The sequence below is a fragment of the Sinohyriopsis cumingii genome, chromosome 5, assembly GCF_028554795.1.
Source record: "Sinohyriopsis cumingii isolate HCF-2022 chromosome 5, ASM2855479v2, whole genome shotgun sequence".
Taxonomy (NCBI): Eukaryota; Metazoa; Mollusca; class Bivalvia; order Unionida; family Unionidae; genus Sinohyriopsis; species Sinohyriopsis cumingii.
In genome coordinates this window covers 94,039,061-94,142,094 of record NC_142965.1, presented here as the reverse complement: position 1 = coordinate 94,142,094, position 103,034 = coordinate 94,039,061, and the positions used below count along the sequence as shown (strand labels likewise).

At 36.0% G+C, this 103,034-nt stretch overlaps 1 protein-coding gene across 1 annotated transcript; it reads right to left on the bottom strand.

The window, feature by feature from the left end:
• Positions 1-13,338: 13,338 nt before the first annotated feature.
• On the bottom strand, positions 13,339-91,323 carry LOC149799788 (multidrug and toxin extrusion protein 1-like). Its single transcript, XM_089959172.1, has 19 exons — positions 91,104-91,323; positions 88,927-89,046; positions 84,887-84,988; positions 80,701-80,769; positions 72,816-72,864; positions 63,210-63,309; positions 59,517-59,559; positions 55,040-55,084; positions 51,934-52,031; positions 42,043-42,140; positions 37,434-37,547; positions 34,095-34,162; positions 30,681-30,789; positions 28,027-28,102; positions 25,290-25,359; positions 22,935-23,067; positions 19,035-19,129; positions 15,837-15,885; positions 13,339-13,876 (listed from the first exon to the last, which is right to left on the bottom strand). The coding sequence occupies exons 2-19, from the start codon at positions 89,038-89,040 to the stop codon at positions 13,344-13,346; spliced, it is 1,965 nt and encodes a 654-aa protein (XP_089815298.1). The 5' UTR covers positions 89,041-89,046; positions 91,104-91,323; the 3' UTR covers positions 13,339-13,343.
• Positions 91,324-103,034: the final 11,711 nt, after the last annotated feature.

Genomic DNA, 103,034 nt, shown 5'->3' with positions numbered 1-103,034 from the left:
TGAAAAATAACATGTAAAGAGTTTATTATCATTTTGGGGAAGAGATCTTACATGAATTCTAATACAAGATGATCATGGCATGGCTATAAAATTTCATATACATGTATTTTCTCATACACGAGAAAATATTTTTTTTTCTTCTCAAAAGTAACACAAAATAACAATTAAAAAGTTTATTCAGTGAACACGCTGGGCTTCACCAATGTCATAAATTCTGATTTCTTTCCTTATTGGCAACAAAATATACCATCTGGCGATTTTTGGCCTTTTAAACATGTATATACAATCTTGGGTTTTGGAGTAGAGAAATTCACAGGCAATGATTTATGATGATGTCTAGTTGGTCCTAAATGAAAATGGTGCCAATATGACATCTAATATGGTTGCCACAGTGGCCAGCTTGAAAATCTAGTTATCACTACTCCTAAATGGATGGAAAGATCAGCACGTGATTTTCAATGAAAGATTTCATATGATGTATAGTTGGTCGTAAATGAAAATGGTGCCAATATGACATCTAATATGGTTGCCACAGTGGCCAGCTTGAAAATCTAGTTATCACTACTCCTAAATGGATGGAAACATCAGCATGTGATTTTCAATGAAAGATTTCACATGATGTCTAGTTGGTCCTAAATGAAAATGGTGCCAATCTGCCATCCAATATTGCCACCCCACAAGTCATCTTAAAAATCTTATTGCTACTACTTTTGAATGGATAGTCATATCAACATGAGGTTTCACTTAAACATTCATATGCTATCTGGTACATTTTAAATAAAAATTGTGCCAATCTTAAATCCAATATGGCCACCACACAGTAACCGTGAAAATGATGCTGTTCTGCTGTCCAATAAGGCTGACACAGCAGCCATTTTGTTCTTGCTCCTCATTCTGAATGGAAAGTAATATCTGGAAAATATTGTCTACTCCTCCCAAATGGATGGTATACCAACATGGGGAAATCATCAATAGACTTTTAATGATACCTAGTTAGTCCTAAACGAAAATGGTGCCATGTGTGCACTAAATCTGCTAATTTGAAAATCTTATCACTGAAGAATAGCAGAGATGGCTTCAACACTTTAAAGTTAAAAGGAAGAAATGGTCTTATCTTAAATTCCTGGATATTCTCTTTGCTCAGTAAAACATTTGAGGGACTCTTGTTTAAAAGTTGTTCAATGGATTTTCCATTTTTATTATTGGTATCAATATTTAAAGGCAAACTGAAATCACTTTGTATAAATCCGAATGCCCATAATACCAGAATGCTTTCTGTCAGAATTGATAAAGTTTTGTCTGCTTTTATTAATGGCATGATGATTGATTTGCACCATCTGAAAGTCCTTATCCCATCAAATATGGTCAAATTCTTTGGAGTGGTGTTTGAGAAGAAGTCAGTTCTAGGTTTTTCTGTTTTTAGTACTCCAGATCAGGATCCTATTTATAAAAATGAAAGTCATCTATGCCAGGAAGCTATCAAATGTGGTCAATTTCTGCAGAGCATTGTTTCAGAAGTTTTAAAGCTGCTTTTGCTTTTAGACTAATGTTCATATCTGATACTGGATTTTCAACATTTGAACAAATTTAATATACTACATACATGCCAGGATGCTTTAAGATTATTAGGACATTTCTAATTTTAGTATCTGGCCATAACTGATGGTGGTACAACACCATTAGAACAAATTGGAAAGACATTCATTGCCAGGATTGGGTGCCCTGTGGCCGACTGGTTTTAGGCGCTCACCTTTATATATCACTGAATCTCACTTGTTGGTATGTGAGAAAATCTGTCAGCAGCTTCCCATGGGTTAGTGGCTCTTCTCTGGCTGGCCCCTGGTTCTTTCTCCACCATATATAGCTTATCGTGTGCTGAATAATGGGATTATAAACCATAACAACAATAACACGTCAGGATGATTTGGTCACATTCTGTTGAGCAGCTTTTGTGAAACTGTAAATAGCAACTGTGGACAGACAATGGACAAAGGAAAGTACCATGATAACCTCTCATAGTCCTATGGCCAGGATGCTAAAAACTAATATGAAACAAAACAGTGACAAATTATTTGAAAACTGAAGTGTCAGGACCAAAATGCCTATTATGTGATAAGATGCAGACCTGGGTATAGTTTCATCAGAATATCTATCAGGATGAGGATATGGGCCACTGCCTTAAGTTATTTCTTGCAGTGCCCTTGACAATGGAGTAGTAGTTGTTGTTCTGGAGTTAACGCAACTTTTCAGCACAAGATAGGCTATACATGGGGCAAGTATCAATGGTGGAGGAAGAACCCGGAAAGAACCACCAACCCAGGAGAAGCTACTGGCAAGCTTTCTCACGTACCACATTGGCCGAGCCTGAGATTCTAACCCACGCAGACAGGTGAGACAGCAGTGGACAATGGAGTAAGGGGTATGACTAAATAGTGAGACTAAAGTCAAGGTATGTAAGAGGCTAATGATTTTATTATAATCTATTCACAGGTTTAAAAGATATAATGTACAGTCATGGATATCACTGGTTTATATTGACCTTAACCTTGAAGAAAGGTGCTTGGCTATGACATATAACTGGTTAAAGATTCATGACAATATTTTTGGTGGTTCAAACATTACACTCCATACAAGGATACAAGTTGCAGAAATATATTTGTCTTAACCTTGATCCTTGGGCATTGGGAATGGTTATGCTACAAAACATACCATCCATATCATAATATATAGTTTGGCAAATTTTCACTAAAAAGGTTTCAAATTTACATTCCAGACAAGGACACAAGTCACAGAATTGCATATTCATGTGCCTTGACCTTTGAGACAGGACATGGCAACACACCACCTAATCAGGATCTATACTTCTAAAATATTGCAAAGTTTCTGGTCAGACAAGCAAACATTAAAAGTTTGATGAATGTATAGATAGATGTACATACAGACAAGGCCTTAACATAATATGCCTGACTGAAAAGAGGTACGTAAAAACATATAAAACAAAAAGCATATAGACAATCTAATAACTTAATATGCCTGTCTGAATAGAGGCATACAAAAATGCATATAAAACAAAAAGACGAGGCCATAACATAAAATGCCTGTCTGAATAGAGGCATACAAAATTATAAATCAAAAACTATATAGACTATACCATCATATAAACTGTCTGACTGAATAGAGTCATTCAAAAATATAAAACAAAAAAACATACGGACAAGGCCATAACAAAATATGCCTGACTGAATAGAGGCATACAAAATATAAAACAAAACAAAAAAACATGAACAAGGCCATAACATAATATGCCTGTCTGAAAAGAGGCATACCAAATATAGACATGAAAATAGGCATACCAAATATAGACATGAAAAGAGGCATACCAAATATAGACATGAATATAGGCATACCAAATATAGACACGAAAATATGTATACCAAATATAGACATGAAAATAGGCATACCAAATACAGACATGAAAAGAGGCATACCAAATATAGACATGATGTTGTTGTTGTTGTTGTTGCTGTTGTTGTTGTAGGGTTTAACGCCATTTTTCAGCACACGATAGGCTATACATGGCGGCCAGTATTAATGGTGGAGGAAGAACCCGGGAAAACCCCGGAACGAACCACCGACCCACGAGAAGCTACCGGCAAGCTTTCTCACATACCCACATTAGCCGAATCCGAGACTCGAACCCACGCAGACAGAGGTGAGATGGCAGTGATCCGTAACGGAAAGTGCTTTAGACCACTCGGCCACTCGGGGCCCCCTATAGACATGAAAATATGCTACCAAATATAGACATGAAAAGAGGCATACCAAATACAGACATGAAAAGAGGCATACCAAATATAGACATGAAAATATGCATACCAAATATAGACATGAAAATATGCATACCAAATACAGACATGAAAAGAGGCATACCAAATACAGACATGAAAAAAGGCATACCAAATACAGACATGAAAAGAGGCATACCAAATATAGACATGAAAATATGCATACCAAATATAGACATACAACATGATGCTAGTTATGGCCAGCATGTTGAATCTACCATTGAGATTTTGTTAAATTGGTGTTGTACACATCAAAATATATCCACATTCCCTGTAACACGATTCTGTGGTTAATTATTGCAAAACATCTCAGCATACAGTCGTGTAGCAAAATAATTATGCGTCCTCCACAAAACTTACTTCTGGAGCCCCCATACTAAAAAAATAAATCGTTTGATGGGAATTTTTTACCCCACCTGCCAATTGCAGGGGTTGCCTGGGCAGTTGCTACACCACTCTGAGCACATAAACTTTAAAAAGGAGGTGAAATAAGATGGATATAAAGAATCTTGAATGGACATGCACATCTAAGTGATTGTTATACAATAGAAAAGGTGATCTAACTACTTGTTTCCATGTAGACATGTAGAATTTACACGAAAACCTTTAATTTTTCAATCAACACTAAATCACAGCTAATAATAAATAAATATAATGAAAAAACCTATTAAATATTAATCATACAGGTATAATTATGGAAACTCTGAATAATAATTTTAAAAAGATCTCTTCTGGACTTCATAGTGCTACAGTACAAATAACATGTGCTATACCCGTCATATGACTTTTCCTTGATAATAATCTTAGAATGCTAGGGACTTTACTACTAACTATAATAAGGTGTGGACCTGGGTAAAGTTTTATCAAAATATCTCTTGGATTTAAAAATCAACAGTCTGGATAAGTAATGGGGACAATGACTTGCATTATTCCTTCTTGTAACCATGACCTTTAGTGAAGAGGGGGATGACTGAATATGGGAGATACTGTTAAGCAAAGATCAATAACAGGCAAACGTTCATTCATCCAATCTTTTCTCCCTCTGTGTGACCTTGACTGTGAGGCAGTGAGCATGGCTATGGTATGTGATATTCCATCTACACATAAAATCTCTTAAGTCTTCTTCAGATTGCTTCATTAATTCAGAAGTCATACTGTAGAGAAAGATTCAAGTGGCAAAATTAAATTTCCTCTTGAAATGACCTTGACCTTGGGATTGACATGTATCAAGTGACCTTGGGATTGACATGTATCAAGATAGTATAGCATATACTGACTAAAGCAAGTCTACGTATGTATCATGACAGTGTAGCATACATCAGCAGACTGAAAAATATATCGACAAATCCATATTTGCAGAATACTGCTTGCATCATTGCACAAAACTATTGTAGGATAGGTTGAATTGCCAGAAGAAACTGAAAGGAGGATTTTAGCTCACACCATTCATATGTGATCTCTAATTCGTTAAAGCTTCTTTAAAATATCATGAGTGGTTCAAAACTTAAATACCGAACATGGAAAGTAACAGATTCAGATTTCAACAGGCAGAGGGTATGGTGATGAGACTGGGGAGCATGGTCATGATATGCAACAGATTCAGATTTCAACAGGCAGAGGGCATGGTGATATGGTGATGAGACTGGGGAGCATGGTCATGATATTCAACAAATTCAGATTTCAACAGGCAGAGGGCATGGTGATATGGTGATGAGACTGGGGAGTGTGGTCATGATATTCAACAAATTCAGATTTCAACAGGCAGAGGGCATGGTGATGAGACTGGGGAGTGTGGTCATGATATGCAACAAATTCAGATTTCAACAGGCATTAGGTATGGTGATGAGACTGGGGAGTGTGGTCATGATATGCAACAAATTCAGATTTCAACAGGCAGAAGGTATGGTGATGAGACTGGGGAGTGTGGTCATGATATGTAACAAATTCAGATTTCAACAGGCAGAGGGTATGGTGATGAGACTGGGAAGCATGGTCATGATATGCAACAAATTCAGATTTCAACAGGCAGAAGGTATGGTGATGAGACTGCAGAGTGTGGTCATGATATGCAACAGATTCAGATTTCAACAGGCAGAGGGTATGGTGATGAGACTGGAGAGTGTGGTCATGATATGCAACAGATTCAGATTTCAACAGACAGAGGGCATGGTGATGAGACTGGGGAGTGTGGTCATGATATGCAACAGATTCAGATTTCAACAGGCAGAGGGCATGGTGATATGGTGATGAGACTGGGGAGTGTGGTCATGATATGCAACAGATTCAGATTTCAACAGGCAGAGGGCATGGTGATGAGACTGGGGAGTGTGGTCATGATATGCAACAAATTCAGATTTCAACAGGCAGTGGGTATGGTGATGAGACTGGGGAGTGTGGTCATGATATGCAACAAATTCAGATTTCAACAGGCAGAGGGTATGGTGATGAGACTGGGGAGTGTGGTCATGACATGCAACAGATTCAGATTTCAACAGGCAGAGGGTATGGTGATGAGACTTGGGAGTGTGGTCATGATATTCAACAAATTCAGATTTCAACAGACAGAAGGTATGGTGATGAGACTGGGGAGCATGGTCATGATATGCAACAGATTCAGATTTCAACAGGCAGTGGGTATGGTGATGAGACTGGGGAGTGTGGTCATGACATGCAACAGATTCAGATTTCAACAGGCAGAGGGCATGGTGATGAGACTGGGGAGTGTGGTCATGATATGCAACAAATTCAGATTTCACCAGGCAGAGGGCATGGTGATGAGACTGGGGAGTGTGGTCATGATATGCAACAAATTCAGATTTCACCAGGCAGAGGGCATGGTGATGAGACTGGGGAGTGTGGTCATGATATGCAACAAATTCAGATTTCACCAGGCAGAGGGCATGGTGATATGGTGATGAGACTGGGGAGCATGGTCATGATATTCAACAAATTCAGATTTCAACAGGCAGAAGGTATGGTGATGAGACTCGGGAGTGTGGTCATGACATGCAACAGATTCAGATTTCAACAGGCAGAGGGCATGGTGATGAGACTGGGGAGTGTGGTCATGATATGCAACAAATTCAGATTTCACCAGGCAGAGGGCATGGTGATATGGTGATGAGACTGGGGAGTGTGGTCATGATATTCAACAGATTCAGATTTCAACAGGCAGAGGGCATGGTGATGAGACTGGGGAGTGTGGTCATGATATTCAACAGATTCAGATTTCAACAGGCAAAGGGTATGGTGATGAGACTGGGGAGCATGGTCATGATATGCAACAGATTCAGATTTCACCAGGCAGAGGGCATGGTGATATGGTGATGAGACTGGGGAGTGTGGTCATGATATTCAACAAATTCAGATTTCACCAGGCAGAGGGTATGGTGATATGGTGATGAGACTGGGGAGTGTGGTCATGATATTCAACAGATTCAGATTTCAACAGGCAGAGGGTATGGTGATGAGACTGGGGAGCATGGTCATGATATGCAACAGATTCAGATTTCACCAGGCAGAGGGCATGGTGATATGGTGATGAGACTGGGGAGCATGGTCATGATATTCAACAAATTCAGATTTCAACAGGCAGAGGGCATGGTGATGAGACTGGGGAGTGTGGTCATGACATTCAACAGATTCAGATTTCAACAGGCAGTGGGCATGGTGATATGGTGATGAGACTGGGGAGTGTGGTCATGACATTCAACAGATTCAGATTTCAACAGACAGAGGGCATGGTGATGAGACTGGGGAGTGTGGTCATGATATTCAACAAATTCAGATTTCACCAGGCAGAGGGCATGGTGATATGGTGATGAGACTGGGGAGCATGGTCATAATATTCAACAAATTCAGATTTCAACAGGCAGAGGGCATGGTGATGAGACTGGGGAGTGTGGTCATGACATTCAACAGATTCAGATTTCAACAGGCAGTGGGCATGGTGATATGGTGATGAGACTGGGGAGTGTGGTCATGACATTCAACAGATTCAGATTTCAACAGGCAGTGGGCATGGTGATATGGTGATGAGACTGGGGAGTGTGGTCATGATATTCAACAAATTCAGATTTCACCAGGCAGAGGGCATGGTGATATGGTGATGAGACTGGGGAGTGTGATCATGACATTCAACAGATTTAAATTTCAACAGGCAGAGGGTATGGTGATGAGACTGGGGAGCATGGTCATGATATGCAACAAATTCAGATTTCAACAGGCAGAGGGTATGGTGATGAGACTGGGGAGTGTGGTCATGACATTCAACAGATTTAAATTTCAACAGGCAGAGGGTATGGTGATGAGACTGGGGAGCATGGTCATGATATGCAACAGATTCAGATTTCAACAGGCAGTGGGTATGGTGATGAGACTGGGGAGTGTGGTCATGACATTCAACAGATTTAAATTTCAACAGGCAGAGGGTATGGTGATGAGACTGGGGAGCATGGTCATGATATGCAACAGATTCAGATTTCACCAGGCAGAGGGCATGGTGATATGGTGATGAGACTGGGGAGCATGGTCATGATATGCAACAGATTCAGATTTCAACAGGCAGTGGGTATGGTGATGAGACTGGGAAGTGTGGTCATGACATTCAACAGATTTAAATTTCAACAGGCAGAGGGTATGGTGATGAGACTGGGGAGCATGGTCATTATATGCAACAGATTCAGATTTCAACAGGCAGAGGGCATGGTGATGAGACTGGGGAGTGTGGTCATGATATTCAACAAATTCAGATTTCAACAGGCAGAGGGCATGGTGATGAGACTGGGGAGCATGGTCATGATATGCAACAGATTCAGATTTCACCAGGCAGAGGGCATGGTGATGAGACTGGGGAGTGTGGTCATGATATGCAACAAATTCAGATTTCAACAGGCAAAGGGTATGGTGATGAGACTGGGGAGCATGGTCATGATATTCAACAGATTCAGATTTCACCAGGCAGAGGGCATGGTGATGAGACTGGGGAGTGTGGTCATGATATGCAACAGATTCAGATTTCAACAGGCAGAAGGTATGGTGATGAGACTGGGGAGCATGGTCATGATATTCAACAAATTCAGATTTCAACAGGCAGAGAGCATGGTGATATGGTGATGAGACTGGGGAGCATGGTCATGATATTCAACAAATTCAGATTTCAACAGGCAGAGAGCATGGTGATATGGTGATGAGACTGGGGAGCATGGTCATGACATTCAACAAATTCAGATTTCACCAGGCAGAGAGCATGGTGATAAGGTGATGAGACTGGGGAGCATGGTCATGATATTCAACAAATTCAGATTTCAACAGGCAGAGGGCATGGTGATGAGACTGGGGAGTGTGGTCATGACATTCAACAGATTCAGATTTCAACAGGCAGAGGGCATGGTGATGAGACTGGGGAGCATGGTCATGATATGCAACAAATTCAGATTTCAACAGGCAGAGGGTATGGTGATGAGACTGAGGAGTGTGGTCATGATATTCAACAAATTCAGATTTCAACAGGCAGAGGGCATGGTGATGAGACTGGGGAGCATGGTCATGATATGCAACAAATACAGATTTCACCAGGCAGAGGGCATGGTGATATGGTGATGAGACTGGGGAGTGTGGTCATGATATTCAACAAATTCAGATTTCAACAGGCAAAGGGTATGGTGATGAGACTGGGGAGCATGGTCATGATATTCAACAGATTCAGATTTCACCAGGCAGAGGGCATGGTGATGAGACTGGGGAGTGTGGTCATGATATGCAACAGATTCAGATTTCAACAGGCAGAAGGTATGGTGATGAGACTGGGGAGCATGGTCATGATATTCAACAAATTCAGATTTCAACAGGCAGAGGGCATGGTGATGAGACTGGGGAGTGTGGTCATGATATGCAACAGATTCAGATTTCAACAGGCAGAAGGTATGGTGATGAGACTGGGGAGTGTGGTCATGATATGCAACAGATTCAGATTTCAACAGGCAGAGGGTATGGTGATGAGACTGGGGAGCATGGTCATGATATGCAACAGATTCAGATTTCAACAGGCAGAGGGCATGGTGATATGGTGATGAGACTGGGGAGTGTGGTCATGATATTCAACAAATTCAGATTTCAACAGGCAGAGGGCATGGTGATGAGACTGGGAAGTGTGGTCATGATATTCAACAAATTCAGATTTCAACAGGCAGAGGGCATGGTGATGAGACTGGGGAGTGTGGTCATGATATTCAACAAATTCAGATTTCAACAGGCAGAGGGCATGGTGATGAGACTGGGGAGCATGGTCATGATACGCAACAGATTCAGATTTCACCAGGCATAGGGCATGGTGATATGGTGATGAGACTGGGGAGTGTGGTCATGATATGCAACAGATTCAGATTTCAACAGGCAGAGGGTATGGTGATGAGACTGGGGAGCATGGTCATGATATTCAACAGATTCAGATTTCAACAGGCAGAGGGCATGGTGATGAGACTGGGGAGCATGGTCATGATATGCAACAGATTCAGATTTCAACAGGCAGAGGGTATGGTGATGAGACTGGGGAGCATGGTCATGATATGCAACAAATTCAGATTTCACCAGGCAGAGGGCATGGTGATGAGACTGGGGAGTGTGGTCATGATATGCAACAAATTCAGATTTCACCAGGCAGAGGGCATGGTGATGAGACTGGGGAGCATGGTCATGATATGCAACAAATTCAGATTTCACCAGGCAGAGGGCATGGTGATGAGACTGGGGAGTATGGTCATGATATGCAACAAATTCAGATTTCAACAGGCAGAGGGCATGGTGATATGGTGATGAGACTGGGAAGTGTGGTCATGATATTCAACAAATTCAGATTTCAACAGGCAGAGGGCATGGTGATGAGACTGGGGACGAAAGTTACATTTGATCTTGAGGCTCTGGGCACTGCACACTATCTGGTCATGATCTGTATCTGGGCAAATGTTTCATGAATCCGTCTCCTACTCTTACAATGTCCTGGAATGAACAATCACACGTCAAGCAACAGTACCATAACATAATATGATCCAATTACAATTACAAAACAAATTATTTTTCTTCTTTTTCCAACACAAACTTTAAGGAAATTGTATACCAGCATTCACGTACAGTGATTATTAATCACCGAGATAAGAACCAAAATTGATACAAAGTTTTTACTTTAAAATAAAATTAAAATTTTATATCGATTTCAATTTTCACAAAAAGATCTGCAAATCCAGCAAGCCCAGGGATATTTATCCATCTGACAATGCCTATGTAACTCTCTAAAAAATTGCCAATCCTAATAACAAAATATTTATCAGGGGACATGGTATTGACAATGTACCTGGGACTACCCAGTCCAGAAACAACACTGTTGCGACCAAAAATTGGCTTTTTAATAAGGTAGCTAGTATAAAGTGACTCGATTAATTTTATCAGAGGAAGACTGGTTACAAAAGACATTTAAGTGTATTTAAATGTGACCTATTCATACCTTTGTTACTTCATATAATGATATAAATTCTCACAAAGCAAAGTAAAATTTAGAACCAATCACCATTTCCCTCTCTGAATATAACTGTTCAGAGAAAAAAATGTCTCTAATGCAAAACTTTGTTCACTCACTTTAAAAAAAAAATTAATATAGATTTAATTATTGATTTATGTGAGTCTGAACTTAATGACAATTACTTGCAAGTGATTGGATAAAATGATGCATATTGAATAATCTTGAAAAATACCTGTAGATAACTGGGACAAATAATTTCAGTTATAATATTCTTTGCAATATAACATGCACTGAACTGATACACATGTAAGAACGAAAATATCTTTGGTGCCTGAAATTTTCACAAATTTTACCAGTTATTTTCACAGATCTCCCCAACTGTTGCCTGAAAAACATTCCACTATTCCAAAAACATTATGTTTTTATTTTAATAAAACATGAAATGTTCCACTTACATTCAGTGATGATTGCACTGTGTACAAGATTAATTACACTATTTCAACATAATTGGTAATCTGAACAGAGATTGTTAAAGACTAACAAAGACTCCATAAAAATGTTTCCAGAAATATTACTTTCTTTATGTTCTCTATTATAATCTGCAGTAGTGCCCAATATCTTTTGTGCTGCCATTTTCACACTGACTGAAGAATTAACCATCCTGATCCAGCAGTGGAAGAGACCAATGTTTACTAGAGATAAGGTGTCAATTTGATTTTGGAGCATAATTAATGTCTATGTTATTACAATTCAGATTTGTCCCTGACATATGAATGGGTTGTTTTGGTTCTCAGCAAGGTGAACATTAAATACACTGGAACATCATGATATGAAGCTGTCTATTCCTCTCACTCATAAATGCTGAAGAAATGACTTGCAATGGCAAATATATAATGCTAATGTTGTTTACCAAGATGGAAAATTAAAACATTTGTCACTTAGAATGGGATTAAAAATTCTGAATGTCAGGAGTAATAATGAAATATGTTACATGAATTCCATGTTGTAATAAGACAACCTGTTGATGGCAACCTGTTCTTAGAGATAAATTGTCTTTAATTTATTCACAATATGTCTATAAGACAAAGCAAATACATTTCAAGTATATTTTTGATGGCAGTTTTATGATATGAGCCAGGCATCAATGTTATCAACTGACTGGACAACGACTTTGGTATAGCATTTTTGACATGACATAAATAACATGGATTAAATGATTTTCAACATATAAATAAATGTTTATACCATTTTATCCATTTTCTTTCAAGCACATGTTGTGGTTTTTCTCATTGGGAAACAATTTCAAACTGTAATTTCCAACTGCAACTGACAAAAATTTCTCATCTATCAGGCCTATTAATCAATGTCAATTTGCAAAATAATAACTATACACAGTATGGAATTAATTCAATCTTGATTGTCTGAAAGTAATAATATAAAACTAAAGTTGATAATCTTAAAGCAGCAACTAAAGAAACTGTGATATGAGCAGTCTATGGTATTTTCATTTTTTCAAATACCTGGCACTTGCCTTTCTGTTTCTAAATTAAAACTGTTACTGATGCTGTTTTGTTTCTAAAAATTAGTTAAAAAATTAAAATTACCAACTGTCCCACAACCACGGGAGCATTACAAATTATTCACACAAGTTTTTTTGAGTCTCCATATATGTATGGCATCTTAAAACGTAAAGCCAAGATGGTAGAGCAACTTGGATATTGTGCCCCAGATGCTTCATTCGACAGTGTGTACCATTCAATTACTGTAGTAGAGCATCTGGCCATACTTCTAATGGAATTAAAAGTTTACATGAGTTTTACTACAACCACTGCAAATTTAGTACCCTCTCCAGATTTTAAAATGAAAGATTTGAAGATATTTTCCTCCAACTGAGCAAACTGATTACACACCCTGTGATGAGGAGTGGGTATACCAAAATTTCTGTCAGTCAACTGTTTTCATGGTCAAAACAAATCAAGTCCAAATTACCCATACGCCTTTGCGGCAACTGGTTGTACCAGACCCATGAGCAAATCCATCCTCTGAGTCCAGGGCCTGTGGATATTATTGGCAGCAATGTCAATCTTTCCATTGCAGTATAGAAATGTTGTATTCCAGTTGTGGATGTCTTCATAGACGCTTGTCATGTTCAAAAACAAGACATCACTAGATGACAGATTAAATTTTTCTGAATTTTTCAGCTCTGTTGAAATAAAAGTTGAATTTAGACTGGTTCCATTTACAAGTATGCAGGAAATATTACTGGTATGTCCTGCTAGAAACTGGTCAGATAAAATTCCAGCAACGAATGAGAGCATGAAAATAAAAAATGTAGTAGATCGACGGAAAATAATTTGTTTCTTTGTTAACTTAATCTGCTTTCTGCCATGTGTTATCAGGAGCACGCTATCTCTCTCAGCCATTTGAATAACTTCATCTTGGATGTCCATTGGATCTGGTGCTGAGGAGTTTTCTAATTCTTGAGAGGGAACTTCACCACTGCTTTCAAAATCTTGCGCTGAAATTGACATAATAATATTAACTCTGATTATAAAAATATTTTAGATATAAGAAGGTAATCAAACAAAAATTTCGTTTGCCTTTGTAAGCCAACAAAATCGCCCTACAGTAGCAAAATATTTGCAATGTATACCAGGTCATGGTTGTTTCACATAATTGATGTAAAAAATGAAACAGAAATTTACAAGAGGCATTACTCTCTCAAAAATGTCAACACTGAGATAAACAAATTTCAAGTAAATTATTTTTCTGCAAGATTACTTTCCTGATCACATTAAACTTAGGTATTTAAATGCCACTACCTCCCGAATATAGCCCTTCCTAAAAGCGCAAGAAAAACTATTGCCTTTCTGGCAGTATAGCTACAACAGGATACTCATATTGGCAGAAATGAGTGGGAGGGTTCATTCCTTTCTAAATCAAATACATTACTTGATCACATTAATGTTCCAAGAATGAGTGGGAGGGTTGATTCCTTTCTACATCAAATACATTACCTGATTGCACTAATGTTCCAAGAATGAGTGGGAGGGTTGATTCCTTTCTACATCAAATACATTACCTGATCATATTAATGTTCCAAGAATGGGAAGACCAGGAATTGCATGAACATTCAAACTCTACTCATGTCACCCTTTAGGAGCAAGATAACTGCTCTCTTGAAAGGATAAACTTCCTCCTAGAGTTCATATAGCTCAGCTAAAGAATATATGTTTATAATTGTTCTAGGTCATCCCTGTGGAGTCCCACACCTGGGTATTGCCTTATCTACAAAAGTATGTTGGGTGAATCCAGCAAATGCTATAGTGTCATGGGCAGGTCACGATAACTGTATGGGCAGCTAACAATGGCCTTTTGAGATTCAAGTCTCACCTCTCTCCCACAAACAGAAGCTAATGAAAGCAGAATGAGCATTGCATCCTAATGACTCTACTATTTTCGAATTAAACATTCCATTTAAATGCAAGGCTCACTGAAAACTGCCCATATTTCACAAGCAAAAATCTTCTTCAGATGTACCAGATCTCCAGCCAATCTAATTACCCACTCAAGTCAGTTGTTGTGGGGTCATGTTTTGCTTTCCTGCCTTAACAAGCAGCACGTGCCTTTGACAAGTGCCATGGGCATTCTCCATCCACATCAGACAGCACCTAATTACATGAACCAGGTCTATCAGCTTTGCCTCTCTCAATGGACTGACTAAAGATGGTGGGTTATTGATTATTTTTTGATTGCCTGTTGATGGCAACCTGTTCTTAGAGATGAAAGCTGGTTGCATCATCGGTAAGACTAGGCTGTCAGAACAAAACGTATTGTAATTTGGGATAACAGTGTATGCAGCTCATTCACTCTGCTCACTGAAGCTAGAGCTATCGGGAAGCAAGCCTCATAATATAACAGCTTTGGTGAAGGGGAAGCCATGAGCTCAGACTGGGACAAACTGAACCTACTGAAAACCCATATGGTTCCAATTGGAAAACAATGCGAGTGCTGCTAGGATAGACTAAAATTAGAGAACAGATTGCACAGAAGCTTATTATAATCTATAATCTTGTACTCCTCCTTCAAGCTGTCGAAATCCTGTTATGGAAAGATACTATTTTCCTTGCCCCCCCCAAAAAGATCATCTTTAATATTAGAAAAATACAGTTCCCACACCTGCATAGGGAGTGACAAGAAATAAGGAGAATCCTGGCAGACTTGGATAACTTCATTAACAGAACACCAGGCTAGCATTCCAAGGTTTAAACCCATCGGGCCACAAAATATTAATACTTTGACAGATGGAAAGATCTTGCAAAAATAGATCAACATTTACATTAGAGAATATAGTTCCCAAGCAAGTCAATACAGTGACAAAATATTAACACTCTGACAGAAAGATAAAAAAAGATCACCACTTACTTTAGAAAATATAGTTCCCAAACCAATTCAATATAATGACAAAGGCAGCTTACCATTGAGATATTCTGGTTCTGAATGCTTGACTCCAGCTCGGTCCTGAGCCTAGAATAGGTAAATATTTAAACTTAATACAGTGATCAACTGAAATAATAATTAGAAATTAGTTCATGGAAAACAAATGTCCCAGCACAGTGACTGAAAAGCGACCTACACGCAAATCATCCCAGCAAGACAGGTGGATAATGGTAGTAATTTTAAAGGCATATAATAATGTCAAAACTGGCTCAGACATATGGATGGATACACTGATTATATTTTTTCTCAAGAACTTGATGATAATAATAATAATAATAGGAAGGAAAAAAAACCCACTTTATTTTATGAGGTTAACTGTATAAATATAAATGTCTCCCTTCAGGATGAATTAACTACTATGGATACAAAATAAACATAATAAAAAGTAGGCACATGTGCCAAGAAATTTTAAATTTATAGACTGATCCAGACTTCATACAATTCCTTTTTTAAAATATATGGAAGTCCTAATTATGACAAATACTACTAGGTCTATGACAAAAAATTACATTTCTGATAAGATATATTTTCAATGGGCATTCATGAAACATGGAACTGTCAATTTAACATTCTTTAAGACAGTGCAAACAGCACAGGGAACTGTCAACTTAACATTCTTTAAGACTGTGCAAACAGCACATGGAAATGTCAACTTAACATTCTTTAAGACAGTGCAAACAGCACATGGAACTGTCAACTTAACATTCTTTAAGACAGTGCAAACAGCACAGGGAACTGTCAACTTAACATTCTTTAAGAAAGGGCAAACAGCACAAGGAACTGTCAACTTAACATTCTTTAAGACTGTGCAAACAGCACATGGAAATGTCAACTTCACATTCTTTAAGACAGTGCAAACAGCACACACTGACATGGAAATGTCAACTTAACATTCTTTAAGACAGTGCAAACAGCACATGGAAATGTCAACTTCACATTCTTTAAGACAGTGCAAACAGCACACACTGACATGAAACTGTCAACTTAACATTCTTTAAGACAGTGCAAACAGCACATACTGACATGGAACTGTCAACTTAACATTCTTTAAGACAGTGCAAACAGCACATGGAGATATGGAAATGTCAATTTAATAATTTAATATCAGTTCAAGACAGTTCAAATAATACAAGGAGATATGGAACTTTTGATTTAATATCTCTTTGAGACAGTGAACACAGTACACGGAGAGGTGGAACTGTCAATTTAATAAGTCTTTGTGATGGTGAACATGGCAAACATTTCTGACAAGGTCATGTAAGCTAGTGCAGAATCTAGTTAAATGAATAAACAAAGAGAAAGGCATCCCAAGCCTATTGGTCATAACATAATGAAGTAGATGAATGAGAAGCATTACTTAAAATGCAAATGACATTACAACAAGATTTTAATTACAATTATCGGTACATACTTTAAAAAACTGAACACTCGTACCAATGGCTATAAGAAATGGCTTTAGAACTTACTATCTGATAACATTATATAATAATAATTTAAAACAACATTCAAATATTTTCATCCTTATGGAACTTAATGTTTTGGATTCCTGCTCTCTTTTGTACGTATATATAACAGGACTGAATTTGGATTTTGTTTCTAAACAAAGCTTGAACAATTTTCCAATCATAATGCAACAATGTATGCAGTATGACAGTTTATAGTGATGTCTAGCACCAGGGCATCATGCTGCAGACATACAGCATCATGTCCCATCAAGTTACATTATCCTGACACCTGGCTGACCAGATTTGATGGGTGGACGACACAGTGTTCACCACCCTTGGGATCATATGTGCAACACTGCTCATGTATTACAATGCTCACTTACTGTATTTTTAGCTGTTATGGGGGAAATATCAAACACCATGCAGTAATGTTACTCATGATACGTGGTTACATTGCTTTTAGTGTGTGTGATTTGGATTTTTAATGTAGCTTTAACAATTTTGCAGTCATATTGCAATGATGTCTACAGTGTGGCAGTTTACAGTGATGTCTAGCACTAGGGTATCATGCAAAGACATGTAGCATGATGCCTGGGCAATCAGATGATCCTGACACCAGGCCGACTAGTCCTAACACTAACCTCTTAATGCTGACTGCCTAGCAAAGCAGCTGTTAGTACCATTTTTATAAGTCTTTAGTATGTCTCGGCCAGGGTTCGAACCCAAGATTCTCCACATGAGATGCTCTAACCACCTGGCCACTGGAGTGGTCCTGGTAGCTACTGGTATATGTGGGACATTGGTTTGAGGAATAATACTAGTTAACTAAGTTAATGGACAAAAGTTCTGGACCAACAGATTTGCAGGATAGGGAAGTATTTGAGGGATCTTTCAGCAGGTTGGCAGAAGCAGACCACATGAAGTCATTCCTTTACCATTTGTTTGGAGCTATGGACGATGGAAAATGCATATTTGTTTTTAACCTAAAACTTAATGTCATTACAAGAGTGTCAATCTAGTGCACCATTACACTTGTTGATAGACAATACATTGATTCTGACTGTTGATAACTTCATAATACACTGATCATATCTGTTACTAAATCCATCTATCTTATCTGTTGATAAATTCCATATACTGATCATATCCATTGACAAATAATATAATTTGTGATTATTTGCTGAAATCCATCCTTTGATTGTATCCACTGTATCCATGAGTGCATGCTAGCAGGGTAGGGTTTCCCATTGTTATAGTCTTTGACCAGCACAGTTAGGGTGTCAGAGATTCAACCACCATTGATTTGCAGTATAAATAAACATACCATTCCCATTGTTGTGTTAAGTGTCTTTGCAAGAACCAATCCCATACCATTTCAACCTGATACAATCAATTTCTGAGGATCTTGTATTTGGTACAAAGCATAAAAAAGTTAAAGACACATTGAAAAATAAGCATTCTATGAAAGCAATAAGACCGGGTCCCAAATCCATGAATTTAAGTGTAGTGGTCACCATCTTGAAAGACCTCTCTAATGATATGCTACCTCTTTTATCTGGCCACCGTACCAGACCAAAAATGTATATTTTAACCATTATGTTCCCTTATGACAGGCCAACCCTTTTGTAAGGTCATATTTTCTTTGGAGAGGAGGACCACTCTACTGAAAAAAATGCAATTTGTTAATTTATTCCAAAAGAAAATAAATAAATATACAGTATGGTAGTTTACCTTCTGTGCTTCCTTCTTCCAATCCATCAATCGAATCTTCAACAGAAAGGATATGGTCTGAAATGAGGTACTTATCAACATGCCCCACCAAGCACCTGTCGAAAATGAACAAAAACAAAAACAAATTAAACTTTTTGTTTTTTAATTTCCTGGACACAACACGTTTATGAATGCATGAGTAATATTAAAAAATGTAATTATAAAAAGACGAACGGACAAATATAAGAGGAGTACAATGAAAAGCTTTTCATCTGCCCATTGTCTATTAAATAGCACCTCTATGTAAGCACAAATGGAGCATTACTGACCAAACGGTCAAACTGACTTAGACCTTTGGTTAAGGTATGCAGTCCAGAACTAAACATACTGTGCAAACTATATTTTCTTTTCAGCCTTACCATCTCTTTCACCCCCAAATCAACAGATTTCTTTAATATCCTACGTGTATGCCCTCCACAAACTTGAGTCAAGATGTATTGTCCAGAACAAAGGTTATTATGCAAAAGAAAAGGTTCTTTTTCTTTCTTTTTGTCACAGTGACCTTGATGTAAAGCACCTCAACAAAATAAGTTTGATTCAGTTTTATGTGTTTAATGTGCTGCTCATTTTTGTGAGTTGACTGGAAAGCATATTTTCATCTGTGACAGAGAAGGGACAAATACATCTAGCCTCAGAACAAGCCATGGGTGATAAGGGTTTGTCATTTACCCCCCTCCACATCAAGGTCACTGTGACAAAAAAAACTTTGAGGAATGCAAGACAATTTTCCTATGCTACTGCATGACATGGCTATCATCGCACCTACTTAATATGCAAGCATACCACACTGAATGCAATACTGCCAACCCCTTATTGGTTAGCTATATATCATATTATCAGTATGCTCATCTTGTCATTTTCAGAAGACAAATGATTGCCATGTCAAGCGATACAGTGGTAGAATGATCTTGCATCTGTCATTCCATATAGTTATGTGCTATGACTCAATGGTCTTAAAATAAGTGACAAGAAAGAGTGAAAACCAACAAGTTTTGTATAATTGAAAATATTATTTATTTCCCTAAAATACAAATCAGAAAAGAAAAAACAACAGTAAAAGTAAAAAATAACTTTGGTGCAAGATATCCAAAGGTCCTAAATGTTCAATCAATTACAAAAGTATCAAATAATCCAAATGAGTTCCAATGGTATTCTGAATGATGGTCTGTATTGTACTGATGTATCAACAGTACAGAAGAATCACAATGATATAATCCCAAAATGTCTTTAAATGAATTCATAATAGTTATGTAGCAGCTATAAATATCCAGTCTTTAAATTAATTCACAGTAATTCAGTGACAGCTATTATACTAATTATTGTGAAATATTTCAAGTACTGTAATGTCCATGAACCATCAAATTTTTAAATAAATGAATTCCTCTCAATAAAACTGAATAACTTCCAAGACTGGTGGTACTACTAAGAATGTCTAATTCTATGTAATAGTTGTTTTATATAAATTACTAAAATGCAATAGATAGCACTGCTCATTAGTTCTAGAAGAATCCAATCTCATAAACAACATCAGCTGTTTTAAACTGATGAATCATAATTTAGGTCAGCTTGGCCTTTCAGAACTCATGTCCTTGAGTTAGATCACATGATGTTTACTTGAGTCAAAATAGCAATTCAACCTTGGAACTTTATTAATGAATCAATTTAAGCACTATACACAAGAATGACTCATCTTAAAGTGCAAACTTGCGATCATTGGGGAAAATTAGTATCTAAAATACTATTAACTAAATGACCCTTACTAACTATAAACAAGAATGATAATATATATATATATATATAGGTATATATAACAATAATAGAAAGTCAAGCTTTGTGTTAGTCTGAGTTTCCTCTGACAATTGATATTTGGACATTTATGTTGGGTGTAGGGTCAGAGTCCATTCCCTATCGAAAAGTTGGAATTTGCCAACACCATTTGGTGTCGGCATAGGGTAGCTGCTCACTAGTCAGCCCAGCGAACTTGAACAACCTTTCATCGAGATATACCTGCATGAAATTGACAGTAATATGATTTATTTTCTCACAAATTGTGATCATAGCATTCATTATGTCTTTAATCCACTGACAAACGAGATGAAAGTACATCGTTGCTGAAATTTGACCTGGATCTGGCCATTTACATTCCTAGTCATGTGACTACACAAATCTCGCAACCTATATGTCAATGACATCGGTCATGTGATATCAACAATAAAGCATTTCTAGTGTTGCTGTAAGAAAACAAATCTAAACATTAATGAAAGTCACGTAATTTTTACAAAAAAATGGAAAAAACTAAAATTCTCAAAATATTTATTGTGAAAACAACAACCAAATCTGTAAATGTTGTGGCAATTTGAAGAAGAAAAAACATTCACTATGCAGAGACACATGTCAATGTGGCGGTCACATGACACAAACAAAAACATTACTGACATCTGCATGGTACTTCTTGAAAATGGTTTTCTCCACCCTGCTGCGATACTGACATGTTTCTGGTCGTCGTTTTCAGTACAAATATGTTGAGAATTAAGTGTGCATTATATTTCTTCACAAACATTAAGTGACTTCAATATAATATGTCCAAATTCTATGTACAACAACTTTGGAAATTTGTTTATTGTTGATATCACGTGACTATATGACCTCTGATGTCACTGACATTTAGGTTGCGAGATTTCTAGTCATGTCACTTGAGATACAAATAGCCAGATCCAGGTCAAATTTCATCAACACAGTTTTGGCTAGTCTGTCAGTGGATTAAAGACATAAAGAATGTTATACTTGCAATTTCTGAGAAAATAAATCATATTCCTATTTATTTCATGCAGGTTATCTTGATGAAAGGTTGTTAAAGTTTGCTAGTCCAGCTGGTAAGCTGCTACCCTATGCCGACACCAAATGGTGTCAGCGAATTCCAACTTTTTGACAGGCAGTGGACTCTGACCCTACACCCCAATATAAATGTCCAAATATCAAAAATGAGGTGTCAAGGATCAGAGGAAACTTGGACTAGCTCTATGTAGGCATACAAAGCCAAATGCCTAAGCTAAACATGAGTACCAAATTTATTACAATACATGAAGTGAAGCTTGAAAAATCAGCATTGATTTTTAAATAGATTGTCCAAGAAGAGAGTGAAGTGTCCTCCCTTGTAGCACTATCTAGACAAAATAACCGGGGTTCCTTCAGACTTAACAAAAACAAATTCCAAAACTTTTCACAAAACTCAAGGACCAAAATATCTTGCACTGTCGATCATAACTGTGTCATGTTCAAAACAAGTGTTTTTAATCAGTCCTCAGCACTCTAAAAAATTAGCAGTTATAAATTTTTTAAACTTCAGTAAAAACCCAAGCTTTATCTTAAGGTAAGGAAATTTTCAAAAGGGTGTTTTGCTGTGTGTAAATTGCATCAGCATACATAATGAGCCATTTTGGTTTTGGCCCTCCCTTTCTTTTCAGGAATGTAAGAAAAGTTATCCTGCACTAAACATCAATGCTGGAATGGAAAATTCAAAATTGAAGATCAGAATTTTGTGTCAGCCACTTGTCAGACTCATGTCTGATCTGAGGCATCTTCAGATGGAATTTGTATATTCTACACTTATGTATAATTACAATTCAACTAAATCTTTCTGTAATTATATATACCAAATTTCATCTAATTATCTCATATGGCTAAATTTTCAATGCAGAAATGAAAGGATAGAGAGATGAACAGAAACAAGAATGTCATGTTCCCCACTAGTCACACAAAGGCATGAGAAAATAAAAATTATTATTGTAAGAATTAATGAAGTATGGTACCTATGTCTCACTTCTAACACTGGAAAAATAAAAGCAGTCCAACTAATTTTACCTGCTACCATAAGGTATGTCTTAAGCATCAGTGAGATAGCAACAGGTAGGGCAATGGCATAGTATGCAAAGAGATTCGTAACAGCTCCATACACCTGGTGTCCACAGCCACCTAAAATGCCACCTGCAACACACTGAAATGTACACAGAAATTATTGTGCTTAGCCAGGGATTTGTACAGATAGAGACTGAAAACTCTCACCTCCCATATTATATCTTTTCTGATATATCTCTCATGCCATTTTAAAACTCAGAAACATATATTTTACAGTTCTGAAACCTTATAAAAATTTGTAACTAATGAACAAGATCTTACAATGATTTAATAAGAAAATATTAATGATGTCCTGTGGTATTCAGTAATAAAAATGTCTTATGTGAAGAAAGGCACTTCTTATATATGGTGACTTGTTTATCCTGTCATGCCAACATTGTACCTTCAAAACTTCAACTAACGATCACTTTGCATGATATAACTTATGTCCTATAACACGCAGTAACACAAATACCTCATGTGGAGAAAGATATTAATCAACACAAAGACCAGCCTCCAAGTTCTGAAGTTCTCTTACTTTGGACCACTGTAACCAAAACTCAAATCCAAGTAAGAAAGAAGCTCCAAAGGTGATCATTTTAGAACTTTCAAAAAAGGTACAAACACATGTGCTTAGTTAAATTATATTATATCTTAAATTAGGCAGTGTAAGCTCTCCACACTTTCCATCCACTCCTTTATTTTCAATTAAGGTAAATCATGAGAACCGATGGGTATACATTCTCCCATTGTGGAATTGTAATGTTAATCACAGTTTCTAATCCCTTTATGTACAACTACCATGTTATCACAAGCATGTACTTATGAAAATATGAACAGAATCCAAAAAAGGGGTTTATAAATGCTCAAATATGAAGCAGTCAACTTTTGTCAAATCAAAGCTTTCTGTGCTGACCTGATCATTACATTATGTCACCAATGTCACTTTTCACTTCCCGCCTAAACTCATAAGTTCAGTTCAAATACAAAATGCACAGATAAGGACTTGCCATCATAATGTGGCAGATCCAAGTTCAATGCACTAATGATTAATCAGTACACGACCAACAACACAGACCATGATTTACTAACATATCATGCAACAGCAGATCAAGGTCTATGCTGTTTACAGTTGGATTCAAGCTGTAAGCAAGTATATATGCTGTGTATATTGAAGGGCTATGAACTTGGGAAAAGACTGTGACTTGTGTCTTATTAAGTAATGAAAAATAAAGTGCTTACACAGTGTTAATAATTCCAATAACAATCAAGTGAAAGAAAATTCAATATAAAGCTGTTGTTGTTGCTGTTGTTGTTGTTGTTGTTGTTGTAGAGTTTAACACCTTTTTTCAGCACAAGATAGGCTATACATGGCGGCCAGTATTAATGATGAAGGAAGAACCCAGGAAAACCCCCGGAAAAAACCACCAACCCACGAGAAGCTACTGACAAGCTTTCTCACATACCCACATTGGCCGAACCCAAGACTCAAATTCATGCAGACAGAAGTGAGATGGCAGTGATCCATAATGGTGAGCACTTTAGACCACTTGGCCACTCGGGGCCCCTCAATATAAAGTACATGAGACCTTGGAAAATCTTCTGCAATTTGCAACCCGCTGTAAATTAGCTGTACAGGCTTTCTGTTGTGGAAAACTGAGGTGACCTCAATAATTAGGTCTTACTGAGAACGAATTTACCCACTATAGCCTGACTATACATCCATTTTTGTTTGTACCCCTCTACCGATTTCAATGACGAGAATGTTTAATGTGATAACAATTGCACAGAACTAAGTCAACTGAATCATAAACTTATAATTTCTAACCTAACTATGACCTGAATGGCACTAATAATGGCATCCCCTGCATCTTTCATGCTTAACGGACTTTCCATACTAACACGGTGCCATATTGCGTACACTATGGGCTAGTTAATTTCCATCAGATAACATAATGATGTAGTTCATCCTATTTGGTAACGGCCAGATAATTCCGTAAATTAACATAACAATGAGAGTTTGGAATTATATCCCTTTGCACACATGAACATAGAAATTAACCCACTTTTTAAATCCACATGAAAAGCAAATTTGTTGTTGTCATTATTTTCATCTGCTTGATTTGACATCGTAAATATCAGAAGCAGATGACATATGTACATCTGTAGTCGTTCTCACCTCCAGCACACTAAACTATTATTCTTAGCTATCAATTACCTGAATGGCATCTGTCAAGTGTTCCAAGCTAATAAGCATACCAATCAATGCATATTTTAGTGATTTTTGTGTTGCCAGGACACTAAACTATTCTTATCTATTACCTGAATGGCATCTGTCAAGTGCTCCAAGCTAAGAATCATAAGCAGATTGCTAGCCAGCATCTCCACAACACTGCAAAATTAGGAACAATATATAAAAATGTATTTTGATAGTTTCCAAATTTTCTTAAATTATGGTCAAAATTATGCTATGGTAGAATCTGTACACCAAGACAAGCTCATTTGTTATAAATATAATATATTTATATGAAAGTCTCATCATATACCAGCAGTGAAAAACATCACATTTGCATGATATATATTAATTGAGAACCCATATAATTGTAGACAAGAGTATAACATCAACCAATGATATGTTCATGTTGTATCCTTACCCTACTAATTCCTTTGATGTTGTTAACAAAGGAATCAACCACTGAATCATAAGGTTTGGACCTAGGTAAAGTTTCACCAAAATATCTTTAAGGGTTGAAAAGTGACAGTATGAATAAGGAAACAGGCCACTGACTTACATTATACCAAACTGTAATAGTGATAGTATGAATAAGGAAACAGGCCACTGACTTAGATTATATCATACTGTAATAGTGACAGAATGAATGAGGAAACAGGCCACTGACTTACATTATACCATACTGTAATAGTGACAGAATGAATGAGGAAACAGGCCACTGACTTACATTATACCATACTGTAATAGTGACAGAATGAATAAGGAAACAGGCCACTGACTTACATTATACCATACTGTAATAGTGACAGTATGAATAAGGAAACAGGCCACTGACTTACATTATACCATACTGTAATAGTGACAGTATGAATAAGGAAACAGGCCACTGACTTACATAATACCATACTGTGACAATATGAATAAGGAAACAGGCCACTGACTAACATTATACCATACTGTAATAGTGACTTTGTGGAATGACTGTTTCATAAATATCCCCAATTAATCTTTTACTGAATGACTGAATAAACCACTGCCAAGTCAAGACATATAACTGATGAAAATCCCATTCAAGTACAATGGTTCAATGATTCAAAGACAGGTCACCAATTTATATTTTCTCTTGTTGTGGCCTCAACACTGAGGCAGGGGATATGGCTATGATATGTGACATATGGTCCAGTCATTATATATAACACATAAGTTTTAGTGAAATATTCTCATTGGTTCAAAATTTATCCTTCAAACAAAAACACATTACAGAATTACATTTTCTCATGCAATGACTTTGAGCATGAGGCTTGGGTTATGGCAATGGTTAACAACACCCCATCAGGTCTCGGTTTGGTGTTTCATGGCACAGCAACACAAGTAGGTTATTTAGTACTGAGGCAATTGGGGTAAAGAGCCTTTGCCAAAATACACACCATGGCAGCTGTCCCAGGCCGGTCCTATGGTAGGATTTGAACCTGGAACCTTTGAGTCCTGAGTCCTGCACACTAACAACCGAGCCACTCCAGCTCCTACACCCCATCAGGTCACAATAAATATTTATGGGCTGGTTAAGTGACTGTTAACAAATGTACGGATGGACAATACAATGAGCATACGAAAATCATGCATCTCTCGAAGAGACTGATGCTCTACTGACCAAAAGAAATGTTCAGGAATTCAAGATAACTTGTGCTAACAGACAGAAGGCTGACAGATGACAGGTAGCAGGTATCCCATAATCTCTTCTGATCTACGACCAGGCAAAGTAATAATGTAAATGACCCTACAACCACCCAATAAAATCTAATTTATGTACCTTCCACCTGCCCCACCCAAACCCCCTCCTAATTTGGAATAGGCCTTTGAAGTATTGGCAACCAATAGCTGAACCTTACATTTTCAGAGCATATTTAGAAAAGTATGCCTTGCTTCATACAAGTAATAAATAAATTTAGTGGAACAAAGAGGAAAAATAATTTCAAGTTATGAAAAGTCAATTTTAACATGTTAACTTACTAAAATGCTTAAATACTTCAGGGTCAAACAAATGAAACATTACATTACAGTTTAATGTGCAAATACAGTAAAGTGCCAAATAATGATCAAGACATCAAATGAAATATTTCTGTGTACATGCAACAGTCTGCCCAAATGAAAAAGCCATATGAAATAAATCATTCCCACACAAGTGCACTCAATGATGCTTGATGATGTTACGATGATTTTAACATCAAATATTTTTTCCAGCAATAAGATGAAACTGGGCAAGTGATGCCACTATAAAATCTGCAAATTCTAGTTTACAACAAAGAATTCATGGTGAACAAAACTTTCCATGCTGTTACTCATGATGTAAATGTTTCTTGGAATGTGTACTCTATTTATATTGCTACATTTCAACGACTGAATGTAAATCTTGTTTTCAACATGTTTCTGCTCAGATTTTGAATTTATTTGCACACAAAAAATTCCTTATTTCTGTCCAAGATTTCTGATCAACTTGTAAAATGTCTCTGCCCCAAATCTATGTAGGTAATCGACAACTTACATGAGTGTTAATTTACTAAAAAAAATTATAAAACAAGCTGTATAATATTGTCATAAACTCGTACATTGTATGTCATATTATTCAAAGAGTTATATACATTTTAATATCAAATGAATGTTAGTTGTGATTCTATTGATCACACAGAACAAAAGACTTTACATTATTCAATGATGTTGCAATGCGACGTTACTAAGTGCTGCACCAAATCATGGTGAATTACCTTTCTGATAAGACAGTGTGACACAAATAAAGATAAGCATTATGTAGTAAATTATTTTGTTTACCTGTCATTAGTGAATGCGAGTGGAAGGACTCCTCTCAGGGTCAGAACAAGTACTGATGCAGTTATTGCAAACAATCCTGAAAGGATAAAAAATAACATGAGCTTATCTAAAAGGACATTGAATATGCTCGAATGTGAAAGAGAGTTCCAGCAGAAGAATATAACAGTTACTATGAACAAGAACTGACAGAGACAACCAAGCTCATCCAAATACTGTTATGTCCATTATTTGCCTTTGTTATCTGCATGCAACTTTCTTCAATAGCAGCTGAGTTACGACTTGGCCTAAATACAAACAGCCCCTTCCTAAGTCTTAAGAACACCAAAATTGACTTGCCATCAAACTTATCCATAAATTGTGTTGACACAAAACTTCTTAATAACTCTTCACTTAAATGACAGATGAAAATTGGATGCTTTTATTAACAGTGTTCACAAGCCATTAAGATACCATATGTACTTGTTTACAGGTTGAGTCCAACTGCAAACAACATTGGCCCTAATCTGCTGTCACATAAAAACACAGGCAGATTGGGGTCTATGTCTTGCATGATTTACTGATTACTCCTAAAAAGCTGCATACACACAGATCAGCTGGTGCATTATGTGACAGCACATCTGGGTCTGTGCAGTTTACAGATAGACTTGACTTATAAGGGACTATATAAGGTATTCAAAGTCTATAAGAAACTAAAACTCTAAAAACAATATACTACAAATTCTGCAGCTCATGCAAGGTCATAAGAGACCATGACAATCTAAATGCTTGACTTTTGTCGGACATTAAAATTCCTATCCTTCTCTGATTAGGCAAATACTTATGATATCAGCCACATCCAAAAAATAGAAGCTTTTCATTTCATTTGTATGCACAAATTTGGCATGGTTATTTTTGTAACTCAACAATAATTTTTTCATTCAATTACATGAGAAACACTGATGAACAGTGAGAAACACTCATGAGCAGTGTTGAGCAGTGAGAAACACTTATAAACAGTAGGAAACATTCATGAGCATTGTTGAAAAACCCTCATGAACAGTGGGAAACACTCATGAACAGCGTAAAACACAACACTCATAAACAGTGAAAAACACCCATGAACAGTGAGAAATGCTCATGAAAAGGGAGAAACACTCATGAGCAGATGGCTGAGCTTAAAGCTTTTCCACAGCAGATCAAGCAAATTCCAAACCCACAAGTTTAAAACCACTGATCTGTCAAATGTTTGAATTTAGTAAAACATTCATGATTCCTTCATTCCTTTATTGTTGGCTGAGAGTATATAATAAAATAAAACTAGGGTAAAATCTGCTAATCATCATATTTATTCAAACCCTTCAAAAGATAATGTTTTCTGGGATATAAGGTTGACATAAAGTAGAAAGAAGAAATTCCAAATAACTATGTTTCACTACCTCCCTGGTTGAAACAGATACATGTGTGCTTTGACTTTGAAATGACCTTACCTTGACCTTGCCTGAGGGTGGGTAAGAGTATATGAATTTGAAAGGGTTATACTTACCAATTTAACAGTGCAAGTATAACAGTTATCCCCTCCAATGTTTAAGATTTATTACTATACCAAAAACTTTAACCAAAATATTAACTAAGATTTTCAAATAGCCTTGACCATAGTGAGGTCTTGGGGTGCATGGATATAGAAGGGTTGATCTCCCAAATTTTGCAATCTAAATATGATAACAAACCCTATCAGGATATGTCACTTATGACCATACTAACAATGATTAATAAAAACCTTAAGCAATATGTTCATATGATCTTTATCATTTCAGGGCATCACAACAAGGATTTCAGTGCATGAATATGAGTTGGTATAGCTCCCTACTTCTACAGCCCATATATGATAACTAACCCTACTCGAGTTTGAAACTTATGACCATGGAGAAAGTCTTCAATTAAAAACAATTAACAAGATTATTGAATGACTGGGGATAACAGCAAAACAGGACTGCATGAATATGAAGGGACACAGATCCCCAATTCTTAAGTCAATGTATGACAGCTATCTCTCCATGGGTATGGGACTTGTGAATATACAGAAAAACTTGAATTAAAATCTTAATCAGTGTTAACACCAGAAAACAATAAAATTGCTGCCAGGTCATATATTAGCATCAGACTAGCTTTATGGGAACAAAATAAATGGCCACATACAGACAAAATAAGCGGTCATCTACGTACAAAATGAGTGGTCATCTCCATACAAAATTAGTGGTCATGTACATACAAAATAAGTGGTCATCTACAGACAGATTCAGTGGTCATCTACATTCAAAATGAATGGCTATTTACATACAAAATTAGTGGCTATCTACAAACAAAATTATTGGTCATCTACATACAAAATTAGTGGTCATGTACATACAAAATGAGTGGTCATCTACAGACAAAATCAGTGTTCATCTACAGACAAAATTAGTGGTCATGTACAGACAAAATTAGTGGTCATGTACATATAAAATAAGTGGTCATGTACATACAAAATAAGTGGCTATCTACATACAAAATGTGTGGTCATCTACAGACAAAATGAATGGCTATCTACAGAAGAAACAAGGTTACAAAAGAAGTTTCTTGGTGTTAAATTTAGCATTATTATTTTCATTAACTGAAAAAAGTTATGAACTACTGACCACCAATTATCAAGGAAGTTCTTGCTGACAATGCAGCCATGGCTGGTTGATTTGCTCCTAGATTGTTACCAACTCTCACAGAGGCTGCAATGGACACACCATATGGAACCTTCAACATGGAAAAAAACAACTCTGTTAAATTGGATGCATTCTTCAAACTTAATAGCATTGTGGATACAATGTTTGGACAGCAGTCCATCAGTATAAAACCTCTCATTATAACACCCCCCCCTACCAAAAAGGTCTGTATGGATTATGGATTTTTTTATCAGTAAACTATGATAATGCTTGTAATGGGATACACTTTTAATGTACACATAAATCAAATTATATTGATATACCAATGCAATAAATATAATTAAACAAGGGTTAGCTGGATTATCACAAGACACTGATTTTGTTGGATTATCAAATGTCATGGTACAATAGTTACATTTTACTTATTTAACCTCAGTTTGATATTAAGTTTTCAAAACCTGTACTAGCTAAACTCACTGACCCAAACTGCAATAACAGGTAGATTTATGTTATTCAACCACACTGGTCTTAACCTTTAACCTTTTGATCCCAAACTTGAAAAGCTTCTTCATTACCATAAGTGCAAGCCATCCACAAAGCTTGGAAAATGTAAATGGTGGAAAATTGAAGTTGTTGAGTGGAAACAAATTCAGTAACAGAGAGACAGACATCATAACATAATATATTCTGCCATATGGGATTTATATAAAATTGGTACAATCTTAAATCAAAGTCAAGCTCTTCCTCTACAAACTGCAATCTTTAAAGAAGCCCAAAAACCTTAGATGGCACATTATCTCTGAGACATTGCACAGCAATGGGTTGTGTCCCGTAGTACACTTTTAAGACATGTAGGAGGAAGAATACAGCCTATTCTATTTCAAAGAGACCAAAGGTGGACGGAGAAAACAACTACAGAAGGGTGACAACCAACCCTTACAAGTGATGGACATGAAAACATTTCAAGTGGTTGAGTTACATGGTCTATAAACATCACCATGGAAATAGACAATGGTATAAGATAGTCAGGGAGACTCAATTTATCGTTACAATTTGAGGGGTAAAGAGGGTGATGTGCTAACAACTTTGTTGATTCATATCAATTATAATTTCCACTGTCCTACATGAATATTCATATGATGGATTTTAATATTCATAGATAATAAGTCTGAAGAAGTCAATTGCTGAGGACAGACTTTTAACTCATTATCCATGCTTTTGCATGATGAGGTAGTAGCCTTGTTCCAAGCTACATGGCATCAACATAAAGCATCATGTTGTTGTTATTGTTATTGTAGGGTTTAATGCCATTTTTCAGCACAGGATAGGCTATACATGGTGGCCAGTACAAATTGTGGAGGAAGAACCCAGGAAAACCATGGAAAGAACCACCAACCAACAAGAATCTATTGGCAAGCTTTCTCACATACCCACATTGGTCAAATTCGAGACTCGAACCCCTGCAGACAAAGGTGAGATGGCAGTGATCCATAATGGTGAGCACTTTATACCACTCCATAATCTTTAATATACTATTTTGTTTAGGACAAAACTTATTTGTTACAGATCTTGAATTTGTGTCTGGAATTTAGGCTCTATGCCATGAGGTCTAAAGCTGACCAGTCTGAACTGCACATAGACTGATGAACCTCTGTAAAATGTAGTGCAAATCTGATTTGATAGCCAACCAAAAATGTTCTTTTTAAGTACATACATAGTAAGTCTGCTTTTTGCAATATGGCGTAGTACCTTTGCTCCAAGGCATCAACATAATTCAAGATACAATAAAGGGGGTTGTTTTACAGGACTGGTGACTTTGTTCCAAGACTTTGATGTCATGGAAAAACATAAGCAAAAAATAAACTTGAGAAGCAATTATTATAATTAGTGACTCTGGATCATGAGTTTGGGATTTTGAGATTTTAGAGTTTCTGTCATGCAAGCTGACCAATCTGAACTGCACTGATAAACCTTTGTGAGGGAAGTTTAAGATTTCAAGTAAAACCTGGCCAGTACACAAAAATTGTGGTTCCAATAAGCAAAACAGGAGAAAAACAAAACAATTAGTCCAATTTTCACCCATCTATAAAAGTATTGCTTTGCTATGTGAATGATATAAATGGTGATTAACGTATGGTAAATTCTTAAGTAAGGTATCAAATAATGACAATGGAGATTGAGAAATAAAAGAATCAACATTTATAATTGTGTGAAAAGGTCACTGATCTTTTCATTAACCTCTCTTTCTCTCTCGCTCTCTTTCTGTGTCTCCCTCACACACACACACACACACATTAACTAAAAAGACGTTTCTTTCAGTTTTGATGAAGTTACTGTTGCTGTAAATTACAAGCTGCAATTAGCTTCTTGACAATGTTGGCTCATATCATTGCATACAATTTACTGATAACTAATACCAATACATGTTCATACCATCTCAATCATTTTGGCAATGTAACACAATGTAACAGCTACAAAGATTTATGCTCTAAATGCAGATGAACTTCCACACTTAAACATTATCTTTTCAGCCATCTCTCTCTCTCTCACTGACTAAAACAAAAAAGTCTTATTAGTACTTTTATTTGTATTGTAATTGGATTCTTGAGTTACAAACAAAATGAGACCAAAAAAAATTATGTTTATATTGTATGTTAGTACCGTTAGATTGTCGAATATCATGTGTTCCATAGACCTTGTTCAGGTAAAATCCCTTTATCTTTCGTGCTATCAAAATATCATAACTATCGAAACATAATTTTTCATACTCTGAATTGTGTATGAAAATTACATGAAATACAGTACTATTTATCTGTCATTTATCTGTCATGATTCTGCAACTATTAATAACCTTGATGGATTCCACTGCATTATTTAACACTCAATGTGAAAGACTGCTACATCAGTCTGTACGACAACAGCTTGATTAATTAGTTAACGATATTATTTCTGGAACATTCAGTTGTTTTTTTCTTTCTTAATTATTGAAACGTCATTGTAAGGTAAAAATAAGCAAGGACTAATTCTGAACTTCACTGCATTAATAAATAAGCCAATATCCATCTGAACATGCTGTGCTTGCATCATTATCACAATGACCCTACAACCCAACTATCCATACTAAATCAAATTAAGTGTATTCCAAACAATCCTCACTCCCAACCCCATCAGCCATCTTTAATTATGGTACAGTATTAAAGAAGTCAGCAATCTTCTCAACATTTGCTTCAGGAAATCCAGCAGGGTCTGAAAGCTGACTTCCAAAACTGCTTTCAAGATCCAATTTATTACTACTAATTATGCAAGAATTGTCTGTAAGTCAGGAAAAACTCCACAATTACTAATGACTGAAAGAATGGATAACTAGTATAAACATTAACTGATGCCAACACTTACCATAAACAGCATGTATGCTACATTCATCGTGATTGTGTGTCCTGCCAACTGTACAACTCCAAGGAGACCTAGGAAAATAGTGTAAAATTTATAACTACTTTTTATTATTTTAGTTTTTCAGTGGCCAGAATTATAAACTACAGTCATTACATTTCCACATGGCCTGCTGATCAGGGGAAAATGGTGGAATGAAAATATGGCTAAATATTTCTAACTGCACTCCACTGTGTACCTTGAGTTTTTGCCTTTCAAATAGTCTATATTGAAAACAGTGGCTGCTGATATTAAATTTTCCCTGTTTATGGTGTATGAATGCAAGCTTGTTATAAACAAAGAATGATCTATTGATATAGCTGATAACTACAGGTTTATAAGAATCATTTATTATGATCAAATTCTCATTTAAAATACATCTATCCTTAAATCTTCAAAACTGAATGCACTGCATTGGAAAATTAATTATGCCACAAGTCTGAAGCCATTTACCTATTTTGTGTGGTCTCCCAGAAAAGCAAAATATGACCACAAACACTTCTTTAATGTACCTACCACAATTCCCAATTTTGTATGCCATAATTCAGGTTACTTATAACAATAATTCCAGACAGTCCTTTATCTTTATTAAACCTTTTTATACTTGTGGACAGATAATACACTACTATTCATGCCACGTATTCATTTTCAACTTCAATATTTAACCACTGCACATGAAAACAATTTTATATTTACATCCAAATAATCACTAGATCTTTAGTTATCTCTTATAATTAAAACTTGTAAATAAAAACATTAGAGCTGTATAGAAATTAAGATGTGTACAAACAGGATATATATATATATATATATATATATATATATATATATATATATACTAAAAAAAGAAACACACAAAAATATACCTCAATACATAGCCACCAATTTATCTCAATCACTTCAAACTGATGTTGTCATGAGAAAACATTGACGGACCCTTCAGATGGGTGGGATCTAGTATGTAGACCAAACTTCAAAAATGGATACTTTTCTTTACACATATAAAGTTATTTAAAAAAGTCTAAGAAGTTATTGAACCAGCTCATCAATTTTCTTTGTCTACAAAATAATTTACAAAATGTGAAGAATTAGTGCAGCTGATATTTCTTGTGAAGTCATATTTGCAAAATGTACTAGTATTACCTCCATGTTAACACATATTCAACAGATCACGGCATGAAAATTCCCTAGCACAACAAAGCCCCACAAATAGTTAACACTGCTGGACAAGTGAAATTTCATTTAAGTAGCTCAACGTTTACATGGATTTTTTTTGTGTAATTTTGTACAATTTTTCCCAGCATCATCTATGTTGAGCAAGAAGGCCATTACTGAAATTGTAATCCACTATATGTTTTTATTTCACAAGAAAAAAAAGCCAAATCTTGACTTTGGCAAATATTTTCCCAAAATAACAAAAGAAAAGTAACATGTTAGTCAAATCAGTAATATATTTATCTGCAATAACAACCATATGTACTCGCGTATAAGTACACTGCAAGCAACAGAGCCCCTACTGTTATGTGCCAACAATACAGGGCCTTGTTTATTCTTGCACCATTTACTTTTGAAAACTTTATAGACCCGGGTCTGCTAGCACATTATGTGATGTCAGATCTGGAATAGTAGTTTGCAGTTGGACTCAACTAATAAGCTTGCATATACACTAACTAGATTACAGGCAGCTGTCATCAGGAACCCCTTAATTTGCTTTTCTTCATCAAGATTCCAGATATACTGAGAGCATGTGAACATATGCCTTCCACTTTTCCTGCAGAAGTAGTTACTACATAAGGTAGGGATGAAATATCATTGGAAAGAAAATATTAACCACTGGATGACATTTCCAACAATGTTGCAAAACAGAGGCCTTTGAGTAATCACATCTTAAATTTATGTATTGCTGGATTCACAAACTACATGTGACTGTACCATTCAGATTATTATTATGTAATTAAAAAGCCTATTTTAATAAAATGATATATTTGAAGAAGAACATAAATCAGCAAAAGAACAGTGTAGCACCTACATGTGGACTTGAAGATGAAAACCTTTATATCAAAGATCACCAGCTGATGAAAGCTATGTAGACCTTGGATCAAATCCTATTCCATCAATCAAACTGTTGCCTATTCAAGAATGGGGACAGTGGAAAGTCTGGAAATTTCCTTGCAAGGCTGGACTTGAGGACACTAAAGCGATCATTGCTAAAGATTATTCCAATGTAAAATAAATTTCACTGCATATACAACAGAAACCAAGTTTTGGAGTAAAATATGTTTCAGTACAACTTAATATCCAATAGTAAAAACATCCACTACCTCGTACAAGGGCTATGGAATGTGCTGACGGAATTATACTGGTCAAAATGGCCAGCAGTATCATGTCAGTCCTGGTTCACTGTGTACTGCTGGGTGCCATGGTGATGGGGAGTGAAGTGTCAACAGAGGTGATGTTGATCATATGTTTGTAGTGTGTAATAACTCGTGTCTAATGTACAAATACAAACCAGGGGGCCCCAAGTGGCTGAATGGTCTAAAGCACTCACCATTTCAGATCACTGCCATCTCACCTCTGTCTGTGTGGGTTTGAGTGTCAGGTTCGGCCAATGTGTGTATGTGAGAAAGCTTGCCAGTAGCTTCTCGTGGGATGGTCGTTCTTTCTGAGGTTTTCCAAGGTTCTTCCTCCACCATTTATAATGGCTGTCATGTGTAGCTTATCTTGTGCTGAAAAATTGTGCTAAACCCTACAACAACAACAACAAATACAAACCACATATTTGTAGTGTAATAACTTGTGTCTAATGTACAAATACAAACCACATATTTGTAGTGTATTAACTTGTGTCTAATGTACAAATATGAACCACATATTTGTAGTGTAATAACTTGTGTCTAATGTACAAATACAAACCACATATTTGTAGTGTAATAACTTGTGTCTAATGTACAAATACAAACCACATATTTATAGTGTAATAACTTGTGTCTAATGTATAAATACAAACCACATATTTGTAGTGAGTATTAACTGATGTCTAATCTACAAAGAACTACAACCAGCATTATCTCAATTTCACCAACACAAGTCTTAAGACTTGAAACATTTGACTGGTCAATTTTAAGTTCGACATAACATTCAGCTAATCAGATCACTAGAATCTAAAGCAAATTTTATGCCCAGATTTAAGCTCTGCTGTTGAAATTCAGGACTCATGTCACAAAATGTAAAGGACCCTGGGAAGGAGAAAGGATGTGAAAATAAAGTTTTGTTCTTTTTATTTTAAAATAGAAAATTGCATGCAACCTGCTACTACTATGAGTACTTCAAAGCTCCACCATTCTAAGCACTTCATGGCCATCCCCGGTACTGCTAAACCAAAAAATTGTCCCCAGTCTTCAAGGCACTCCCATGTGAATCCTGAGGAGAAAAAACAGGAAACTAGATTCTCAAGTGAGACTAATATTGCTCATGTACTGCATATTGTATCCATTAAAGATGTCATCACAGCCAAGCAAGTGATTGTCCCAGCAGCAATATTTGCTATCAAAGATATGTATGTGTATTTATATGGTTTAATGATACATCAGCACAATACTGACTATATGGTGCTCAATGAAAGGTAAGTTCTAAAAATGTCCCCCAAAAATGCACAGAAACACTGAGGAAAATAAACCCTTCCAAATAAATGTAAATATGTGGTACTATGCGATACATGATAATATGTATAGGGATAAAATTTCAGTAAAGGTACATAAAATAAAAGATTATGATACAACAAATATAAAATCCTTAAACTAGAATAAATATTTCTTAAAAAGCTCGATTCTCTCAAGAAATTATTTTTTTCTCATATAATTTTTTTTTTTAAATGTCTGTCTAACTGTGTGGATGACAATGCACTGATTGGAATAAAAAAATTACTGCCACTGAAAAGTTATAACCATGACTCGATATGCTTATATACAGGCACAACCATAACTTGTTGGCTGTCCACAGACAATGGCAATTTTTATGTTATTGTCTTAGATGAGGAAACTCTATATAAATTGTCTTACTAGATGAAGAAACTCTATATAAATTGTCTTAATAGATGAAGAAACTATATAAATTGTCTTACTAGATGAATAAACTCTATATAAATTGTCTTAGATGAAGAAACTCTATATAAATTGTCTTAATAGATGAAGAAACTCTATATAAATTGTCTTACTAGATAAAGAAACTATATAAATTGTCTTACTAGATGAATAAACTCTATATAAATTGTCTTAGATGAAGAAACTCTATATAAATTGTCTTACTAGATGAAGAAACTCTATATAAATTGTCTTAGATGAAGAAACTCTATATAAATTGTCTTAATAGATGAAGAAACTCTATATAAATTGTCTTACTAGATGAAGAAACTCTATATAAATTATCTTAGATGAAGAAACTCTATATAAATTGTCTTAATAGATGAAGAAACTCTATATAAATTGTCTTACTAGATGAAGAAACTATATAAATTGTCTTACTAGATGAATAAACTCTATATAAATTGTCTTAGATGAAGAAACTCTATATAAATTGTCTTACTAAATGAAGAAACTCTATATAAATTATCTTAGATGAAGAAACTCTATATAAATTGTCTTAATAGATGAAGAAACTCTATATAAATTGTCTTACTAGATGAAGAAACTCTATATAAATTGTCTTACTAGATGAAGAAACTCTTTATAAATTGTCTTAGATGATGAAACTATATAAATTGTCTTACTAGATGAATAAACTCTATATAAATTGTCTTAGATGAAGAAACTCTATATAAATTGTCTTAATAGATGAAGAAACTCTATATAAATTGTCTTATTAGATGAAGAAATTCTATATAAATTATCTTAGATGAAGAAACTCTATATAAATTGTCTTAATAGATGAAGAAACTCTATATAAATTGTCTTACTAGATGAAGAAACTCTATATAAATTGTCTTACTAGATGAATAAACTCTATATAAATTGTCTTAGATGAAGAAACTCTATATAAATTGTCTTACTAGATGAAGAAACTCTATATAAATTGTCTTAGATGAAGAAACTCTATATAAATTGTCTTACTAGATGAAGAAACTCTATATAAATTGTCTTAGATGAAGAAACTCTATATAAATTGTCTTAATAGATGAAGAAACTCTATATAAATTGTCTTACTAGATGAAGAAACTCTATATAAATTATCTTAGATGAAGAAACTCTATATAAATTGTCTTAATAGATGAAGAAACTCTATATAAATTGTCTTACTAGATGAAGAAACTCTATATAAATTGTCTTACTAGATGAAGAAACTCTTTATAAATTGTCTTAGATGATGAAACTCTATATAAATGAAGTTAAATTTTTTTTTAAAAATCTCTTAATTGAAACACTGTTAACCAGCTGAATGGTAAAATTATATAAGTTGGTGGTCAACATAAATACAATAAAGCTAAACAAAGCAATAGTCTAATAGTCATCTTTGCAACATCAGATAAAAGCCTTACAGGTGTTGGATAAATATTATAGATGATTCCTATGCTAATGAATGCAAGGAGTTTGTTTGATAGATTGAATTAATCCAGAGATTTAAATCTACTACAAAGTTTGTCCAAATCTCCTGGTGATATAAATGGCAGTTGACAAGTACATCTGTCATTATGCCAAGTGTTATACCAGCACCGCCACTTACTGCCAACATATAGCTAAGAACAGATTTCCTGATGGTAATTAATTGGCATGTTGTACCACTAGTAGCACTTACCGATTTGCTGATGGCAATTAATTGGTATATCATACCAATACCCATTCTTATAACTAGATTTCCTGATGGCAATTGATTGGCATGTCATACCAATACCCATGTTTATGACGATTTCCTAATGGCAATTAATTGGCATGTCATATGACAACCAGTGCTTACATCTAGATTTCCTGATGGTTATTGATTGCTATGTCATACCACCACCAATGCTTACATCTGGCTTTTCCTTATGGTAATTAACTGGCTTTTCATAACACTACAACCATTTACAGATTTTCTGATGGTAATTAACTGGCAAGACATACGACTACCTAATGGTTATTATTTGCCATGTTGTCCCACTACCCGCACTTACAGATTTCCTATCATAATATTTTGGCATCTCATATCACTACCAGTGCTTCCAACACAGTTTCCTCGTGGCAATCAACTGACAACACATATCACTACCCATGCTTACAGATGGATTTCTGGATAGTAATTAAATGGCATGTCACATCACTATCAGTGCTTACAGCCATATTTCCTGATGGTAATTAACTGGTATGTCATATCACTACCAGTGATTATGGATAGATTTCCTGATGGTAATTACTAGCATATTATATCACCAGTGCTTACAGCCAGATTTCCTAATGGTAATTAATTGGCATGTCATAGCACTACCAATTGTTAGATTTCCTGTTGGTAATTAATTAGCATGTCATATTAACACCCATGCTTAAGGCCAGAATTCCTGATAGCAATTAATTAACATATCATATTACTTACCAGTGCTTACAGCCAGATTTCCTGATAGTAATTAACTGGCATGTGATACCACTAAAAATACTTAGAAACTTCCTGAAGGCAATAAACTGGCATGTCATAATCACCACCAGTGTTTACAGACAGATTTCCTAATGGTAAGTAATTGGCATGTTATAACACCACCCATGTTCATAGACATTCACTCGTCTGAAATCTCATCAAAAATGCCACTGTCAATATCGTCTTCAATCCAACCCATTTAATTCTGTCAGCCATTAATTTCCACCTCCTGTATTAACATAACTGTTTCAAGTGTTGAACTTTAAACATGGAATATGCTGGGTGAAACAATCACTAGCTTTCCTGTGCAAAAGTAGACTATTGTTTGATTCTTATTTTGAGTTATTGCTAGCTATCATACTGTCATACTTGCAATATGCATTTTTTTCTAATACGCAAGAACAGTCTTTATGCTTGTTATTTAACTATTAATTTTGGCAAAAAGATTACCAGTCTATACAGCTCTCATTTGTTATTGCATCTTTCATTATGTCATTCAAGATATAAGATAACTTTGATTTTTATAACACAAAATCAGATGGAAATAGTGATGATTTTCCCAGTGAATTTCAACAGATGGAAATAGTGATTTTTTCAGTAACTGTCAACAGATGGAAAAAGTGATGATTTCCCCAGTGAATAACAACAGTTAAAAATAGTGATGACTTTCCTAGTGAATGTTGACAGATGTAAATAGTGATGACTTTTCCAGAGAATGTCAACAGATGAAAATAGTGATTACTTTCCCAGAGAATATTAACAGATGGAAATAGTGATAACTTTTCCAGAGAATTTCAATAGATGGAAATAGTGATTTTTGAGTGAATTTTAACAGAAAAAAACATTCACTGATCAGAACAAGATTACAAATGAACACTGGTCAAGATCTTTATGAAAAGAAGGTGCTCAATTTTAGTTATGAGATGAGGCCCTAACAACTATGGTTTTAAGAAACAAGTTTCCATGTGACACGTTTTTTTTTATACATGCATTTTTGTTTTAGTGCACATTTACCATCTGCCTAAGAAATATTTATGCGCATTCATGCAGTTATTACCATGCTGGTTGGCTTTTCTTTATCGATGTAGTTCCCCCATCAAATAAATCAGTTTTCCTAGTAAAATATGTTTCAGCAATGATACTTACCCATTCATAATACCTTTGGAAAACTATTACATTTGTAAATCCAGCCCTCCCAGACTAAAATGTTTAGCTAAACAAATATCTACAGCAACAACAAAGCTAGAATCTCTTAAGGAATTCATTGAAAACTAAATGGCATGGGAATAAAAGGTTTACATTTTGACAAGCGACTCACCAGTCCAAGTGACTCTGTAGACCTTCCATCTAATTATGTAGATTACATGGAAAATCACCACACTCCACATAGATATGCAGACAGCTACTGAAGCACCCCTGTCCAAGTAAAAAATATACAACATGTTTACATGGTTACAACATGGCTTACCTGGCTTTCACTGGAAAAAAGTCAAAATGAAATGGTCATAAAAACGAGGAAACTTTCAGTCAAATTTGGGCATATTTTGTTTTAGTACTTTTTGTTAAAAAACTTTACTATTTTTTTTTTCAATTCTTAGTAAAGGCAGCCCTATTTAACAGTGAATTAATTTTAACAATGTGATGGTGATAGATGCCAATATGCTCTCAGTAGATACACTTAGCGGTAAACAAAAGTCAGATATTATCGAAAGTCATATTTTTCTGTATCACCTTTAATGCCCTCTGCAGTATGTATTACATTCATACTTGTAAGTTCATATCAGCTTCCTGGTATAAATGCTAAACCCTGATTAATGTACAAAAAGAGACAACTAATTCAGGAAAAATTAGCTTTATTCATTTCTTAATATTTTATTACATGGCAGGAAAGAACTTTGTGATAGTAAAACACAAAGTCAAGGCTTGCCAGACCCAAAACCATTTTAGTATGTTTCTGCTGAGTGCTTTTCGTGAGCTGTTAAGAAGTTTTCCTACTTTTAGTAATGGCAGAAAATTTTAATGATGAATTTGTTTTATCTGTGAAAATTTAAAAACCACTAATGGCAAATGCTTTAATTTATTTTACAAAAATTTAAAACAAACTAATGGCAAATACTTCTGGCAGATTTCGTCAAATTCTGTTTTAAAGCTAGCAGTTTTAAAAAGTCATTTCATAGTTTTATATTCTTAATAAAAAAGATCATATCTGATGACAGAACTACATCAGTTGTAGAAAACTGATAAACCCTGGCAATATAAAACTCTCAAGTCAAATTCTGCCCTGTAGTTTTTGAAAAGAAAAAAGAAAAAGAAGTCATTTTAAACTTGGTTCTATTATTAGTAATGGCAGCCATATTTGAAACCAGATGTGCATAACTTTGTGCAATTAGAAAGGTACTGATGTCATAATCTGCAGAATTTGTTTGAATTCCGCTCAGGAAGTTTTAAAAGAAGGCAATTTTAAGGTTTTTGCTACTTTAAGTAATTACAGAATATTTGATGGCAGATTCAGTTCCAAGACTACTCATCCACAAAGAACTTGTTCCTGGAGAATTAATCCACAAACAACATATCCCTGGAGAATTAATCCACAAACAACATATCCATGGAGAATTAATCCACAAACAACATATCCTTGGAGAATTAATCCACAAACAACATGTCCCTGGAGAATAATCGACGAACAACATATCCCTGGAGAATTAATCCACAAACAACATATCCATGGAGAATTAATCCACAAACATCATATCCCTGGAGAATTAATCCACAAACAATATATCCCTGGAGAATTAATCCACAAACAATATAACCCTGGAGAATTAATCCACAAACAACATATCCCTGGAGAATTAATCCACAAACAACATATCCCTGGAGAATTAATCCACAAACAACATCTCCCTGGAGAATTAATCCACAAACAATATATCCCTGGAGAATTAATCCACAAACAACATATCCCTGGAGAATTAATCCACAAACAACATCTCCCTGGAGAATTAATCCACAAACAACATATCCCTGGAGAATTAATCCACAAACAATATATCCCTGGAGAATTAATCCACAAACAATATATCCCTGGAGAATTAATGCACAAACAACATATCCCTGGAGAATTAATCCACAAACAACATATCCCTGGAGAATTAATTCACAAACAACATATCCCTGGAGAATTAATCCACAAACAACATATCCCTGGAGAATTAATCCACAAACAACATATCCCTGGAGAATTAATCCTCAAACAACATATCCATGGAGAATTAATCCACAAACAACATATCCCTGGAGAATTAATCCACGAACAACATATCCCTGGAGAATTAATCCACAAACAACATATCCCTGGAAACAAATCCCTATTTCAGGCGATAACAAATTACAACACTAAGAATTTTTGGGTGCTATGATCATGAATATTAACATTGTTTACATAATTTTGCGTTTAAACAAACAATGGAGATTCATTTTTTACTGTCTACAATATATTTAAATCTTAAAAGAGTGAACCATTAATATTTTTGTGTGCCAATAACATATACACACAGTGTGACCCTGCTTTAGCACACTCCGTTATAACACGAATTCTGATATAACATGGTCATGATGTGGCTCCCAAAATTTCATATACATGTATTTTTCTTGTACACCAAAAAACATTTCTTTCTTAAAAATACCAAATAAAATGTAAAGAGTTTATTATTATTTTGGGGAAGAGATCACATATGAATAATACAAGACAATCGTGGTGTGACTCCTGAATCTTTATATGTATTTTTCTTGTACATGAAAAAATAGTTTCTTCTTAAAAGTACAAAAACTAACATGTAAAACATTTATTTGGGGATCAGACAGGGCTGAAAATTGTGATTTGTTTTCCTTTTTTGTGGCAAAATATACCATCTATTGATTTTTTTTACTGGCGACATTGTTGGCTTTTTAAATTTATATATAAAACCATTGGTTTGGAGTGGTGAAATTCAAAGGCCCCATGTAAGGAAGCTGCAAACTTAATATAAAAAACGCTGAAATTTATTGTTACATAAACATATTTTTTGTCCATATTGACATACCATCTTAACAGTGCATTGTTAAATCATAATCCACTCATGTTGATATCTAGCATGAGTACTGTATGTTGTGAGATATCTGCTTTTTTTGTTGCTGATATTTCTGGTAGCAGAAATCAACCCAAACAAGGCATTATCTCATAATCTATCTTTCGTTGGATTTTCGGCCACTCGCTATTAATTAATATATTCACACAGACTGACATTTGTATGTGAATGGTAGGTAAAATTCCTCTTCTTTTCACTCAGAATCAAATCCTTCAGAACACTAACAATTTTTGTAGTAATCCCTGTCATCAGACCAAAACACCTGAAACTCTATCATGCGTTGACCCTTTTTAAAATTTTTGACACATACGGGGAAGGCAGCATCACTCCACTACCACAAATGTAAAAATAAAACAAATAAAAAAAACCAAAACAATCTTACTTGTTGGTCTATTCAACAGGCAGGGAGGAACAGTAACTACAATCAACCTAAATGACAGCCAATTCCTTTTTAAAAATGTACCCAGATAAAATAGTTTGCTGAAATTTCAAAGAAAACAGATAACCTTTGAAGCCCCATATTAAGCAAATGGAAAAACAATCAGTCTTAATCATGTAATACAATTATTTGATGTTGCCACCACAATAGGAAATGGGCATTTGTTTGGTTCTCCAAAGCTGTCCTTTAGCAATGTCTTCAATAATGCATGCACCCTTCATCAAAGAAAGCTAACTAGAGTCTTCAGTAAAAACATAGAACCTTTCTTCAAAGGAAGTCAGTACCAAATGTGAATAAAAGCAATGGAATCCAATGGACTGTTTCATTTTCCAATGCAACTGGAACATGTTTGCTGTGCTGTGAAAGTTTCCTTTCTGCAGGAAAAAAGCTTATGCTTATGAACGCTACCAGGGGCAGATTAAAATGCAAACTAACTTTTACCAACTGGGAAACATACTGAAAAGTAAATGTGCTTCATCATTCATTATGTGATTGTGATATTTTTTCCCCTGCATTCAGACCTATACGACCTGTGACAACATTATTGAACATTTTAAATGTATGTGTGTGCATATTTTCTATGAAATTACTTGTATTGTGGATTCAATGTATGTGATGAGATTCGCGGGTGACTACATAGTGTTGATATTCTATTCATGCTATATGTTAGTCGTGTATATATAAACCATATACACATATATGTACCAATGCGTGGTTCTCTGAATAAAGTAAAATACTATGCAATATATGCCTTTTCTGTTTTCACTACAGGTGTATTTCATTTAATATGCATTGATTTAAGATGGTAACTGTGCCAATGAAGCACGTATTTTTGTGCCCACATTTATTACCTAACCCACCCCCACAAATTTTTTGGGGTAGATGCATCATTTTCTTCAGCTAACTGACCTGTTTGCTTATAAAACAGTTCAGTCCATGACACTGTCGGATTCTATGGCTCCCAATTACCGTGTTATAGAGGGGTCACACTGTAATTACATGCATGCATGCATGCATGCACACACACACACATACATACATACCACTCTGGTGGCTTAGTGGTTAGAGCATCAGCCTCGGATGTGGGAGGTCTTGGGTTCGATCCTCGGCTGAGTCATACCAAAGACTTACAAAAATGGTACTAACAGCTGCCTCGCTTGGCATTCAGCATTAAGAGGTCATTGTTAGGACTGGTCGGACTGGTGTCAGGATAATGTGACTGGGTGGGACATCATGCTAAATGTCTGTGGCATGATGCCCCAGTGCTAGACATCACTATAAACTGTCACACTGCAGACATCGTAGCGATATGACTAAAAAATTGTTAAAGCTACATTAAAAATCCAAATCACGCACATACATACGTAGATACATACATACATACACACACACACACACAAACACCGCTCACTGTGACACATCACTGCAATCACACCTCTGTATGCAGGGGTTCGTGTCTCAGATTCGGCCAATGTGGTTATGTGAGAAATCTTGCCAGTAGCTTCTGGTGGGTCGGTGTTTCTTTCCGAGATTTTCCAGGGTTCTTCTTCCACCATTTATACTGGCTGCCATGTGTAGCCTATCTTGTGCTGAAAAATGGCATTAAACCCTACAACAACAACAACCTACCTACTAACCTATCTAGCTATCTACCAACCTACCTACTTACTCTATCAATGTTGCACATAGTATATAAAAAAAAAGTTATAACTTGTCAAATTATTAAATTAGGTCTAATTGTCTTAGGAGATTATGGATGAAAAGTCAAAGGATGAGCTGTCCTAATACCAGTTACATTATTTGCAGAAATGTAAAAGACAGGTGCCAGGATGCTGTCCAAATCTGATTTAATGATTTATTGTTTAATTTTTAAAGCATCATCTGTACAAGTATGACAGGTTATGAAACCGGAAGATTTCTCTTAATTCTGGTTAAATTTCTTGTCCACAATGTTTTAAAAATACGTTTTTTCTTTCTTACTTGGCTTTATAGGCTATTTAAAGTCTTACAAAACAATTTCATTATATGACTTCTTGTTTTGCTTTGTTCTTATTTACTAAACTGATAGAAGCTGGCACTGCTAAAATGTTACAGCAACCTCACACATACATGTAAGGTGATATAAGAGTCCATTGTCTCACCAGACAGATAAGAGTTTCTGATAAAAATGTCATTTAATGATCAATCATCAGACTCATACTACTGATGATGATGTAACAGACAGAGCATCATCAGACTCATACTACTGATGATGATGTAATAGACAGCATCATCAGACTCATACTACTGATGATGATGTAATAGACAGCATCATCAGACTCATACTACTAATGATGATGTAATAGACAGAGCATCATCAGACTCATACTACTGATGATGTAACAGACAGAACATCATCAGACTCATACTACTGATGATGATGTAATAGCATCATCAGACTCATACTACTGATGATGATGTAACAGACAGAGCATCATCAGACTCATACTACTGATGATGATGTAATAGCATCATCAGACTCATACTACTGATGATGATGTAACAGACAGAGCATTATTAGACTCACATACTATAATGTCATAGGTATGGCAACATCAGACTCAGCTACTGACTGTTCTTGATGTGGCAGGTTTCATGCCATTTTCAGCACACAACTGGCTATACATGGCAACCAGTATAATTGATGGAGGAAGAACCCAGAGAAATAAGCCTGAGACTTGGATCTACATGGTCAGAGGTGAGATGGCAGTAATTGATAAAGGTGAGCACTTTAGACCACTTGGCAACACAAGGCCCCAGACTACTGATGACATCATATGTATGGCAATATCAAAGACTCAGATTACTGGCAAGGTCAAAGACTTGGAGACATCTGAGATTCAAACTAACGATGATGATGCCATAGATAGGACAACATCAATGACAGTGATAATGTCAAAGGTCAACATCAGAAACTCACACTACTGACAATGGTGTCTCAGGCTACTAATGATTAAACACAAATGTTCCAGTTAGCGACAATCATGATTGAGCATCACTTATAAATGATGGAATAATTTTGCATGTTCATCCGTTCCTCATTTCATCTGATTAAAATGAAAGACATTTACTGCACCAAAAATTATTAAGTGAAAATAACAAATCGGAGCATTTAGAGGTTCTCTTTATTTTTTATTTTTTTACTATTCTAATCACTTAAACCTCTAATATAATGAACTTATATTTATATTTTGGTCAAACTTGTCTCATGCCATGTCATTCAATATACACTTTAAACTTCATCAATTGTTTTCTCAATACCATGAAAGCAGAAAAAGTTGTATAAAATTAAAAACCATATATAAAAAACAATTACTGTATAAACCTGCTTATAAATTTAGTACAAGCACAAACAAGATAGATATTGATCTGCCATTGTATAATGCAATTGCAGATTAATGCTGTCAAAATTTTAGAAAACATCTACCAGGTACCTGTCGATCCTAATGATTGGTTACCTAGGTAACCCCAAGAGAGGTATAAGCATAATTAAAGCTAATTAAATGTAAGTGGCAAAAAAGCGTACTCTGATCATAAAAAGAGCAATCTATATATTATGTGCCATAAATACAGAAAACTGTATGAATAATGTACATTTATTTTTGCTACTTACCTGAATCTGCAGTTAAATATCTTGCCACAAATCAGCTAAATAAATGTGGATTAGCACAAGAATACAGACACAAAACAACACTCACTTTAACTAGTCTGCATGCCCAACTTACGCTGAATGACTGTTGATAAAGTCCACAAATTCTGAATATTGTATTATATCACTGTCAAATTCTTCTTTCAAAATTTGTAAAGTGCTATTGATTTGTCCTATTCTTGATGCATCAGTTCCTCATTTTAACAAAATCTCACTCCTCTAACATTTTTCAGTCGTATAACATCCAAAAGTCACATCAATAAAGCCTGTTTTGCTTAGAATTTGGTGCCATTGTTTTCAATATAGACTGGTCTGCTATATAAATGTCTATCAAAATATAATGAACCTGTGACAAAGGGTTTTAAATTCAAGAAACCTGTCTGTTTTCTTAATAAGGAAACAATTCGATGTACATGGCCAAATGGTTGCACAGCTCAAAACTATAACATCAGTAGACAAAGGTCTACGATGGATAAATATGCAGCAGCCAATAGTCACATGACATGAGCCTTGAAATGTACTTGTTATTCTGTGTCTCATTCACTCCAAATGTCACCAGATATAATCTTTGATCTGAACTAAATGGGTACCCAATGGCTCATTTTATTACCCAGGTTGTTATCAATGGGTAGGTACCTGAGTACATGGATACCTGTTGACATCTTAATGGCAGATAAGGTTCTATGCTGTTTGTTCTACTGGTTACTCTAATAAACTACACAGACCCAGTCTGCAATCCAATGGCAGATCTGGGTCTGTGCAGTCTGCAGCTGAACTGGACTCAAAAGCGATTATACACATTATTGACTTTTTATTGTATCTGATTCAAGAATCTATTAAACACAGAACAATTATCTTCACTTTGGCCAATGGCCTTGATGAACACTAATTTATGAAGCTGATAAAGCTAAGCATCAACCTAATTACATGTTGACTAGAGCTATCAGATGTGTACATTGCAAAGGAACCCACTCATTATAATTTGCTCTGTAATGCCGTCAACACAGGAAATACTATGGGGAAACCAAGGTTAGGAGAAGATGGGCATTCAGGGGCCATGATTACTCTAAATACTGAAAAGGAATGCTTGATATCGAATCCCTTTTGGAATTTATCAATACAAGCATCATTCCATGTAAAGACATTAAATTGTCAAAAGCCATAACTCTCTAAAATGGAGTTAATAAAACAAAACCAATAAATGATATATGTAGGTCAATGAGAAAATATTCAAATCAAACTATTATCAGAATATGTTGAATGGTTACTTGGCTGATTACAATCTATCCAGTTAATTGTCACGGCCATAAATGTATCCAAAATGAAGTCGACAAAACTCACAAAGGGCTAATCAAGATTTTGAGACAATTTATACACCTAAACTACATCAGAATGCCATTGTGAAGCTTCAAAATGAATGTAAAAAAGCAACAGCTCTATCAAAAATGAATCTGAAAAGATGAAACCTTTCAAAGGCAAATCAACCAACAAAACAGTATCAAGTTATGTGTAAAAGTAGCACAGATTTATTGGTTACAATATGTGTGAGTTGATGGACAGACAGACAGATGGATAGATGAGTTACAAGATGGGGGAGTCAATGGACAGACAGATAGATGGATAGATAACAAAGGTAATTAATATGAGGCTCTCATGTCATGATGCTGGGCCTTAATACCTGTAACTGTATAATGGTATCTTTTATGTTGTGTTATATCAACTGAAACATTGATATGATACTCATTTTCACAATTTTGTATAGTGAAATTGTATTATTCTGCCACGTAATATGAACCCTGAATGGCAAATGGTACAGACCCAGACCTGCCATCAATAGTGGTATAGACCCAGAGCTGCCATCAATAATGCACCAGTGTTGCACATAGCATTTCAAGTGCATGGACATTGTGTATCCCTGTCCTTCAAATTTGGGAAGAGAAAAAAATTCAAAGGGACATAGAAAAATGTAAGAACAAGTAGTAGCAAAAAAAAAAATTAATTAAAAAAGATATATTAAATTACAGTTCTACCACCTTAACCGTTTTCATGCATGATCGTCTTTTCCTTGGACAATTACATTATTTCAATAAATGTTGTATCAAATGCTCCATTAATCGGTAAGCTCTTTACTTCTTTGAATATCATTAGAGCTAACTAGGATATATAGACTGAATAGTAAGAAAGAGATAATTATAAAAAAAAAACAACAGAAGTATAAAAAACTACAAATCATATTTATTTTGTTCTTGATTACTGCAATGTTATAACATTCAATGTTAAGTTTCTGTTGCCCTTGGACCAAATAAAAAACACTTAAAAATTAAATTTGTGGTATATTGTCTAGCTGGTCTGAGAATTTTCTTGTCTAATACAATAAGTGCAAGTTAAAATCATGACCCAATATTTAGGCACTTAACTTACTATCTGAATAAAACACTGCTTTTGCTTTTTCAAAAGGTGGTTTCCTGATGAATTTTCCTAGAGTATGAAATTCATGAATGTCACTTTTTGACATCAAAGACTGCAAGACAGTGGACATTAATATATGGTATACCTTATAAAATTACATACAAGTCAGATTGCAAACTACACTGACCCAGATCTGGCATTGCATATTGGGCCAGCAGATCAGGGTCTATGAAGTTTGTTTGGGGTAGTCAGCAGAACAAACAACACAGACCCTAATTTGCCAGTGTATTATATGTCAGCATGATAGGGTCTATGTTGTCTGCAGATAGACCCAGCTTATAAGTGAGTATACATGATCATAAATAGACACAAATAACAGGGAAACTTGTGTAGAAAATTTTGACCAAATTTTTGCCTAAACAAGTATGGCAGTAAGACATGAGAAGTATAGAATCAGGAAATCTGTTAGCAACTAAGGCTAGCATTACAATGCATGGCAACATCATTGGCAGAGACTGTACATACTAACAAGATGTAATTACTCACATGATTCCAAGATTCATTCCAATAATGAGTACGGCATGGGCAACAGCATTCACAACATTAGCAAGAAGACCTATAATGATGCTTGGTAACACAATACTCTGTAAGGAAATAAAAACTACAATAGCATTAACATCATACAGTCACAAATTGTTTACCACACCTAGTCAGTTTACAATATTTCTGAACAACTAATAAAAGCTATTTTTGATTTTCCATGAGTATCGTAACTCTGTGCACCCTAAACTGGGGCACACCAAAGATGTCCTGGTATAGAATACTTACACATTATTAAATTTGGTATTCCAAGGCTGCCTTAATCATTTCACTTTCAAGACATTTACTTTTCCCAATGTTAACCAAAATGTCATATTAACATTAATATAAATAACACAGTGCATGCACAAAATTTATTTCAACCACCTCCCTCAAGTGCTCAAGGATCATCTTAAGTTTCTCACACCTGCAAGCTGGGCCTAATCTGGGCTATCTGGGCCTACTAATCTGGGCTATCTGGGCCTAATCTAGGCTATCTGGGCCTACTAATCTTGGCTATCTGGGCCTAATCTGGGCTATCTGGGCCTACTAATCTGGGCTATCATTGGACTCTGGGCTGGCCCTGGTAAATATCCAACATGTGATCTAAAGTAGGTAAACCTTCAGCCATCCTAACTTATAAAAGTGAAACAAGAGCAGATCCAAAACCAGTGCAAGACCATACCTAGTCTGCCCAAAGGAGCTAGTATCCAAAACTAACTACATCCTTGTGACACTGACCCTAGCCTGCCCTAAAGTGTTAATATCCAAGGTTAACTATATCCTTGCCCAAAAGTAATAGTATCATAAACTAATTATATGCTTGTGAAACTGGCCCTAGCCTGCCCTAAAATGCTGATATCCAAGACTAACTATATCCATGTGAGAATGGCCCTAGCCTGCCCTAAAGTGTTAATATCCAAGGCTAACTATACCCTGAGAGACCAGCCCCAACCTGCACTAAAATGCTAGCATCCAAGACAAACCATACCTTTGCAAGACTGGCCCTAGCCTGCCCCAATGTGCTAATATCCAAGACAATATCCTTGCCCTAAAGTGCTAGTATCCAAGGCTAACTATACCCCTGAGAGACCAGCCCCAGCCTGCGCTAAAATGCTAGTATCCAAGACAAACCATACTATTGCAAGTCTGGCCCTTGCCTGCCCTTAGGTGCTAATATCCAGGACAATATCCTTGCCCCAAAGTGCTAGTATCCAAAACTAACTATATCCTTGTGAAACTGGCCTAGCCTGCCCTAAAATGCTAGTAACTAGAAGAAATGTTGATACATCTCACTGCTGTATAGTGAAGAGTGCCAAATTCTAACAAACTGGGGCTCTTGGTGGCAGTCATCTAAGGTGCTAGTCTTTACAGGTCACTTATACATCTCACTTCTGTCTGTGTGAGTTTGAGTCTATACTTGACCAACATGGGTATGTGAGAAAACTTGACATTAGCTTCAGTGGTTTTCATATTTACTGGCCATTATGTATAGCCTATCATGTGCTGAGAAATAGTGTTACATCCTACAAAATCAAACAAAACCAATCTCATAAATATATGGGAATCAGCTTAAATTTGAAAATCAATTGTCAGTTCATCAGAACTAATTAATCACTAATTTTAATCTGCTGAAGGTATTTTCTACTAGTTTTCATGAAAAACGATACAACTTGGAAACATATTTTTGTGTCCTGAATTCCTGAACTGATAACTGTCACAGGTTTCTCACAAAAAGTGAATGCCTGATACTTGTAAACTTATAACCAATAAAAGCATGTTTGTAAAATGGTCTATTTTTATCTAATAAATATGCTGGACTATGATGCTGTGAAAAATGTTAAAAGTCAAATATGCAAAAAGAAAATGTTCCCGTGAAGAAAATTTTAATGATTAATACCACTGATGCTCACATATGACTCTAATCCAGCTCTAAACTGCAAAGACCATAATGTGCTAACAGGTCTGGGTCTATGCAGTTTGCAATGAGTAGTCAATAGAACAAACAACATAGACTGATCTGCTTTTGCAAAATGCGCTCGGTTGATTACTCGGCCAGTGCATACTGGCTCTGTGCAGTTTGCAGTTGGATCAGATGAATCTCATGATATAACAAATGTGAAATTGAAAGTTCAGTCTACCTATTAACCCTTTACCTCATAAAGCATAGTTACAAAGTGCAGCATGCTTTAATTGGAATACCTGTTACTGATTCGACTCCATACACATAGGCCTGCCTGTTAACTGTTAAGCAATGTAGTGTATGTTACATTTAACAGCAATTTTAACCATTTTACATTTTTGGTACACATCTATTATGTGTGGAAAAATGTAACAGTAAAGTCTGATTGTTATAGCTGTGTAATTATTTTTCACAGAAGAATTTTTTATGTGCTTTAAAATCTTGAGAGAACTTGTTCACCGTCATGTCAGTGAGACCGCATGACCAACCGTAGCTGCCATTTTTCATACTTTATTATTCAACAAGAAAATATTAAAAAATTTGGAAAAGAAAAACATGAAATAAAACCTTAACACACATTTTATATGTAATGGACCTTAATACCAAGGCCAAAGGTGCAAGCAAGAGAATAAAAATATAAATAAATGATACATCGTAATCAAAACTTTAATAAAACTGTTGACTCCACTACTGGAACCAAAATATTGACTACTACATCACTCCCTGATTACAAAGCTGTCCACTGGAGCCATTAATTAAACTTCCATATGGTGAAACCACTTGATAATGAAAGAAAATACATCTAATTTTAATACTACGTACTAAAATGAGATACATGACAATACCCATCTAATAGAAGGAATGGTATTGTAATAAAGGGCTTTATAATGAGGGTGTGATTTATGTCTCCCTTTTTCAATTTAATGTGGTCTCAACATAAAAATATGAATATAATGACATATTACATCATTTGGCCCCTAGACAGTTGATGTCATAAGCTACACAGCAGCAAAGCACCTCAATATATTGATGAAATGCATTTCTGTAATGCATACTTAGAAGCAAAAGAAGACTGTGAAAGTTGCAAACTGAAGATGATAGTGTTAATACCTGACACTGCAGATACTTGGTCAACACAAAGGAGAGAACACTTGCCTGAAAGAAGAAAAAAAAATAATTACATGCTTCATAACAACATAAAATCTAACTAATTTTAAAACTGTTCATGAAAGACATATAAGTGTACTGCTTTAGGTGAGTCCACCTTGTACTGATGTTCCAAGCATTATGGGATATGAATGCTGCCTTATATGCAAGTCCATCTTTTTACTACAGTATGTTCTAATCATAATGGGAGTGCAATTTCAATAAAAATGTACTACTTTATATCCATGTGGTACACTAGGGTATAGTCTAAAGCATGTGACTATGACCTTTGCATTTATATCTAATAAGGTGCACTAAAAACTCAACTGAATGCACAAAAATCATGCATTACAATTTTAAACCCCAAACTGCTTTTCCTTTTGAAAAATCTCTCCTATATTCTAAAGAATTTTTTTTTTTTAAATGGACAGGGAATCCACCCACCCACCCAATTTTCAGTTCCAGAATAGATCCTGGTACACAAAACTACAAAACAAATAAAGGGATTTAATAATCAAAAACAGCAACATCATAAGTCCTTGTCAGCCATAAAAATTAAATGAAAAAAATATGGTGTGGCAATGATGGCCCCACACACTTAATAAATTTAATAGGATCCATGCCTGTATCCAAGTTCTATGCAGGAAAGTGTTATACTTAAAGGCAGTATAATGAGTAATTTTTATGTACACCAAAAGCCCCACTGAGTTTTTATCTCATTGGCAGTCGATGAAACAAGCAGAATATTTCCAACTTTAGCAAATCATGTAAATCAAAATTGTCCAATCAATCCAATTAAAGCCACAAGCAAAATACAATCTTTGCCAGGGTGATAACATCACACCCAGGGCTGTCGAAAAGGAATGAAACAGAAGGCACTGCTTTAAAAGTTTGTGGGGCAAGTAAAATTTGTACCTTTTCAACTAAATTGATTTTATAGTGTTTTGTGTCAACAAACTTTAAAAAAACGTCAATCTTGGTATGAAAAAAGGTGATTAATCTTCAAGCTGATGAGAACAATATGAAAATTGCAGGATATGGTTAGGACAATGTCAAGCTGTCGGGTTTTTCTTTTAAAATCACTTTTAAAGACATGATTAAATACATAAGGTATCAGAACATGGTAAGGCTGGATGTTAAGTCTTAACAAATTTTTGTCTGGTTGTAAGAAAAGAACACTTCCAACACATGTTGGATGAAGAAAGAAAAAAACATTGAATAGACACCCATGAAAGTTTTAAATGTTTTTGCTTACTAAAAATACACTACTATGTTTAGCAGTAACCTAACATGAACAAGTTATTACAGATACTCTAAACTTTATTTTGTTGCCTACTAAAAACTAAAGTTGCAAAAACACTTACAAAGCTAGGCTGATGCAGCAGTTTGAAGAAGGAAACAAACAAAACAAGTCAGATATACATATGTATATAGAATATATATATAGTATGTATGCTTTCTCAGTTATATATCACAACCTGTATACAGTTTTCATTAAAAGGAAATGAGGCTTGCCGAGTTTCCTTTTAACAAAAAATTTATACGAGTGGTATATCATTGATACAGCATACATACTATACATATATTTTATTTATATCACATATCTGCACTCTGAATGAAGTTACAATATGCTGCGGGCAACTGTGTATTGACCGAGTAAATTAATTCCTCACATCCCTGTGAGTGTGTCAGCTACAAAATGTAGTTCTATGATTTTTCTTGTTGTTCACAATCACAAATGCAAATTGATAAGTTGATAGTTTTCTTTTTGAGTTTCTATTTTTATTCACATTTATTAAATCAATATAAGATACACTCATGATTGAAACATGAAATATGGTTTTTATGAAGAAAATAGTGCACTGCCAACACAGTTACCTTCTTGTAGACTCAACCTGAACTGTCAGGCATTCATGTACTGGCACATGGAAATTAGCGTGGTATAGAAACCAAGTGAACTGATGAATTAAGAATAGGTAATTAAAATATTTTCATATATTGACAGTTCATCTAAGTCTTTTTTTTGCTTTAATTACCATTTTGACAGTCTATACAATTCTCTCTATCTCTCTCTCTCTCTCTCTCTCTCTCTCTCTGTCTCTCTCTCTCCTTGTATCTAGCTAAGATAATCCAAAGAGACAGAGAGAGAGAGAGAGGGGGTAAGGAGGCAACCATTTGGACATTTTTATATTAAATTATTAATAATCAATTTTTACATCATTATAATAGGTTTAAGAAACAACAAAGCATTAAATACACTACAGTAAGTATGCCTCTGACCAACAAATTTAACATATAGGCCAAGTGCCTACTGGCTATTGCAACTATGTATCATTGATATTATAAACACTGTAGATAGATCCCAATGAAAGCGTAAACATACCGTTCAATGAACCAGATTACTGTAGGTTACTTGGTACAAGTTCAGTTTTAATGTTTTTATGAAGCGCAATGTGTTTTTCCCTCTCACTCCAGATTTTTTGCTTATTTTATCCCTTACATACAATAGGGGAGAGGAGAATGGAAAAAAGAAAGGATTCCGATGAAATCGTGTACCTATTTAATTTCATTTAGAAAACAGGGACTGTTAATACTTTTTATCATTATTTTCATATGTCATTTATGATTAATGAATGAGTAGAAATTCATCATTGATCTATAGGCCTATAGCATTGGTATATATATAGTAAACACATATGTTAGACTGCATGAATCATTATCAAATTACAAAATAAACTGACTTTCAAAATTGGTCAACAAATACCTATGAAACTACTGTTCAACTTATTGCTATCACTGAGTTGTTGTAAATTAGTCAAAGCATACCTTGAAAACTACTACAATGAATAAATCAGCCACAACCAGTCTACTAAGGACTGGAACAGGTGCAATTGTGTGTGCTGTGTATGTAATTATGAAATGTTTACATAATGGCTGATTTGTGTACACAACAAACTGATTACCTCATTGCTGTAATTTGGAGAGTTAAAGGCCAAAGGCAGGATATTTATTGAGGTATTATAAGATATAAAGAGATCAAATTATGGCTGTTGAGTCTTTTGTTAAAAATTGACCTTTTGGTGTCAGGGGCATCAAAAGAAGCAACTGACCAAAAAATTGATTTTGGCAGAAAGGCATAAGCATTTACATTTTCTTGTCTGTCTTGTTTAACTGTGATTGTGTTTTTCAACATGTTTAAATATGTACATCTATGAGAAGCTCTTATCATTGCTTGGTTAATTCTTAAGAATGCCAAACCATGATTTTCTCCCAATGCAAAAAAGCTATTGGCTAAAAAATATTACAGCATGTTCAACAATGCTAGGAATTCATGGTTTAAGTTGGTGCAGGAAAGTAACAAAAATCCTGTGTCTGCATTGCGAGCTTCATGCAAACTGGATTTAGGATAGTATATGGGGAAAAAATTATATCACTTGAGATATGCAGATACCATCACATACCTGAAATCGATACCAGAAAACTACTGACAGCCTGTTATCAAGTGTGAAAGCAAATTGTTAAGTCAATTATATTTCTCTGAGGATATTACCCAATCAGTCTGCAATCTTGCAAGTCCAGCTCTACTAAAATTAAAAAATGGCATTTTCTGTTCAGTTCAATAGACAAAGGGCAATAACTCTTGTCCATTAGCTCCCCTTGGCACTGTCAGGTGTTGCTAGTTTGTAACTTTGCTGCTGAACAGGATAATATTTCTAATGTAATGTGAAAATATTCAAAGGAGAAATTAAAAAATCATTGTGTATGTCATCACTGGACACCAAGAAGTAAACTCATGGAGAAAACTAAAAATCTGTGTGGATTGGAATTTTTTTTTTAAAGTGTACAACGAGATATACAACTCTACCTTCTTTATTTAAATGATATTACCCTGACTCAAGTAAGTTATTATTTCCAGCACAATGCCAATCAGAATTTGATTTGTGCTCAAAACTTGTTGACTTATTTTAATAAAAAGAGAATACCATGAAAAAAATGCATTTTTTATTATTAATCCCCTTAAAACACATAGCAGGTATACCAATTAAGAAATCCTAATTTTTTAGAAGTCAATCATCAAAATTTTGAAATTTCTGATCTAATGTTCTATTTCTGTCACATGTATTTAGATGTTGGTTGATGAGTCATTTTTCCTGCAATTATTAAGTTACATTATCTACAGAAATGTGAGTTAATTGCACACACACACACACACACAGAGATATATATATATATATATATATATATATATATATATATATATATATATATATATATATATATATATATATATATATATATATCACATGGTGAAATATAACATTATGAGGTAATATCTGGCTAAAGATGTATGGAATTTCTAGACATAATATTCTATTCACCTTGATAAACTGACAGGTAACTAATGAATGTAAGTAGAAAAGATGAGTGCAATCAAACTTACAGGAAGACCGGCTATAAAAACTTTAACATAGAGACCAGAATTTCTGAAAAAGAAATTGTATGAAGAATTAATTTTATATGATGTATTACATTTGGTGGAGGACGTTTAAATGGTTTAATACGTGTTTTATATTTGCACTGGAAATAATTGTCAGTAAAATGCTTTTTCTGATGAAATTGTTCACTTTTCTATACAAATAATCTTTGCTTTCAAGCTAACCTCAGAAAAATTATTAGAAACTTGACTCCCAGAGGTTTCAAGACCCGTACCTCTGAAAACATTGTGTATTACATCAATGCTTTTTGTGTGTGACTGTGGATTCACAACAAACAATATCTCCTTTCATTACAAACTACTGAAACTTAATTCATGAAATAAAATTGCAAACGTCAAAACTGTTCTTTTTAAACTGTTCAATTAGTAAACTACTGATGCCATGATTTCATTGCAAGTTAAATAAAATTTTGACTCATCCCTGAACAAAATTCTAAGGGCCAATTCAGGTATTTTACATTTGTTTAAAAATTCTGAAACTCACAATGCCATAATGAACCATATCTGAGAACCAAAACTTTCCATGCACAATGTACTCCATTCACTTTACATTTCTGGTTATCATTGACCACATTTGCTAATTTGTAGAATAAACCACTAATTAATGTTAGTTACTTTAATTATGTTACCTACATGATAATATTTATGTCAGCGTTCAACTGGTCCACTGAAATAACACACTATCATGACTGCTAGTTCTTACACAGGCAGCATTTACATGCCTTTGAACTTTTTATAGTTATTCCACTCCCTTTTTATTTGATTCCATACAAAATAAATAATTATTGTAATAATACAATGTGGTTTACTTTGAATTCACTGAAACAAAACAATAAACATTTCTGCAAATGGAGAAAAAACAATCAGCACACAATTAGGTTCTCAGAAACACTCACGGGCATAGCTTTGATGTTTAAATACAAGATGGCATGTAGCATTAATGATGATTACAATGAGACTAATTGAAAGACAGAACTAAAACATGAATTTCACTTGACAACTTATTTCATTAGTATTTATTTCTTCAAGTACTGCAACTGGTAGAAATTTCTGACATTTACATTTTCATGGATCAAAATATTGTTATTTAGAGTGTATTGAAATCCTTTTTCATATACAAATCTTAAACAATACAACTTCTTATTAAAAGTTACAAATTTCATGCTGTTGAATCGGATTGTTTTAGAACGGCCTTTTCAACAAATAAGGGCCGAATTTCATCAAAATTTTCTAGAAAACAAAAATGGGATCAATATCTGACCCCACATTATATGAAGATTCACAAGTTTTCTGAGCACAAGTTATCAAAGGTGTACTTTAGATGACACAGATTGATGGTTTCATTAGACTGGTTACAGTGCATTTTCCCTGCTACATGAACTTCATATTAAACCCAACCTTAAATGATAACCCATGCAGCATGTTTAAACATGTATTCACATGTCTTGGTCTGTAAGCATGATGGTGACGTTTTTTTGTGGAAAATCACCCAAACCCAAAAATTAAAATGTCAATAACCACTCATACAATTAAAGCCACTGTCTCTTAATCCCATCCATCAATGGAATTTAAAACTAAATTTGTATTTGTAAAGTATGCATAAACCCAATGCAGTGTAGTTATTTGTCGACTTCAAGTACTTGTTTGCTTCTTTGTGCTAATAAAGATCTTCTATATATAAAAAATCAAGTCTAATAAGTTTTTAATGTTATAAAGCACTGAAAAATAGCTGTCCTGAAAATATGATCATGGCATTCATATATGCATACAAATAAGCCTGCCAAATTTAATCTGTCAACCATAAATGGTTTTGCATAATTATGCTAAGACATTTCTCAGGATGGTTGAATGTACAGATGTACAAATGGATGACATGCAGATGGATAGGCCCAAATCTAAATGCTCAGCAGTAACAATCACTGCTTACCTACAGACATGGGTCAAAAGTGAGAGGTCATGTAACATGCTGTCGAGGCAAAATTTGCAATTTAAAATCATGATACCGTGGAAATTAAGAAGAAAATGATACTAGTTCTAGTATTTCATAAATGATCCATCTGTTTTTATGACAGATTGTAACATCAGCCCAGTCCAGTGACGGCTAAATATTGCTGATGACAATGATGAGATCACCATTAGTTTTAATTTCAGTCAGCCCTTTTGAAAGTTTGGTGACTTGCGATGACCAAGGAATAGACTGAGTATTGTTTGTGGCTTTCTATAGACTTGCTTTCCTTGGTATATGCACTACACAGTTATCTTCTTGAATTCTTTGCCCATATATTTATGTATCTCACTGAATTCATGATACTTTCAATAGATATCACATTGCCAACCCAATTAAAGGTTTTCAACGTCCAACACATTGCAGAGATAATTATACATGGAGAATAACAACTGTACATTCCCCAGCATTCTGCTTACGATTCCGCACTGTGTTTTCACCACAAAAATGCATTCTTATCCTGATCTAAGATAACAAATTTCACATCAGTGAAAATGATATTTTATCAATTTCACTCAATTGTCCAATTTCATTGTTCACTGCACCATAAAATATGGCACTGGTAAAAATTTTCTTTTTATAGAGATTGTGGTTGTTAAATTCATATCTAAATTCCCTCAATGAGAAACAGGTACTGGAATTGTATTATTTAGAGTCAGGTCAGATACAGTCTGTCTACGATTCATGTGCACCAGACAAAAAAGTACATGATCTTACACCGCTTATTTTTTTGGCCCACCACTTTGAATCAGATTTTCTCCAAATCTTTTCAAAATATTTTAATCATAGACCTGGATATGTCTTTTACTTTAGATATATTTCTGTCAGTAAATGCAATATTTTTTCAACTCATGTGACAGCTCTTTACTGTATGGCACCATGGTACTACACTGGACAAAACCTTTAAAGGTACATCAACATGTAAAAGTCAATGCACCTACCAAATGGCATCCATATAAGCATAGGGGTTACCAACCTAAGCTGGTTACAAGCAGCATTCTATATTAAGTTAAAATTGTCAGGGACCATAATTCTATTACAAAATAAAAGCAAATCTTGAGCTAAGAGACAATAATTACATCAAAATATGTTGAACAGTTCTTGAGCCATGCTGGTTACAAGGATCTATTGTAGTGAAGAGACAACAAAGAAAGAAAAAGATCCAATACCATTTAAATTGGATCATAAAAGACGAAACCTTAAAACAGGATATATATATGCAGTAGGCAATCCACTCATCAAATGGCATCAAATTATGTGGAAGAGTTGCAAAGCTATGCTGGTTAAAAGAAGTGTGAATAGACAGAAGGATTGACAGATGACTGGATGGAAACAATGATTGATTTAGGGCACCCATGTATATACTGTTTGATTGACAGATGACTGGATGGAAACAATGATTACTTTAAGGCTCCCATACATATACAGTTGGACTGACAGATGACTGTATGGAAAGAGTGATTACTTTAGGGTTCATATACACTGAAGCAAGGCCTACAAAACAGGCACTTTCTTTCCAGAAATGTCATGATTCCTTATTAAGCTACATCCTATAATGGTCCTTAGCATACAAAATCACAAGGTCCACTGCTCTGTAATACTTGTTAATTGTAAGATAAGGAAATTTCACTTACTTAGCAATGATTGGGTTTTGGCCTATCACATTCAGCAGGTGCTCTGTATTGAGAAGAAGAGCAAAGCAAGGAAGGCAACACATCATAAGGATCAACACACCTGCAAATGATTAAACAAAAATCCATATATCTCAATGCTAACTGGCTCAAAAGGCAATCAAATCAGATCCAAAACTTATTGTTAAAATTATCAAGATATTCTTAAAAAAATCAATCATACAAAAATTATCCTGTTAAATAGATAATACAGATTATCTGCCAAAGAGTTGATATAGATTATCTACCCAATATATCATACAGATTATCTGCCAAAGAGTTGATATAGATTATCTACCCAATAGATCATACACATTATCTGCCAACAGACTATCTGCCAAACAAATCACATAGATTATTATCTGCTAAATACATGTAGCTCACACAGAAGTGACAGATTATTAACTAAACAGATCACACAGATTATCTGCTGTTCTGAGATTATGGATGTTATTTTTACAAAAATCATTTTTCCTTACCCAAAGTACTTCAAATATAAAAGATCCGAATATGCATGCATACAATTATGAAAATAATAAGTAGAAATCAATAAAATTAGAATAGGTCCTGTTTAGAGTATACTGTTTTTAAAACATTTTCAAAATCAAATATATAAATTACAGTAAAACCTGTTATGAGAGACCGCCCCTTCTGCCAACCAAAAGCGGTCTCTCAAGACAGGTGGTCTCTCATAAGAGGTGTGTGAAAATGGACTGGTTTTCAGGGTCAATAGTTAGCATTGTTGACAAATAAATAAAACCCATACTCACTGTACATGTATCATATCCTTTATTCATAAATCTTGTTAAATACTGCATGCATTCCTCTCAAAATATCTTTATATAATAAAGATATACATCTATCAAACAACAAGAATAAAATTTATATTTCAGCATCACATTAATATGTACAAAAAATGAAGAGATATGATGTATATAATTCTATACACTTATTCACTTGTTTTTTTTAAAAAAATCCATTATACTTTGTTGACATGTTTTACACCGCTGTTTGGTCTGAACATGTATCTCAATTATTGCCTTTTCCTGATTCAACTTTCCACTTACTGGCATGTTTTTACTCCTTGCAACACAAAACCACTCCCATACTCGCTCGTTCAGATCTCTGTAAACTGTCCGTCGTGCCGTGGCATATTTCCTCTGTGCTTATGCACCTTTCTGCCATTCGTTTCTAATGGACTCCTTGTCCTTGATTACATTTTGAACTTGCGTTTTACCGACGCTTAAGCTGACTGCTATTTTGCAAGCAGTCTCCCGTTTTTCATTTCTTTCAATGACATTAATCCTTTCTTCCAGTGTTAAAATTTTTCTTTTTTTTCAGCGGAGGTTCTGCCATTGTTATTAGTGTTGACGTTATAAAGACTATCGGTTTTTATCAGGTTTTGGGGAAATGTGGAATAAATATATATTATGTACCAATGAATGAAACCAAAAGACATAATTAACTCATCAAGAAACAATACATTTATTCTGAGACGAAGTTTAAATCAAGAGCGTTATAGCTCGATAAACAAAGGTTCCGACCATCTGCACCCAGGTAAACAGATGGTGGCTTGGTGAAACACTAACAAAAGAAATAAAAAATAATTTTTAAAAAAATCCGGAAATGATTCTCACTTACTAGTATTAAAGACAATGAGCTCTTTCACCCTCCAGGCCTTATGGATTAACTGGAAAGACAAACGATGTACTCAAACCTACACTGAAGCCTTTTCAAACAATTTCTCACTGGGACATAAGGAATACCGGCGTTTTGTGAGTTTTCATAAAGATAAAGAAAAAATACAAACCTCTAAATTGACTGCGTATATCCATCATTACTCCCTTTGATGTTACTCTTACTGGCAATTCACATGACTTCGGTACTACAATGGCGGTTAGTGACATGTACTTTAATCTGGTTTACTGCAGTTTACAAATGACACCGTACGCTGGAGTTGTAAATTTCACAAAACTGATACTGTAGAAAGACACATTTTTTTTAAATACTTTATTAAAGCAATCTTTACTGTGTATGCAGTCTTTGTTACAAAGGATTAAATGATGGTTAGAGGTGTTTATCTCGATATATGGTTGTTCAACTATAGTGTTATTTAATGTGCACTTTGTTTGCATACTACATTTATCCCAAGGTCTAGTGTTTACAAAGGATTAAGTTAAGGTCAGTGGTGTCAATGTTTTTTTTTTTTTGGCAAGGCGGTCGTTCATAGCAGTGTCAAAATGCATATTTTGCCAAGAAATCGCGGTCGCTGGTCGCGTTGAGTAGGTGGTCGTTCATAACAGAGCGTTTATATAGTAAAATCGATCCGTGCATTACGATTGTGGTCGGAAATGACAGGTGGTCGCTCATAGCAGAGGTCGCTCATGACAGGTTTTACTGTAACAGCAGAACTAATTTACACAACAGTACAGTCCTCTCAACTGCAACACATCTAATCAGAATAGCCCTCAAAAATATTCTTCTAATTCAAGTGTTAATCCAAAGTTTCCTTTTTTAAATTGTTAAACTTTTCCTTAATAAAGGCATCCTCAAATTAACCATTTCTGAACCAATTCGAAACAAAGAGTGAAAAATTTTCAAAGTAATAAATTTCTAGATCTCTGCTTATGAGGATAACAGAGACTTTCTGTCAGTTATTTCTGTTTTCCAAGTAGTTGTTGTTGTTGTTGTTGTTATAAGGTTTAACGCCATTTTTCAGCACAAGATAGGCTATACATGGCGGCTAGTATAAATGGTGGAGGAAGAACCCGGGAAAGCCCCAGAAAGAACCACCGACCCACGAGAACTCCAAGTAGACAATTTTCATATTAAATATTGCATCACTAGGAAAATGCCAAGTTAATTACACATCAGAGACAGTAATTTCTCAGAACTATTTTGCTATCTCTGTAAACCATGTTCATCAACAGAATATTCAATCAATTGTTTGTCTTGTCTATGTTTTGTACTTGCCTTTGAAAAAGACTCATTAAAGAGTCAAAAGTGCTTGGCTAGCTAGGTACTATTCTCACACTGTTTGTTGCCAGTTTATTGCATTTATCTTAATCAATCCCTGACACACGTGATCCCATGTTGGATCCAGTGCACTTGAAAAGATTGTTATTCGGCATATGATTTGTATGCTTTATATATATATATATCTATCATGGGAAATAACCTGCTTGAACAAAACAACATATGAACTGCTTTGGCTCACCTTTCACACAAGACCTGCTTCATTATCACAGTAGACAGAATTGGTGAAATACATGCCCTATAAGAGGACCTGAATTACATGCAGTCCCGACAAGATGGGCCAGTTTCACTTAATGCAGTTCCCTCTTTCATTGCCAAGAACAAGCTTCCATCGAAGGGCAACCAGACCTTGGTACTGAAATCATTGTCTACTCTGGACACTTACTGAAATCATTGTCTACTCTGGACACTTCCACTTTTGGCTAGCATGAGCCTTCAAGTGGTGTATCTAAAAGACAGAGCCATTGCATTGTGGGAGATCATGCCTATTTTTACCTCTCAATGAGGGTCAGGATTATACAACAGTACAGACCCTCTCATCTTGAATTAAGTGGATTATTTGTCCTGCATACCAAGAAATTAAACTAAGATGGATTTGTTATGCATTTTGGCCCACAAGGTTAGAGCAGTTGCCGCAAGCACTGACTTTGCCCGGAACTGTTCTCTGATATTTTCAATGCTGTGGGATGCAAACTGGGAGCTCAGTATTTCACCTTGTCACAAACAGGACCACCAAAGGCCGGTCCCATCAGGTGCATATCTGCTATTATGTTTGGGTGTCCTGGAATAAGACAAACTTGGATTTGGATTTATAATAGAAAACACCACTTTAAAAAGTCCCACAGCAGTATGCAAGGTCTGGGGCTTGGTTCTATCAGCCATTTGAGATAATAATAATAATAATAATAATAATAATAATAATAATAATTATAATTATAATAATGAGGACTGTATAGCGCCTAATCTTTAGAAGCTCTAAGTGCTTTACAACATTAGACAACACTTGTAACATTAAAAATAACATATATAATGATATTATTACAACAACAAAAAACACCATGAAATTAAAAAACATAAAAAACATGCTGAAAATATTTAAGGTATGGAACATTATTAGATCTTTAAGTTTGTTCTTGCAGTTGAAATAAGGGGCTCCAAGTGGCCGAGTGGTCTAAAGTGCTCTCCGTTATGGATCACTGCCATCTCACCTCTGTCTGCGTGGGTTCGAGTCCAGGATTTGGCCAATGTGGGCATGTGAGAAAGCTTGCCAGTAGCTTCTTGTGGGTCGGTGGTTCTTCCCGGGATTTTCCTGAGTTCTTCCTCCACCATTAATACTGGCCGCCATGCATAGCCTATCATGTGCTGAAAAATGGCGTTAAACCCCACAACAACAACAACAACAAGCAGTTTGAAGTAAGTGAGTCTTAAGAGCACTCTTGAATGGGATCACTGTGGCTTTGTGTCTAAGTTCAGTGGGCAATTCATTCCACTTTCCATATGACTCCATTTTCGTAGTGGGAATATTGAGTATACGATTGTCAGAAGAGGAGCGTAAGTATCTTGCTGGTGTGTACACATGGGTGAGGTCAGATTTGTATGTTGGACTGGACTCCGTCAGTGAAATGTAGCACTGAGAACAAATTTTGTGTTTGATTCTTGATCAAATGGATAGCCAGCGTAGGGTACAGAGCAGCGGGGAGGTGTGCTCTGATCGTGGTACTCTAAGTATGATCCGATCAGCTGTGTTTTGAAGTTTTTGAAGTTTCTTAAGTAGATATTGACATGAACCAGACAGAATTGAGTTACAATTGTCCAGTCTTGAATGTACTAATGAACATACAAGTATTTTAGTAGCATCAACTGAAAGATAGTAGGATCAACTGAAAGATATTTGCGAATGGAGCTGATGCATCTCAGCTCAAGATATGCAGCCTTGCATATGTTCATGACATGTTAGTGCAACATGAGAGTACTGTCCAGAGTGACACCTAGGTTTTGTACTGACTGTGTGAATTTAATGTTGGTGTTACTGATATTTATTGTTTGAGGTAAAGGATGTGACTGAGAAAGTCTTTGCGGTTTGATTAGAATGGCCTCAGTTTTATCATCATTCATCTGCAGCTTGTTACATGTCATCCATGATTTCACAACAGAAATGCACCTCTCTACACCTTGGATGGTAGCATCAACTTCAGTTGGATGGCTAGATTTGTATATTTGGGTGTCGTCAGCGTACAGTTGGTGAGACACTGGATGATGATCTATGACACTTGAGAGCGGCTGAGTGTGTATAATTTAGAGAACAGGTCCAAGAACAGACCCCTGTGGAACACCACAACATAGATTAACTGGACTGGAGTGTATTCCATTTGCAGACACAATTTGTGTCCTGTTGACCATGTAGGACTTGAACCACAGTAAGGCTGTATCATGAATGCCAAATACATGCTGGAGACGGTGAAGTAATATATCATGGTCTATTTTGTCAAATGCTGCAGACAAATCTGGGAGGGTGAGGACTGTAATCTTTTTGCTATCCAAAGCAGAAAGAATGTCATTAACAACTTTTAGAAGAGTAGTTTCAGTACTGTGGCAAGGGTGATATGCAGACTATACATGGCTAAAAAGACTATTTGAATTTAGATGAGATACAAGCTGGGATAGAACAACCATTTCTAAGATTTTTTATATGAATGGGAGATTAGAAACTGGGCAGTAGTTCTTTAAATCGTTATGGCTGAGTGTTGGTTTCTTCAGCAGAGGCTTTACAATGGCAGTTTTAAAAAATGATGGGAATTTCCCAGATGAGAGAGAGGTATTATTAACATCAGTTAGTGAAGGCAATACTGGACCTAAGCACTCAAGCAGCAGTGATTTTGGAATTGGATTAAGTTCACATGACTCTGGTGCACTCATCAAAACTGTACGTACTAAATGCTGCTAATGATTGCCGCTGAAATTCTGTATCCCAACTGTATGGTGACGATGAGTCAACTGAAATTGTGTTGTCAAGCTTATCTATAATGGTTTGTACTTTGTCACAGAAGAAATTTGCAAATAGGTCTGGAAGGTCAACTATAGAGATGGTAGTTGGAAGTGGTGTACATTTGTTCCTTGACATTAGCTTGTTAGTAATCTCGAAGTGCTCTTTGCATCTGGAACTTTCCATGGTCTTAGTACTGTAGTGGACTGATTTTGCTGCATGGACTATGTTTGTGATGTTCTTCTTAGTGGATTTATAGATTTGCTTATGAATAGTGAGTCTGGTTGAAAGCTAAAGATAAGTCACCACTGTAGAGTTATTGGATAGAATGTAGACTCACTTTCCAGTTAAAGGCTTAAAAAAGATGCCGGTCCTGGGGAGACCAATTCCACTGGCTTCCTGGAAGAACTGCAAGGTGGTGGCTTTTCTTGTTTGAATGTTTGTAGCTGATGGGAATCTGGACAGTGGAGGAAGTATTTTGAAAGTGATGCAGAGTCCTTCAGAAACCACTTGTCATGTCCAGCAGTCATCATCCACAGTTATCCCCACAGCTGTGATGTTATGGTCAACTTTTGTGGTTTCCAAATGAAAATCAGGTGAATGACAAGAGCAGAACCACCAATGAAAAAGTTGATGGTTGTCATCTTGATGAGAATAAGAGATGGCTGATGCTGGAGTCTTGCAATTGAAGATGTAAACTGTTCAAAAAGCATGTGATTCTGCAAGACTGTGGAAGTAATTTGAAGTTGGATTCTTCCTTTTTTGAAATAAGATTAACCAATGCTTTAGCTCTTGTCCAGGTGGTTGATAAGGTAGGAGGAGAACGGCTGAACTCCAAAGGTAAAATGCAGAAAACTTCTTCAATGGAAGTATTGAAGACTGATTCTTCCATCAACATAGTGAGATTGAGAAGTGAAGAAGGAACCTAAGAGCAAGCATCATCATCTCTGCTTGCATTACGTGAGGCTGACATCACTTAAGTTGAATGAGATGGAACTGGCAAAGATTGTCAAGGTCTTTTACTGACAAAACTTGTGAAGCACCCAGAAGTAGAAACAGTGATTTCCACATAGATTAAAGACTCCCTTCTATTGACCAAGGGTTTGAGAAAAATGAAAGGCGACATATGTCAGATGCTGAGGTACTAAGCTCAGCATCATAAATGGAGAGTGCAGTGAGGCAGTATGTGGGTTAGACTGGTCTCCATAATTACCCATATGCACCAGGTTTGACACACTGGATGACAGAATGATTTCCAGGAACTTATTGTTTGAGGTCTTTGACCCTGAAGATCCCCTGCAGTAGGTCTAGGCTAGTCGCAATAGAAATAGGCCATGATGTAGGGAGAAAGTCACCTGAGTCAACAAGTTTGGATGATCCACACAACTGGTCCATGGAGCAAACAGATGCTTTGTTTTGTTCATTTACTTTTATATCATCAATAACTGTGGAGTGAACCCTTAAGAGACAAGGCCTAAAGGCACAGCCAGCAATGAAAAGTCCTGTGATGGTGACATAGGCGCCAGGACAATCTCTGATCGTACAGATTTCCGGCAGTTTGTAACTGGAGAGTCATTAGATGTTTTATCTCCCTTATCCACCAAAAACTTCCACAATAAGGCCATGTCAACATGAATGCTTATAGTGTCTTCATTCTTAGTTGTCTGTTTATGCACTTTCCCATGGTCTAATCCGTAAGACAAATAGAGCAGAACAAATAAACCTGTGGTAGTTCAGCATCTGTCACTTACTATTTAAACAGAAAGTTGGTGAAAATCTATGCTTTAAAGCATTACCTGGACAATAGCAGATTAAATTGCCAAAATAATTCACCATATTACCTATATGAGGCCAAAGGACAACCCGTACAGGTAATCCAATGAAGCAAGGCATCCCAACACTGCATGTATTAGCAAAGAAAACTCACATGTATGTAGCCAGTCATTGTGGAATTATACATGCATACATTATATTATACAAGCATTAAGAGTTTTCTAAAGGTCACAGGAACTTGCGTGTGAACATAAAACTAGTTGTGAAGTCGCAAAGGCTACCCATGCAAGCACCTAAGTACAATGAAGTATATAAAGAAAACAAAGTGTGGCTAAATTTGTAAAGGCATAATTTTGTCAAAATAAAAAGATAAAACAAGTTGGAAATAGAGATGGAGTATATTTTCCTTGGGAAGCGAAAACTCCAATTTGTATCAGCATTGATTCTGGCTTTTGCAAGGTCTCTTGTGTTGATAGGGTACTTCTCGGCATGAGTGGAATTAGTAACTGAGATATTCATGGATTTTGCAGCCACTCCCTATGTCAAGGGAAGTACACTCTGTCCAACCAATACCTAACTGGGGACATAACTTTTAACTTTGTTAGCTAAATTGTTTTATCTGGGACAACTGGATTTGCAAGAAAGTAGTTACACCCCTTAGCTTTTATGATCAGGTAATGTTTTTTTTTTAAAATCTTTAGAGCAAACAATACAGACCCTGATCATCAGGTGCATTATGCTATGGAAAATCAGGATCTTTGTTGTTTGCAGTTTTGTGAGCATATATGGTATGTGGTGTTTGATTCTTTAAAATATCGCATGTGGTTCAATGTTCTGAACAAGTAGTAATAAATTTATATTTACCCTTGTTGTGACCTTTAACTAAAGAAAGTACACTGCCCAATCAAGATATACAAATGTTTCAAGTTTCATTAAAATATTTTCACTGGTTCAAAAATTAACATCCTGGCAAGGATGCCGGTTGCATAAATACATCATAACCTTGACATGACTCTGACCTTGCATGATGACATCTGTCTAGTCATGCTATATAATTTTGTAAAATTTCATTTAATTATCTTTGGCAGCTGACAAGCTACTCTCAGAACAAAGCTAAAAGTCCAACAACTTTGCTTCCTCATTATCAAAACTTTGAGGCAGAGGGTCTGGATATGCTACAGTGCATACTGTCTGGTCATCATACATATTTGGGAAAAGTTTCAAAAGAATCTCTCAAATTCTTACAAAGTAATGGGCTTGACAAGTTAATGTTAATGGGTGGACAACACCAAAGCATAATATGTCCAATTTATGACAAGCATACAAAAACCTTACTGTTGAACTTAATCTAGAGTGTGGATGGTCATACAGAGTGTGGATGGTCGAACAGAGTGTGGATGGTCATACAGAGTGTGGATGGTCGTACAGAGAGTGGATGGTCATACAGATAGTGTGGATGGTCGTACAGAGTGTGGATGGTCATACAGATAGTGTGGATGGTCATACAGAATATGGATGGTCATACAGATAGTGTGGATGGTCGTACAGAGTGTGGATGGTCATACAGCATGTGGATGGTCGTACAGAGAGTGGATGGTCATACAGATAGTGTGTATGGTCATACAGAGTGTGGATGGTCATACAGATAGTGTGGATGGTCATACAGAATGTGGATGGTTGTAGAGAGTGTGGATGGTCATACAGAGTGTGGATGGTCAATGATGCCAAAGTGATAATGATGTGGAGCATATACCAAATCTATCAACATATAAACTCACTTCTTTGTAAAATGATGCCAACTTTTGTCTTATTCACACTGCCATATGTCTGAAAAGGAAAAAGGATGGTCATTAAATAAACAACTATAGAATGCACATTGTGCTACACAGACATGCAAAATGTAAATATCAGTGACCTAGTGGTTTAGAGCATCAGTTAAAAACAGATAGCTTTTGACTCCAGCAGCTGTAGTTTTTAACTTATGCCGAGATATAACTTTTATCAATGCCTTATTGAAACAGAGGGTCTTATTATAAAAAAGTCAACAACAAAAACATCCAGTTCTCACTGACCTGTCTGATATCAGGTGAAAAAAAAAGAGTCGCAATACCCCACTGTCCAACATCCTAGAAAAAGTTGTGCATTTTGCAGGGTCCTACAGCTTTGCTTTTCTTCAAAGAACAATCAAGGAGGGAACAAATAGTTATTGTTGGTTGACTAGTGACAGCAACATGTTCTTCGTAAGGAACTAGGTTCAGAGACACTGACAGGATTTTATCTAAAGGGGGCATGACAGGATTTTATCTAAAGGGGGCGGTTCAGAAAGATATCTTGATCAAATAAGTATCTTCATGTCTTAATTTCATTTTCTTTCCTTATTTTCGTTTATCTTAACCTTTACAGGGCTAAATAGGTTCGTAGCACATGATCCCATTGGGTTCAAATGTTTGAGAAAACAAATGAAAATTGCTCTCTACTTTTAAATTGTCTGTATTTTATATTCTGCCTTTTCTACATTTAATTTCAAAATACACCACTCCCTCGAAAACTCATGCCCTGATAACTCATGAACTCGCTTATAACGCGGGGTCAGGCATGGATCACATTTTTAAACCAGAAAATACCCCACAAATTGTTCCCTAATTATTGAACTTGAAGAAAATCATGATCCAAAATTGGTAACAGAAACTTTGATGTATCGCTTGTTTTATTGTCGAAAATGGTAGATATGACCTGGAAATTTTAATCAACACTATGAAATATCAAATTTAAAAATAGGTCATACAATTTTTTACATTTTCTTTCTTAGCAACATTCCTAATACACTGTAATTAATGATACGTAAGGAAATTTCAATCGATGAAAATGTCACTTACGCTGAGTGGAGGCAGTACTTTAATAAACAAACAAAAATTAAATAATTTTCTATCTATTGAAATTTGTGTTTCAGTTCTATCTTTTAGTTCCTTTCAAGTGTAATCGTCATAAATTCAATGTGTCCTCTTGTAATTAAACGTAAAATGTGTCAATCTACCATAACAGCTATGTCTGCGAGCATTTCTCTGAGAACCTAATTAAGTGCGGACCATGTTTTGATAACTGACTTCCAGAAGTATTTGTTATATTGTCGCACTGAATTAAAAGCTGGCCTCCTTTGTATTATCAGGTTAATTATGTCTTTTGAATCAAATAAAGGAGATGGAATAAAAGACAAGTTAAAAGGCATGAAAATCCTACAAACTTAAAGTCTAGTGGCCCCGGTCGTATGTCGGGTGAACTCACTTCATTTGATCAATCGAACACTTATAAATGTTATTATGTAACATTAACCACCTTAAATTAACCGACTCTTTCATAACTGTGATCAAAGATAACAAGGCAGCCAAGTGAAATGAATACTTCATAAAATAAAGAGCTTGATTTCACAGATATGGACCATTGTGGGCAAGCAAGTTTCAGAGAATTCTAGATGCTTCCTGATAAGGTCACTAGCAGACGATATTCTGCCCATTTTACCTGGATGATGGGCAACTTAGCAGTTTCTCCTATATGTGATCAGCAAATTTTACGATTTTTAACAAGGCACACTGAATGCAAAGTCAACTTTTATATCATAACTATAGATACTAACAGAAAGACAAATTTGTGTTCTGTTTATTCATGTAATTTTCGTAAAGGAATCTTCAGATTCAATGAATTGTTTTCAACTTCCAAACATTATATAAAGTCAACGGTAAATCTGCCAGTTGAACACAAATATGGTGGCTGATGACATCATTCGGGAACTATCTACAGATATCCTCAAAGATGATAAGCTTCATTATTACTTCCAATGAAATCACGACAACAATATTGTACTAATTAAACAATACAAAAATTGAGTCTCGACGTTGACAATTATCTCACGAAATAAATGTCACTTTTTTTGAAAAAAAGGAATCTTGTTAGGTGGTGTATCAACAGTTAGTCTAGTTCCCTGCTCTGTGGACTCCTGATTTGGCAGGATAATATTAAACACCACTACAGGAACCAGACTCATCAAGCAGTGACATAATACACATTTTTTTTGCGTACACATGAAGGTTGTTGAAACCAGTTGGAATGATCTTTCATATGTTGGACATTTTGAAAATAAATGTTATTTAAACAGAATAACAAACAACTTCATTAGAAAAAGTGCATTATTAAAATTTATTATCAACTGATTGTAAAATGAGGATTCAGTCAATAAACAGCCCAGTTCCCTAATGCAGCTCCCCCTCCCATGGTTTTCTTGATGTCAGTGATTTTTTTTAATTTTTGGAGGTCCCTTGGTAACTCGGGCATCACTTATAGTGCAATCTATGTTTGTGGACCCCGTTGTGCGTGAGTTATCAAGGGAGAGGTGTACCACCTTAATTGGCATGACTTATGACAAGCACTTTACAGGTGCACTGAACACTGTATACCTTGCAGAGTAAATTCACATTTGCCAAAATTTAAACTAATTTGCAGGAGTTCTTGCAAATCACTGCTCTCCAAGTGTGTGAACTCAAACACATTTTGCACAATTCATGCAATCACATGCCCTGGCAGCATCTCTGCAGGTTGTGTTACAAGAATGACTGAACTGTCAAAATGGAACTGCAATTAGGTCAGATCTATTGATATCATATGCAGCTCACACACTCTGCATACCTCAGTTGAACACTGGAAGTCACAGATGAAAGCTGCTTTGGTGGCATTAGTGGGGAAGCAATGGATAAAACTCTGATGAGTTTGGCAATGTCAAAACCCAGGCCAGGTTCCATTTCAGAATAAAGTGAGTGGGTGTGGTCTGTATATGTCAGAATATGACCACAAGTGAGGGATTACCTTGTAGCAGCCAAAATCATCTCTGCCATGATTTCAGAACAGGAATTTCTTCAACAAGAGAGAGAAAGTTTGCCATCAGGGAATGGGTGCTGAGAGGTGTGACACCAGTCACCTGACAACATACATTTTCCCCTCTGTATGTCTTCAAAGTGGAAGATCTTCAACTTTTGCAAACCTATCCATGACTGAAGCTCCAAACTCCTTTTTGATCAAGATATTCCTGAAAGAAGCCAGGAGTGAAGGTGGTGTTTCTTAAGGCATTGATGGATAGGTGAAGATCCTGACTGCTTGCAGTAAGTAGAGGTTATTGTGACTTGTCTGTGTCTGTTGCTAAATTGAGGAGATCATTGATTCTGGGTGTTTTATCTTAATTGGGCAAACAGCTACTGCAATCGGTTCCCCTCATTTCTTAATTATCTTCATAATCAAAACTGAAGGAGGAAAGCTGTATTCCCACAATACCTTCCAGCTGATTAAAAGAGAAAATATAGCACATGCTTCTGGAGTCATGTAAAAAACAAAAAAGAAATGTCAAATATCAGACAGCAGCAAAGGGCACAGACCCAATGAAAGGTTCCTAGGGGGACAACTGTTTGAAGCCATTGTCCTCCCTTGATAATGAGACCCATAAAGGTATTTCCCTACTGTGACACAAAGATCTCATAACTGATTCCCCCCTTCACACAGCAGGACCATGTTTATATGGGTATGTTCCACCCACTTGTAGAAAGCATTGAGAATGGTTTTCACTTCCAACAGGCTGATATGACGAGCCTTCTCTGGAAGTGTCCACATGCCACTCAGCATCGCAAGTCCACTAGTAAGCTGGTATTATCACAGTTCCACCTCTGAAAGGAGATGACTAAGAAGCTTTAAGAAATTGTCTTGCCTAAATAATGTCTTGTCTGATGATTTCTCCAATACATAAGCTACACCTTTAATGCATTTGGGAGAAATATGCCAAGCTAATATGTGTCAAAAATGTTGTGAAGGGATAAGGTCAGACTCCTCTATATTGATTATCCACAATGAACTGTGAATGAGGGACGTAAGGTTTTCATGTCATGAACCAAAAACCATGCTTACCAAACAATTTGTGGTAAGTTCTACAGGAACGCTGATTTCTCCTTGGAGAACATCCTAAAAATGGATATGACTTGGTCTAATATCTTACGGAATGTCCAACTTCAACATCCATGAGGAAGATGCCAAGTTGATATGTGTTACAGGTTCTATATCTAGATGGATCAAAATGATGTAAGGTTGTTATGTCGTGAACCAAAAGACCAAACTTACTAAATATTTTTGTCGTATGTCATGCAGGAACATTGCCATCTCTGCTGTGGACATACTGTATTCTTAGTGAAAGCCCATAAAGCTTTGATTAGGACTGTATGAATTAATATATCAAAGTACTCATGAATAATGATCATGTAACTGTCAAGTCTCTATCGTAGGTCTCATTCACCTCTGGTATACATATCTAGAAGTGTTCTGGTGTAGAAGATCTGTGTGCGTGGTTTTTGTACCATCTGCAGTAGAGGTGTGATTATGTGTTATTTGGATTTTTAACGTAGCTTAACAATTGTTCTGTCATATTGCTATGACATCTTCAGTGTGGCAGTTTATAGTGATACCCAGCACTGGGGCATCATGCCGCAGACATGTAGTGTCATGTCCCACCCAGTCACATTGCACACAGCAAACTCAGGGATGGTCCTGGCTTTTAAAAAGCTGTCGCCAAAATAATCGCCAACCTCAATATTTTGTCGCCAATTTTCAAAAAGTGTCGCCAAAAAAAGTAGTGTACATTTTTCCAAGTGTTAATTTAGTCTATTAATGTAACAGGCAATGAAAATTACAAAAGATGGATTAGTTAATACTTTAATTACAACAAGATTTTAACAAAATGTTACAAAGTGTTACATGAAGATCCATCGCGATTTTAGGGCTGCCCACTTGTTGAATGCAGTTTCAAAGTCTGATTTTTCACATCTGTACATGCTGATTCTCATTAAATTCTCAAGAGATGAGATGCAGAGCTTATTTCTGATGTCAGTTTTTATGAGGTTCATCTTACTGAATCCGCGTTCACAGTCCTCAGTGCTGACAGGTGACACCAGTAGTCTCTCAGCAGCACCCCCCCGCCCCTTTATGGCTAGCTTCACAAAGCTTGTAGCGAATTGCTTCCTAAATCCCAAGAATGATCACTGAATGCTGTATAAATTTTCTCGACAAGAAAAATAGGATCTCCATTCCCACGAATGAAACTTACACGAGTCAACACCTGGCAATATTGGACCGTATATATAAGCGTAAATTCACACCCAATTTAGGGATTCTTTCACTCCTGTATTTTGAGAAATAAATAATTATTATTAATTATGCAAAACTGTTTTTTTTTTTTTTTGCTATTTCTTGTTGCGGAGTTTAAGTCTCTGCAGCCGTAACACGGGACTGATGGCAAAAGGAAAAGATCAATGAGTAAAATGCTGCACTGGCGACAGATGTAATTGTGATTGAGATTTTTTCCATTTGCTTTGTATTTATACACAGTAGTCGGTATTTCAAAGGTTATCAGTTTTCTATGAAGGTTCAGCAAAACTATTGTATTGGTATATGTATAAAAAAAAAACAGAAGGATTAGCCATACAATTAATTGTATCTGTTCTATTCGCGTCTTCAGAAGTGGGTCAGTTGTAGGTATAGTGTGGTAGCATGATTGACTGTATCGCAGCATACAGTACTCAGCCCAGATGTCAGCATAAGCAGATTATGATGTAACAATGCACTGTAAAGATAGGGTTGTCAATAAGAACAAAGGATCGTTTGTGTAACAGATTGATTCCAATGCATTGCTTAGTCAAGTTTATGGCTTCCTTTCGTTTTGGCTTTAAATTTATTCAGTCCAAATCCATGATTGTATGTACAAATTAAATAACCAAAAAGTATGTCGCCAAAAAAATCGCCAGATGGGGTATTTTTGTCGCCAATAAGGAAAAAAAATCGCAATTTGCGACATTGGCGAAGCCCAGGACGATCCCTGAAACTCATCTACTGTAATCGACAGTGCCCTTTACAAATACAAAAACTTTCTTTTGTGCAAAAACATACTCCTTCATGGGATCACATGGAGTTCCTTCATGAAAATAGGATGATGAAAGTGGAAAGGTTTGAAAAACAAAATCTGGAGTCCCCCTTTGGATTGCCCATTGTTTTCCAATAGTAGTTGGTCCAAAGCAATTGAAAAGGGACTTTTCTGACATCTCAGGTGGTCACCGGAAGGCATGTGTGTATCACTAATGAATGGCAAAAGACCTTGAGAAGGAAAAACTGTGTTCCTCTCTCTTGCCTTCCTGCCTGCCTGTGAAAAATGGTGCACACATGACCCATTATTCACTTTCAAGGGAGAAAAAAACCCAGAAAAATTTGTTGCTGTTGAGAACTGCCACTGCAAATTCTCTGGCCACAATCATTCCTTCTCAAGCACATCCCCTATCAGGGTCATGCCAAGATATAATATTGCACTGAAAGTTAGGGCAAATCTTGTGCCTCTTGCTTTCACACCTCCTCAACTCAACACTCTAACTGAAGTGAAAAACTGAAAGGGAGTCAAAGCAATTATGATTAGCTGCCTTTTATGCTAGATGAAAAATGCATCAGCTGCACAAAGTCAAGTAGGGAGGAAATCGACAAAAACTTCCTGATTAATTCTGATGTGGCCTTAAAAACTCTGTATTACCAGTGGGGTAACCATAAAGAAGCTTTTGTGTTACTAAGATCATGAATGCTCCACAGTATTCCCAGTAATATTTGCAATCTTTAAAGGCATCATCATGGATCCATGCAGTTTGAAACTGACAATTCCCTCCAGGTATATATCTCACCTTGATGCCAAAAAATTAAATCTTTCAGCAAGTTCACATAAGCTTTTCAATGGATTGTAATTTTTTATTGCTTAAAACAATGTGCTTATTCAGAAGGGAAACAGAATGACTGTAGGTTGAAAGTGACCAAAATTAACAGAAATATTCAAAACCAATCTGGTTTCTTTCCAACATTTTTTCTTGAAGGATTTTCACTGGTTCACAACCAAATTTAAGAAGTTTCCAGGTCGGGGAAACATGATTTTTGAACACAATGGTTTTTCCAAGTTTTAAGGAGATGTGTGAACCATGTCAATGGAAAATATCATCAACATGCATCATCATTTTGCCTTCTGGATATAGTCAGTAGTGATTGCATCATGGAATGTCAGTGCAGCATGGCCAGTTTGGCTTGGTCATACAAATGGTCAGTCTGGTCAATTAATTTACTGGCTCACCAGTTGGAGATGACAGACTTCTTATCACTGTAAACTTACATATCTTCTTTGTACAGCTGGACTGGTTGGTCAGCAGTTGGAACAGCATACCAAAGATGTTAAATACCTTATAGTCCAGTCTGGACAAATGCTTGCTATGCCGTGTTGGTGGAACATATTCATTTTTGCAGCCCTTAAGCTGCTTTATCAAAATGTTAAAAATAGTGACATCAAACTGACTTAAAAGTGCATTATAGCTGATAAATACAGCGCCTAAAACTTTCTCTGGTGAAACTGACTGTTTGCGATCAAAATCACACATGATAATTAATTACAAAAATATGAATAAATTCACACAAATTCATAAAAATGTTGTGTACACAATATAAAAGAACACAAAGAGTTGTTATACCCTGGAAAATAAAATAAAGATGATCTGAGACTAAAGTATAATATTAAATGGTATATTAACTTTATCTTTCGAACAATATGATCAATTGTATTACCTGAGGAAACAGAGTATCACAGGCTAATGTCAGGCCAAACAGTACGGAATTTCCACACACATTAATGACCTGCAATCAAGAATTAAAAATATCACCAGAGATACTTCAATGATTGTGATTATCTTCAACATTAGAAATAATGAAATCCACTGAATCTTGAAGTCAAAGTCATAAAATCAAAGAGACATTTATTCACTAATGACATTTTATCACAGCGATTTCTTCATCGGCTTTACTGGATATACAGTGGTCCATCAAATTAATGCATGATTTGTGGACCCTTAATATAATGCTCGATTTGTGGACCCTCAATATAATGCTTGATTTGCGGACCCTCAATATAATGCTTGATTTGTGGACCCTCACTATAATGCTTGATTTGTGGACCCTCAATATAATGCTTGATTTGTGGACCCTCAATATAATGCTTGATTTGTGGACCCTCAATATAATGCTTGATTAGGGGAACCATTCATGAGGACCATATTGCAGGTAAGGTTGTCTTATACTGGGATGCATTGAAAGCAATTCCATGTTATAATGAGTATGACAAAATTAAATTCTCCCCTATAGTGGGATCCATAATGGGGGTGTGTGAAAACCTACTAAATATACAAAAAGCACAATATAAATTACTTATAATGGTATAGTATAATATTGACAAAAATTTTGATAAAAGGTTGCAATGGAAGTCTATCACTTTTATAAATAAAAGTTACCATATTTCATGTTATTTTTCGTACACGAAAAAATAATTATTAATTTCAATGTACGAAAAATTATATGTAAAATAAATAATTATCATTTTGTGGTAATTACCATGTATGAAAAATAAAGGGATCATACCTGACAAGGCCTGTGGAACACACGACACTCGACAACCTAAGGTACAAAACTAATGTACAAAATCGGTCTCATTCTGCTCAACTCAAGAAAAATCTGTTGTTATTATGAGAGAGAGAGATAGAGAAATAAGAAAATAATCTTTATTGTTCAGCTACCTGTCAGTTGTCACTATTATATTCCATTGGCAATTAAAACCTGAATAAATAAATTGTTTTGGTTGTAATTATGAGAACCGTTGTCACTGTGCCACATGGCTATGCAGAGGTAATATACATGCTAATTAAATACGCTCGACCTTTAGCTTGGTCTTTTCCAGTAAATACTGTATTGAAGACCAGATTCACCTCTACATATCAAATTAAGGAGGCTCTACATAGGGAAATGAGGCTACCCATGGGGTATTGAAAATGTGTACGACAAGTCTATTAGCTCAAGAAAAATATTAATTTATTGATACTTGTTCTGAAGCCAGTTGAAAAAAGGGCAAATGATTTTAAGAGAGAGAGAGAACAACAAAGCAACGTGTATATAAAAATATTTTTGTATTATAAACATAGCATGTTATTTGAAGAAACTTAATAATGAAGACATGCCCAAGCATAAACAGACCAAGATCTTTGAAGATATTAACTACCGGCATATATAACTCGAACTCAACGAAGTCAATGACTTTTGCATTTATGATTAAAAGTAACTGGGTTTTTATAGTTTTTTACTGCATTACTATATTGAGCCAATAAGATTAATTGCCAAATGGTCTGTGGTCTTCGCGTCTTCCTGTATTGAGATATTATTATTTTTACTGGATAAATAAACTCAAATGGCTTCTGAACTCATTTTCAAATGCGCGCTTTGCTTTGTTACACCGAATGACATAATCAAGAGTGCTCATAAATGACGCTGTCCAGCTGTTGATGAATAGCAGTATATATTGTAATGACAATAACAGAACAAATACATCAATCGTTATATTTTCTTGCCGATACAAAAGACAAAGAAGGTCAATAAAATGAATGTGAATAGATTCTCAGTTAACAAAACAGATGCCCTTTCTGAGTAAGCTGAGCAACGGGCTTTCTACACACTTATAGTTGGTGAATTCTTTGGAAATCTTTCTGTACATTTGAAACTTCAACACAGAAGGGGCATTTTTCGGATTTCTAGGAATTATTGGAATTGAAAGGACTTTTAGGAAACAAGGATTCATTCACCATGCTGTAAGTTAATTTAAGTCTTTCACTTCTGTATTTTGAGAAAAAAGTTATTTTCAATTATGCAAAACTTGTTTGTTTTGCTGTTTTTTGTTGCGTAGATTAAGACACTGGAGTCGTAACATAGTATTGATGGCAAAAGTAAAAGATCAATGAGCAAAATTAACATACAAGTATTACTTACCCCGCCTGGATTCATGTTTGGTGACACACTCCATCTTCAAAATATCTCAACCAGTTGAAAATGAATTGACAACTTCTGCCTCAGTTAAGAACATGCCCAAAGTTAGTCATTACTCATAACTTCCTTACCAAAACAATACCCTGGTCATTTGATGTACCTAAATCGAACTTTGGTATATTTTTGAATCTGTTTGAAATGGGAACCTGTCTTCAGTTTTAATAAAATGAAATAAAAATAATGGATAAATAAAAAATAAAAATGCAACTAAAACAATGATTTTATCTCTTATTCTAGGCTTTAAAATTTAAAGGGCTGTACTTTTTTTATCACATTGGCAAAAGTAAATCTTCACAGAAGATCGCTTTATGTACGAAAAATAATATGATGACCAAAAAAATATTAAATTTTGTGTACGAAAAAATATGATAGAATTAATAAATTATTATTTTTATGGCTTGATGGTGTACAAAAAATTAAAGGGTACGAAAAATAACATGAAATATGGTAGCAATATTTCACCACTTAAAATAGTTTCCAATTGACAATGGCATTCGGAATTATATGCCTGTACCTTAGGTCATCTACTTCAATAACACTGATATTCTTTTTCCCTGAGAAGCTGCAGAATGGGTAATTGGAAGTTACATTTATGTGAATCTTCATCCCTCTGATGCATTAACTTCTATATGTGAACAGATAAGCACCTTGCTGACAATGATGACTAAATGACATTGACCGCCAACAAGTGTTTTCAGCGTGGCTGATTACGACCTGGTGAAAAGCTTTAATTTGCAGTTGGCCGTATGGACTAATTTGACTTCAGAAAAGAACAAAATGGATGGAAACACTGATGAGAAAATTGTGCCTTGCAGAGTATGTGAGGATCGTGTTATGTTTTCCAGTGGAACCACAAACCTTACCTACCATATGAACACACACCATTGTGGAAAAATTGCTCATTAAGTGGGTGGCAAGAGAAACAGTTTGCATTTACTCTATTTCAATAAATTAATAGTAATCTGTAATCCTTTTTTAAATCAATACATTACAATAATATTGCAATATTTCAAGTAATACTGTAATATACCACCATATGATTTTTAATTCAATAACCACCCCTAATCCATAACTGTTATATCAGGGACATTATCCAGAAATACATCACAGTGAGGGACTGTGTATACACTATATATGCATATGTATCTACTGCTAATTTTCTTCAATTGTTTTGTGCCAGTATGACCCTAATATATCTTAAAGGGTTGAAAACTCACTCTCACACCATAAAGTGGTTAGTAAAAAATCCCTGCATTCAAATTAACTTTCCAATCAGACACCCAATCAAGCAAGTACTGATTCGGGGCTCATCAGTGTTTTTATTTAGTGAAATACTGTCAAATTGTTCACTGAAAATCCATACTTTCTACTGGAAGTTTGTTTAACTTTTGTTTTTATCAAGTCTATTACAAACAATTCCCTACACATACCACAGAGAAATAAGATTGGTTCCAGTTTGTAATTACTCTGAACTAGTGTCAAAAAGATCAGAGAATAAGTTCCAGACAACAACTTTCCACACAATCAAATCAAGACCATTAGCATTGTCAACTTTAATATTTCTGTAACAGCTTCTTGTACTCAACTCCTGATCTGCTGGTAATCTTGGTAACTTCTGCAACTAATCTACACATCAACATAGTCTATTACATCAACATAGTCTATTACATCAATACAACATTCCTTTAAGGTTATTATCAGTAAATTACTTAAACCCATCTAAGTTTGCTCCAGTCATGAACTAATTTGCAGAAGGATATATGTTTGCATATCCAACAATATGATAATTTATACTGAAAGCTTAAATTAAATGTCTTACTAAATTGCCAAATTTGTAAAACCTGAACTCCAAGGAAATTTTCCATATACAATAAATTCAGATATTTACAGTGACAGCTAGTGCAGCACTGTCTAGTATTTCCTTCCCAAGATGTCCAGTGAATGTCAGGCTGACCATTAGAATGCCCTGGTTCAGAATCAAAGCTGTCACCTACAAAATAAAGAAATCTTTATGAAGATTGTACAAATACACTTATCTATTAACTTTAAGAAGACTGTACATGTTTATTTTTATATGTCCTTGCTCACAGTGAAATGTATAGCAATATAATTACTTAATATAAAACTCTGATATTTAGCTTTGTCAAAGAGACTGAATGGCATGTTACCGAACATATGCTTGATGCAAGGTACATAAATAAAATACCACACAGTACCTTATTTTAGTGACAGCAACATTTTAACAATTATACATCTGTCTCTGAAGGAGGTTGCAAAATGAATGTGATAAAATGTTAGTATCTATTTACATAACTTTGCACTATTTGTTATTATTTCATGCAACCTTAAAAAAAACAGTTTTCTATTTTACATTAGTTTAATTGAAATGCTTCAGTAATTCCCACTCTCTGCATGTATGGTAAAATTACAACATGAGGCCCAAGTGGGTCTGATATTGCTCACCTAAATAACTCATATATGTAAATTTGTGAAAGCAAATTCATAGATGTATGAAAATGTGGAATGCTACGAACAGTTTGGTTCACTTTGTGGCCATATTGTCTTTTAGACTTCCCCCAACAAAATGTATGCATGTTTCCATTTTCATGCCAAAAGTAAGCAGCTTCAGTGCATTTTAGTCCCACCCATGCCCATCAAGGTCAGATCATAAAAGTTCAATCTCAGTATTACCTTTAAGTAGAGCTCTAAAATTACTGGGCAGACACCAGAAGCAACCCAGGTTTCACAAAATTTATCTTGACCTTCCACAGTATGCAACAGTATATCAGAGTTTACATTCATTATGCTTATGAATCTAAGCCAGCATTGTTGATCCTGACCTACTGCCACAAAAGACAATGACAAATCAGGATCTAAACTCATTCCACTTAGGTATCCAAACTAACAGCATACATCTTGATCTGCTGCCACAATATATGATGGCAGGTCAAGCTCTACACTCATTATACCTAGAAATGTCCAAGCTAACGGTGTAAATGCTGATCCACTGACACAATATATGATGCAAGATCAGGGTATGCAATCATTCTACTTGTGAATCCAGGCTAACAGTGTTGATTATGATCTGATGGCACAACAGGCAACAGCAGACCAGGGCCTATGCTCATCCTACTAATGAATCCATGCTACTAGTATAGATTACGATCTGTTGGTACAAGATGTGATTGAAGATTATTGTCTACACTCATTCTACACAGGCACAATATATGATGGAAGATCAAGAGATAACAGTGTAGACCTTGATCTGCTGACAAAATACACAATGCAGTAAGAACCAACAACACAGGACAAACTGATGGCAAGCTTTCTCACATACACACATTGGCCAAGCAGGAGACTCAAACCGACATGGACAGAAGTCAGATGGCAGTAATTGGTAAAGAAGATGAGCACTTAAGACCACTGAGCCACCTGGGGCCCCTCTTGATTTGCCGTCACAAATTACAATACACAATGACAGCTCAAGGTCTACACTTGTTCTATATATGAAGTTAACAGTATAGATCCTGATCTACTGGCACAGTATGTGATTGTAGCTCAAGGTCCACACCCATTCTACTTATGACTTAAAACTAATAGTGAATATCATGATCTGCTGGAACAATACACTGTACCGAGTCTGGGTCTCCACTCATTTTACATATTAATCCAAGATAACAGTGTACATCCTGATTTACTGGCACAACATGTCATGGAAGATCAGGATCTACACTTAGGCTGCCTCTGAATCCAAGCCAACAGTGTACATCTTCATATGTTTGCACAATTTACAATGCCAGTTCATGTTCCATACTCGTTATACCTATGGATTTAAGCTAACAGTGTAGATTCTGATATGTGATGGATGATCAGGTTTTCTTTATTCTTACAGTTGGGTACATGTTACATATGGATAAATATAATAGTTTTATATCTTATATAGTACATAGCAATATACAACAAAGTATTAGAGAGGCCATGTATATTTATTTTCTACAAGTGTTTATTTTGATATATTCATTTCTTACTCATGTACTATAGTGATGAGTTACATTCCAGTAAATAAAACTTCTCCAACTAAAGAATTTGACATTTCAATCATCTGACACTGTACAGTCTATATTATTCAATGGGTACCAATTTATGTGGATTTCATACTTTACAGTCACTAGCATTTGCTGGGTACCATTTTATTTGGATTTCATACTTTACAGTCCCTATTATTCACTGTGTACCAATTTACAAGGATTTTATACATTACCATCACTAGTATTCAGAGGGTACCAATTTCAATGGACTTCATACTGTACCATCTCTATTATTCAGATAGTACCAATTTCAATGGACTTCATACTGTACCATCTCTATTATTCAGAGGGTACCAATTTCAATGGATTTCATACTGTACCATCTCTATTATTCAGAGGGTACCAATTTCAATGGACTTCATACTGTACTATTTCTATTATTCAGAGGGTACCAATTTCAATGGACTTCATACTGTATCATTTCTATTATTCAGAGGGTACCAATTTCAATGGACTTCATACTGACCATCTCTATTATTCAGAGGGTACCATTTTCAATGGACTTCATACCGTACCATCTCTATCATTCAGAGGGTACCAATTTCAATGGACTTCATACTGACCATCTCTATTATTCAGAGGGTACCAATTTCAATGGACTTCATACTGACCATCTCTATTATTCAGAGGGTACAAATTTCAATGGATTTCATACTGTAGTCACTATTATTCAGATGGCACCAATTTCAGTGGATTTAATACTGTAGTCACTATTATTCACTGGGTACCAATTTCAGTGGATTTCACACTGTACAGTCACTATTATTCACTGGGAACCAATTTTAGTGTATTTCAAGCTTGCTACAAACCATGAGATTAAAATCCAACAAACAATAGTCCCTCTTTCATTACAACAGGACCATGAATTTAAGTACTTGTGTAAAGCTGTTATTCTATTGATGAAATCATAAACATAGTCAAATTCACAAGAAATGTATTTATTTTTAGTGACATATCAAATACAAGAATGATCAGGAGTCAAATAAAATGATTCATAAACATTCTGAAACTTCATTTACGAAGAGGAATTTTTTCATTTCCAGATTTTTCCAAAAATATTCTAGGGCATGTGTGAAAAATTTCAACCTAATTTCAACAAAAAGCACCAAAATATTATCTGAATGCATGAACACATTGCATCATATTTACAAAACAAACATTTGTTTACTTAATTATATCTCCTCTATACTCAGTCAAATCGCACACACACTTTTTTTTTCAACAGGAGGAACTGCCTCACTCCTACCCTCCCGCTATTTTCATTCCAATTGCAAACAACATGGACCATGAAATACCACCCACCCAAAGAACCACCACACTTCCACCTTCCTGCTAATTTTCAGTCCAACCACAAACAATATGGATCATGATATGCCATCACATAATGTGCCAACGGTTCAGGGTCTACACTGTTTTTTCCAATGAAAAACAGCACAGATGTAGATATATAAGATCATTATGCACTGGCAGATCTAGGTCAGTGCAGTTTGTAGCAGAACTAAATTCATATAGCATAAATGGCATGATTAATAAGGAAACTCTCTGAAAACCTTAGAGATTGCTGGTCTTTATCAATTATCGGAGGCCATATTTTAATAATGTGAATTTGGAGTCTCCTCGATCAACAGGGAAACTAACTGATAAAATTGCTGCATTTTGAGCAAACTCACAATTGGCCATGACAGCTTTAGTATCTCCTTTAATTCACCCCAGGGAAACTAACTGATAAAATTGCTGCATTTTGAGCAAACTCACAATTGGCCATGACAGCTTTAGTATCTCCTTTAATTCACCCCAGGGAAACTAACTGATAAAATTGCTGCATTTTGAGCAAACTCACAATTGGCCATGACAGCTTTAGTATCTCCTTTAATTCACCCCAGGATCCTGCTGGAAAAATTCGCCTGAAGAATGAAGAGGGCTTATTTCTGGAGTTGGTGTCAGTACTATCCATTCTTGCCTAAATCAGTTATATAAAAAAAGAGACATCATGAAAATACTGCATTAATTTTGGTGACTTTCTTAGTTTTACACAATTTTTTTCATATATACTAAAAACTAATAAAAATTGCCAGATTCATTTTTAAAATCACTTTATTGGGACAAAATATATTTTATACATAGCCATAACAAAATCTTCTAGATATTATACAGATATAACACATGTCTGGCATTATTGCATCAAGACAAAATGTCTCACTGTACAGAGATTATCTATCAATGAGATCTCACAAGCACTTCTTAGTTTCTGTATATACTCGCATATAAGTCAAATAATTTAGAAATACTTAATGCCTGAAAGAAGGAGTCAGTTTATCCGCAGAACAAGGTCTAAACTTGAAACATTTTAAGTTTTCTTGTTGACTACCAGTATATATTATTAAAGCAGCTTACCAAAGATGAGATCACATACTTAACTTGAACCCCCAGGACCTGCTGTACTTTGGGTTCCTGCCACAAATTTAAAAAACAATTCTCTACCTTTAACAAATAAAATAATTAATAAATTTCCAAACCTATCAGTAACACCTGAAGAGGTCCGAATCTGTATACTAAAATCTCTCTCAAAACACAAAAGAGCAGTTACATTACTGGTTTCTGACTAAAATGGCTGTTACAGTAATAAAAAAAAATTAAGATTTTCTTTGCCTGACATTTTAGTCATGTTTTCAATTTTTCCAACCAACAACAACATTTTTCAATACAGCTCTCCATATGGGTAAGCTTATGCACCTTTTTAAGTTTTACCTACTCAGTTTGAGAGGTTGGCTTATACACAAACAGGCTTATACACGAGTAAATACAGTAGGCAGCACAATTTTCCTTTCAATTACCAGCACAGCAGACATGACATTCAAGACTTATCAAGGTACCCATCTCCAGCAGTCTTTACTGATATTAATCTGTCATTTTCATAATCTAAATTTACAACTGGCAGATTCTGTCATATAACAAAGTGTGGGTTCCCCTGAGTTATTGTTTGTGAGACACTCATCAAGTGCTAACAGCTTATAGAAAGTGATCATTACTTCATGCTGTAACACATATCGAGTCAGCAAGGGTGAGTACCTAATTCTAGCCACCTGTTGTTATACTATATTCTACATCATATATTTACTGAATAAATTGTGTAATAATACGTAACGCATAGCATTTTACCTATCAATACCAATGCACAAACATCACTTCTGCACACTTTTGATACAATATATTACAATTCTTTACATGATGTTTGGAACAATTACATTTTAACATATACTGCAGTAAGAAAAATACTGCCAAGATCATTATTAAACAGTCATAAAATCAGCTGTTTTTCTGTGTCATGTACAGTTACACTTTCGTTTTATCTCTCATCACATTACCATTTTATCAGGGTTAACTGCCTGACATTTCAGCCATGGACAGTTTCACATCAGCTCTAAGCAGGACTGTTTACTATTTATATACACTAAAGGTTACAGCATATGCTGTAGTAGCCATGAAATGTCTCCCTCTCCTTGGGTGTTTTTTGTGTTGCTATAATGACTGAAAAACATGACATTCAAAACTCGACTATGTGAGAGTTTGGTAAACCATTTTTTTTCTGTTTTCTGCAGGGCATATCAAGTTATGGAAGGTACAAAATTGCTTCTAGTTGGATTAACTTGGATCCGCATTATACATGGCTGCATAATTTATGTTATTGCATGAAAAGTGAAACTTGTTTTGCCGCGATTGTGGTCATGAATGCATAACAAACTGTTAGGTTCTACTCAACACGTTCATCTTTAAATCATCTTAACTGAAGTGGAGGTAAGATATATACCTGCTGCGAAACATGCACTGCAATGAACCACAAACTTCAAGCTGTTGTGAAACCGTGTGAAATCTAAAACCATCATACAAACCGTTTTTAATTGAGAAAAAATAACAGGATACATAGTTAATTTATCTCATAAGAGAAATAAACAGATTTATGTTTTTCAGATAATGTTTACCACAAATGGTAATGGAAGATCTACAGTCAGAACTCACACTCTCATTTGTTCCTCGAAAATAGAGTTCACTGCCGAAGAAAACGTTTTATCTGGCAAATCTTTAAACAGTTCAATCACCATTTACTGTAATTATAAAATCAAACTCTGCAATTCTATATTTTCACTCTGAAAATACCAGTTTAAAATTGTAAAGCCGAAGTTTCGTTAGTTAACGTAGACTCCAGCCGTAATACTAATACCATAATACTTCAAATCATATCCTCTTGTTATTGTTATTGTTTTTAAAATCTCCAGCTTTCTTGGACTCACCATTGCCACTTAGTACATGTCTACTTTAAGCATTAAGGGTGCAACGGTAGGCCCAAAAACCTTATGGCGATATATTGCGATATTCCAAACCCATACTGCAATACGTATTGCAATACAGTAACACTCAATGAAAACACTAAATTAATATCTATAACATTTACTACTTTATCTTGTAAGACTTCAAATGGTAGTCGATTGAATACATAAAATTAACATAAAATTGAAACAAGTCTACATACACCTGAAAGCAGTCTGATTATTAGCAAATTAAAATCTCACTGCCATTCTAGCATGGCTGTGCTTTAATTTAAACTTCACAGGAGTATTGTTTTAAACGTCTCAACTCATTTGAACTATTCTTTGTATAATTTTTTTATTATTTTTTTTTGTTGTTTTTTGTTGTTTTTGTGTGTGGTTTTATTTTGGGGGGGGGTGTTGTTGTTTTGTTTTGTTGTTTGTTTGGTTTTGGTTTCTTTTGCAAGACGCTAAATAAATCACTGCATATTTTTCTTCAGGAAACATTTTATCTCGACAAGGTTTGAATTCAAAGCAGTCCTATGTGCGGTTGCAATGACACCTGCTGTACTAAAGACTATCTTCAACAGCATGGAAGCTGCAGGAATGCAGCTCTTTGCTGGCTACTCGTGCAAGGAGTGGAAACTTGTACTGTTGAGCCTTCCACCATTTCGAAGGACCCTCATCCAATATTATTAGGCATTCATTCCTGAACAAGTCAGCCTCTAGTCCGATAAATCAACAGCCCAGATTTGTGTTAATACTGATGGACGAACCACCATTGATCAATATCATCACGGGTGAGGGGCTGATTTATTTGCATATTCACCCTAATGATTCACTCTTTGAAGTCTGGATTGAGTACTTTTAAATTGTATCATTATGAACAGGACATAAACATGTCAGACAAATTAAAGTTTATAAATTATTATGTTAGTTGAAGAAAAAAATATCCCCTGGTCTTGACGTGTCCCTCCCTCTCCATTAAACTTTGCCCGAATACCGAATAATAGTACTGTGCATAGCGTTTTACATTCTCTTACAATCTCGTGGTAAGTGTGTAACTATGAGAAAAAGAAAATATGGCTCTCAAATTAAATTGGAGCAAATGTGAGGAATGCATAGATTTGTAAAATAAAAGAAGGCGGTGAAGAAATCGCGATACAGATATTTTTTCAAGATATTAAGGCCGGATCGGGCTATTCAAGAAACTGCAAACATGAAAGCGAAATTCAACTAACCATCCCAAACTTCAGATGTCATGTAAAGATAAAGGAAGAAGTATTCCCACATAAGCACTTAGGTATTACATTGTCGTGTGATGCCACATGGCTAACTCATGATAAGCATTTGTCTGTAAAGGCTCGTGAGAAAGTAAATATTATGCAAATGTGAAGCATAGATTGGCTCGCTTGTCCTTGGAAAGAATGTATACATCTTTCATACTTCCCATGTTTGAATATGCTGGTTGTGTCTGGGATAATTGCACTGTAAAAGAAAAAGAATCACTGAAAAAATAAATTTGGAGTCTATGGAAATAGTAACAGGTGCTACCAAGAGTGTGGCTTGGGCATTATTATATAAGGAAACCTGGTGGGATAGCCTGCTTCATAGATGCTATAAGCTTAAATCAGATCATTTGTTCAGAATGTAGCATGGTTTTGCTCCAAATTACTAACAGTATATAATTCAGACTCGTGTTGTTAACAATGATGCATGCACCACTGGATCCAATACTATTCGATCTCCTTTGTGCCCAAAGAAATTTTATAATTTTATCAAAATTCTTTTCTGCCTTTCACAATTCAACAGTGCAACAGGTTGCCGATTGAATTAATTATTAACCCATATATTCAAAATTTAAAAATTTGCTGAATATAAAATTCCTTCGCATTATTTTGTTGGTGATCAGGTGGACCAAGTTCTGCATACGTGATTGAGAGCTTAAATAACTTAAATAATGATTTGTTCATAAATTATCTTTCTAATAATAGGTACTGCGCCTGCGGACAAGTAGAAACAGTTACGTTTTGTTGGAATGTAAAAGTTATACAATTCTGAAACATTGTATTCTCTTCACATTACCGACCCGACTTAAAATTAAAACATTTTATTAACCGGCAATCCGATGAAATGAATACGCAAATATTTATGGCAGTGCAAACCCTCATGAAATGACCAAAACGATTTTTAAGTTAACACACAGGTCACAAGCACACAAGTAAATTCCATCTTTTTGACCATTAAATGGTCACTAAAGCAATTACATTTACTAGAAATGTATACTAGATGTATATTTTTATATTTATACATGATTTATTTAGTTTAAATCGGTAGACAATTATTGATTGTTGAATTTACTCTGTAATAGGGAGAAAGTTTTCAACAAGCGTACAACTTTCTATTGAATCCACATATTGATTATATTGCTGTAAATGATACATGAAAACGTTTTCTTGAATAAATACTGGTCAAACAAAAAAAAAACTGAATTAGTGATTTTTGTCTTGTATAGTCAAACGGCCATACATACAATAATATACATAGTACCTATTTTAATATCACCAATACAAAAGAAGTGTTTTTGTTAACACTGGCTGCATATCAACTGATGGAATTTATTTGGTAACCTGTACCCCCAAAAATGTAATACACAAAATATGTCAAACACTTGAACAGTTTCTTAGACAATCAATAAACGTTGCTGTCATGAAAATTATGTACAGATAGTCAGTTCTCCTCTAATGTTTCAATACATTTGAATGCAAATAATCACTCTTTGCGTGTTTTCCTGTCATGACAATCGATATTGCACATGGAAAAATGAATATACTGATTACAGAAAGTTACTGGATTCACAGGTTAGATACTTTGTATCCAAATGGCCTTAATGCTAAGGCATTGTATAAAACTGTATGAAATTTTAATAAAAGAATATGCATCTTTTGTGAATATATAATTGTATATTATTACGACTCTATAGTAGTAAACTATGGAAAAGAGAAGAGCAAAAACCAACATGTTTTGTAAAATTTAACCAATAATTTACTTTCCAAGATATTTGAAACAATTTGTTTTACTTTATGCAGATGGTATCATTGTATTTTCATTTAATCCATGAGATATGTAAAGTAATCATGGCACATTCTTTAATTATTGCCAAAATATAAACATGTTATTAAAAAAGTAAAACAAGTTATGAATTTGGGGTAGTGTAAAAATATACAGAATGAAGTTCAGATTTGGAGGTTTGGAACTTGAAATACTGTAAATCAGAAAATATATGTAGGACTGTTCCGCATAAGATATTTGATAATATTGGGAATTATGAAAATAATTACTGAAGCCAGGAAAACTGCTTTACATAATGTCACTAGTAGTGAAGTGGGGCACCCTAGCCTCAATGGAAATTAACATTACAGAGACCCCTGGGCAAACCTAGCCTCAATGGAAATTTAACATGGGGAAAAATCGTGGGCAAACCTAGCCTCAAGGGGAATTTAACATGGGAAACAATCGTGGGCCACTCTAGCCTCAAGGGGAATTTAACATGGGAAAAAATCGTAGGCTACTCTAGCCTCAAGGGGAATTGAACATGGGGGAATAAAGTTTGGGTCTATCTAGGGACAAAGGGGGAATTGAACATGGGATCTTTTTTTTTTTAAAAAAAAAGGGGTAGGCAATTGAAAGTCATTCTCTTTTCGAGAAATATGGGTGGCCCTGAAAAGGGCCTTTGGGTTTCTTCTTCTTCTTCTTCTAACTCCTCCACTTCTTCCACCAAGTCCTCACTTTTACCAGTATTCCTTTCTTCTTCTTCTTCTTCTTCTTCTCCTTCTCTGGCATCCAGTCTGGATGACCTATTGCTCGGAATTTCTCCTGTATTATGATCCAATTGTTGTTGAGTTTGTCAAAGGCCTCTTTTTTCTTTAAGTTTTCCTTATCCTTTCGTTCTTTATTCCACTTGTCTTTGATCTTCTTTACTTCTTCCTCCATTACTTTTCTCATAAGTTCTTCCGATTTCTTAAGCTGGTCTAGGCCTTTTTTGACAAAGGACCACTCTGTCCATTCCATTACGTCTTCCAAAAAGCACCTTACTTCTATCACATTATCCATGGCTTCCTTTAAGTGACCAATCTTTACATACTCTGGATCTATAAAGCCTCTTAGTCTTTTTACTTCTTCTTCTATCATCTCTTTCACCAGATCCATAGCTAATTTCAGGTTGGTCACTTGTCTTCTGACAAAATCTCGGGTAACTTCATGCTTCCATTCTCGTTCAATCCTTTCCACTGCATAAGCTCCATCCACCATCCAATACCAAATGTCCTTCAACTGGTTAAACAATTCTGTTACAGCTACCATCTTCCTTGTCTTTATTCCGTAGAATGGTTCCAACATCAAACCTTGTGAGTTCTTATAGTGAAAGCGCGGACGTGAAGGAAAACACCCCCTAAAAACATAAAATTGATCTTACCTAGATCATGACCAAACAACGCGCGGACGTGAAGGAAAACATCCCCCACTTTCTCATTTCATATAATAAAACCCAAACTATACTCTCCACATACTCTAAGAAACAATAAAGAAACCCATAATCTACTATTCGCACAAACTTACGTGAGCAGTTACAAACACAAACACACAAACACATACCCTCGCACTATTAAAAAAAGAGTTAGTGTTTATATTCACACTACTCTACCTACACACATTGGCAAATTGATGGTTATTTCTTTTCTTGAGTATTGGGTAGCCCTGAAAAGGGCTGTTTTTTTGGAACTACATGGACACCTGGTTAATGGTGGCACCTTCCAGACCTGGCGCCACATACACATCTTGTTCCCCAGTTGCTTTTTACTTTTTTGGGGGAGAGAGCAGAGGGAGGATAAATAGCTTCAGAATCCCAATTTTCGGTTTCTGGGATTCTGAAATTTCTTCTTCTCTCCTCTTCTTTGTTTCTTCTCTCCTCCTCCTCTTCTTTGTATCTTCTCTCCGCCTCTTCTTTGTATCTTCTCTCCTCCTCTTCTTTGTTTCTTCTTTCCTCCTCCGCTCCCATCCTTCCCTCTTCCACAATGGCTTCCGCGGCCAGTTCATTTAGTATCCGCCTGGCATATTCCAGATGCACATGAAGTTCCAACAGTTTCGCCAGTCTCGTGTTCATTCTGGTGTTGATCAATCAACAAGGGTAGCTGGACTGCCGAACGAGTTTCAATTTATAGTGAAAGCGCGGACGTGAAGGAAAACATCCCCAAAAAACATAAAATTGATCTTACCTAGATCATGACCAAAACAACGCGCGGACCTAAAAGAAACACTCACTTTTTTTATACTACCCATCACTATTCTAAAAATTTTTTCATTAACCACTTCAATAGACTATCCACATACGCAAAGCAATCCAATCTAACTCCAAATCTACACCTCAAACACCAAAAAAATCATTTTAATCTACTATCCTCACCAACCTACGTGAGCACTTACAAACACACAATCTTATACACAAACACATACCCTCACACTATAAAAAAAAGAGTTAGTGTTTATTATCACACTACTCTACCTACACACATTGGCAAATTGATGGTTATTTCTTTTCTAGAGTATTAGGGTAGCCCTGAAAAGGGCTGGGTTTTTTTTTTTTGTTGTTTTTTTTTTTGTTTGCTATGGCAATCTTTTTTAGTTTCTAAGAATGCGATGTCCTCTGAGGATAGACTTTCTGGCGATAGGTCTGCTTCTTCGGAAAGAGAAGAAGAACTCTTTGGTGTCGATACGACAATCGACAAAGCCTCTGTCAGGTTCAGGTTGCTGCTGCTGTTGTTGTTGTTGTTGTTGCTGTTGCTGCTGTTGCTGCTGTCTCTGAAGTCTGTACTTCTCTGTCCATTCTTCTTTCTCCCTGTTCACTTCTTCTCTGAAGAGCTCTTCTATCAGGTCTTCAGTGACTTTTAGCATTCTCACATTCTCTATCTCTTCTGGCTTCGGTATCAGACTGTGACTGACCCTATGCAAATTCACGTAGGCTTCGTTGAGCTTAGCTAGTTTGGAACACATCTTCTTAGGAGGATGAGTCGACAATGGATGGTTAGACTGGAAACTGCCCCGGTTCTTAAAGTCAAGGCGCGGACGTGAAGGAAAACATCCCCTCCACGGTTTGCGAGCCGCAACGTTCAATGAGTGTCATGAGAGGGATAGTAAGAAGTCAAAGAGCATGAATCAAACATTCTTATAGCCAAACAAAAGACAAAGGCATTTTTTTTTTCAAAACACAACATTTTTTATTCAAAAATCACTTAACACTAAACAACAACAACTCTAACATATTTTAACAATAATCCAACAATATAACATCAAACATTTTTTAAACAAATGACAAACATTTTTTTTCAATTCATACTCTACTTTAAACAGGGCTGACAACGTTGTGAATGAAATTGTGATTTCCACTGTTGGAAATCATTAGGCCATTGATGGACACTACGTTTCCTAGCTTGAGACAAAAGATAAGCATAATGGTCACAAAACCATCGATCTACTTTCACATCGTTTCTAGAAGAAGAACGAGGATCAAAATGAGTTACTAAATGTTCTAAGGAATAGCCCAGGCTGCGATGATGCAGAAAATACACACAATATTGTCCACACACCAAGGAATCTGTGCCTTGTAATTTCGCATTATTGAATCGGGTGGTTTGAGCATTTCTTCTCATAAAGTCAATGATATCGTCTTCCAAAGGGGGCAATCCGTACGAATCGAAATATTCCACACATCCTTCTTGAGGAAAGTAGACGGCTACCCAGTGGGTTCCTGGGAGATGACTGTCGTCCGTGTTGATCACATAAGCTTGATGGTCTTGAGGTTTGCGATGAGGGAGTTCATCTTTAGCACAGACGACAGGATTCCAAGAAGCCGTGTACGAACTGTGGTTCAAAAGGTAATAAAGTTCCCAGGCATCCATTTGTGTGTGTGGTTTTTTTTCTTCTTCTTCACAGGTAATAATATGTCATCAATTCGATCCTGACTTTTTGCTTGAAAATGTCTGACAAATAACCGTTTCTTCGTTTCGTATCCTCACTTTGATTCAGGAGAGCTTCGATACGATGGATCTCTTGAGTGGTTAATGGTGGACAAGAATGTTCACGCAAGTCTTTATACCACTGATGCAACACGTCTTCGTCCGAGATGAAACTCCAAGCTTCGTCCAGATACTCGTCCAATTTTTCTTCTTGACTCAACATCAGGCATTTATCGTGTTGAATTTGACTGGGATGATCGTTTTGACATCCATAACACTCTTTTTTGATCAATTCCGTCATTTTTTCGACCAAGTGTTTGGCAAAACAGCAGACTAAATGGGCTTCTTGTTCTGGCCATCTTGACTTCATCATGATCACTTCTTCTTTTTCCACGGTCTCCTCACATTCCATCTCCAAAGTTTCTCCACTAGGCAAAGAGGGATAACAGTCTTCCATGGCTTCTAATAGTCTAGAATAACTTCTCTCAAACTGTTGATTTCTATCGTATTATCGAATTCTGCATACAGGATGACGTTGACTGTCTCTGGCAGTGGCTTTGTAAACTGAAGTTCCACACGAATCTGGCCAGATTTTATAGGGTGGAAATGTCCCTCGTCGCTGCCTTGGTCTGGAGTGAAATCGAAAGCCCACAAAGTGTAGCCTTCTGCATAATCCTCGTACGTAATGCCGTGACTGGTGTTGGTTCCTAACTGGCCGGTAGCTTCGTACAGGGACAAGTACGATCTCAAGTAATTTTTGTTGGTAAAGTCAGGTTCGAAAGGTCGGGTACACAAGGTCTTGCCATCGCGACTGACTTCGATCTTGGACACGCCAAAGGGTTGAAAGTTGAAAGGATTTTTATCGATAGCTCCGTTGAAGGCTTCATTCTCGACCATACCAAGGATTAAACGTTTGGGTAACTGTCCTTGGAACAGATGATCTTCGATCATGGATCGCTGTCCCCTAGGAATGGTGAAGGTTTTCACTTCCACGCGTCGTATGGGATACTTGGCGGTCGTTCTGCTCAACGTCTGACTGACGTCGTTTCCCACTTTAGGTAACACTTCCACACGACGCACGTAGAGTCTGGCTTCTTGGATTTTGGTTTTGTACTCGTTAGCATTAGCCAATAAATGGAAAGCGGTACTGCTCCGATTCAGTCTCAGGCGGACATCCACCCCGTTCAGCAAATACTTTTCTTGCAACCACATGTCCAAATGCAAACGATCCATCAGTTCTAAACTTTTGTTGGGTCCCATGATTCTCTTTCTTCGTTCTACAAATCCGTCATTGACGTTTGCTTTTGATTTGGGGTCTTCACCAAGATTTCTTTCGTCAAATTGCTCCGCTTCGTCAGGTTCCCATAGCACACAAGCATTGAGATGGGTGTTCTTGGCATCTATTCCGTAGGTCAAGAGATTTTCCAGGTAGGCACGATAAGGGTAAGTATCCATGCTGCTACTGACTAGTTTGTTATTCAAGTACAAATCCATTTCACTGAACAAGGAATGCATGAATTGTTGATGGGAGCTACTGCTTCATCCTCTATAGGACCTCCATCCTTATCTTGAACTTTGACTTTCAAGTACAAGTAACTGCTATTCAGATCGATGTAATCTTCGGGCTGTCCTTTGATTTCAAACTCGATGGGAGCAGAATCGGTCAATGAGGAAACGGGATGAAATTCCACCCACTGGGATTCTTGCATGGTCATCATGGTGGGGGGCATGGCAAACAGATCCAGTTCCGACTTGGAACAAGCGCAAGACTCTCGGTGCATCATTTTGTTCTGTTCTTTCTCAATAATCGAAAACGTCTAAGTCTCGAACGGTTCTTCTTTTCTTGATCTTTCTCGCTTGAAGTCTGGTGAAAGGGTGTTTTCTTCGTCGTCTCTTTCTGACTTGTCCTTGCTGAATGCCTGACTCGGTAGCGTGCAGGGCATTTATAGGTGTGTCTCGGCGGCCCAAAAGATTTTGCCCGTTTGCAGCAAGACATCATGAAGGCTTCTTTAGGGTTTTGTTTGTCGATGATGACATTTTGGAGAAATTCTTTGCCTTGCGTCAGTGCCGCATCTTTCAAGGCGTGCAATCCGCGTGTCACCATCGGTTTCAAGACTGGGGCCACCGAACGAAAGGCCGATTTTAACATGTCTCCTAAACCGTGTCCTCGCTGTCGTGCAACCCCTCGGTACACTGGATACATGACTTACGAGTCGTGAGAGAACCGTTTTCGAAAATGGAATTTCACCGTGACTTTTCCTTTGGTGAATGGAATATTTTGTCCCAAATCTCCTTTTATAGCAATGTTGACCGTGTCCAAATACGACTTGCTGACAGGCAAATAGTGAGGATGGACAAATTCGCGCTGAACGTGATAAGTGTTTCCACCTTCCTGGTCATTGGTTGTGGTACTATCCACTTTGAAAGGAATGACACGCAGTAACGGCACGGAGGTGTGTCCCACCACGTTGTACTCCACCACATCGGAGTACACGAACATCAAATTCAGTCCTTGGTTCAGTTCTACCGGTTTTCCAAAAGCTCTGTAAAAATCCATATTATTGTTGATCTTGGGGCTCCAATTGTTTGTGACCATTGTTGCATGTCCACCCAAAATTTCAAACAAACTACCATTGAACCTGAAGGACAACGTTTGGGTATCCGGAAATTTCATCAGTAAGCGACGAGCCACTTTATGGTAGGCCAGGGTGACACGTTTAGTTAGTTTGTCCACGGCTTTGCCAAAGGCTATCTCGAACCTGTCCGCAATAGTGTCCACCAAATGTTGGCCACTAAAATAAAACCCTGCCGGAATTTTCACGGTGTAGATACTGAAGTCTGGATTGCTGGATGGTCATGTGATCCCTGAAAACACGATGTCATTCATGTAGTTTTGTAATTGTTCGTTCAGGATTTCGACCTCAAAAGTGTTTTGCTTTTCGGTGAAGTTTTGGATTTGTGTAGGGTGAATCATTTCCACTAAAGCCACTTCCCAATGGGCTTCGTGATCTAACTGGATGGCTTGAGGTAATTTGGCCGTGTAACAGCACAACGTGTTGTTGGGAAACACCTCCATGAAACTGTCACTGGGTAACGTTAAGTAAAATTGGTTTTCGTGACTCATAATTCCAGAGTTCTGTGGCTGTCCAAGGGGTTACTGGACGTCAGAGGCGTGTCTCCGCCCAAAATGGGGTTCTGGTTGTGGTTGTTGTTGTTGGAGTGGTGACTGACACTGGCACTGGACACAAGGTTCCCGTGGTTCCCGTTCGATGAGAATTTCAGGAAGGGATTGGGAAGCAGGTAACCGATGCAGCTGCTCAATAAAATGGTCCACAATTGTTTGTCTCCTTGTTGCAAACTCAAATTCGCAATGGCTGCCCCAATGACACAATACACCACGAAGATTTGGCAGAAAAAGACGATTTGCGTTTTAGGCACACGTTCTCCACACCACACCCACGAGGGTTGTTTTTGTAAATCTTGCACAGAAGAACTAGGTGAAGGAGGAGCGGTCGACGTAGCTGCGTCTGTGTGAAAGGGCATGATGGTCACTTCTTTTTATAGTCGATGACTTGCGAAGCATCGATCCAAGAATCAAAACTGGGTGGATATCCTTTCCAACGTACTTTGACTTCTTTGACACGTCGTTTGCCCACTTTACGGGTTCTGCGTTCGAGAATGCTTTCGATGTCGTACACGTCGTCTTCTTTTTTGGTGACACGTTGTAACTCGGGCAAATAAAACGTTCCTTTGAGCACTTCTCCGTTCATGTCTTCCAATTTATAGACGGCAGGATCAAGGCCATGCAGTCGTCCAGTGACGCGAAACAATTCGGTCGTCCAGTTAGGTAAGTAACCTTTGTCGAAAGTGTGTTTGGTTTTGCCAATGCGCACCCAATCTCCTACGGTCAACTCTCCACTTTTCTTGTGGACAGCCCTCGTTGTGGACGTACCAAACAGGCGCTCAAACACCAACACGTCGTTGTCGGGAGTTACGTCTTGCGGGGCACGTCCGATGCTTCGATGGTAAGATTGGTTGTACGCTTGCACCAGGTGCGGTAAGATGTCGATGTACTTCAGAGTGTGGTGATGCGTAAAATATTTCCACATGCGTTCTTTCAAAGTGCGTTGAAAACGTTCCACGATGCTGGCTTTGGTTTCGGGATTCTCGGTGGTAAAAAAATGAATGTCACGTTTCTTTAATTCTTTTTGGAAAGCTTGGTTTAGAAATTCGGTGCCTTTGTCCGTTTGCCATCGAAGAGGGTCACGACCGCTTTGTTTCAACACCCGTTGCAGGGCTCGCACTAACTCGCTGCTCGATTTGGAAGTCAAGGGCACGACCCAGGCAAATTTGGAAAAGACGTCGATGACACAAAACAAATATTTGTAGCCACGATTGTAACTGGCCAAATGAGAGACATCGGCTAAATCGGCTTGCCATTGATGATCGATGCCTTCCACTCGGGTGCGACTTCTGGCAAACTTGCGTCGAATGGGTTTGTGTAAAGTATAGGTAGCTTGTTCTTGTAACCATCGTTGCACTTGAGGTAAACGGAGACTTTTCAATCGAGTTTTGGCAGCACGATACAATTTTTGAACTCCTGCGTAACCTGCAGGATGAGAGGGATCGTAGTA

What these genes read in the sequence shown, in the direction of transcription:
- LOC149799788 (XM_089959172.1), bottom strand. Translation starts at nt 89,040, where the DNA reads ATGGATAGTACTGACACCAACTCCAGAAATAAGCCCTCTTCATTCTTC. An exon ending in TAAAGCTGTCATGGCCAATT is followed by an intron (nt 84,989 to 88,926) that starts GTGAGTTTGCTC and finishes TTTATTTTGTAG; the next exon opens with GTGACAGCTTTGATTCTGAA. An exon ending in TTTTTATAGCCGGTCTTCCT is followed by an intron (nt 55,085 to 59,516) that starts GTAAGTTTGATT and finishes TTCTTCTTTCAG; the next exon opens with GCAAGTGTTCTCTCCTTTGT.